The sequence below is a fragment of the Sarcophilus harrisii genome, chromosome 3 (genome assembly GCF_902635505.1).
Source record: "Sarcophilus harrisii chromosome 3, mSarHar1.11, whole genome shotgun sequence".
Lineage (NCBI taxonomy): Eukaryota > Metazoa > Chordata > Mammalia > Dasyuromorphia > Dasyuridae > Sarcophilus > Sarcophilus harrisii.
The window spans coordinates 246,066,674-246,210,852 of record NC_045428.1 but is presented as its reverse complement, the minus strand read 5'-3'; the positions used below and the strand labels follow the sequence as shown (position 1 = coordinate 246,210,852).

The following is a 144,179-nucleotide window of genomic DNA, read 5'->3' as shown; positions in this document are numbered from 1 at the left end:
TTGAGGTACTTATTGGTTAGCCAATTAATGCTTATGTGTACCAAACAACATTTTGGTGGCTTCTTTGAGTTCCTTCAGATTCCAGAGCTGCCTAACTTGCAATAAAAGAATAGCTCAGCCCAGAGACAATTGAATTCATCGATTCATGGAATTTCCTCCTGAGTTGCATGATTATGAATCAGGGCCTGCTTAGCACATGGTATGCAATAATCATTATTCATATTAGGACACCAAACACGAGGGAAATAATGATCAACTCGGAAGCTATAAACATGATTACAATTTACTGTGCCATCATAAAGTCATAATGATATGTAATAACACCTCGTATTTATATGACTCCTTTCTCCCAAAGAACACACAGTGCTTTATGGATATATTAACATGCTCAGTTCTACCCCTCCTTCCCACCAACCTCTCATTCCAGTGTGTAATTGAGCTTTCTTATTTTTGAGGATTTAAAAACTATAGGAAACTCCAACCTCTCCTTTTCTCTGCTTTTCCCATATAGCTGCAAGACCTAAAGAAGTCCTTCTTTTCCTCTTTCTCCTTCCTCTTTTCTTCTTCCTTCTTTTTCTCTTCTTCCTCTTCCTTCTTTTCCTGCTACTTCTCCCACTACTACTGCTACTACTATTCATCATCCTCATCCTTTTGTGTGATATTGGAAGCTGTCCCAAAGATGTTTTTAATGAGCCTGTAGATTATTACTTTATATTCCAATATTTTTATTCAGTTATAAAAAGCATCTATTTTATCTACCAGATTAATAGCCTGCAAAGCATGAAACTTTAAATGATAATCCCAATTATTTCTATCTGATCTCCCTTAAATAGGGTGATAAAAATGAAATAATAATAGCAACAATTTATATTTATATAACTCTTTTTAGATTTGCAAAATACTATGTTCACATACGATCTAATCTGGTATTCACAGCATTTATGTGAGGTAGACACTTGTTAAAATGGTCTTTTACTCATATCTTTTGTTTTTCACTTACTTTTCCTCCTATATCATTCTCATCCAGCAGAGAGAGCCATCTTTTATAATAAAGAATTTGTTTCAAAAGGAAAGATTTTTTAAAAGCTCCATTAAACTGACCAACATCTCCAAAAAGGCTAATGTTATAAGCAGTATTCCATATGAATGGCTGCTCACGTCTAAGAATAAAAGTAGAGAGAAGTCTTCTCATTTGTCTTCTTTGAGTTATTATAATTTTGTAATATCAAGTTTTGACAATTTGCTATTGTTATTTTTATTTACATTACTGTATTATGTTTTCCCAAGTTCTTTTTACTTCACTTTGCTTTCAGATATATTTCCTGAAATGTTTCCTTGTTTCCATCCTGTGTATCATTTCATATATCACATTAATATTCCAGTATACCATGTCCCACAATGTCTTTCGCTATTACCCAGTCCTTTCTTGATCCCTTTCTTGTTTCCAGTTCTTTGACATCATACCAAAAAAATTGCTGTTATAAATATTTCAGCATATGTAGGACTTTTCTTTTTGTCAGTGATGGCCTTGGAATATATACACTGAAACTCTGGGTCAAATAGTATTAAGATTTTAATGACTTTATTCACCTAATTCCAAAGTAATTTCCATAATGATTTACCAATTCATAGTTCCACCAATAATATATTAGTGTGCTCATCTTTCCACAATCTCTCAACTTTAACTATTATGATATTTTGTCATCTTTGACAATTTGCTAGGTATAAAGATTTCTCTTATTCATGATTTGGAGTTTTTATTCATATAGCTGTTAGTAGCTTAAAATTGTTCTTTTGAAAATTGTTTATTCATATCCTTTGATCACTTATCTATCTAAAGATTTGAGGACTTATGCATTTCTATTAATTGTTTACATATTTTGGATATCAAACCCTTATAAAAGATATTTGATATGAAGATTTTTCTCCCTAGTCTATTGCTTCTCCTGTTATCCCAGCAGATTTAATTTTGTTTTTGCAAATATTTTAATTTTGTGCTATCAAAATAACCTATTATCTTTTATAATCACTTCCCTTTTTAGTTAATAATTAATACTCCTTCATCTGTGTCTTTGAAAAAGTATAAGATCTGCTTCTCTTCCATTTTTAAAATTGTATAATCTTTAATATTTTGGTCATTTATTTGGAGTTTATTGTAGATTAAGGACATTTGTTTAAAGCTAATTTCTGTCAGACTATTTTTCAGTTTCCTCAGAAATTCGTATCAAATAGGGAATTATTTTCTTGATAATTATTAGGAGTTTATTAAACAGGGGGTTATTGAGTTCAGTTATTTCTGATTCTTTCTTAATTAGCCTGTTCCATCAATGACAAGTACTATCATTACCCTCATTTTATAAAGGAGACAATTCAGCCTTGGAGAAGTTAACTGATTTGCTCAGGGTCTCACAGTTAGAATAAAGTATCATGAAATGTTTTACAGAGCAGGAAGGAAGCCTAGAGATTTCTAGTTCAAGTTCCTTATTTTGCAGAAAAAGAAATGGTTCCAGTGATTGACCAGGTTAATTAGTTCGAGGCCCCACTGTCCTATATTTTTCAATCATTTGTCCTTTTGTTATAACATCTCATGCCTTTCCAAACTTCAGACCTGAATTATTCATTTTCACTCCTTACCTCCTCCTCTCCTAAATTCATCACTAGTAAGTCATCATTAAAAAAAGATTCTTCTGGGATTTGCCAGAATTTAAATTCTTTGTAACAGAAGTCCCCATTTGAGGCCATATAGTTCAATGAAAGGGCCTCAGTCCTTAAACTCTACATTATTCTTTATACACAGTACATTTCCCTTTGTTTGAATTCATGAAGACTTTCCAGGTTTTTCTGAGAGTATCTTCTTCATCATTTCCCATAAAACAGTTCATATTCCATCCTAATCACATACCACAATTTATTATAAATTTTCTTTTGTAAAATATAATAAATGGATTAAATAAAACTGGGGTGCAATCTACTACTGCCTAACTGTGAAGGGAACACAGACCAATTGAGGCTGGAGATAATGGTGGTAAAGACCACCCCAACTACCCAGGGTTCCACAAGAAAGGTCCAGAGAGTATTTACTACATATATAATGATCTCATCAGCCCCTCATTGACATGTGCCAATTATTTTGCTCTCCCTTAATCAGGTCTTGATCCCATTACCCTGAATGTCAGTTTCAACTCTTTTTTCTTCCTTAGGTAGTACAAGAAACCAGGAGTCATAAAGACCCAAGTTCAAATCCCCACCTCAGATATTTATTAGCTATGGATCCTGGACAAGTCATTTAGCTTTCTTTAACTGTAAAGTGAAGATAATAATAGCCCCTTCTGTGTCAAGGAAGTATTTTTTTTAAATCCTCTTCTAACAAGGAATACTTATAATACTTTTAGTCGAGGAAGTAAATAAATATTTATTAAGTGGCTGGCTATGTTCTAGGAACAATGCCAGATATCTTATAGATACTATCTCATTTGATTTTCATACCAACTCTGGGAGGTAGGGGCTATTTTAACCCCTATTTTACAGTTGAGGAAACTCAAACAGAGAGGTTAAGTGACTTGCCTTGGATCACATAAACATTACTAGAATGCTTGCATATTGAATTAGATTGAATTGAATTATCCAAAGTCACACAAGTATTAAATGATAAAATAGGATTCAAACCCAGATCTATCTGGCTCCAGACCTAGGGTTGTGTCCACTTAGCCAAACTGCACCAATTTTTTTTTTTTTTTTTTTTTTTTTGCTAATTCAGGAAAAGTAAAAGGAAAAATATTTTTGATGAAATTCGATAATTACAACTAATATTTATTAAGTGCCTACTGTATACAAAGAACAGTTCTAGATGCCAAAGAAGAGATGACTGCAACAAAGCCCCTGCCCTCAGAACTTATTGTAATTTATTTCAAGTTTAAAAAAAAGCATTTGATAAAATGGTTTGGGATGTTTGAAAACAGATAACAATCTTTCCTCAGGTAATCTGACATCCAGATGGGAGAAGTAGGGGGTGGAAAGGTATTTTAATTGGTAAATTCTGATTTGAATATGTCTATCATCTTGCCACATATGTCCTTTTAAGTCCTGTACCACAGAGAAAAGTCAGAGTAGATTAGTTGTGATAACATTTGTAAAAATCAAGAGGAAAACACATTTTATTGGATAACTCAATGAAAAACAACTGAGGTCAAAGGCAAACTTGATTTACTTGTTCCAATTAACCTTTTTGACAGGTCAGCAGAGAAAGGAAAATAAGTTTTCTTCCAATGTATTCCAACTTACACTTGGTTCAGCTCAAAAGTTGGCACACTACTTTTTTATTGGGGAGCAAAGGGGACATAGACCTATCATTTAATATGTGTAAGGGTGTTCTGGTGAGGAAATTCGCTCTATCAGTGAGTATCTAAAATTGTTTTGTAAATTATAGCTGTAAATTATAACTTATCTAGGAACACGGGGGACATAGCAGAGCCAGAATTTGTATGTTTTTTAAAAGTCAAAAATATTGCTTTTTCCTTTTATGTTTAGAAGGAAGAAAGAAATATACAACCATCTTTAGCTTTATACATTGATGAATAGTGACCTCAGACCCTCCCCAGTGTGACCTGACTAACATTGTCAGTGACAGCTTCATTATAAATATCCAAGAATCATGAAGCTGTTACTTTCCCACTGTCACAGGTAATTAAATTCCAGAAACAAACTATGGGAACTCATTTACTCCAACAACTCAGACTGGTGCTGAATTTGTTTTGGTGAGTGCCTGCACCTCTTTAATTCTCTGGGGGAAAAAAAAAAAACACTTTTTCCTTAGTAATCCCCATTCAGATGTACAAGATTGCACATATGCAACATATCTTTTTTAAACCTTGCACAACCAGAGTGCATTCAGTACACCATCCTGATCTTTCACAAGGATTTAGATCAACTTGAGATCTCTAAAACTTAGGTTTGCCATTTGAATCATAGCATCTATTCAGAAGCTGGTGGGGACAATAAAAACAATCTGGTTCACCCTTTATTATTACAAATGGAGAAACTGAGGCCCAGAGAAATTGTGACTTCTCCATGTCCAAATAGGTAACAAATTAATAATTTCTCATTTTTTTTCCAGAAACCATTCTTTTTTTACCTCTCTCCTGCATTTGATACAGTTAAATATGTGCTATTCCCAGGTAGTTGGAAGTTTTTAGATGCAATTTTCTGCTTATTCTCCTCCCTCCTATATAACTAATTACTCCTTTTAACTTTTCTTTGCTGATTTATCATTGAGACCACACTCCCTAATTGTGAGTATTCCCCCAAATCTCTGACAGATAAATAAAAGATAGATAGACAAAGAGACAGACAGACAGATAAATAGATAGATAATACTATGTATTATCTGTAGTATATCATACTATATATTGTGTTTTGTGTATATATAAATATACATATATGTATATGTATTTCTATATATATATATGTCTATATATAGTACCTATCTACCACAGATCTGCATATCTAACCCCAAGCTCTCTCCTGAGCTTCAGTCCTTAATTACAAATTACCTTTTAGATGCTTCAAACTAAAAATTTTGGAAACATCTCAATATGTTCAAAATGGAACTCAATGGATGCCCATGAATTTGGGAATGACTGAATAAGTTATGACATATGAATGTAGGATATTATTGTTTTATAAGAAATAATGAGCAAGCTAATTCTAGAAAAACCTGGAAAAACTTATATGAACTGATGCTGAATGAAGTAAGCAGAACCAGGAGAACATTGTGTAGGGTAACATCAAGTTTGTGCCATGATCAACTATGACAGACTTAGCTCTTCTCAGCAATATAGTGATCCAATGTAATTCCAATAGATATGGAATGAAAAATGCTATCGGCACCCAGAGGGAGAACTATGGAAGTTGAATGCAGATTGAAGGATACTATTTTCACCTTTTTTTTTTTTTTTTTGCTTTTTCTTTCTTGTGTTTTTTCCCCTTTTGTTCTGATTTTTCTTTCACAACGTGACAAATATGGAAATATGTTTAAAATGATTATATATGTAAAACTTAGATCAGATTGCTTGCTGTCTTGGGGAGGGAGAGGAAAGGGAGTGAAGGAAACAAATTTACAACTCAAAATCTTACAAACATGAATGTTGAAAACTATTCTTTATATGTAATTAGAAAAATAAAATACTATTGAGGGGAAAAAAATGAGGCTAATCAGTTTTCCCTCAAAAAAAACATTAGCTTTTTCTTTCTGTTTTCCAAACTTCCCTATTTCTTTAGAAGGAACCATCATTCTTCCAGTCTTCTCATTTTTAACTTGGGTTGCCCATAACTATTCCTCACCATATCTATTTAAATGATTTTTAAATCTTGTCATTTCTGCCTCTATAATATATCTTGAAGTTAAGTCCATCTCCTAATTGATTTCTTTGACTCAAATTTCACCCCTCTCCAATCCATCCTCCACACGGCTGCCAAAGTGATTTTCTTCAGACATAAATCAAACCTGCCATTCCCTTCATCAATGAACTCTCATGACTCTAGAATCAGATATAAACTCCTGTAGTTTTTGAAAACACAACTTTGAACCAACTTATCAACTTATGGGCCTTATTTACCCTACTTCCTAAATCCTACCTCCAACATTTTGTGATCTATATCAGTGGTTATCAAAGTGTGTCCTGTGAATCCTGAGAAGTCTCTGAGATTTTTTCAGGGGGTCTATAAGACCAAAACTATTTTTTACAATAATGATAAGATTTTTTTTATTTCTAATACACTAAATATCAGTTCAAATGACCCACATAATCAGAAGCTTTAAATTTTTTTAGAATATAAGAGGTCCTCAGACAAAAGTTTGAGAATCATTGCTCTAGATAAACTGTTCTCTCTGTTCTTCACACACCACATTCCATTTGTTATCTCCATCCTTTGGTTTTTCTCCCCACCTGAAATGCATTCTCTCATCACTTCTATTTTATAGATTCCCTCTCTTTTTTCAAGAGGCAACACCTTCTAAGCCTCTCTTGATTTCCTTAACTGATAATGTTCCCTCTCTCTCAAGCTACCTTGATTTGAACTATCTTATAATTGTTTGCCTTTACATTCTTTATATTTAGTCTATGTGTGGAACAATGTTGATCACAAAAACATCAGAGATTCTCCGAGTAAGAAAAAGTAAAAATGCAGTTATTACCATCTCAAGAGAAAGGGCATCTCTCATCTGAGAAGATGTTTGTCAGTGAAGGAGAGCAAAGTTAAAATTGCACAATAAAAGATTAAATAGCCTGAATACAGAAGTCCCCTTCTTCTAGCCTGGCCTTTTCTCCTATTGTTTGGCCCTACTTAATTTCTAATCTCAAAATCTATCCCAGAAATAAAAGTTTAAATTGCCTTTAAAAGAGGTATTTAAATGTTAATTAAGAGGTGGTGGGACAGCTCTGCTTGTTATAACATATCAAATCACATTTAAGGTATACTTTAAGGCTATATTTCCATGAGAATGTGGAATAAATCTCATATTATAAACTCAGTTTATCCCTTCCATTCCTTTTTCTATTACTTATTATTTTTTGAAGACTGCTTCTTGTACATTTCCTCAACAATCTTGATCTCAGTCTCCAATCCCTCTGGATCTACCTTGTCCTTTTTCTCTACTGGGGTCCATTCTTGTCCCTCTCTAGGTTCTTCAGTCTTTATTCTATGGAAATCCCAGTCATGTCCCTGAGGTTAAATTTTCCCTATAAAACCTGCTTATGGGCCATCACATGGCTGCCACTCTCCTCTCTTCGAATCAGCCCATCACAGCATCCTGGCTTGCGATATCTTTTCCTTTCTTCCATACCACATGGTATCTCTCCTGACTACACTCTGTTTTCCAATCCCACTTCTCCTCCTTACAGTTAACTAACTCTACCAGGTTTATAAGTTCTACCAGGGAACTAAGAAAAGACTTTTTCTTGCTAACTATATGCTCTCTCAATTCTATCAGAAATCCAATGCCTTTGTCATCTGATTAGTAATTATTTCGACCATGGCCTGGAGTCTAATAAGTCAGCATACAGATTGGGTTGTGTACCCCCAACTCCCATCTAGGGCATGCCAGAGAAACTGAGGCAAGATAGAGTTTAGAGAGTTATTAATATTTTATTTAAAAGGGAGAGATTTACTGGGACCAAATGGATCCATGGTTTGGTTCCAGGGCTGAATGAGACTACCGTCTCCAAGAATCCAGCAATAAATGTCAGATCCAAAGATCCTTTTATAGGATAACAAGAATGATGACATAATGGGGGAAGTACCTGGATGGGGATGACATAATGGGGAGAGATACCAGAGATGAGGAGAGCTCCTGATATTCTAAAGATGTCTAAGATATAAGACCTTTATCCTATCAAACATTTTAATGACTAAGAGGGAAGGATATAGCCTGAGGCAGAGTAACTGAGGTAGGACAATTAGGGAAACTGGATCAGGACATTAAAAGGGAATGGTGGCCTAACACTATCACCCCAATCATTTGTGTCCCCAGTAATTAGAGTAGGTAAACCTTTCACAAATAAAAATGTCTATCAACAACAACAAAATACTGAAAGAAACAGACAAGATATATGCATCTAGCAACAGACAGATGACTAGGCTAAATACTCACTTACTTAATGACCATATATATTCTGATAGGAAACTGCAAGCTCTTACATCTACTGAACACTTGTCCTGATTATAGAAATCTCTGTAAGAGGAGAAAGCTTGGACATGATTATAATAAAAAACTGGTCCTTTAGGTCTCAGCCTGAAAGCATATACAAGCATCCTTAGTTCACTTTAACCATTCCACCTTATAGCCAGACTCAGGAATAATCAAGAGGGTTCTTATACCACTGGGAAACTGAGTCAGAAGGATCCCACTTTAATTGGAAGCCAAGGTTGTCCTCCCAACTCTTGTCCAGATACTAACTTCCATTTGTAGCAATTTAGGATCACAGTCCTTTGAATAACTTGTGGCATATTCCTTTCAGATGATAATTTACTGACTTGATGATCCATTAGACAATTCATATCAGATTTCAAAACTTTAAATTATATCAGCTACAGTGCCAAGAGATTTTTATCTCAAATGGCAAGTCTCATTAATCAAAGCTTCAGGTGAATTTAGCTCCAAAGGATCACATATCCTAAATAAATATTGACTATACTTACATTGATAATAGTAAGTGATTCATCCTAGAAAGTTCACAGTTTATCTTTAAATCTAAGAAGATGGGTTTTTAATTCAACATTACACAAATCATTTTACTTTGATATGTTCAATAACCAATTTATATCAAAACATGCTATTAACCATCTTCAAAGGAACAAAGACATAGACCACTGTTTTTAGAGTCTCCCTAAATAATGGAAACAGTTTTTAAATGACCCAATACAACCAATTAAAAGTCACATAAAATATGGAATATAAACTGTCCTAATTTCTCATTAAAGAACCCTCTCAGGATTAACAATAATTTCTTCATCCTAAAAAATGTTAATTCAACTTCCTCCAATCAAGGAGTCCCTATAAAATATAAATAACAAATAGAGCATCAATATTATTAAAATTCCTCTAAGCCCAAACATTCCCACCTCCCACCAAAACATTCCTAATTGCAAAATCAATTTTAGAGGTTATAAATAGTCTTTAACAGTCCATTCTTGAAGTTCCTCCAACCTCTAGACTTCAGTCTCATTCATCTGCCAAGCCTGGTAATATACTTTCCACTCTGCTTCTTCCAGTACTACTGGAACTGCAAACTCCAAAGATGTTGTCTGGGTCAATAATCCTTGCTTCCTAGGGACTAAAAAGGGATGAGGTACAATTTGTTCCAATGTTATTCCACTAACCTCTCTAAAAGCAGCAAAGCCCAGAGGAAAGCTTTCACCCATCCCTTATATCTCAATTTTCACACTGGTATCATTTCATTAAAACCTAACCTAAATATTTTGGAGCCAGGCTCCCTCCCTCCAGAGGGATACCTCTTCAATATCTTATTTATCTTTAGATATATTATATACCTTTCAAATACAATTTGTTCTGTAATTACACATACCCCATATGTCAAATTTTCTCACTTTTACTTTCTTGTTAAAGGGAGAAAACAAGACAAACCTTTAAGATTAATATTCTAAATAACTGGACTAAATTTCACAAAATTTATACCACATATCCAACTAGACTGACAAAATGTTAAAGCACAGTTCATACAATTTTTACAAATTACCCAATATACAATTTAGCAAGTAACACAGTGTATTCCATCTAATTAAATATATTCCATCTAATTGGGAGATACAGATATGTGATCTCTTTAGATTAGTTATCAGAGAACCAAAAATTCTAACAAAATCAAATCAAATACAGATTTAAGTTTCTAGTAGCAATATTTCAATATCAATGCACACATATTTCTAAAATCTTATACCAGAATAAACAAGTTCACAATTTTAGCATGTACTAGTTAATATAATTATCTCATACCATTTCAGAATCGGAATTCCAATTTAAACACAAATAGCTCCAAAATTTAAGGTGGTAGAAAACTGCCCTTTTAAGCCTATTCACAGAGCTTTGAGAAATTGTTAGACTTTAGGACCCTGGAAAAAGAGGGTTTGAGAAATTTGAACCCAGGTGTCTGACTACAAGTCTGTGGCCCAGTTTCTAGCCCATCCTCCATGTCAGAAATGTTTATAGGAAGGTAGGGGAAGAGGGTACATGTCAAAGATGTTGGGGCATCAGCACAAACTCCAGAAAAATTCAGGCCAGTCATATGATATGATATCATACCTAAGCATAATATATTTCACAAATCTGAGAAACTTGGAAAATCCCAGAGAAGAAGGATTTTGTTTTGTTTTGTTTTGTTTTTCCTTCTGCAGTTTATTTTTGTAAGCCTCAAGATCTAGCCCTCAGAAGACTTCTAATCATGTAAATTAAGCCTCCTTAAAATACAATACATCAACTCAACTTAGCTGATAGACAGTGCCAAATAACTTAAAACTTAGTCTTAAAAACCTCAGAATCTGTTAAAATGTTTTAACAGTTTTGTAAATTTAACTATTTCTGCAGACACAAATTGGCCAGCTCTAGGTCCACAGAAATGTCAGTTAAAAACTTTCCCTATTTCAGAACTTGCATAAGTCCAGTTCTATACAAAACAAGCATTTTTTAAATTCCAAATAGCCAGATCTTCCCAAAGAGGTATCTTCCCAGGACACCAGATAGGTTTAAAGCCAGCAACTTTCTTTCCTAAGGTTCACAGTATCTTATCCTCTTTGAATGAACAATTTGCCTGATCTTAATAAAGAAAAACAGGAAAATCTTTAGAGACTTGAACTGTCTAGGATTTTCCCAATATCAAGGGAAATTGGAGCCTTTTATAGACTCTAACTGCCTAAATTCTCCCAGTCCCAATCTCAGCTCACCAGTTGATTGGCAGAGCAAAGTCCTCTTATGGATATTCTCTCACCCCTTCATCAATTCTTGCTCTTCTGGGCTGTGCTGCACAACTTACCTGACTGATTTCAAACTTTTCTCAGCTGGGTTATCTCCTGGGCCATATTAATACTCTTATTTTTGACAGCCTACTTGAATTTTTGTTTTTTCCAAGTGTGTCTCTCTTCGAGAATTTACCTGATTGGAGCAGGAGTACTGAGCCAAGTTCAAGGACCACCAGAGAACTCTCTGAAGGGTTCCTGCCCAAGGATTTGGTATAGGAAAATATCCTCATGAACAGAAAATATCCCAGAACAAGCCCCAAACTGTGTAGTAAAGTATCAATGACAAAAACAATCAGAGATTCTTAGAGTAAGAAAGCAAAAAGGAATTTATTATGATCTTTAGAGTATCTCCCATCTGATAAGGTGTTTGTCAGTAAAGGGGTGCAAAATAAAAGCTGCACAACACAAGATTAAATAGGCTGAATGCAGAAGCCCTCTCCCCTCCCCCCCAACCAGGCCTTTTCTCCCATTGTTTGGGGTGAGTCTGGTTTACCTTCTAATCTCAGAAATCTATTCCAGAAATAAAAGAATAAATTGCCTTTAAAAGAGGTACATTTAAGAGATGGTGGGAAACAGGAAGGGATGAAAACCTGCAACTTTTTTACCTATAGCACTACTTGTTATTATAAAGTTTCAAATAACAATTAAGGTATAGTTTAAGGCTATATTCCCATGAGAGTATCTTCCCACAGTTTATCCCATACAGTCTATATCTGTTGTATATATGTTTTTGTTGTTGCCTCCATTTAAAATGTAAGCTTCCTGAGAGGAGGGTTTGTTTCATTCATTGAATTTGCATTCCTGGTACCTGGCATAACAGTGTTTAATAATTGTCTGTCGATAAAACGATTGATCTCATCAATACAAATATTGTCTCCAGTAACTGCATATCATTCATATCCACTCATTCTCAAAAGTCTCTTGTCCACATCTTTATACAAGTTCAACAAAAAGCAACTGCTTTCTTTATTTTCTCTTGTTATCCAAAGAGCACCAGTGGAACAATCAACCAGTGGATGCAATCAATCCATCTTGTTTTATAATCATACAAATCTTTGGTGATATTTTTTACTCTGATCCTTCTTTATTATTCCTCGAACCCTTCTCACAAACGACACCATTCCTTTCCCTTGCCCTCTTGACAATATGTATTTTTAATTCCTTTCCATGGTGTTGATAGTTGTATACACTACCACATCAGCAATATATCGGTATTTAAAATGTGGGACTTTGTGTTGGGGAGAAATTTGTAGTCATCAAAGAATTTGCAATTTCCTGAAAGCAACCCCAACTTCTCTCCCACTCCTTCTCCTCCTAATAATTAGTTCTTGTTTCTATTTATTGTCTAATTGCTATTACAATTTGAGATTTCCAATTAATGGCCCTAATATATGTTTTAGGCTTCCCTGGGAGAAAAGGAGTCAAAACTCACCAAGCAAATACTCCTATGAGTTATGCAGACTATGAATTGAAGTGGAGGAAGGAGAAGGAATGGCAATAATGACATGATAGAAGTATTTATAAGTAGATTATGAGGATACCTGAATCAAGAACTTTCAATAAGAGTTAAATCATTTTGCTGTTGGAGTATTCTTGGGGGAGGGAGAGCTTGTCAGTCTTTGAAGAAAATGACTCCTCAAATGCCAAATATCTACCACATCTCTCAATTTTAGAAAAGATACTTTTTGTCAAAGACCCTTTCTTTTCTTTTCTTATCTTTTTTGCTGAGGCAATTGGCATTAAGTGACTTGGCCAGGGTCACACAGTCAGGAAATGTTAAGTGCCTGAGATTAGATTTGAACTCAGGTCCTCCTGACTTCAGGGCTGACTTCAGGGCTATCCACTACACCCAACTAGCTGCCCCTTCAAAGGCCCTTTCTAAGAGTTCTTACAATTGTCCAAAACAAATAAGAAAGAAAAAGCAAAAAAGGAAAAGATGAAAATGTTATGTTTTGATCTGCATTCAGTTTTCATAATTCTTCTGAATGTAATTGACATTTTCCATCCCACATTTTTTTTTGGAATTGCCTTGTCTAAGGATTAAAAAAAAACAGGAAATACAGGTCATTTCCTTTAAAATGCATTTCTGCTAAGCCTTCCCTACTTCATCTTCCCAAGAAAATCCAATTGGAGATCCTTACATTAAACCAAACCATGACTGCTGCTACCACTGTATTATCTCTGAAGACTTGATTCCAGTAGTAGATTTCCAAGGTACTTTAATTCACTTGTTACTCTAAATAACACATTTACTGGTTAGTTGACCCCCATCTGTTTCTGTGAGGTTTTGTTTTGTTTTTAATGTCCAGCCCAACATCCAAAGGGTATTTAGCAAATGTGACCAAACAATGAATATGATAACTCCATTCCTTAGCTGAATGGAGTGAGGAGCAGAACAGAGCTATGTCACAGATGGATCAAACCTAATCTGGTGAGAAGACACTTCACATATTGCTACCAATTAAAGGAGGATGTTCTGGAAAGAAAGTCACGAATGCCAACTCCCTTCACTCTAAATAAAAGTCTCATTGCCTGAAGACATCTATAGCAACCATCTGTCACTGAAGAGACCTGTTCAATAGAGAAACCTTGAAATTCTCCATATTATTCAGAAGTAGATATCAAACAAAGCAAATTCTTACCCCAGTGATTTTGTCATAAATAATGATTTCTTGGCAACTGACAGCTAGAATGTCAGGGTGAAATGATTAAAAACAATATGGAAGCATGGTTTGGGTAAAGAGATGGCAATGGTAGAAAGGTAGAGAGTGGGAAAAGAGCATAGAAATCATATCCAAAAAAAGTGTTACCTATACCGAAATGATTTCATCTATGAAATCTTAAAAAAAAAAAACTTAAAAAAAAAACACCCAACAACTTAATAATAGCTAGACACAGAATAAATAGTTTGGAATTAGAAACCAATCTATTTTCTACCATATCATAAGTTCCAGGAAATGTCAAATATTTCAATTATAATTGTTCATATACCTGCAGCACGAACATAGCCCTCGACATATTACAGAAAACACAGATGAATGGAACTAGCACTAGATGATGTGTCAGGAGAAAGGATTTGACTTTCAGTTTGGGGCAATTCACTCAAGCTCTTAGTATTTTCATTCTTCAAGGTAGTGAAGAGAACATTGGTTTTGGCCTCAGGAGACCTGACTGCCACTGATTTAGTTCCATGACTTTAGTCAAATTGCTTCACCTCTCTAAGTTCTAGAGTCTCCATCTGCAAAATAATAATATTATTTTGTACTACTTATTTCAATCATCTGGTGTGAAAATCAAATGAGAAAAAGTATGTAAAGACCTTTGTAAATCATGAAGCATCATATAAATGTCATCCATAATAATAATAAATTACAATCATAACTATCTTTCATATAGCATTTTATGGTTACCAATTACTTTACAAATATTATCTCTTATTATCTTGACAACAACTCTGGGAGTAGATGTTATGATTTTATAGCTGAGGAAAATGAAGCCAAAAGCAGTTAAGTGATTTGCTCTTCTTCATACCATTATTGTCTGAGAAGGTATTGAGACTCAGTTCTTCCCTTTTCCAACTCCAACACTGTCCACTCCACCCATCATTACTTTCTCTAAATACTTTAAGGATCAGTGATTTCATCAGTGTGGGACATCTCTTCACAATGTAGATTGCCATCCTTCTCTGCCTTCATGAATCATTTCTATGGTTTTCTGTGCTTAGAAAAACCTGATCACTTTGTGATGAGCCTCTAAGCACTTATCTAGTTTTATCCTAGTTTTTGGATGACATGGACAGCTGGGGGCGTAGTGTACAGAGTACCTGGTCTATAATGATGATGACTCATTTTCCTGAGTTCGAATCTGACCTTAGACACTAACTGTGCAATCCTGGGCAAGTCACTTAACCCTGCTTGCCTCAGTTTCCTCATGTGTAAAATGAACTGGAGAAGGAAATGACAAACCACTTTGGTATCTTAATCAAATATTCACCAAATGCGGTCACAAAGAGTCAGACATGGTAGAAATGACTCAACAACATTTAATAAAATATTTTGTACTTTACAGAGCCCACAGTTAAAGCTTTTGCAGGATCTTGTTACTTAACCATCTCATGGAGTCTCATTTCCCTTGTCTAAAATGAGGAAGAAGCAATATAATGCAGTGAAAAAAAGGGTTAAATCATGGTTCTATCACTCATTGTCTGTGTCCCCTTGGGGCTGGTTATTTGGATTCTTTGAATCTCTTTTAAAAAGTTTCCTTCTCTTTAAAAGTAAGGGTTTGGGCTCCAAAAATTCTTCCCACTCTAAATATATGATTTGGGGACCAGATAATCTCAAAAGATCCTTCTGTTTTCAAATGCTATGAAAATTTGGGGGAAAAAAACAACTGCTTGAGCCTGTGTTCTACTGTCATAGTCTGAGAATTCAGGGTCACTTCTAAGTACCAATGAGTAAGACTTTAGTGTATAATTATTACCATTATCTGTAAAAACAAATTAACAAAAAATAAGGAAAGAGAAATAGACATAAACATAGATGTAGATAGAAATATAAATAGATAAAAGATAGATGGATAGATCCATGGATGGATGGATGGATGGATGGATAGATATAAAAATATACAGGTACATAGATAGATCGATCGATCAGTCTATAGATAGATATGAAGCTAGGGACATAATGGCAACTGCCTGCAGTTCTTGTGCCACATTTTTCCCCCAGAGTCTTTTCCTTCAGCAACCCAAAGTGGGGTTGGCATCTTCCATTTCTTAAAGCCAGAAGCCAGAAGAATCTGAACAGACTCAACACACACAGACTCAACAGAAGAAAACTGAAGAGCTCTCCTCTCTCCCACTCTTTCCCTCACATTGATCTTTATTAATGAAGAAAAGTCCCATATCAAGAGGCTTTGGGACTCAAGCTACATAGGAAATAGTATTATTTTGTTCTGCTTTCTCCCAGAGAGAACTCTTATATTTTAAAGAAGAAAAACATCAACAATGGCACAATATCTTTATGATTAAATTAGTACAAATATTACAAGTGGTAGATGATGAAACATAATTTATCTTCTCAATATAAAAGCAGGAGTGAACAGACACCAATAAGTACATACATTGACACAGTGGTTCATCAGTTGATTTCAATTTGCTTTGTTTGTTTTTGGGGTATAGTTCTACCTGAATACAATGAGGCTTTAACTATAGGATTTTGTGGGAGGTATAACATGGTGCTTTGGGGAATCGATTCATTCAGCATTTGAAAGAAAATGGTTCAGATCTGGTATTTACTTAATTTTAATTGTGTGACCTTGGGCAATAAAACACCATGTATTTATTAAGCACCTATATACAATAGGTAGGAATATAAATATTAAAAGCAGGTCTGTATTTTCAAGGCAATTAGTATATCTTTCTATGAGGCAAATTGCTTAATTTCTTTGGACCTTAATTTCTTCATCTATAAAATGAGAATATTGGATTAAGAGAGTATTGGATTAATTGGAATTGTCATGTAGAACTTTCCCCTGCTTCTGAACCAGGGACTACACAGAGCCTCACAAGATCTTTAGCTGGTAACATCCATTCTGAGATTGCTGTTCTATTATCCACTCAGGGGAAACCTTAGAGAAACCTCAGAAAAGACATCCCAAAAATAGATTCAGGCTTATCTTTTCAAGACACGAGCTCATGTCTGAAAGGAAGCCATGTGAAGAAATAAGGGTGGCTGCTTTTTTCCCATAGTTTTTGGGAGATAGCTCAAAGAATCCCTCCAATCTTCAAAGCCAAAAAGAAAGAATGAAAAATGGAGGGATGAGTTGTTTCTTTTGCATATTCATCAGTATAGCAGCCAATGAGGAAATTCTTTGCCTCTCAAATCCCAATACAACCTCTGCCATATCTTGTAAGGAAGTAAGCTCACCACAGACATATGTAGCAACCAGGAATGATGACTGAGCAGATTCCAGGAGGGAACAGATACCTCCTAAACTAGGTACGCACTTCTATGTGCATATCACATATTTTTATGGGTTTTTCATATGCTTTGGTCTTCACTTCCTCCTGTACCAATTAGATTTTATTCCTTAAAGATAGGATCATTTTTTCTCCTTTGTATCTCCCTGCTATGGTTACTACAATGCTCTTTCAGTGATGACTATTCCTCATGGGAGAAACCAAGAGATTGGGCATGAAATAAAAAAGAGAACACTGGTGTCTTCAGAACCAGAGATTTGGCCTTACTGACTCCTTAAAATAAATGTAAGGGTCAGGAAGGGTAACCCTAAATTAAGATAAACATCTCAGGCCCCTTTCCTGCCAATCTATCACTGCCTTTTCTTGATAATATTGTAGCTCTTTTACAGTACTTAACCAGTTCTACATCTCTAGTCTATGTTTATATTTAGTATTCTCCTTCCTTTAAATATCAAGCTTCCTGTGATATATCACTGACTTTGCTATATACAAGATCATGAAAAAAATTAAAAAGCTTTCACAGATTCTCAGGAAAGATCAAAGATAAAGGGCTAGACTCTAAACAGCCCAATCTCCCAAAGCAATCACTGAAACCAAGTTCAGAAATATACATTAAGCAGAGGCTACAAATGGTAGCTCTCTAAAAACAAAGGATTTGTTTAAAATAGACAAAAATATAAGATTTCTCTTCTCTCAGGAAAAAAAAAATGAAGCCATGTTTAAACATATGATAATAGGTAACTATCTTATAACTCATTATCATTCCCAACTTGTCACAGATTGAAGGCTATCCTTAGGTAAGGGGAGGTATAATATACTAAGAAAGAACCAATTTGCCTTCAATGAGTTGAGTATCTAGTCCTAGAAGAACCAGATCCTAGGATACTGGAAGAATTGAAGGATATCATTTCTGTGGTTTTGTCAATGATTTTTTTGAAAGACTGTGGAGAAGCAAAGAGATTTCAGAGGACTGCAGAAAGGCAGATGTCCTGATTTTTGAGAAAGAAAGCAAGACAAAGAGACAGAGACAGAAATATACAGAGGCAAACTGAGAGGTGCAAAGTGAGAGACACAGAGAGAGAGATGAGAGAGAGATACAGACAGACAGACACAGAGAAACAGAGAGAAAGGCAAACAGAGATAGAGACAGAGAGACAGAGAGAGACAGAGAGAAAGAGAGAGAGAGAGAGAGAGAGAGAGAGAGAGAGAGAGAGAGAGAATGAGAGAGAGAGAGAGAGAGAGAGAGACAGAGAAAGAGAGACAGAGAGAAAGGAAGAAAGAGGGAGGGAGAAAGGGAGAGAGAGAGGGAGAGAGAGAGGGAGAGAGAGAAAGTAAGAGAGAGAGGGAAGGAGAAAGAGAGAGAGAAATAGTAGAGAGAGAGTAACATAGATCATTGAGCTTGACTTCAATTTCCAGCAAACTTTAAAATATATTTTCAAATAATTTTAAAAGATGGTCAGCTGTGCATGGTGGTGCATACCTATATTCCCAGCTACTAGGTAGGGAGACTTAGCTGGAGGATTTTTTGAGCTTGGGAGTTCTGAGATTCAGTCAAATGAAGTCAGACTTCAATCAGGTGCCTGCCCCAAATTGATGCTGACAAGAAAAGTTGCTGAAAAGGAGAAGGGCATAAGGTTGTCTAACCTGACCTGTCTAAGGAAGGCCCAAGTCAGAAACAGAGCAGATCAAAGATCAACCAATCGGCAATGAGTCTTCTCATGACTAACTAATTTCCAGTCTTGGTGAGAAAAGGAGACTTGGTCTTTAAAACAAAGATGATTACAGAAAGGGAGAAGTGAGCACAGTGAGATCAGGGCTTTGCTGAAAACAGGTTTTATTACTTGTACAGACCTTTTAAAAAAAAAAAAACAAAATTACTTAGTAGTTAGATCAAGAGATTTTTAAAAAAGTTTTATTGAAAATTTTGGGTTTTTATACCATAGTCATTTCCCACTCAAGAACCCACTCCTCATAGTGCCCTCCCTTGGAAAGAATATTCCCCTGCACAATCCATTCAGATATGATCTGTAGTGGCCTGGCTGATAGTGTCAGAGGTCATTCCTGCACTTCAGAATCTGACACTGCCACCTCTATCAGAGCCCCAGAGCAATCTCCAGATTTCAGAACACAGCCTTTAGAGTACATAAGCCATAGCCATCCCAAAGCAGCTCAGCACTGTTCTGTCTGACATAGGGCTTCTTGATTTTCGTCTTCAATTGAATCAATTAAAATGAGTCCCTCCCTTTAAAAATTCACTATTTTTCCCAGTTTGAAGACATAAATCATTGGGGAAAAGGGGAGGGAGGGAAGAAAGAAGGAAGGAAGGAAGGAAAGAAGGAAGGAAGGAAGGAAGGAAGGAAAGAAGGAAGGAAGGAAGGAAGGAAGGAAGGAAGGAAGGAAGGAAGGAAGGAAGGAAGGAAGGAAGGGAAGGAGGAAGGAAGGAAGGAAGGAGGAAGGAAAGAAGGGAGGGAGGGAGAAGGAAGGGAAGGAAGGAAGGAAGGAAGGAAGGAAGGAAGGAAGGAAGGAAGAAAGGGAGGAGGGAAGGAGGAAGGAAGGAAGGAAGGAAGGAAGGAAGGAAGGAAGGAAGGAAGGAGGAAGGAAGAAGGAGGAAGGAAAGAAGGGAGGGAAGGAAGGAGGGAAGGAAGGAAGGAGGGAAGGAAGGAAGGAGGGAAGGAAGGAGGGAAGGAAGGAAGGAAGGAAGGAAGGGAAGGAGGAAGGAAGGAAGGAAGGAGGAAGGAAAGAAGGAGGAGGGAGAAAGAAGGAAGGAAGGAAGGAAGGAAGGAAGCAAGGAAGGAAGCAAGGAAGGAAGGAAGGAAGGAAGGAAGAAAGGAGAGGAGGAAGGAGGAAGGAAGGAAGGAAGGAAGGAAGGAAGGAAGGAAGGAAGGAAGGAAGGAAGGAAGGAAGGAGGAAAGGAAGGAGGAAGGAAAGAAGGAGGGGAAGGAAGGAGGGAAGGAAGGAAGGAGGGAAGGAAGGAGGAGGAAGGAAGGAAGGAAGGAAGGAAGGAAGGAAGGAAGGAAGGAAGGAAGCATTCTACAACTTGTACTAATCATAAAGTTGCTTAGAGACAATCTTCATTCTCTTTGAGTTCTCTGTAGACTTTGACACTAGTAATCTGTCTCTCCTCTTTAATATTCTTTTCTCTGGGTTTTCAGGATATCAGTTTCTCCTACCTATCTAACAATTACTTCTCTATCTCCTTTGTTGGATTCTGTTCTAGGTAAGGGTTCAAACTTTTCCCACTTCTTTTCACCCAAGAAATTTTTACATGATTCCAAGCATATAGGTATACAAATCAAACATTTGCTAATAATAAATCATAATTTCATAATCTTCACATTTCATTACAATGGAATGATGCCATATGGAATTGTGACCCACAGTTTAAGAAACTGGGTTAATATGCACATTTTAAAAAATAATAATAATAATAGCTTTTTATTGTTCAAAATACGTGCAAAAATAGCTTTCAATATTCACCTTTGCAAAACCTTGTTTTCCAAATTTTTCTCCCTCTCTCTTCTCTCCCCTCTCCTAGATATCAAGGAATCCAATATACATTAAACATGTGCAATTCTTCTAAACATATTTCCACATTTATCATTCTATTCAAGAAAAATCAGAAGAGAGGAAAGAGAAAGAAAAAACAAGCAAACAACATTTTTTTAAAAGGTGAAAATACAATGCTATGATCCACATTCAGTCTCCATAGTACTCTCTTTAGATACAGATGACTCCAAATTGTCTTGAATCACTTCATTGTTGAAAAGTCAAGTCAATCATAGCTGATCATCACATAATCTTGTTATTGCTGTGTATGATGTCCTCTTGATTCTATTCACTTCATTTAGCATCACTTCATGTCTTTCCAAACTTCTTTGAAATCATCCCGCTCATCATTTCTTATAAAACAATAATATTGCATTACATTCATATACCATAACTTAATTCAAACATTTCTCAACTGATGGGCATCCACTCAGTTTCCAGTTCCTTGCCACTACAAAAAGGGCAGCTGCAAACTTTTTTGTATATGTGGATCCTTTACCTTTTTTATGATCTCTTTGGGATACAGGCCTCATAGAAACACTGCTATATCAAAAGGTATATACTACTGCTTCACTTGGTCACTTCATCATCTCCCATGGATTAAATTAGCATTTTCATGCTGAGGATTCCTAAATCTACTTATACTTCCCCAACCTATCTGCTAACTTCAGTCTTGCATCTCCAACTTCCTTTTAGACATCTGGATGTCCAGTAGACACTTTAAACTCAATATGTCCAAAAACAGAACTCATTCTCTTTCCCCCTAAACTCTGCACCCATCCTTCCCTATTATTGGAGAGGGCAACACCATCCCCCTAATTCCTCTGGCTCACTACCTAAGAGCCATCTTGTATTCCTCACTCTTCCTCATTCTCTATGTCCAAGTTGTTGCCAAGACTTGTTGATTTCACTTTTGCAACATCTTCCTCTGTCATTATTATTGTAATAGCCAACTGGTGCTACCTGCCTCAAATCTCTTCCCTACTTCAATTCACCTTCTATTCAGTCACTGAAATAATTTTCAAGTCTTATGACATCACCCCTCTAACTCAATAAAGTCCAGTGGCTTCCTGTTGTGCTTAAAAACAAATATAAAACGCTTTATTTGGCATTCAAAGCCCTTCATAACCTATCCTCCTTCTACTTTCCAGTTTTATTCCCCTACATGTACTCTTTGATCCAGTGACATTGGCTTTCAGACTGTTTTACAAGATGCTCTACCTCTTTTGGCTTCCAGAATTCTCTCTGGCTGTAGCCCATTTTTGAAATGTTCTTCTGCTGTAACAACTGACCCTCTGGCTTCCTTTTAAGTCCACATTAAAATATTACCTTGTATAAGAGATCTACCTCAATTCCTCTTAATTCCAATATTTTTTCTCTATTAATCATCTTCTACCTATCTTGCATTTAGTTTGCTTTGCAAATATTTATTTGTTGTCTCTTCCACTAAATTGTAAGCTCTTCCAGGATAATCCTTCTTCTTCTTCTTCTTCTTTTTCTTTTTCTTCTTCTTCTTCTTCTTTTTCTTCTTCTTCTTCTTCTTCTTCTTCTTCTTCTTCTTCTTCTTCTTCTTCTTCTTCTTCTTCTTCTTCTTCTTCTTCTTCTTCTTCTTCTTTTCCTCCTCCTAGTACTACTACTTCTTTTTTCCTCTTACCTTTTTTTACTTCTTTATTTTTATTTAGAGTTTTATTTCCCCCCAGTTATATCTAAAAATAATTTTAACATTCATTCTTGAAGTTTTTAGTTCCAAGTTCCCCCTTCCCAATTCCCCTCATTGAGAATGCAAACAATCCAATGTGTTATACATGTGTAATCATGCAAAATTTGCAAAACATATTCATGTTGTCAAAGAAAACATAAACAAAAAAAAGCCCTCAAGAAAAATAGACTTTTAAAAAGTATGTTTCAATCTGCATTCAGACACCATGTTCTTTCTCTGAATATGGATAGCATTTTTTATCCTAAGTCCCTCAGTATTCTCTTGGATCACTATATTGCTGAGAATAGCTAAGTCATTCATAGTTGATCATCTTTACAGTATTGCTATTACTTTATACAAAGTACATTTCACTTTGCATTAGACCACACAAGATTTTGCAGATTTTTCTGAGAGCATCCTGCTCATCATTTCTTAAAACATAATAGTTTCTAATTATAATCATATATTATAACTTGTTCAGCCCTTCCCCAGTTAATAGGAATACCCTGAATTCCCAGTGCTTTGCCCCTGGTAAAGAGCTGTTATAAATATCTTTGTACTTGTAGGTCCTTTTCTGGTAGGGCCTCTTTTTGTGTTTCCAGCATTTTTGATTGATTGGGAACATGAAGAGGTTAAATGACTTCCCCATGATGATACACTTATATTATGCATTACAGGTAGAGCCTTGAATCTTATTTGTGCTAATTCTAAGATTATTCCCCTACTCACTGTATCATGCTTCCCTTCAATACTATAATGTTTTGGTGTCTTTATTGTTATTTTTCAGTCATTTAGTCATGTCCAATTCTTTGTGACTCTATAGATTATAACACATTGATTCTATCAATGGATTTTTCTTGGCAAAGATTTTGGAGTAGTTTACTATTTCCTTTTACAGTGGATTAAGGCAAATAGATATTAAGTAACTTGCCCAGAATTATAAAGCTAATGTCTAAGGCCAGATTTGAAATCAGGTATTGCTGACTCCAGAGCAGTGTTTGATTTATTGAGCCACCTAGTTCCTCCTAGTTTTGTTGCTTATGAATATTTATTCTTGTCATTGACTTCCTTGTATAGTGATCCAATAAGAGTATCAATAGATCAACAGATATGAACAATATAGTAACATTGCTCACATAATTCCAAATTATTTTCCAGAAGACTAGATCAGTTCCCATCTTCACCAAAAGTAGATTAGTATGTATGTTGTTTTTTGGTTTTTTTGACTTTTCATGTTCTTTTGAGAGGCCTATAATCTTTAAGTTCATTATCTAGTCTTTGAGAGTATGTTTTTGAGAGAAATGTGTTTTACATACATAGAGGTTATGTATTCTTTTAACATTCTTGCCTTTTGCTTATCTTCTTCCAGATTGCTCTTTATTTCTGTATATTTGTATTCCCAATCATTCATTCTTTCTTTAATCCTATGGAAAAATGTAATGTTCTTGTTGGTTTTCTGGAGGTCTTGGAGCAGCCTTTGTTTCAGTTGAGGAATCACCACAAGAGTAGTCAGTTGTTAAAGTCCAAATCCTTTATTATCTACTTCACAATCTTGTCTCCTTTCCTAGGGCCCAGGCTAGCTTTCTTAGAGGCCTTCTGGAGTCTTGGTTTCAGTGGAGAAGCTAAGGAGCAGAGCCCTGCCACCAAGGTGGTGTGAGATTGGATGAATGAATCTGCTTCTGGGTCTCTTCCGAGTCTGTGTCTGGCCCTTCTGAGTCTGTCTCTGGCTCTGAATCTCAGCTTATATACTCTACACTGAGTGTAAACCAATAATTATATCATTAGGAAACCATTATTTATTGTTATTATTATGTTATTATTTTATTATTTTTATTATTATATATATAATATACATTATTGTTATATTATTATTATATTATGTTATTATTTGTTGTTATATTGTTGTAAGATTAAATCAATCATACTGAACTTTATTAATCACCATGCTAAACTAGATAATCATTGTATCATCAATACCACTGAGTTAGCCTTATAAGAATCTTTGTTTCAAATTCAGAGTTCTGGCCCATAATAGAGACTCATTACCAATGAGCTCAAGTTGGGTTTTTTTCTCAATACTACCAATTATTTTTGCTGTGTAAGCCATATATTATTATTTCAAGATTCCAATTTCTTTCTTAAATACTTTTGGAACATCCTACAATGACTTCTTGACTTTGCCTCATCACATGTTGATTTATTTTCTTTTGTTTTATAATATTTATTCGAAGACATTTGGAGAGACAGAGCCCAGATGGCAAAAGAAAGTCAGGAACTTGCCCAACCTCTCCCCTAAACCACTCCAAATTTAAATAATGACTCTAAACAAATTTTAGAGCATCAGAACACCACAAAAGACAGAGTAGAACATTTTCTAGCCAAAAGCAACTTAGAAGGTCAGCAGAAAAGCTCTGTGACACTAGGGTAGGAGTGCAGCTTGCAGTTTTGGTGCAGCCCTGTAATTTGTTATTTGTCACCAAAATTGTTAAATTTAAACACTATATGTCTTGGTGTTCATAGTATAGGATTTTCCCTTTTTTGCAGGATATCTGCAAAAATCTGTTCTTTTGATTGATTTGTTTTCTGTGTTTATAAGCTCTAGACAGTTTTCCTGTATTGATTCTTACATTATAACATTCAAGTTTTCTGACTTGTCATGTTCTTTTTGCAGGTCTGTGCTACTTAAGCTGTCTCCTTACATTTGAACTTCAACATAATTATGTTTTGTTTGAATCATGTCAAAGATGTCCTGGTAAATGTTTAACAAATGGCTTTCTTGGAAAAATGTATATGCAACACATTTTTATGTTTAATCTGCATGGCTAACATTTTTTCCATAACCTTTTTAACAATACAATTTTTTAAATAAAATAATATATCAAGTCCTGATAGTTTTTGCTGATTTCTGAGGTATAAATGTTCACAATGAAAGTTTAATAAGTTTTCTCAATCAGTACAAGCTTTAGCTTTAGCACACTTCTGGATCATGAGATCTTTTAACTTTTGCTTTTTCCTTCTCTTTTGGATAATCCTTCATTTCACTATGCTTTTATTCCCAATCAGTTTTTTTTTTCTCTTTTGTTTCTCTGTTGAGACTTTTCATTTTGTATTCTAATATTTTCCTGTTCTTCCCATTATTTTGATTGTGTGGGACATAATTAATACTTTCACAACTATTCTAACATCTTGTTATCCAACATCTACTGTTGTTCCCTGCTCTATTGGGAATCCATAGGGTTTGCTGTCTTATCTGGTCTTGATTATATTTACTCACAGATTCAGGTCTCTTTTAACTGATCCCTTCTGTTTATCTGTTTGTTCTCAAGGTCTTTATTTGAAACTTCTTCCTCTCATTTCAGTCTTTTTTTCCTTATGTTTCTCCTTTGCTCATTTTCTGTCTCCTTTTTAATGGCTGTTTCTTAGGGATTTAGCCTCAAAGATATCTCAACTTTTGGGGAATCCAGATATTATGTTTCATCAAATGTTAATACAATTTTCTTATTTTAAAAGTATTCATCAGGAGACATTTTAAGTCATTTAAGATTCTTGGGAGCCATCTTCCTTTCTGTTTTAACATTTTCCCTATTGATTTATCTGTTTGTGCTCAGGGTTTTTGACTGAATTTTCTTCGTCCTGAGATATTTGGTGAATTTTAGTTTTTCCTTCTGTTGCTCTAAATCTTTGATGAAATTGCCTAAAAATGGACCTAATAAATTGTTCTGTGAAAATGCTCTCCCATGTTGAGGAATTCACTTTTCACTGGCCTCAGCCTCACCTCCAAATGACTTCTAAAGAGAAAGAATTGGCCCCCAGATAGATGCCAGTCCCCTTTGTTTCAGACCTGGTAGAGTTCCATATATAGCTGGTACAATGATTCAATTTCTTCTGTTCTTTAATTCTTTAGCTGAGTGCTTCCACAATAGATAGAACACATTCTGCCTTCCTATTTCCATCTTCTCTGAAAGAGGGTAGGCAGAATTAAGGTTTACAGTGGATATTCTGACAGGGATATAACTGCAGCAAGAAAAATTGCTGAAATCTTAGAACATAAGCCTTGGATAATGTGCCCTTTCATAGTGTGGTATATAATGTAGGGGGGTGAGGGTAGAGAAGATGCTGAGGCACTGCATTAGGGATTAGCTACTCATTAATATTACTTTATAAACTGTTACTTTGTTAAGCTTCTTGGTCTATAAAAACAGTTGTAATTCTTTTACCTAGCATCTACACATAGGGTTGTTGTGAAGATCAAATGATACAATATTTATACAAAAGCACTTAAGTATCTGGAGCATATATTAGATACTCTATAAATGCTTACTTCCATTTTATCTGTGATGCATGATTCCTTCTCCATACAAAACAACTAAAGTTCCTTCATTTTATCCTCATGTGATAAGACCTATGGGCTCTTCACTATCCTATTGGCTAATTAGCCATTTTATATTTCATCTTAGTTTAGCATCATTCCATTCATTCTATTGGTAAAAAGGGCAAGACAATCTCTGTGTCTTTATCTCTGTCAGTCTATCTCTGTCTCTTTCTCTCAATCTCCCTGTCTGAATCTCTGTCTCTCTGTCTCTCTCTCTCTCTCTCTCTCTCTCTCTCTCTCTCTCTCTCTCTCTTTCTCCCCTCCCACTGCCCTCCAGTATCCCAGTTGCTCTATTCTGAATATCCTTGAACAGGGAGAATTAATTGTCCAACTATCAAACATTTTCTGGAGGGCCTTAATACAGGTCTTCTTTACTTCTATATACACTGTCTCTAACACAACATTGTTCATGAAAATTAAACGATGCTTCTCATGTAAAGCTTGTTGTCATCTATAAAATGCCATATAAATGTGAGCTAGTATTACTTTACTTGAAGGTCCAGCAGAATACTTTTCCTCTTAGAGCCCAGATTCAGTGCCTAATGAAACTTAAAAAACTGCAAAGATGCTAGACACTAGGGACAAGGTGAAAATGAAAGAGAAGAGCTAATTAGAAAGTTGTATTTTATCTTGAGTCTTTGTGTCTTCTGTGCTTCTTTCTGACTGCTAAATAGATTAAGTTTCCTGAGTATACCTTTTTATGCCTTCCTATCTTCCTCACACACAGACACACATACACCATATACAATGGGGATAATAACTAATGGTGGGGAAATAATTGTATCTGGAGATTGGTGGCAAGAAGGAAAATATATATCTAATAAAATAATGGGACTTTCTTCTGGTGAATTGACCTCTATTTAATTTTGTTTGAGTCAAAATGTAGCAGGAATATGTTAATCAACAAAGGCAATGGATCATATTATATCTTTCTATCACAAAAAGTATGATTGCCCGCTTAAAATAAATCAAATCTTGCTGAAAAGGTCCCAGAGACAATAAGCAGACATAGAAAATAGGTAATTTGTTCAAAGAGTTAATATAAGGGTTAGGAAAAAGAGCCACCAGAAAGAAGACAAAGAACTATGGATCTTTTTTGAATCACATCCCTATCTCCCGTCACCTTCATTTCTGATATCATCTGCTATCTAGGAAAATATATATAGCAGACAGATTGAGACAGAAAGAGAAAGAGAAAGACAGAGATACAGAGACAGACAGACACAGACAGAGACACAGACAGAGAAAGAGAGACTAAGAGAAGCTAAGAGACAGAGACAGAGACACAGATACAGAGAGAGACAAGAAAGAGAGAAATGGGAAGAAGAAAATGTCTAATGTATTGGCCATTCAGAAGGAAGCAGAGAGAAAAAAAAAAAAAAAAGATGCAACTGCTTGATAGGCTCAATCAAAGGACAAAGTCATTTACAGCAAGTACACTGACCTGATTTCTAAGGAAATGTAAATGCAAATGATCTAGACCTTCAAAGATCTGAGGAAGAAGCAATTAAAGCGATTACTTAAAAGACACAAATGAAGGTTGCTGCAGTTATGCCAGTTTGAGCTGTAAATGAACTAGCTTTAGCTCAGCATTTCTGCCCCACACTATCTCAGTAAGAAACACCTTTCAATTCCGGAGCTAAGCAGAGAGTTATTCAGATGTGGAAATGCAAAAAGATCCAATGGAGCCTCCAAGATTCAAAATCAAGAATTAATAAGATATATCTCTATCTATCTATCTATCTATCTATCTACATAGTTGGGGGTATGTGGTTTCTTCCATGAGAATGTGAACTCTTGGAAGACCAAACTATTTTTGTCTATTTTTGTATTCCCAGAGCTTAGCAGAATGTCTGCATGTGCTCTGAGTTGGGGAGAAAGGTTTCCCACAACACATCATTATTCATTTCCAAAAGTAAGTTCCCAGCCACTTACACACAGGCTGGCATCAGGAAGAACACAATACATGTTTGGAGGATTGGGCTCCATTGGTCAAAACTATGTTTTCCTTAGAATTAGGAGGATTCGTAGCATACTTTATTGATCTTCTGGACAACTTCAATTCTTATTAATATGGCTATAATTGAAAAGGGGGGGGGGGAAGAGAGTTTATGCCTTATAAAGAACTTACAGTTTAAATCAATGAATGAGTAAATTAAAATCCTGAGATGTAAAAGATCTTGGAAACTTGTCATTTCTTAAGTTGGGCAAATATAAATAGGATTTTGGTTTTGAACTGAGAAAAAAATCATTGTGGCTTTAAGGATTATAAAAAGTGGTAGCTTCTTAATACTATGTGAGTTCTCTTTGCAAGAATTGAGACATTGAAATAGATTCAAATTAAAAAAAAAAACTGGTTTTATTATCCAGTGTTAGATGTGGGTGTATATGTGTATGCTCTTGTGTATGTCTCTGCTTCAGAGAGTGAAAATCTTACATAAGGGCTATCCATAATTTGAATTAAATATTCATTAGTCCTCTAAAGTTGACAACTAAGAAGTCCAGTTTTAAATTATAGGGTTTTAGATTACAGATTCTAGTACCTGATCAGAACAAGATTATACATTTCAATTCTTAAGTTAATTACAGTGGAAGTTCTATATAATTTTTATAAATAAATATAGCAAGATATCAGTTTATCTCTATAAATCATTTCTCTTTACACAAAAAACCAAAGGATATTTCAATGTTATTTTTTAATGAGAGAAAATATTATCATGCCATTTTTATTTTATTAAATGGAATTCATTTAAGGCAATTTTATGCCATATAAGAGTTCATATGATTCAATGTGGATTTATTTCATTATCAGATATTAAATTGTGTATTGATTTCCAATACCATGCTATATTTCTTAGAGAAAGGAGTACTATTTATTTATTTTTTATTTAATAGCCTTTTATTTACAGGATATATGCATGGGTAACTTAACAGCATTAACAATTGCCAAACCTCTTGTTCCAATTTTTCACCTCTTACCCCCCCCCCCTCCCTAGATGGCAGGATGACCAGTAGATGTCAAATATATTAAAATATAAATTAGATACACAATAAGTATACATGACCAAAACGTTATTTTGCTGTAGAAAAAGAATCAGACTCTGAAATATTGTACAATTAGCTTGTGAAGGAAATCAAAAATGCAGGTGTGCATAAATATAGGGATTGGGAATTCAATGTAATGGTTTTTAGTCATCTCCCAGAGTTCTTTTCTGGGCATAGCTGGTTCAGTTCATTACTGCTCCATTGGAAATGATTTGGTTGATCTCGTTGCTGAGGATGGCCTGGTCCATCAGAACTGGTCATCATATAGTATTGTTGTTGAAGTATATAATGATCTCCTGGTCCTGCTCATTTCACTCAGCATCAGTTCTGTAAGTCTCTCCAGGCCTTTCTGAAATTATCCTGTTGGTCATTTCTTACAGAACAGTAATATTCCATAATATTCATATACCACAATTTATTCAGCCATTCTCCAACTGATGGACATCCATTCAGTTTCCAGTTTTAGCCACTACAAAAGGGCTGCCACAAACATTCGTGCACATACAGGTCCCTTTCCTCTTCTTAGTATCTCTTTGGGATATAATCCCAGTAGTAACACTGCTGGATGAAAGGGTATGCACAGTTTGATAACTTTTGAGCATAGTTCCAAACTACTCTCCAAAATTGTTGGATTCGTTCACAACTCCACCAACAATGCATCAATGTCCCAGTTTTCCCAGCATCCCTCCAACAATCATCATTATTTTTTCCTGTCATCTTAGCCAATCTGACAGGTGTGTAGTGGTATCTTAGAGTTGTCTTAATTTGCATTTCTCTGATTAATAATGACTTGGAGCATCTTTTCATATGACTAGAAATAGTTTCAATTTCTTCATCTGAGAATTGTCTGTTCATATCCTTTGACCATTTTTCAATTGGAGAATGGCTTGATTTTTATAAATTAGAGTTAATTCTCTATATATTTTGGAAATGAGGCCTTTATCAGAACCTTTGACTGTAAAAATATTTTCCCAGTTTATTGCTTCCCTTCTAATCTTGTCTGCATTAGTTTTGTTTGTACAAAAACTTTTCAGTTTGGTATAATCGAAATTTTCTATTTTGTGATCAGTAATGATCTCTAGTTCTGCTTTGGTCATAAAGACCTTCCCTTCCCCAGGTCTGAGAGGTAAACTATCCTGTGTTCCTCTAATTTATTAATAATTTCATTCTTTATGCCTAGGTCATGAACCCATTTTGACCTTATCTTGGTGTACGGCATTAAGTATGGATCAATGCCTAGTTTCTGCCATATTAGTTTCCAATTTTCCCAGCAATTTTTATCAAACAGTAAGTTCTTATCCCAAAAGCTGGGATCTTTGGGTTTGTCAAAGACTAGGTTGCTATATTTGTTGACTGTTTTATCCCTTGAACCTAATCTATTCCACTGATCAACTAATCTATTCCTTAGCCAATACCAAATAGTTTTGGTAACTGCTGCTCTATAATATAATTTTAGATCTGGTACAGCTAAGCCACCTTCATTTGATTTTTTTTCATTAATTCCTTGAAATTCTTGACCTTTTGTTTTTCCATATGAACTTTGTTGTTATTTTTTCTAGGTCATTAAAATAGTTTTTTGGGACTCTGATTGATATAGCGCTAAATAAATAGATTAGTTTAGGTAATATTGTCATCTTTATTATATTTTCTCGCCCTATCCAAGAGCATTTAATATTTTTCCAATTGGTTAGATCAGACTTAATTTGTGTGAAAAGTGGTCTGTAATTTTGCTCATAAAGTTTCTGATTTTCCCTTGGCAGATAGATTCCTAAATATTTTATATTATCAGTAGTTACTTTAAATGGAATTTCTCTTTGTAACTCTGACTGTTGGATTTTGTTAGTGATATATAAGAATGCTGATGACTTATGTGGGTTTGTTTTATAACCAGCAACTTTGCTAAAGTTGTGGATTGTTTCTAATAAATTTTCAGCAGAATCTCCGGGGTTCTCTAAGTATACCATCATGTCATCGGCAAAGAGTGATAATTTGGTTTCCTCATTGCCTATTCTTATTCCTTTAATCTCTTTCTCAGCTCTTATTGCTAAAGCTAGCGTTTCTAATACAATATTAAATAGTAACGGTGATAGTGGGCAACCTTGTTTCACTCCAGATCTTACTGGGAATGGTTGCAGTTTGTCTCCATTACATATGATGCTTACTGATGGTTTTAAATAGATGCTGCTGATTATTTTAAGGAAAAGTCCATTTATTCCTATACTCTCAAGTGTTTTTAATAGGAATGGATGTTGGATTTTATCAAATGCTTTTCTGCATCTATTGAGACGATCATATGGTTTTTGTTAATTTGGTTATTAACATGGCCAATTATATTGATAGAGTAAAGGTAAAAGGCTGGAGCAAAATCTATTATGCTTCAGGTGAAGTCAAAAAAGCAGGGGTAGCCATCCTTATCTCAGATCAAGCAAAAGTAAAAATTGATCTAATTAAAAGAGATAAGGAAGGAAACTACATCCTGCTAAAGGGTAGCATAAACAACGAAGCAATATCAATATTAAACATATATGCACCAAGTGGTATGGCACTCAACTTCCTAAAGGAGAAGTTAAGAGAGTTGCAAGAAGAAATAGACAACAAAACTGTAATAGTAGGAGATCTCAACCTTGCACTCTCAGAATTAGACAAATCAAACCACAAAACAAATAAGAAAGAAATTAAAGAAGTAAATAGAATATTAGAAAAATTAGGTATGTTGGATCTTTGGAGAAAATTGAATGGAGATAGAAGGGAATATACTTTCTTCTCAGCAGTTCATGGAACCTATTCAAAAATTGACCATATATTAGGACATAAAGACCTCAAAATTAAATGCAAGAAAGCAGAAATAGTAAATGCTTTCTTTTCAGATCATGATGCAATAAAAACTACATTCAACAAAAAGTTAGGGGGAAATAGACCAAAAAGTAATTGGAAACTAAACAATCTCATCTTAAAGAATGATTGGGTGAAGCAGCAAATTATAGATACAATTAATAATTTCACTCAAGATAATGACAATGATGAGACATCATACCAAAATTTGTGGGATGCAGCCAAAGCGGTAATAAGAGGGAATTTTATATCCTTAGAGGCTTACTTGAATAAAACAGAGAAAGAAAAGATTAATGAATTGGGCTTGCAACTAAAAAAACTAAAAAAAGACCAAATTAAAAACCCCCAATCAAATACTAAATTGGAAATTCTAAAATTAAAAGGAGAAATTAAAAATATTGAAAGTAAAAAAACTATTGAACTAATTAATAAAACTAAGAGATGGTTCTATGAAAAAGCCAATAAAATAGATAAGCCTTTGGTAAATCTGATTAGAAAAAGGAGGGAGGAAAATGAAATTAGTAGTCTTAAAAATGAAAAGGGAGAACTTTCCACCAATGAAGAGGAAATTAGAGAAATAATAAGGAGTTATTTTGCTCAACTTTATGCCAATAAATTTGATAACCTAAGTGAAATGGATGACTACCTCCAAAAATATAGACTTCCCAGACTAACAGAGGAGGAAGTAAATTGCTTGAATAGTCCCATTTCAGAAAAAGAAATAGAACAGGCAATTAAACAACTCCCTAAGAAAAAATCCCCAGGACCAGATGGATTTACATGTGAATTTTACCAAACATTTAAAGAACAATTGGCCCCAATGCTATATAAATTATTTGATAAAATAGGGAATGAAGGAGTCCTACCAAATTCCTTCTATGACACAGACATGGTACTGATACCTAAACCAGGTAGGCTGAAAACAGAGAAAGAAAATTATAGACCAATCTCCCTAATGAATATTGATGCTAAAATCTTAAATAAGATATTAGCAAAAAGACTACAGAAAATCATCTCCAAGATAATACACTATGATCAAGTAGGATTTATACCAGGAATGCAGGAGTACTATTTATACAGAAGTGACATATATTGAATTTTTGCATTACTTTTTTTTTTTAATTAAAGCTTTTTATTTTTAAAATATATACATGGATAATTTTTGACATTCATCCCTACAAAACCCTAATGTTTTCCCTCCCTTCCCCCTACCCCCTACCCCAATCAGCAAAGTGATCCAATGTATGTTAAGCATATGCAATTCCTTTATACCTATTTCCACAAATATCATGCTGCACAAGAAAAATTAGATCAAAAAGGAAAAAAAAAAACAAAATGCAAAAAAAACAACAAAAAAGAGTGAAAATACTATGTTATGGTCCACATTCAGTTCCCAGGGTCCTCTCTTTGGGTGCAAATGGCTTTCTTCGTCACAAGACCATTGGAACTGATCTGAATTACCTCATTATTGACGAGTCATGTCCATCAGAATTGATCATTGTATAATCTTGCTGTTGCCGTGTATAATGATCTCCTGGTTCTGTTCATTTCACTTTTCATCAGTTCATATAAGTCTCTCCAAGCCTCTCTGAAATCATCCTGCTGATCATTTCTTATAGAACAATAATATTCATATACCATAGCTTGTTCAGCCATTCTTCAACTGATGGGCATCCACTCAGTTTCCAGTTTGTTTTTTTTTACTATAAAAGGGGCTGCCACAAACATTTTTTTAACACATATGGATCCTTTTCCCTCCTTTATGATCTCTTTAGGATACAAGCCCAATAAAAACACTGCTGAATCAAAGGGTATACACAGTTTGATACCCCTTTGGCATAGTTCCAAATTGCTCCAGAAAGGTTGAATCAGTTCACAACTCCAACAGTGTATTAGTGTCCCAGTTTTCCCACATCTCCTCCAACATTCATCATTATCTTTTCTGTTATTTTAGCTAATCTGAGAGGAATGTAGTGGTATCTCAGAGTTGTCTTAATTTGCATTTCTCTGATTAATAATGATTTAGATTACCTTTTTATGTGACTAGAAATAGTTTTAATTTCTTCATCTGAAATTGCCTGTTCATATCCTTTGACCATTTGTCAATTGGAGAATGACTTGTATTTTTATAAATTTGAGTCAATTCTCTATTTAGAAATGAGGCCTTTTTCAGAATCCTTGAATGTAAAATTTTTTTCCCAGTTTATTGCTTCCCTTTTAATTTTGTCTGCATTGGTTTTGTTTTTAATAAAACTTTTTAACTTAATATAATCAAAATTATCCACTCTGTATTCAAAAGTATACTCAAGTTCTTCTTTGGCTACAAATTCCTTCCTTCTCCACAGATCTGAGAGATAAACTATCCTTTGTTCTTCTAATTTGCTTATATCACTCTTTATATCTAAATCATGAACCATGTCAATCTTATGTTGGTATAGGATGTTAGATGTGGGTCAATGCCTAGTTTCTGCCATACTAATTTCCAATATTCCCAGCAGTTTTTATCAGATAGTGAGTTCTTATCCCAAAATCTGGGGTCTTTGGGTTTTGTCAAACACTAGATTACTACTTTTACAATTACAATTTAGTAATTGACTTTTTTGTTCTGTGAACATAACCTATTCCACTGATCAACTACTCTATTTCTCAGTTTGTCCCAAATGGTTTTGATGACTGCTGCTTTATAATATAGTTTTAGGTCAGGTACAACTAGACCACCTTCATTTGCATTTTGTTTCATTAATTCCCTTGAAATTCTTGACCTTTTGTTCTTCCAGATGTATTTTGTTATTATTTTTTCTAGCTCTATGAGGTAATTTCCTGGGAGTTTAATTGGTATGACACTGAATAAGTGGATTTAATTTAGGTAGTATTGTCATTTGTATTAAATTAGCTCAGCCTAACCATGAGCACTTTATATTTTTCCAAGAAATTAGATCTGACTTCATTTGTATGGAAAGTGTTTTATAATTGTGTTCATATAGTTCTTGATTTTGTCTTGGCAGGTAAACTCCCAAATATTTTGTATTATCTACAGTTATTTTAAATGGAATTTCTCTTTGTATCTCTTGCTGCTGGACTTTGTTGATAATATATAAAAACACTGATGATTTATGTGGAATTATTTTGTATCCTGCAACTCTGCTAAAATTGTGAATTGTTTCTAGTAGTTTCTAGTAGTTGATTCTCTAGGATTTTCTAAGTATACCATCATATCATCTGCAAAGAGTGATAATTTGGTTTCTTCCTTACCTATTCTAATTCCTTTAATCTCTTTTTCTTCTCTTATTGCCAAAGCTAACTTTTATAAAACAATATGGAATAGTAATGGCAATAGTGGGCAACCTTGTTTCCCCCCTGAGCTTAGTAGAATGAAACTAGAGTGGAAGTTATAGTAATAGATGGAGATTCTTTCCAAAGCCAATTTCCTAGATATAAGAGAATCAGCTTAGGCTGCTAATGGATTAAAAGCTACCTAAGGGTAAATAGGAAGCACTAGAGATGTTCTGCCCAACCCAAAGATGTAATATCAATATGTGATAAGGATTGATGGTACTGATCCATTAGAGTGAATATCTGGGACTGAAATATACTGATGATAATTCTCCTCAATTAAACAAGGAAAAGATGAAAACAAACAAACAAAAAAAAAATTCCCTGTTTCTGAGGGATAAAAGGAACTTGGAATCCAGAGAGAAAGAAAAAAGGATAACAGTTAATAAAATTTTACAAAATTACTTTTAGAAAGACTAGATTATTTTTATGGAGAATAAGATCTTCAATGTAGAGTATTGCAATCAAAAGCAACAGATAAGCAGTATTCTCTTATTGCTGCTCATTTACCAAGAAGCTAAACCTTTTGTTACTATCTTTTGATTTTTAGGAAAGATATTTCTTAATATATTCCATTTTCCTACCCTCCCCCCCCCAAAAAAATGACAAAGCAAAAAGAAGTTAAATGTAAAACTGATCAATATATTTTCTAGATATTTTGGGGAGTGGATTGATATATTTCTAGCCTGATGCCCTCTCTCTCTCTCCAAAGAGAAAATAGTGGCTTCATGCTGGATAGAATGAAAGTGTCTAGTCTAGGATAGACTTCCTAGATAGAATGAAAGTCTAGGAGAAGAAAGGAAAGAAAAGAAGTCAGAGATATCTATTTTGTCTCCTTCTGAGGTCAACACAGTTAATCCTCACTGCATATGTGGGACCCACTCCCTTCCTTACATAAGGATGAAGCATAGAGAAAAATTTAGGAATATTATGGAGCAGAGATGAGATTTTATCTCAGCTGCACTGGATTCCAAACGTTGCTCCTCATTCACAGGATTTTGATGCTAGGTTAGCTGTAAAGCCTAAGATGGATTCAGTTTCCAAATACTTAGATTCCTAGTTTACTCTTCTGAGTTTTCAAAATTCAAAAGGTAGGGCCTCTAATTCCTTCACCTAAAGAGAAAGAGCAAATATTAAAACAACGAAATAACTGAGATCTATATTCACAAGGTTATATATCAACCCTACAGAAAGAGAGCATCTAAGATCTCTTCCCTTTAAGCATTATTTCTTCTCTCATCATAAAACCAAATATAGGAATAAGCCAGCCAAAGAGAATGGCCAAATCTAGGCCTTTGTGAATGTCCCACATTCTTGTTCCACTATTGCAATCAATCCAAAGAGCCACTTTTCATTGATGGTTAACAAACCAGAAGTGGTTGTTGCATATTTACATCAGTCCAAAGTCTCTTCAAGCCCTCCATGGAAAATTAAATGATGCAAGCAATACAGGTTTCCTGGAACCCTTGATATCATAACTATTCAAAACTCCAGCTCTGAATGAGCCAATTATTTTGCAGGTGAAGAAGGAACTATCCAGTGTCTTGAAGAGTATTTTCCTCAGACAAGGGTTAGATAGGATTATGCTGATCCATGGAAAACTTTTGAAAAATTTAAGAGAAAGATGAAAAAAATGAACACATTGGAGATGCAGTATGGCAATACTGTGATGACTGACTCTGTGGACTGAACATAGGGCCTGGATTCAGCAGCTCATTCTCTATAGAAAAAGAACCTAGACTGCTTTTTTCTGGAAGTTGATCAAAATTCTTTTTAAGAAATGAAAGGAAGTTCTGAAAACCCCTCTTCAGTTTATTTGTTTCCAAGTGTGCATTTATGATTTGTCTTCCCATATTTTCCTAAATTATGATTTTATCCACTTGATTTCTCTTCAAAAAATATCTAGGGCTAAGCACTAAATTTGTGTAATATAAAAAGTTTGTTTATTAATTGAATACAATGGAATTAAAGGGAAACACCAGGATCTAGTGAAATGTAAGCAGGAAAAAAATAGGTCAGTAAATTCAATACTCTAGAAATAATCATATTGCAGTTCCAGTCTGGAGGTATGACAATATTTTAAGTTAATAATTCTGTAACATCATTAATGGACAGAATTTAAATTGGATTTGAAGATTTTCTTTATCCTCTGGTTAACAAGCCTACTGAATCTATTATGATAACAAGTTGTGACTGAAAGAGTTGGATGAGGAAAGGGTAGGAATCCTCTACCAAGATCTCCTTCCATCAAGAGGAGACAAGAAAGAGACAAAGAGAGAAAATCATAATCAAAAGGAAAACAAAATCAAACTCTATAAGTAAAGATAGGAGTGGTCTGTCATGATTTAGATCTACCCTTTTCCAGAAGGGAAGAAGTTCTAAGAAGAAAGCAGCAGCTGGACAGTTTTTCCCTCTACAATGACACATGTGAATTACATACAAAAGAGAAGGTAATGTGTAAACTTGATAAGGGGCAGAGAAATGTATGGGGATTATCTACATGTATTTATAGGACAGTGGTAACCACAAAATTTAATTGGGTGTGCAGTATTAGCCAACCCTACCCCTTCCTTCAGCAGGTCAAGCACTGAGGATTGAATTACCAAATGCAGTTGTGACATGTCTCAACACTCAAGAGTCTGGGCTTATGGGAGAGATCTTGGGATCCCTAAGACCCTTGCCTCATTTTTCCTACAAAAAGAGTTGCTTCTCATAAATCTCAGAATAAAGTACAAATGTAACCCATGTCTATATCATGTCCTGTTCCTTTATGGGCACTTAAAGTATTAATGTATATTTGGTTAAAGAATAGTTTGTTTTTTTTTAACCCCACAGATCTAAAGTAATAGATACAATTTTCTTCTTTCTCTGATAAGTTCTACCTTTTCCCAGATCTGTATATAGTCATCAAGACTTAAACTATGATCCTGTAATTTAGATTCCTCTCAAAAGAGAAAATACCAGAATATTCCAGTGATCCCTATGTTCACTTTAGGGTTATTTACAAGCTCTCAGTCTTATGAAACTACTCTCAGGATTTAGGTTAAAGAAAAAATAGCTTATATCACAAGAGGCAACCCTTTCATTGTGAAAGTTTTTGCTCCTTCATGACAACACCATTGAAACTCCTCCAACTGTGAGGTCACATGAATGATTCTATTCTCATCAAGAAGTTAGCAATGCACAGGAAATTTTACTTCTGCTACTTTAAGATTGAATTCTAGAATTGTCTCTACTCCAGGAAGAAGCTACTATTCAGGAAGTCCCCATCTTCTTCCTATAATATTGAATTTTGGACCTGGAAGTCCAGAAATTGCTCTGTGAGACATCATAGATTAACATTTATGCAACTCCTTTGATAGGGTGGCTGGCTGTGTGCATTGACAGACTTTCCCCACTCTAGGCCCAGCTTAATACTTAGCGCTGCTATTCTCTGGTCTATCATCCAAAAGAGGAAAAAGCAAAAAATGTCCATTTCCACAGCTGACCCACTTTATAAGCCCACCCCAAAGAAAAGATTCTAATTCATAAAAGTCTGAGCTAGTCAACTTATCTAATAATCTATAAGATGCAGTACAAGTCCCAAACAAAACATTACCACACTGTGAATTTATCAACTTTTAGTTTTTATCAGGAATTTATCAAGGAAGCTCCCTGATCAACCCTACAACATGTGGATCATAAATAACTCCCTGTCCCCTGATATCACAACAACAAATGGGAAAAGAGAAGTGTCAGAGAACTAACAACACACAAAGAATCATATACTTAGAGATGGAATAGATATTGGAGTCAATCTAGTCCACCCCTCACACATTTTGCAGATGAAGAAACTGAAGTCCACATAGAGTAAATGTTTTTCCCCAAGGCCACAAAATGACACTCAAGTTCTCTAATTCCAAAGTCATTGTTCTACTATTGTATTATGCTGTCATTCCCTTCTTTCTCTACCTCCCAACCCCCGCCCCAGCATTCAAGATATCAATAATGATATGGTATGTCCATTTTAAAGTAAAGCAGAATTAAGGCCCTTCATGACATCCTGTTATGAAAAAAAATGTTTTCCAAGTCTAATTTGCCAAGATGACTGACTTAAATCTAATTAAACTCAGCCTAATAATACTCCATTCAACATACTTTATACCCATCTGTTCCTGAAAGTTTTTTTCTTCATTCAGGACCACTCTTTTAAACAAGAATATGAGGTCCATCCCTGGTGTCTGCCCTAAAATCTTCATCACAGATTACATATTTTTTTCCTAATGTTACCATTTGCAAAAACAAACAGATTGTTTTATTTACTGTACATTGATTAAGCTTGACGTTCCCTCTTAATTAAGCAACCTTAGTATACTAGTGGCTACAAAGATCACATGTAATAACACTATTCACCATCTGCATTCTTACCCTCTAGGAATTTATTTCCTAACAAAAGGAACTCTCAATAATAATTGCTTTAACTCAACTGCCTTCAATTTTTCTACTCTCGACTTTTGTGCAATTACTAGAAAATATTTTCCAGAAAGAAATTGCCAGGCTCTTTCTCCCTTTCATCATATTCTTGAATGTGGAAGTGTTCTTGCTGCTATCAAAGTATCTGGCTCTCTAGTTGTGCCTATAATTTATAAGTTTTGGCTTGGGAATACTGATATTATGAAATAATACTCTGAAGGATTGGGGGTGGGAATTGTAATCTTTCAGTGCTCTATGCTGTTGAGTGAGTGGAATAAACCAATGGAAGAAAATGTCAAAATTTTAATGGACACAACCTGCCATTTCTAAGATTTGAACAAATGCAAAGTTAAAATGCAACACATAACCTATCATAAATGTAATTACCCAGGAAACTATAGGATAGTTTATATAATGATAGTTTATCAAATAACCATTATACTAACTTATCACACCCATCCATATGCCTGAGTACCAAAGTGTTTTTATATTATACTCTTTGGAATCCAGCCAGGCAATTTCACCTGGAACTTTATAAGGTCTACAATTAAAATGGAGAGCTTTTGTACAATTATTCTGAGCTTTTCTAAATAAGTGTTAACTTTGGCGGGTTTCCATGACAAACTTTGGCAGGTTTTATGATGATTCACACATGAATCATGAACTCCCCCTCTTATCCTATTCCTTCCACCTCCACTCCTGCTTCATCATTTACACAAGTAGAAGTCCCCTTTTTAAAATGCATTTTCCAAATACAAATACATTCAGTCATGCTCAAATTTTGCTTGAACCCAATAAGTGTCTTGTTCATTTGGTTTTTTTTTTTTGTTCAATCTTACTGACAACTTTTGTTTGCATATCACTTTTATTTCTAAATCTATGCTTCTTTTACCATGCAGAGAATTACCCCTTATACTAGAACATAAAAAGAAATAAAATGAATTTAGCAAAACTAACCAGCACATCAATTAAACCTGACAGTATAGGCAATATTCCTTTTCTATACTCCTCTGTATGAACAAGGGAGAAATACATATAGCATATGTCATTGCTGTGTAATATAAAGATAGATCTGTTCAAGTGCATCATGATTACATATCTTCCGAACTAGATCCTGTTCTACTCCATTTGCAAGGGCAGACTGTGATTTCTGCCTTTATAGGGATTAGGAGGACCTCATAGTTGAATGTTTGCTCTTTTCCTTGCCTTTCTCAAAGAGGGAGCATTAGGCCATACATCTCTTTACCACATCTCAAATATTATTAGTAGAGATATATGATACTTGAGGACTCAGGGAGATTATTCTTTTTTTTCTTTTCTTTTTTATTTATTTAATATTTTCCCCAATTTCATTTACAACTTTTTTTTTTCATTTGTTTTTAAAATTTTTGAGTTCTAAGTTCTCTCCATCATCTCCACCCACAATTATGCAAATTGTTATGGAGTTATGCAAAATATTTCCATAAAAGTCATGTTGTGAAAGAAAACATAGATCACTCACCCTAATAAAAATTAAAATCCAGTTTTCCCATATGTGTGTGATCCTAAGAAAAACTCCAATCTTCTTGATTTTCTGCCTCACTCAAAGTTCTCAAACCTACAAAGAAATCCCTTCTCCCTTCAGCAAAGATTGAGTTTCATGGCCCAAAACCATTCAGCAGTCTCTCTCTTTATATGTAGTATATAGTTCACACTAACTCCCTCTGGGAGCCCAGGTTTGGGTGGAAGAGGGTTATAAATGTATTTCCTCCTCTTCTCTTTCGTGATAAAATTGATCATTATGATTCTTTGAATTATAAATTCTGCATGATGCAGAATCTAGTATTTCTCAGAAATAAAGATTCAGTTGTTATTTTCAGTTATACTGTTGTGATCATTCAGTACTGATTTCCTAGTTATTTCATTTTGTATCACTTTATAACATTTTCTTTATTTCTTCATTTTCTTCCATTTTTTATACTTTGTCTTCTTTCTTCTAAGTTTTTCCCTTTACTTCCCTGTTTGTCCTGAGAAACCCACAAGGATATATTTCCCTTACTTAAAAATATCTTTATGTTGAAGATCTTTGCTAAATCCTTTTCAGGATTAAGCCCATTATGAAGCTACTCTTTCTCCCCCTCATAGTGTCTTCCCTCGAATAGTATCTTTCTCCTCACTCTTGCTAATTCTGTTTACTCTGCTAAACTCCTCTTTGTATCTAAACTGCCAATCAATAGCATATTTCTTTAATGGATTCTTCCAAATTCTTTTCCTTTGTAATCCTACTGCTCTCCCAATTCCTATTCCATACTTACCACTTCTGGTCCCTCTTTTTACCTCTTCATTTTATCTGCAATCTCCTCTCTAAATAAATTTGCTTTTTGCCAAAGATAATGGTCATTGTGGATTTGTCACAGGTTTCTTTTGAACTAGGTATCTTTACCTTGACCTCATTAAGAATACAAGTCATTGCCCAACTGATAAATGGTTAAAGGATGTGAAAAGACAATATTCAGGTGAAGAAATTAAAGACATCTATAGCTATATGAAAATGTCATGAATCAAACTGATTAAAGAAATGCAAATTAAAACAACTTTGAGGTACCACCTCATACCTCTCAGAGTGGCTAAGATGACAGGGAAAGATAATGATAAATATTGGAGGGGATATGGGAAAACTGTGACACTAATGCATTGTTGGTGGAGTTATGAACTGATCTAATCATTCTGGAGAGCCATTTAGAACTATGCCCAAAGGGTAATAAAACTGCACATACTCTTTGATCCAGCAGTTACTGGGTTATTTGATCCATACAGTTATTGGGTCTGTATCGCTAAAAGATCATTAAAGAGGGGAAAAAGCCCACATGTGCAAAATGTTTGTAGCAGCTCTTTTTTGTGATGTCAAAGAATTGGAAAATGAGTAATGAGTAGATACCCATGGATTGGGAAATGACTAAGTTGTGGTATATGAAAGCAACGGAATATTATTGTTCAATGAAAATGATTTTAGAAAAATCTGGAAAATTTACACGCGTGAAGCAAGCAGAACCAGAAAAATATTGTACATAAAAACAACAGCATTGTGTGATGATCAAAATTACCAGTTCAAGAGACTATATATAATAGTAGAAAATATATTATTAGTGTCCATTTTTTCTTTACTTCCTTGTAAATTATTCTTTTGTTCTCTGCTGTGTTTTACTTTATTCTTTTTTGTCCCTTTCATCTCCCACACCCCCAAGCAAGCTATAGTTAAGAAAAGATATTTATGTATACATATGTAGATAGATAGATAGATAGATACACACATACTATCTTCCTTATCCCTGCTCTTTGCTTTAGTTTTGCTCCTTAACTCGCTTTGCTATTACTAATCTCCCTCCCTTGTCTTCCTTCATCCTTTGCTTCCCCATCTATCCATCCCTCTTCCCTTATTTCTTTATAAATTTTCAGGGTGCTATTTCCTTCATGATATATATGTAGTGTTGCCTATTTAACCCATTCCCATTGTAAGCAGGTTTTCAAAACTATAAGCCCTCCTTCCCCTTATAATGCCTCTGTATCTATTCTTCCTCTGTTCTTCATTTGTATAATATAATCATTATTTTAACCTTAACTCTGCCCTAATCTTTCTTTTGAACTACCTTATTGTTGATGTCAATCCTAAATATATGGTATACATTTCTCATGTTAAAAAAAAAAAGCAATTTGTCCATGTTGAGTTCCTTGAAATTGACCATTGATATTGGCTCTTATATGTCCAATTTTCTATTAAATTTAGGTTTGTTGATAGAAAGTCCTGAAAATCTTTACGTTCATTGAATGTAAAATTTTTGTCATTCAGTATTATAGATAATTTTACTAGATGTGATATTTTTGGTTGCAAGTCTAATTCTTTTGTAGGTAGATATGATTCCAGGATCTGAGGTCTTTTATCGTAGCTGTTGCTAAGTCCTATACATTCTAATTATATCTCCACTGTATTCAAATTGTTTTTTTTTTTGTTTCTTATAAAATTTTCTCTTTGACCTGGGGGTTTTGAAATTTGGCAATAATATTCCCATGTGTTTTCCACAAATGATCTCATTGAAGTGGTGATTGGTGGATTTTTTTTTTCCTATTTTTACTTTCCCCTCCTGTTCTATCACTCATGTTCTATTATAGTTTTCTTGGATTATTTCTTGCATCATTGTGTCAAGGTTCTTTTTGGGGTCACAACTTTCAGGCCGTTCAATTATTCTTATTTTTTCTCTTCTTGATCTGTTTCCCAGATCTGTCATTTTTCTTATAAGATGTTTCACATTCTATTTTTTTATTTTTTATAATCTGTTTTGTTATTTCTTGGTCTCTCATAGATTCTCTGGTTTCCCCTTGCCCAATTCTAATTTTCAAAAAATTATTTTCATCTTTGAGATTCTGTATTTTCTTTTCTAGTTGGCTAACTTTTTTTCATTATCCTCTTGTTTTCTTGTATTTTTTTTAGTCTTTCCTCAATGTCTTTCATTTGATTTTTAAATTCTGTTTTGAGTTCTTCTATAAATTCTCTCTAGAAGAGAGCCATTTCACATAGTTTTGGGGGTAGCTCCTTTTACTTCAGTATCCTCCTCTGGAAATGAACCCCATCTTCCCTGTTCCCATAGTAAATTTCTATGCTTGGGTTCCTTCTTCTTTGCCAGTTCATTTATTTTAAATAAGAGGTATTGATATAAGCACTTCTAATCCTGAAATGGAGGGTTGGTACCTCTAGCTTCACTTCAGCTCTCCCCTCTGACCAGGAATCCCAAACCAAGTACTCCATCTTCCAGCAAATATCCACAGCCAGCAGTGTCCCTACCTCCACTGCCTTTGCACTCATTAAGTGCTGGTTTATTCTCATCCAGAGCCATGTCTCTAGCATAACTTGACCTGGTTCACTCAGTCTTCCCAGACTCAAACCCCCAACTCCTCAAGCTCTCTGGGAGGTTAAAATTTCTGTAGTTCCAGAACATTAGGTGTTTGCACTTCACAATGGTTAATCGCCAGATTGGGAACATCCTTCAGATCTTCTTGGGTTATACCAGGAGGACCCTTGTTCTGGCCCAAGTTTTCTTGATTTTTCACCAGTCTATGTTTGTCTGGGGAACAAATTTGTCCTATTTGTGGGGGAAATCGGGAGAGCTTGAATTTTATCAACCTACTTCACCATCTTCTTCCCTCATAGAAGCTCTTTTCTCCTTATGAATATGTTTGCAAAACAGGGTATAGTGACCTACATGGTCTTCAGGTATCCACCAAAGCTCTAATTCCATACAAATAAAACAATTTGTGCCTTTGAGTAACCAGGAAGCTCTCTCAAGGGAAGTAGGGACCAACCAGATCCCAGGAACAGTTTTGTCACCTTTTAGGAACACCATTTAGTGAAATATAATCCCTGTTGTATCTTCCTATTACACAAGGAGTGGACAGTGCTGAAAGATACTGGTCCTATCATATACTACACCCATGGCAAGGTCCTATGGATTTCCTAGAAGATCTTTTACCGCTTAAATGTACTAGCAATACTGTACTGGACAATCTTCCTGGCATAAACTGTACTAAATTGGGGGCAATCTATGAGGCAGGGATTTTAAAATTAAGGAAGACTGATAGAGGTTTCTTGCAGGAGGTAGTATTTTAGCTGAGATTTGAAGGTATCCAGAAAAATCAAGAAAGCTATGAGATAGAGACTATTCCAGGCATGGGGAATCACCAGTGAAAGCACTCAGATGGAGTGTCATGTTTGAGGAATATCAAGCAAGTCAATATTACTAGATCACAGAATACGTTAAAGGGAATAAGGTGTAAGAAGATTGGAAAGGTAGGAGGAAGATAGGTTATGAAAGGATTTGCATGTCAAACAGAAAAAGGATTTTATATTTGATCTGGAGGGTATAAGAAGCCACTAAAGTTTAATAAATAAAGGGATTATAGGAGAGATGTTATAAAAGTGAAAATTACAGGATTCAATTACTGATTGAATGGGAGAAGATTGAGAGAGTAAAGAACTGAAGATGACACTTTGGTTGAGTCTGGTTGACTGAGAGGATGACGATAACTTCAACAATAATGGAGAAGTTAGAAAGAAGAAATGATTGAGAATATTAATTTTGATTTTAGATATGTTGATTTTTAAGATGTCTTTGAGACATGCAGTTCAAGATAGCTAAAAGGAAATTTTAGACTGAGAGACTGTAGGTCAGAAAACAGGTATAGGGTTGGACAAACTGATCTGAAAATCATCTGCATGGAGATGATTGAAACCATGGGAATTGATGAGATCACCATGAAAACAGTATAGAGAGAAAAGATAAAAGGGCATAGGGCAGAAGTTATTAGTAAGTGTGATGTGATCCAGTGAAAAACAGAGGAGTAATCAAGTAAGTAGAAAAATTAGAAGAGAACAAAAATCCTAGAGAAAAGTAAGTATCAAGGGGAGAAAAGGATGATTGAAAGTGACAAAAGTCAAGAATGAGAACTGAGAAAATGTCTTTTTTGGAAATTAAGATCTTTAATAACTTTGGAGAGAGCAGTTTCAGTTAAATGATGCGTTCAGGAGTCAGACTTGAAGAGATAAGAGAGTGATAGGAAAGAAAATGAAAGTACCTACTATTAATGACCTCAAGAAATTTGATCACAAAAGAGAGGAGAGATGTAGGACTACCTAAAGAGGATGGATGAATCAAAGGATCCCCTTCCTCTTTTCTGACATTGCCATCATCCTGATCCAGGGATTCATTACTTCATAACTGAATTATATCCTACTGATTGATCTTCCTCTTTCAGATGTCTCCCTACTCTAGCCCATCCTCTATTCAAACATCAAATTGATCTTTGGTAAATTCACATCCTACCATGTCATCCCCCTATTTAATAAATATCAGTGAGAGTAGCTCCTGTGGCTCCAAGAAGCTGTAACATGCACTATACAATACCCAAGTAAAACTGTCTCAGCAGAAAGATAGGTTAAACTAAGTTGAGCATAACCAACAGATTTTAAACCCCTTAGTGAGTTAGGGAAGTGTCTACACCAAGCACTTCAAACAAAGACTTCTCCCGGCAGAATGGGCAGATGAGAACAATTTGTTTCAATGGACACGAAGGCAGCTGAAGCAGGTACTGTAAAAAATCTTAGATCTTAGGTCAGATATCAAAGATACTGAGGTCATCCACTATATCCTGGGCCATCTTCTGTTTTCTTTACTTTTATCTTGCCATGGACTTCAAGGATTCTGGAAGAGAGAGTGAGTTTTAAACAACTTTGCCTCATTTTAAATCTAATTCATTCATAAGACAAGATGTGCCTAAACCATAGAGGGACAGAGGGACTCTATGAGATGGAGCAAAACCCATTTATCTGGTCTCCCAGAGATGTTGATGCTATGGGAAATGCCACCTCACCTCCATGATTCCTATAATAGAAGGTGGCCTCATTAAAAAGTGATAAATGGAATATCCTTTCTCTGTCTGAGCTGCAGGTTTATCCCTAGGCTTAAATTTAATCTGTTCTCCATGCAAATCCCTGAACTATATACAGTTTATCAATCCCCAATAGTGTCACAAAAAATTTTCCAAAATAAACTTCTCTGTTCTGGTTTTCCCTCTAAACTCATTTCTCCCTAATTTCATATTCTTCCCTTCTTTCAAATTCTTAAACTTTACAATTCCTTTGCCAGTATCACCAACTGTCCTTGATGGCACAGATCTTCTAGGCAAACAAAAGCAAGTTTTTCATTTGATCCAAACATCCTGACCTGATATTATTTTTTTCTTTGCAATATTTACATCCCCCAAATTCTATATTTATATTGTAGTTATCACAGGATACTCTTGTTATCATAGTTATCACAGATACTCTTGTAATCTCCAACAAATAATCCACAGAAATTTTGGAAATACAATTTTCCCTACATTTTGCCATGTTTATTTGTATTTTAACAGTGGACTCAGTGTTTTACCTGATTGAATATGTATAACCTGTATCAGATCACAGGAGGGGATAGAAGAGAGAGGGAAAATTTGAAATTTAGGATTCAGAAGTTTAAAAATAAGTGTTTAAATTGTTTTAATGTGTAATTGAGGAAATATAAAATATTATGTACTAAAATAAAAAATAAAACAGTAGACTCTTGGTAGGTGATTTAATATGTTAGCCTAATATAAAGAAATTCTAACTGTGGAAGCTCAAGTACTGTAGTTGTCTGACTTTACAAGGCTACTTCAACTATTTGTAAAGATAAACTTTCCTTCCATCCAACAAATGGTAAGGCAGCAAAGGAGAAGTATTATTAATTCACAATTAATTTTGTGAACTTTGTTAAAAAAGGTGTTAACCTCAATTTTCTCTTCTTTGGCTTTTTCCATTTAATGCTAAAAACTGAAGAGACGCAAATGACATACACCACCTAACAAAACTCTTACATACTAGAAAACAAATACATTTCCCCCAGCTTCAAAACAACATTTTGGAAAACAATTCTTATTTCTAAGACCTTGAAAATAATGTTGCCATATAAACTTCAATCTGCCCTTTCTTCATGAATTCCACTTTAAATGCAAGGTTATTGTTCCATTTAGTTCTCTGAAAAGAAAAGAGGAAAACAAAAAGGAATAAAATGAAAAGAGAAATGTGAAGAGAAAGTGAACAGCTCCACCTAAGGGACTATGAAAAAATCTTGCTCATCATCTCCCAACATGTTCTAAATCAGTGATTCTGAACTTGGGGTTCATGACCTTCAAGGCACCCCCAATAGATTGCAGGGAATACATGAACTAGAGGGAGGAGAATTACATCTTTCTTTTCACTAACTCCTGAAATTTAGCACTTCTTTTTATTGTGAATGTAGTCAATAAACATTATCCTGAGAATGGGTTTAGACTGGCTTCACCAGCCTGGGGAAAGGGATTCATGACATACAAATGCTCTAAGTGATGGGTAGCAAGAAAGGAAGTGGAGAAGAGAGATGAAAAGTTCAAATTGGAAGATGATATCAAAATAAAAATTATATTTAGCCTTGAAATACATTTTGTACTAATATTTAAATATGGGAGTGTCTGATATTATGGAAATGTATGTTAAATTATGAAGAGCAATATGGAACTATACCAAAAGGGCCATCAAACAGTTGTCTTTAATATCCTTTGATCCAGCAATACCACTAGTAGGTTTATATCACAAAGAAATAATAAAAATGGGAAAAGATTTACACGTACAAAAATATGTATAGCATCTCTCTTTGTGGTAGCAAAGAATTAGAAATTGTGGGGATGTCAACCAATTGGGTAATGGCTTCATAAGGTGTAGTATATTGATACAATGGAATACTTGTGTTCTATAAGAAATGATGAGCAGGAGGATTATCAGAAAAACTTGGAAATATTTATACGAACTGACGCTGAATGAAGTGAGCAGAACCAGGAGAATATTGTACATAGAGAAAGAACTATGGAATCTGAATGCAGATCAAAGTACACTATTTTCACTTTTATTGGGAGTTTTTTGGTGGCTTTTCCTTTTTCTGTTTCTTCTTTCACAACATGATTAATATAGAAATATGTTTATATACATAACCTATATCAGATTGCTTGCTGTCTTGGGGAGTGGGATAAGAGGGAGGGGGTGGAATTTGAAACTCATTTTATTAAAAAAAATGAATGTTGAAAACTATCTTTACATGTAATTGGAAAAGATAAAACACTACTTACCCTCTCCCCCCACCAAAAAAAGAGCTTATATTTCTTTCTGTTTCATTGTTTCTCTTTTTCTGTATCTATCTAGACCACCTATGGTCTCTTAGCTATTTTGGGGCAAAGTACACAAGTCAATCAACAGTGAAACAATAGTTAACTAAATAAATTGTCTTGAAGCAAGAAAGAGAAAGTAACTTTGCTATCTCATTCATGCCTGATTATTAAAAAAGCAAGAAAAACACTTTTACATAAAGTTTCCATATGTTCCAGGTAAGAAATACATCAAAGGCCCTTCATATGTCATGAGAACACCTGACATTAGGATTACTCCTGGGCATTTAATTAGAGTAAGCTAATGCATTGACTTTCTATGTACATTTGTAATTCCCTCTTTTTCTAGAGGGAACTTAGGAATTGGTTATGAAATCTAATTTGAAATCAGAATTCCTTTTAAAAATTGCTATCTTTCCTAAAGGAGAAAGGGCAAACCATGGGGAAATGTAGCCAAGATGATTTTAGTGTGAGATTTTTCTTCAATTTAGAAGCTAATGTCACTGGAAACATGGACTAAGGCCATAAGATATCTGGAAAGAAAGTATTTGAGCCCCAATAAGAGTATGCCATATAAATTTAGCAAGAAGGATGAGTAAAATAAGGATCCTTTCATTCAGTGTTCTCTTGCTGAGATTTCAGAAAATTCAGAAACTTGTCAATTCCCAGAAAATGGCATTATTTGTCCTTTATGTCAGAAAAAAAGCTCTCTTAGGAACCTGTCTTGTATTCCTCTTGAAGGGCAAGCTTTTGAATAATTAAAAATAACTATCATGTCTTCCTAAATCTTTTCTTCTTTTCTCCTGAGCCTGAGTCATTCCTTGATTAGAACTTGATTAGAACTATTAGAACAAATAGTATTGAGAATCTTCTATAAAAAAAAAAAAGAGAGAGAGAGAAAATGGAAGTTAGGGGATAAGGCTTCTATATTTACCCTATTTAAATCAAGCCTATGTGGTTTAACTAGAGACACCAAAAAGAACATGAGGTGTGGAAGAGTACAAAAAAGGAAGGGTTCTAGAGGCAGCTCCATTCTTCCCTCAAAAAAGAAACCTGCCTCCCCCGCAAAAAAAATCTTGGTAGTAACTGATATTTTCTTTTTTTTTTAATTTTTCTTTTTTTTTAATTTAATAGCCTTTTATTTACAGGTTATATGCATAGGTAACTTTACAGTATTAGCAATTGCCAAACCTCTTGTTCCAATTTTTCACCTCTTCCCCCCCCCCAGATGGCAGGATGACCAGCAGATGTTAAATATATTAAAATATAAATTAGATACACAATAAGTATACATGACCAAAACGTTATTTTGCTGTACAAAAAGAATCAGACTCTGAAATATTGTACAATTAGCTTGTGAAGGAAATCAAAACTGCAGGTGGGCATAAATATAGGGATTGGGAATTCAATGGTTTTTAGTCATCACCCAGAGTTCTTTCTCTGGGCGTAGCTGGTTCAGTTCATTACTGCTCCATTGGAAATGATTTGGCTGATCTCATTGCTAAGGATGGCCAGGTCCATCAGAACTGGTCATCATATAGTATTGTTGTTGAAGTATATAATGATCTCCTGGTCCTGCTCATTTCACTCAGCATCAGTTCGTGTAAGTCTCTCCAGGCCTTTCTGAAATCATCCTGTTGGTCATTTCTTACAGAACAATAATATTCCATAATATTCATATACCACAATTTATTCAGCCATTCTCCAACTGATGGGCATCCATTCAATTTCCAGTTTCTAGCCACTACAAAAAGGGCTGCCACAAACATTCGTGCACATATAGGTCCCTTTCCCTTCTTTATAATCTCTTTGGGATATAAGCCCAGTAGTAACACTGCTGGATCAAAGGGTATGCACAGTTTGATAACTTTTTGAGCATAGTTCCAAACTACTCTCCAGAATGGTTGGATTAGTAACTGATATTTTCAAAAGTAGGATAATTTAATAATTTCCCTTCCCACCCCCAAGCTAGGACCAGGATAGACAATTCTAGAACTGGATGGGGAAAGTCAGAAAAGGGAAATATCTAGCTATGATATGAAGAAGACTTGGGCATTATTGCCATCAAGCCGTGGAAGAAGTCTTGTAATGGGCATTCCCAGGACATCATTAAACCAGCTCTTGCCAGGACTCTCTGATATATCTCTATTTTCTGAAACTCTAGGTATTTTATAGGAAGGGATGGGATTCTATGTGTAACCAAAGGCTCTTATCATTTTCTCACCTCTGAAGTCTCAAGCAAGGGACTTCTGGTGTTGAGGAATTCTCTTGACCAAAAGGAATGGGACCTCTTGAGAGAGCATATTCAATGACTTTGGATAAAATATAGGAGACCAAATTGAAAGCAAAGAAATGTGTTAACATGCTAAGAAATTGCTAGTAGCAATTTCAGTTTTTAGGGTACATACTTCTGTAATTTTTTAGTCCAGTTTATAATACATAACTAATTAGCAGTATTCTGCAGCAACCTAGCATAGATAAGTAGTTTCTTTCATAGGAAAGTTAAGAATAGAGACAAGTGTAATCAACCAAAGGATGAATATTTGTCATGCAGCTAACAGAAAATTGTTATCAGAATAAGGCATTCTCTGTTCACAAGCATGATACAAGGGAAAGTGACCAAATACTTTTACAATTGTGAAAAAGCCCTTTTAGAGAAAACTTTAATGTTTCATATCCAAGGAGAAATTATGGGTATGGTTGGGATTGTCATGGTTTGTTGGTTTTATTTTTCCTTACTTTCCATATATTGTATCACCAGTTCTTTGGAAATATTTCTGCACTATTAGTCTATTAAAATGTTATGAAATGGGGGTAGCTAGGTGGCACAGTGGATAGAGCACCAGCCTTGAAATCTGGAGGACCTGAATTCAAATCTAGTCTCAGACACTTACCACTTCCTAGCTATGTGACCCTGGGCAAGTCACTCAACCCCAATTGCCTCAGGGGAAAAAAGATGTTATGAAATAATTCAGGTTACTATTACTTTTCAGAAATCATTTAGCAAGGAAACTGGACATTTCTAGCCTGGAAGATTTCAGATATGGAATATTCTAGATAAGGATAGAGGTGCGGTAAGAAAAAGGACATAACTAGGGTATATAGACCTTTCATGGATATAGAAAACATTTTTGAGTTTATAATTTTCCACCGTTCCCCTGCAGAATAGATGAGATTGAGGGAGAGAGGGAGAGAAAGTAGGGGGTGGGAGGGAGAAAGGGAGAGGAAAGAAGGAGGGAGAGGGAAAGAAAAAAGGAGAGGGAGGGAGGCAGGAAGTGGGAGGGAAGTAGGAAGGGGTAGGGGAGAGGAGGGGGAGAGAGAGAAAGAGAGAGGGGGGGAAGAAATAAAAGAAAAGGGAGAGATGGTGTGTGAGAATGAAGTAGAGAGAAATAAAGAGGTGGGAGAAAAGGGAAGGGAGAGAAAAGAATGGGGTGGAGGTGGAAATGAGAGAAAGAAAATAACTCAACCAAGTCTGCTCCTGTTTCCATCCTATTCTCTCCCCCAATACCCGCTAAAATCATTGCATAAACTAATAAAAGTAAGCCTCGAGCTATAAACTGAGTTTCTGTTCCTAACAAACCGGCAAAACTCCTCTCAGCAGCTGCCCACACCCCTTTCTACATAGGTCCGGCACTTGAAAAAAAAAAAACAAACAACTCCTTTCACCACCATTAAACCCCTCTCATCACTCTCCACAGTTCTTTTACTTCTCAGTTATAAAGGGGATATCCATTTCCCTTACTAATATTTCAGAGTTGTAGAATTGAAAGAAGCATTTTAAAAGCATGGCCCACTCTCTCCTAGAAGTTCTAAGTGATGTGCTCCTAAAAGAGTCAGATATGGGGGAGCATTGGGAAGAGGAAGGGCAAGATCATCCCAATGAAATAGGTAAGAAAATTGAAGGAGGGGGAGGGAGGTGTCTCTTGTTTCTGCAGCCTTCCTGTCGGAATTACAACGGAAACTTGGCTGATTCCTATTAAGATAATGGCAGGGCATGTTAGAGAAGGGACAAGGCAGAAGAGTTTCATAGAATACTAATTACTATTCGTGGCAATATTTACATATTCCTTTAAGTTTTACTAAACACTTTCTTCGTGATGATCGATGATCGTAAAGAGGAAGATGAGACTCAAAGAATTTAGAGGACTTGTCTAAATATTATGAAATGCTCTGAATCGTCCACCTTAGTTACAGGAAGGGTGTGCGAATTCTTGTTTCTGGCATTATGGAAAGACAAGGGGAGAAAGTGTGACAAAATATGGCCATCACATTTCCTACAGTATTGACTACACTAAACTGTTTTCGCCCTTGCCAAAGAGTTCAAATTGCTTTCAAATTCAGTCTCATTTTCCTTTCACCATCCATCCTTGTGATGGAAAAGGAGCAGGTAGAGCACCATAGCCCTAATGGAGAAATGAGATTAACAGAAGAGGCTACATCATTTTTCCAATTCAAAAGCAGTGGAAAGAAAACCAAAACCCACAGCTTTGACTCACTAGATTTAGGAAAAAAAACCAAAATTTGTAGGAAAAAAAGACATTACCAAATATTTGATTCTTATTGTGAATTTTTATTTTCTGGATTCATTTTCATTTCTTCTCACAGTTGTGGTACTTGATGAAGAAAGAAGCACTGATGTGATATCTCTAGATTCTAGTGAACAGTCGCTTTGCTCATCACCAAGGCCCAGCAAAGGTTTGATTTTGAAACATTTCTTATAAAGAAATTCTTCTAGCTGTGTGACCCTGAGCAAGTCACTTAACCCCAATTGCCTCAGGAAAAAAAATTCTTTGAAGATCATTAGTCCCAGAGACTGGGTTATGTGAACATCACCAGGCATTTAAAATCATTGTACAAATACATAAAAAGTAAGAGTAGAATGTACAAATGCTTAATGTGTGTCAGATTTCAGTATTTATATATAATTCAATTATATATATATACATATATATATATATATATATATATATATTTCATCCTCAAAGGTATAAGCAACTTTTAATGTAGATTTCTTTGTAGACCTCAAAGAAACTTAAGATTAGGAGAAACAGAATTCCATCATCTATCTTTTCTTCCAGATCTTATTGCATATGAAGTCATGGTTAACCAGAGAAATATAGAAGGTAAGTTTTCCCGAATCTTCACGACAATAGAAAGAATATCCTAAGCCTCAACTATGACAACTCACATTCTGTGTAACATGGCAGAAATATAGCAGCCCAATGCAAAGAGAGCTGTATGAATAATAAAAAGACCTGGGTTCAGCTCCTGTGTAAAATAAGGGAGTTCGAGTATATGAGAGTTTAAGTTACCTTCCAACTCTATGATTTTATGTTGCCATATTAGAGACTATGAACTTAAGCAAATATATATAATAGAATATATGGTTTTGTATATATGTGTGTAGATAGATGGATGGATAGATAGATGAATAGATGGATACAGCTATATCTCTATTCTTAGATATATCTACAGATAGGAGCAGCTAGATAATGCAGTGAATAGAACTCCTAGAGTCAGGAAGACTCCTCTTCCTGACTTCAAATCCAGTTTCATTAATTTACTAACTATGAGACGTTGTAAAGTCACTTAACCCTATTTACCTCAATTCCTCATCTATAAAATTAGCTGAATAAAGAAATAACAAACCATTTCAGTATCTTTGCCAAGAAAACCCCAAATGGGGTCACAAAAAGTTGGACATAGTAGAAATGACTGATCAACAACAACAAATGTTATATATTTTATTTAATTTTAGTTTCTGTTATCTCTCTCCTTCAAACCCTGCACAACCATTGAGAAGACAAAAATTTCAATATCCATTATGCATATGAAACCATGTAAAATATATTTCTTCATTAGTCATTTTTTTGAGCAAGGAAAAAAAAAGAAAGTTTTTAAAATTGTTTCAGTTTGCACTCTGAGACCATCACTTCTCTATTGAAAAGCAGATAGTATTTTAAAACATCATGATTCCTTTGGAATCATAGTGGCTCAATGTATTGATCAGATAAGTCTTTAAAAATTGCTTAACTTTACAATCTTGCTCTTATAGTGTAGATTGTTTTGGTGCTGCTCATTTAACTTTGAATCAGTTCACACAGAACTTCTCAGGATTTTCAAGCATGTGTAGTTTAACATTATATTTTGATTATCTGAGGGAAAGTAATATTTTTAATGAAACAATAACAAAGAGGAAAAGAACGATTTGCTGTAGCACTTAGCAAAAAGTAGATGTTCTACATAAGATAAAAACAGAGAGTCATAAATCTTTAGAACACAAAGGAAATTCAGAGTTCAATTCCCTCATTTTATAGAGAAGGAAACTGAGGAAAAGAGAAAAAGAAACAGGAGTCTAACACTGCTCTCAATGGCAGAGGAAGGACTAGTACCTATGTTTCTAGATCTCTAATCAAGTATTCTTTCACTATATTACACCATTATTCTTTGGATTTCAAGATCAATTGAGTAAGTAATTAAAATAAGTGGTTACTAAATAAGGCTATGTACTGAACATTCAAATATAAAAATCATTGTGGAACAATGTTTCCAAGTTTTTAACTTCTAAAAAGTGTATGGTGCAGTGGTGCAATGGATAGAGCACCAGCCCCGAGGTTAGGAGGATCTGAGTTGAATCCAACCTCAGAAACTTGACACTTAGTTATGTAACCCTGAGCAAGTTACTTAACTCAGATTATTTAGCAAATAAATAAATATATACTTTAATAATACAGAAATGAACACTATATTCAATAAGGATAGTAGAATATTGTCATGATATGTAAACACTGTTTTTAAACACATGAAATGTCTATTTTAGATGTTTGCATATGCTGTGGCGATCTCCAGATTCACACACAACATCCCTTATTTTATGGAGGGATGTGTATTCCATGTAAGGTAAGCAGACATAGCTCTTACAAGGGAAAGTACAATTTTAGTAGAGTTTGCATGGATTACATTTTCAAGAAGCAAACATTTTCATAACTGATCTGAGTTACTGTTTCCCAAGGACAACTTCTTGGAGTCATTCTTCTTATATGAAGAAGATGGGTATCAGTCTTTTTGTACAATCTGCTGCTCAGGAAAGACACTACTTACATGTGAAAACTCCAATTGTAACAGGTAAGAAAGTGCAAATACCATGGAAACAATCTTTAAAAACATGACCCAACTTTATTCTTATAAAACTTGAAATGGACCTGGACTAAGAAGTACCTGTTGGTATGAGGAAATTGCCCATTTTGCCTAGAAGCTCAGACTGAATAGAATTATTTCTTCTCTCCTTGCTCCTTTCCTTAGAAACTCACAATTATAATCTCAAGCATTATAAATTTTCCATATAAATATGTGTATATTCTTATATTTTGACTTTTAAAAATCTATACTATGGCTGCCTTGTTTAGTGAAAAGAGTATTGAATATGGAGTCAAATGCTCTGTTTGAATCTCAGCTTTTCTACTTTGTGAACTTGGACAAATCATATAATCTGTTTCTTCGTGTGAAATAAGGGTGAATTCAGTGACAATTATTGTTCTTAGATGACCTCTATGATCCCTTCCATATCTAAATGTTTGATCCTAAGAGTGATGAAGAAAAGCAAAAGAATTATTCTAGCCAACTTATGAGCTTCAAGGCAATTTACAAAATATATAAGTGGCACAACTGAAAGTCTCCCCACCTCCATTTCTTCCCTTACTTATCTCATGTATCATTAGCAGATTAATCTTCCTGAAATCATGTCATGTCCCTGCTCAAAAGTTCTCAAAGGCTTCCTATTCCCTGCAGAATAAAACTCAGTCTTCTTAACCTAGCAATCAGTATTCTCCACAATCTAACCCCTATCTACTTTTCAAGACATTTCCCATTACCCCTATATCACCCAGATTTTTCTCTACATTATCCTGTACTTAGTTTTATTCTGTTCTAGCAAAATTAATTCACTTATCGTGTCTAGAATTTACCTTATGCTTGACAATATCCACATTTTTTTTCTTTAGACTGCAGATTCTACTCCCACCAGAAAACACATAGGATGTCCCAAAAGTCTTAGTGCAATTTTCTATTATCAGAAGCTTAAAATTGCACTGATTTGGAGGAAGGAGAGGGAAGATGACTTCCAATATTTTTCCAAAGCCAACAGCTGCTTCAAATCTCTCAGCTTCTTACCTTTTAAAGTCTTCCTTGATTACTCTAGGCAGAAGCATTCTCTTTCTTCTCTTAACTCTCAGTGCTTAGCATGCCATGACCAAACTGCTCCTTTTTAAAGTCTCTTAACTCTCATAACAAGAGTCAGTACATTTTATGTGGCTGCTAATTACATTGGCTCATGATGAGTATTCCACTGTGACCTTGAAGTATTATTTACAAATGTTATTTAACTGTTCTAGGATTTAGTTTCTTATTTCCCCAGATAGTTTATAATAGGTGCAAAAATGGAATATTATCCGCTGTAACTCTCCCTGAAAATAGCACTTAGTTCACTGCTGAATAAATAGTAATCACTCAATAAATATTATTGGTTTTATTTGAAATATAAGATATAATCTTTCATCCCATTCTTTGGCCTCAATGTTAAAAGTAACAAATATAAAAATCTAGGAAAAAAACTCATCTATATCTTCTGTATCTTTAAGATCCATGTTGAATATTAACTGTGATGTTTTTATACACTTTTAAAGTCTTAACAATATCATTGTTTGACCAGTATTATTTGTTGCCTTTTAGTTCTATGTATTTTTCACTGGGTTCTTTGAATTTTTTCTAAATTTTTGATCCTGTATGATGCTGAGTATTGTAATCTTTTTGTCAACATGTTAATACCCTGTAAATATTCTCTGACATTCCTTTTAACATCGCCTTTTCTTTTGTCTATGGAACTTACAGGCCACTGAATTTAGATTTAGTTCCCTTATTAAGAAAGAAAAATGGTTTCAGATGTTTGATTCTTTTGTCCACTTTTAGGACCTAGCATTGCAGAGCCAAGGAGGTGGGGCCTCAAAAATTGCATTATGTTAAAAAGAGCAAAATGTGTGTGTGGAAGGGAAACTAATGAAAAAATTATGTTCTTTGAATATTTGTTGTGAAAAAAAATAAATTATACTATTACTGGACAAAAAAAAGAATTATCAGTTGGAGCTGCCCAATTAAAAAATTCAGACTGGGCACAATTCCTTATTACGATTATAGAAATCTCTCGTTACAACTTTACAGATGATTCTATGCTAAGAAGCCCTTCCAAAAAAAAAAAGAATTGGAACTCAAAATTTTTAAAAATGAATGTTAAAACTGATTTTACATCGGAGGGGGGAACTAAATGTTAAATTAAAGTTTTTAAAAAATTAATTTTTAATTAGAGGAACCTCTCTTTCCCATTCCCCATATAAGAAGAGATTTCATGTACTTGAATTGCTGACAAGATTGGTGATGGAAAAAAAGAAACTTTTCTCCCCTTTATCATTCCCTACATCACACCAGCCTGTCATAGTTTTTGTTATTGTTGTTGTTTTAATGGAGACTCAAATTTTCATCAATGTAGACAGGTCTCAGTGTGAAAATGCCTTCTATTGATATAGATCACTAACATATCTCACATACAGAATTACTCTGGTCCCTAAGAGCTTGTGGCATGCCTAGGATCAGTCAGTATGTGTCAGAGCTCAAACTTGATGTTAAGACCAGGCCTCTGTCTACTTATACCATGTTGCCTTTCCTGTGTACTAAATAAAACAGAGACTTTAAAAAGGAGCAGTTTGGTCATGGCATGCTAAGCACTGAGAATCTAAGTTTATTCTCTGGATTCACCTTTCATATCCTTAGGGACCATTCTTATTTGAGAGGTTCCCTGATCTATTCTTTTTTCTTATTGTGCATATTTTCTCCTTTGAATTTTACCTTTTAGTTAAAAATTCTCTGCTCAGACTCTAAATTCTTTGACAGACAGGTGATTGAAAAGTCTAATTAAAAAATTACATGTGTAGCTTCTAGCAAAACAGTTCCCTTTAGTTCTACACACTGACATTACCAACAAATTATTTAGGTTTCCTTTCTTTACTTTCCATAGCTTCACATTTCCTTCTAATGCTCCCAAATTCAGACATTAGTTAAGAAACAAGAAGTTCAAAATTTATTTTTAATGAGCCCTTCATGTGACTTTTATCATGCAGAGAAAAGCAATTCAATTAAACAGGGAGACATTTGTGAGTCATCAATGGAAGAACTCTAATAAATATGTTTTGTTGTGGTGATAGTGGTTTTGTTGTTTGCAGATGCTACTGTTTTGAATGTGTTGATGCCCTTGTAAATCCTGGAAGTTCAGCAAAATTTCAAGCAATGAGCAACTGGATATGCTTCTTGTGTCTACCCTTGACATCCGAAAATGGATTACTGAGGAAGAGGAGGAAATGGCGGGAGAATCTAAAGGATTTCTATAATCAAGAATCTGTAAGGAACATTACAACTTTAAAAGTTAATAAATGACTAGAAGAGATTTTGTTAAGATTAATAGACCTGAAGTGTGACTTACTTCTTCCAGTTATTTATATGTACTATGGCCATTCGTTTAGTAAATATTATATTTTTTAGTCTTTTAAACACATTTTCCATTTCTTTTCCCTTCCCACCTTTCTACTCCTTATTAGTGAAGTTCAGTTTTATGGCAGAATATTTTAAAAATATGTAAAAAGAAATTCTAATAGTAACATTTCTAATTTTTTTTTTTTTAACAATCTTGAAGAGTAATCACTTCCTATAAGTGAGAAAAGGTACTTGAAATGGCAGAAATTTATCTCCAGTTATTCTTAAATTCCAGCAGGTGGAAGCAAAGACTAGTTCACTGGGCTTCTAAAGGACATGATTGTCATTGTGACTTACCTCATTTGTAAATCAAAATCCAAGCATGTTCTCAGAAAGCAGACTTTTCCAAGAACTAAGATGAAAGCCCTTAATATGTCTTTAAATTTAGTCTTACACTGATTCATAGAAAGAATAGAAATACCTGACAAATAGGAGAAAGTTAAATTTTTTGTGGGTGATTAACAGATAAAAAATTTTTAAAGAAATTTTGTCTGATCCTAATTTATTACATTGTTTCCATTCAATAAGACTTTTAATTAAATACAATATCATGCAGAATAGCTGCTTCAAATTCTTTAAGTTAACACTTTAAAGGAAATTTCAGGTTTTGTTTAGTTACGTTTAGTTTCATATTCTATGACTGAAAATTAGCTTCATAAGAAGAATGAATGAGAAGCATGTATATAGACAGTATTTCCTCTGAAAATATCTAGGGGTTTCAGCAGAGAACATAATCAATATGAATCAAGAGTATTATTTTATCTTCTTTCATTTATTTGTTTACTTATCTATGCCCAGAACTATGAATTGGTTGAGGTAGGGAACTTTAGGGATGGAGAGCTTGGTGATGCAGTGAATGGAGGGAGCACCAAGCCTGGAGTCAGGGGGACCTGAGTTCAAATACAGCCTCATATCTTTACTAGCTGTGTGACCATTGGAAAGTTACTTAACTCCATTTGCCTCTGTTTCCTCATCTGTAAAATGGACTGAAGAAGAAAATGGAAAACCACTCTAATATCTTTGCCAAGAAAACCCTAAAGGGAATCAAAAAGAATTGAACGCTGCTAAACAATAACAACAACTTCGGGGAATAACCATTCTTTATCAGTGAAGATCAGCACCTTGTAATGTTTCAAAGCTACATGGAGCCTAGGCTTTCAGAATTCCAAGGTCAGCCCTCTTTCCCTTACATTATGCTGCTCCTCAATAATGAGATGCAGCAGACAAAAAAAAAGTTAATATACATAGGCTACTTTAAGAGCTCAGTACCCAGGACTGGAGAGGTTATAATACTTATGTGCTTTGGTCAGATCTGACCACATTGGTTTATTTTATTAAATTCCAGGTGCTTCATTGTCAAAAAGACACCAATAAACTGGGGAACATCTAGGGAATGAAACCCAGGATGATGAAGAGTCTTAAGATAATGCTCTGTGAAGACTGGTTAAAGGAACTAGACAAAAATGTTTACAAAAATTGGGAAAAGAGACCAGCTACATGGTGCAGTGGATAGAGCCCTGGCCCTGGAATCAGGAGGACCTCAATTCAAATGCAGCCTCAGACACTTAACACTTACTAACTGTGTGAACCTAAGCAAGTCACGTAACCCCAATCGCCTCACCGAAAAAAAAAGAAAGAAAGAAAGAGAAGAAGGAAAAGGAAAAATAAAATATGGAAAAGAGATGACTTGAAAGGAATAGGATTGCTAGGTAGAAAAGAGAGGACAAATGCATTTATTATCTATTTTGTGCCAGGTGCCATGCTAAGTGCTTTATAAATATTATCTTATTTGATCCTCAAATTAGATGCAATTGTTATTCTCATTTTATAGTAAACTGAGAAAGACTTGACTGGAGTCACACAGCTCATAAGTGACTGAAGCTAAATTTAAACTCAGGTCTTCCAAGCTTCAAGTACAGTCATATTACCCAGTTGCTTCAATTCTATTCTATTTTGCTTAGAGATGAAAATTAAGAGCAATATAAGGAAGCTTTCCCCTGCCTCAAACTTAAATCTAACACTTTGAAACTTCCGAACAATTAGAGATGTGCAAAAGTAAAATAAGTTACCTCTACCCTTTATAGTGGATCAAGGAAAATGTTATTAAAATTTTTATTTGTAAGGGATGTATTGGGTTAAATGTAGAGGTAGAATAGTAGGAGCCAATCAAACTAAGAAGAGGTAAGGCAAAGGATTAATTCTGGAATTTCAGTGATATAGGTAACTCTCTGGAAAGGATACTGCCTTTGGCAAAACAGGTCAGCACAACTTATAATTTTGAAGACTAGTCCAGAAAATTAAGAAGTTGAGTGATTTGCCCGTGGTGATACAGTCAGTATTCATGAGAGCCAAAATTTGAACCACAATTTTCTTAGCTTCAAGACCAGCTCTCTTGTTCTTTATAAACTTCCAGGATAGCTACTGATTACAAGAGTCCTCAGCTCTCAAGAATTCTTCAGCTGTGACCAAGTGATTGGTGTTCCTCTCTTTTTCAAGATCAGCACTCCCTCTTAGCTGAGAGAGCATATAGGCAATTCTCTGCCAAGCTGGCACTTTTTAACTGGCAGCCTTGGGCCATTGACTTCTAACTTGTTTAATACCATCAGTGGTCTTTCCTCATGCTCTTCCAAGTATTTTCCAAATAATATTAGATGGTCAGATCCATCAATCTTTCCAAGGACTTCATTTCAACAAACCTCATTTAAAAGGGCAGTTAGAAAATTATAACTTCTCTTAAGATATTAAAAATGGCAGAAATCCCATAGGTTCTTTGGAGCATATACTAGCCTTGGTGAAATTCCACTAGAAAGATGAAAGTATCTTTTTCTTAACTTCTTCTCCCATGGGGAATCTAATAGTATCCACTGTACAAGTCAACACTGAAAATTACTTGGCTTTCCAACAAGCAATCCAACACACTTTTACTCTTGGCATGGCGTACTGATCCACCTTACTTCTTTTATTCAAAATCCAATAGTTCACACCTACCCAGATCTTCCTTCTCTTCTTCTAAGTCTCCAATCTGAGCAAGGTACCCAGACTACAAGACTCTGTGATGATTCCTTCATGGGGTGCCTGAGTTTTCCCATCTCTGAGAGAGCAGTTTTCTGAGATTATCCTGAAAAGAGGCAAAAATGAAAAAAATGAAGCAAGGTGTATATGTTTTTCTTTGAATATATCCTACTTATGGAGTGAAGTTAAGCTGTTCATGTGTTGATTCTCTTCTTCAGATAGTCCTTCTGCTCCTCAGTCATAATTCTCCAAAACTAAATTTCTCACAATTTACCCTTCTATCCAAAATGTCTAATGTTGCTTTAGTGCCAAAACAGTATTGTCCTTAATCTTTGTGAGCTTCACCAAAAGAAGCAGGGGTTGTCGGGCTGCCTGCTGTTAAAAACACTTCCAGTTGGTTCCACTCATGACTGAAATTCCAGAAATATTTTCTGAGACTAGACTTATCTAGGCCAGTTTCCTCTTCTTACACCCACCCACACCTTCCCTAAAGAAGGATACTCACTATAACAAAATGAATAGTTTCTTTCTCACCTGATACACAGAGGCTTACCTCTAGCATTTATTACAGTTGTATATGTTGCACGTGCCCTTCATAAAATGATTGGAATATAATTATCCCACAGGATCCAAAGTCTGATATAGCAATATACCTTACATCTTCAGTTTTTATTATTAATGCTCCACAAAATCCTATGGTCCAATGAAAAGAACCCCTGAAAGTTTGATAGGTCAATGATTTCAGTGCTTTGAAGTTTGATGTAACTCTTATTCTGAACCCCATTTCCTCTTCTGGATATCAGTGTAATGTCTTTCAATATCTGCCAGCTCAGGGCTGAATTTGCCTCTTATGTGTTCCCAGCATTCATGCTCCTGTCATGTACACAACTATAGTCCTACAAAGCTCAGCTTCTCAGAGTACTTACTATTGGTTCTCTCCATAAAGCAGCTGGCTTCCAGTTCCCATTCCAAAATTCGTTTTGCTTTCCCAAGAATGTCTCTGAGTATTCAATGGACTTGATCTGACATTTGGTGAGATCTGGATGATTTGAGAAGTCTATTTTGGTTTCCATGATCCATATCTGAGAAAAGCTAAAGAAAATGCTTAATAATCCCTGCCTACAAAGAATCTCCACACTTTCTCTCTGTCCTTTATTGTCTATTTTCTTTACCAACAATATCAACTCTAAGTGAATGATAAACTGTCTTTGGTGTGCCCATCTATGATTTTCCTTCCTTGTATCAGTCTAGTACAGTCCATGCTCCCCAATGATTTCTGTTTTTTTGATTACCACTCTATGGAAAAAATTCTTTACCATTGTGCAGTGAGACACCTCTCTCCTTCTTGTTGAAGATTATCAAGAGATTTCATATCATTGTCATGTTTACTCTCAGAGCCACACAACTTGCTGTCCAGAATCTGCAAACATTTGTGACTATACATGTTGCATCTTTTTTTGGGGGGGGTCAATTGGGGTTAAATAACTTGCTTGGGGTCATATAGCTAATAAGTGTCTGAGGTTATATTTGAACTCAGGTCCTCCTGACTCCAGGGCCATTGTTCTATCCACTATGCCATCTAGCCACCCCTGCATCTTCAAATAAGAAATTAAGCCTCAATTCTCTGCAGCTTTCCTCTTCTTCCTCCTTCTTCTCTTCCTCTTGTTGTTATTGTTCCTCCTCCTCCTCCTCCTCTTCCTTCTTCTTCTTCTTTTTCTTTTTCTTCATTTCTTTATGTCATTCCTATATCATCTCCAAGGTATACCCTAGCCAAAACTACAGAGCTTCTTTTTTGATGATCAGGAAAAATACCCTGGCTCTTCTATTGAGTTCATTGTAAATCTGGGATTGGCTAACAGCCAGCCCCCGAGACTAGACCCTGTCATTGTTAATACTTGTCCATTGACTTCTAAATGGAGATGCCCTTCCCTTGAATAGGTTTCTTATTGTCCATTCTGCTTTCTCAAGAAAGATGTTAATCTTATTTACCAGCTTCTTTTCAGTAATGAAGGAAAGCAAGATGATAGTGGAAATAAGGGATAGAAAATAATTTTACCTGATTTTTTAAAGGGAAGAGAATAGTATCTACTAACTAAAGGCCAGTTGGCTTGATTTAGATCCTTGGGAGAAATTCTAGAATAGATCATTAATGAAATAGCCAATTTTTTAAAAAAGGGAAATGGTGATTACAAAGATCCAACTCATTTTCACCAAGAACATATCATGCTTAACTAACTTCATTTCCCCTTTTCACAGGATTACTAAGCTAGTAGAGTAGAAGAAAGTTGTGGATATTGTTTGCCTAGATTTTTTTTAGATGGTGATAAATTATCTCATACAGCTGTTGTGGAAAAGTTAGAGAGAACAGGTTGGATTTAGATTTAGATCTGGTTGGATAGCAAGACTCAGGGTATTCCAATGTCAGTGTGGTAAAGTGTTTTCTAGTAAAATGCTTCAGGGATATGTGATTGGCCCCTTGATGTTTAACATTTTTTGTCAACAACTGGGATAAAGGCAGAGATGGCATTCTCTGTTGCAGGCATAAGTGTTCCAGGACTGGGAAGGATAACTGATCACACAGATGAGCGACTCAGGATCCAAAAGGATATTGACAAGTATTGGGTTGAATTTAATATCATGAATTTCAATAGAGATAAATATATAGTCTTATGCTTGGGTACAAAAAATAAACTTAAGCATATATGTACAATTATTATTATTATGTTAAGGAGGTGGGTAGATAGCAGTTGTTCTAAAAATTTTCTGGGAATTTTAGTATACCACAAGCTCAATATGAGTCAGCATACTGATGTGACTAGCAAATACACAATCTTAGGCTGCATAGAGAGGGGCATATTTTACAAGATTCCAGAGGAGGTAGTCAGACTCTAATCTGCTCCTTTCAGGTCTCATTTGAGGTATTATGTTCAGTTCTGGACATCACAGCTTCAGAATGACCTTGAGGGCAGTTAAGTGACCCAGTTATAGAGCACTAGATCTGGAGTCAGGGGAACTGGAGTTCAAGTCTGGCCTCAGACAACTTACCAGCTTTGTGACCTTGGGAAAGTAACAACCCCAATTGCTGCAAAACAACAACAAAAAGATATTGATAAGGCAACCAGAGTAAGGCAACCAGAAAGATATAATAATAACAACAGTAATGATTGGCATTTATATAAGTGTTTTATAAATATCATACCATTTTATTTTCATAATAATCTTAAAGATAGGTGCTATTATTATTATTCCATTTTTGCAGAGGAGTTAACTGGGGCAAATGAGATAAGTGATTCGTATGGGTTTACATAGCTTGTAAGTATCTCATTTGGGGTCTGAACTAAAATTTCCCTGACTCCTGATTTAGCATCCTAGCTACTGCACCCATCTAGCTACCTCTGCAGGAAGATTTAATGCTAAGATAGGGATAAGGAAGTACAAAATGTGAGGTGTAGAAGTAAATTAATAAATGACTTTGCTGTTAAAACAAATATCATTAATACATTTTTTTAAAAAACCCTCTGATAGCACAAAATATAGGTTTAAAGAATACCCTTCTATAAAATTTCTCTATATGTTGAGAACACACAAAATTCATTGAGAACCACAACAGAAAAGATAACACAGCCAAAGAGGAAAAATAGTATGTTAGACTTGTAGTTAGTAAAACTTGAGTTCAAATCCAGCCTCAACTAATTACTAGCTATGTGACCTCAAGCAGGGCACTTAAGCTTTAAAATGAGAGATTTAATCTTGATGACTTATAAGATTCCTTCCAACTTTAAATCTATATGCCTATGAAATTTGTTCAATGATACAATGATTGTTAATATCAATAGTACTGGACAGCATTGAGCCCAAATGGAAGAATTCCCTATAGACCATGAATTTCTCTAGGTGTTCCTCTTTACAGATTGGTTTGACTCTGTCTATCCATGGAATGAGACAGAACTGCCCAAATGAGATCCATTAGTCATTCAAAAGAGTTTGGTCTAACAATGGTCTAACAATTCACACAGGAAGTATCAATCAATGTGGTTTCACCTCACTCCTTGCAAGTTGACAGATGATCAAAAACATGAAACAGTCATTAGTGAGGGGGTGTGGGAAGACAGACTCACTGATGTTCTACTGGTGAAGCTGCAATATAACCAACAATTCTAAATTTCACGTGAAAGAATTATGCAATAAAAACATGACTAAACTGCCTATACTTTTTGACCTAGCGATTTTATTATTGGGTATATAACCCAATGAAGTAAAGGTCTAGCATGTACTCCAATATTCATAGCCACATGCTTTGTTGTAGCAAAGAACTAAAATCAAATTGGTTGCCTATTGACTAGGGAATGACTTTTTCTTAAAATGGCATATGAACATAATAAAACAAACATATAAATATAATAAAATATTATTTTGCAGTAAGAAATGACAAATTATAGAAATTCAAAGAAAAATGAGAGTTATATGAACAAAGATGAGCAAAATATACAGAACCAAGAAAACAACATATATAATGACTGCAGCAAAGTAATTTTTAAAAAATCATTACATTCTGAGTAATGGTAAAACTAATGAAGATCCTAAAAAGAAAATAATCTTCTCTCATGGTAGAACTATCAGAAAAAAATATTGGCATGTATTATGAGGAAAGATTTCTGTGTCAAATGTTTTTGCTTAATTGTATTTCTTTTTCACAAAAGAAGGTTAAATATGGTGATGACTGAGAAATTACTTTGATATAAAGACAAAAAGCATGAAGAAAATATTCTTCAATAAGAAATCAACTGATAAGGAACTTTTATAGTTCAGACTATTCTGTTAGATGCACCGATCTATCAGAACATATTTGTGGGACAAGTTAGATGTAAAATGAACTGGCCCAAAATTGAATAGGAATAGATTGATATGTCTTACATCTGGGAAACTGTATATGGCACTTTCAGTGTGCTATTCCCCCCACCCACTCAAGATTTTCACTAAAATAAATTCCTAAACACCAATATTCTTCTGCTGATACTCTGTAGCTAAGAATCATGGAATACATAATCTCTGAAAACATCTAAAATACAATTTATCTGAAGAATAGTAGGAAGATATGTAAATATGCTATAACCCATTTACTCATGATGAATTCTGCATGTGACACTAAAAAGCGTTATATAAGTAGGTGATTAGGAGATTGTTCTAGTCAGTTGTGTGGTGACAGGGAAGGATAATAGAAGAATAGTTCATATTTTGTACTAGTATTCATATCATGTTAAGAGATTTAGAGGAAAATTTTATTCATATTTGAGGGAGGATGTGGATACATTGCTGCACAGGATAAGAAGACTTGGAGGAGTTATGATCTAAAAAACTGGGAGTTGACAATTCCCATTGTAAATAAGGAAACTGAGGAAGATAGAGGCTTTTTTTTATTTTCCAGGATTTGTAAAGTTAGGAAGTCTGTGGGTTTTAACCTTTAAATTTGAACTCAGGGCTTTCTGACTCTATCCACTATGTCATTTAGCTGTCTGTCAGGTCTACAGTGAAATTGTTGCAATCAATATCATCCTACTTCCCACATTCAACTATTATATGTATTATCAGTCAGAGCTAAACCAGAACTTAATATAATGCATTTACAAATTGCCAAAGGAACTCACTGACTACACATCTGTCACATCTGGTTTCAATTACCATAGGAATGTACAAACAACTGTGACAAGGAATTATGTGAACTGCTTTTTAGATCCTCCCTTAGTTGTCTCTGAAAGTTGTGGAACTTGCTTGCATGTCTCAGAGTAGAGTCTGAACTCTACACACATACTGAAAGTAGAACAGCTGGTATCTGGACTGTGTATTGTGTTACTAGATCCCAAAATTCCATGTTTCATATTTCTTAAAGTTGTTGGATTTCTTAGTATAAATAATACCTATCTCACAAATAGTAGGTAGGTGGCACAGTGGATAGAACTCCTGACCTGGAGTCAGGAAAATCTGAGTTTAAATCTAGCCCTAGAGAATTAATAGCCGTGTGACTCTGAGCAACTCACTTAATATTGTTTGCTTCAGTTTCCTTGTCTATAAAGTGACTTAGAGGAGGAAATGGCAAAGCATTCCAGTATCAATGCCAAGAAAACTCCAAATGGGGTCATGAAGAATTAGACAAGACTGAACGACATAAGAATTTGGAAATTACAATCTGGAGTTTCCTTCTGGAGACATTGCTATTCTTTTTTCTTTCAGTCATTAAAGCTGCCACTCTGCCATTCAACTATTATTTTTTGAAACAGTAATCATAGCTTTTCCTGTGTTAAAGAGAAAGCAAGGTAGTAGAGTGGATAAAGTGATAGCCTAGGAGTCATGAAGATTTGAATTCAAATTCAAGTGTCTGAATTCAAGCACTTATTTGCTGTGTGACCCACGGCAAGTCACTTTTCTCTTCTTTCTCTGCTTTAGTTTTCTTAGCTGTAAAATGGGGATAACGATATTTCCCAGGGTTGTCGTAGGCAACAAGTGAGATCATATTTGTAAAATGCTTATCATATAGTAGGCACTTCATAAATCCTTGTTTCTCCTCCTTCCTCTACTCTTCACCCCTTCCTTACCCCTGACTATTGTTCGAAATAGTTGTAGCATATCCAATCCTGTCATTTTCTAGAAAAAGGAACTGAAGTCCAGTGAGGTAATCATCACAGAGATAGTAAGAGCTTTGGGGGTATGATTTAAATGGGTTCTAGGCACTCTAGTTCTTTGCTCAACATTCTTTCTAATATTGCTCTGGGAGAAAGTTAAAAAACCAAGGAGCACTCATTAAGTACATATTTACTAAGTATCAGGTCTGGGGATAAGCTCTGGGGAATCAAAGACTATGGTAAAACAGTCCCCCCTCTCAAGGAGCTTATATTAAATCAAGGGAGACCACAAAGCATATAGGTGTTTGCAAAATATATGCAAAATAAATATAAGCCAGTTTGTTTTTTTGTTTTTTTAAAGGGCATCAGCAGCTAGGAACCAGCCAGAAACAGAAAAAGTGTTACCAGTCAACTGACTATGAATTCATTGCACTTTCTATTACCCCATGAAATGTTTTCCTCATAAATGTGTAAGGGAGACAATGATGTATATTTATCATTGTTTTACAGTTGAGGAAATTGAAGCTTAGGTAAGTTAAACGACACAAAACTAGTACATTTTGGAGTCAGTATTCAAATTCTGGGTCCTCTGATTCCAAGTTCAGTAATCTTTCCATTATACTTCAATATGCCAAATATGTCCTCACATTCTTCAGAAAACAGCCAAATTGTGTTATTTTTGATTCTATGTAAAACTATAGGTGAAAATTATTCAAGACCTCATTTGAGGTTTTCTTGGCAAAAAATACTAAATTGTTTTTACCATTCCCTTCTCCAGTTCATGTTACAAATGAGGAAACTGAGGCAAACCAGGTTAAATGACTTGAGCAGTTAAGTCTCTGAGACTGGATTTGAACTCAAGAAAATGAGTCTTTCTCACTCTATAATTGACTCTCCATTAACTGCATTCCCTAGCTACCCCAATTGCATGGAAGGAATTGCATGTGATCAAATAAAATGTAAACTTTTCTAAAATGTTTTCTCTACTTATTTGTTTATGTTTTTGTTGTTGTTCATTCTTCATTTTCAAAGAGGACAAATGACAAGTGTTTGTTTCTATATTAATACAGCAGAGACCTCTGGAAATGTATGAAACTGTGCCTGCATGGAAACGCAAACCAATCCAAGTTCTGTCTCTTTTTGGTGATATTGAAGAAGGTAAATGTATTTTCAGTTCAAAGTTCAGTCAGCTGGATTAGGATTCAGTCCAAAATTGTTATCTGTTTTAAAATTAAAATAAATTTCATGTTCATTCAATAAACATATCATAGTTTATATAAACATATCATGAGTGCCTATCTCAAAGGAACCATAAGGGATACCAATAAAAGAAAAATTTGTGTCTGTCTAATAGACCCTTAACAATGTGCTAGTCATAAAAGTAACAGAAGATGTAATTTTTTTTCTTAAGGCACTTACATTCCATAAGAAGAGAAAAGAGAAGGTATATATCGTTTCAAGTTATAAATGTTCCTGTCCTAAATTACATAATTAAAAGCATACTATAGTTGTTAATAGTATTGTAGGAATAATAATAACTTTTTCCATAGCATTTACAAGGCCTATTCTCCACAATAAGCTTGAATAGTAGCAAAATATTAATATTTTCATTTTACATATGAGGAAACTGAGCTTTCAGAAAGGGATCACTAGATTTTGAGCTAAAAAGGGTGTTGGAGACTATCTAATTTTACAATTCTGAAAATGTGAGCTCTATTGGAGATGAAAGTTGTGAGCTCAAAGAAGAGCTAGTAGATACAGAGACAGTAATTAGGAACCTGTTATGATAATCCAGACCAAGGAGTGATAAGAGTCTGGACTAGGGTAGGCTCAGTGTGAGTAAACAGAAGTTATGTGGAGATGTTGAGAAGATGGAATCAGTAAAATCAACTGGTTGGATCTAAGACATAAAGAACTATTCCTGGATTGTGAACTTTGGTTGTGCTCTTAATAGGAAAAAAAACAAAGGAAGTTCAGAGGAGAAATGAGTTTAGGAGGAAAATAATGAAGTCTGTTCTGGCCATTTTGATTTTCAGATGCTTTAGGTTAATCCAGATCACTAAAGGGAATATCCATAGATTTCTGGCAGGCAATTAGAGGTGTAGAACTAGATATCAGATGGCTAAATTTGACTTCGTAGGGTATATGTACAGATTAAAATTGTTGGGTCAAGATTATGAATAATTTGACCAATTTTCTTCCAGAATTTCAAATAACTATCCAGAAGGATTGAACCATTTTACAACTCCACCAAGAGCATAGTCATGTCTTTATCTTCCCACAGCCCTCCAACATAACTCATTCCTATTTTTGCAGGGTACGAGCTGAAACCTCAGAATTATTTTAATTGATATTTCTCTTATTTTCAGTTATTTGGAATATGTTTTTAAATGACCATACTTTTAAATTATTTTTAAAATGTAAACTTAATACATTAAAAAAGTTAAGTATATCTTAGGCTTGTATATTTGTCAAGACTCTGTCTGGGTACAACAAATCATTAAAACTATCAACTAGAGAAAGGAGAGATTATAATTTAGATTGATCAAGAGAACACTAACCACAACAAAATCGAACATCCTTAATGGACTGAAGTATGTCTGTTACTAGAAATAAGTCATTAACTTTCTCTTTTATTGCCTTATAGAATCAAAAGGTATATTAATACATAATACGTTCCTTCTTTCCTCCATATAGAACTTGTCAAGTGTGGATTTTTGGGAAACATTCCTGGTAATGGAAGACTGAAACATCTGAATGATGTCTCAAATGTAGTCAGGAAAGATGTAAGTAAAATAAAGTGGCATATGTTTCACTCATTTTAGTTATTTGATAGCCCTAAAATCTAATTTCTACTAAAAGCGGAAATTACATACTTAGATGAGATGTTGCATAATATGTTCTGCCAACATAATGCTTTGTCTGAAGTACATGGATACCAATTGCTTCATCACTTCCTCTGAAAGCTGAAATTAAATGATGAAATTTTAACATCTCATGGTTTTAGGTCATCAGTTATCATGTGAACATTAAAATGAAATTCAAGCTATTTTTAAAAAATATCTCCAGTCACTGCTTCCCTAAACTTCCAAGTATTAGAATTCTGTAGAATGGTACAAAATAGTCATTCATGGAAGCATAAAATTTAACAATGAAAGATTCTTCAGATTATCTAAGCCCTTCCATTTATAGAAGAGGCCCAGAGAGATTTACCCAAATTTATAGAGAGCTACTAAACAACTGAGTTTATGTGTTTGTTGTCTTTTGTATTTGCCTGTAAACTTCTTAGGAGTAAGGAAATAAGCATTTATTAAGCTCTTACTGTGTGCCAGCTATTGGTGGCACAGTAAAAGAGAGCTACCCTGGAGTCAAATCTGGATCTGAGTTCAAATGTGACCTCAGAAATTTACTAGTTATGTGACCCTAGCTAAATCATTTGTCCCTGTTTACCTCAGTTTCTTTATCTATAAAATGACCTGGAGATGGAAATGGCAAATCATTTTAGTATCTTTGCCAAGAAAATTCCAAATGGGATCACAAAGAAATCAAATACAACTGGACTAATAACAACAAAAAAATATGCAAGGCATAAATCCCGATTTCTTGATTTGTAAAATGGGGACAAAATTCTTATGTCTATCTCAAATGGTTCTTGTGATAAAGTCACTTTGCAAAAAGTTAAAGCACTATAAAAACACAAGCCATTATTATCATTTGTCTTATGATACATACTTTATAATTATGGTACAGTTAAACCATAGGGTTATTCAGATTTGAGGAACAGTGAATCTTTTATTGGCATTTCTCCATAAAAGACATACAGATATAAGTTGTAGGGTTAGAAGAATGGAAAATTTTACAGAAAGTGGTAGAAGCTGAGTCTAATTAACTGAAAAAAATTTTTAATTATCCTATTTTATCCCCATAACAATCCTGGGAAATAGGTACTGCTATCATACCCACTTTAGAGTTGAGGAAAACCAGACAAAGGTTAAGTGGCTAGCCCAGGATGACACTGCTAGGAAGTAGCTGAGGCTGGATTTAACTCAAGGTTTTCTAACTCCAATTGCCTTGAGAACAAGTATCCTCCAGTCTCTGCTATATATTCCTTTAGTCTATACCTAGTAAATAGCAGATTTGCATATTGAGGTATATTACTTTATACCAGAATCAGTTTCAAAATTAGCAAACTAAACTGCTATTAGTCATAGCCATGTATCTATGGAATATTAAAATGAGCCTCAGACAATGTGGTTTAAATTATGGCTCTGTCCCTTAGCCTTGGGAAAAATCACTTTTACTTTACTGATATTTAGTTTCTTCATCTATAAAAATAAAAATAAAAATGCTACCCTCACAGGGATATTGAAGAAAGTACTAAGTGGCACAGTGGGTGGAGAGCTGGGCCAACTTAGAAAGAGTTCAAATCCATCTTTAGACATTTACTAATTCTATGATTCTTTCGGGACAATTCAATTAAACCTCTACTTTCCTCAGTTTTTTCACCTGGAAAATGGAGATAATAATAGCACTTGCAAGGCTGTTGTGAGGATCAGATGAAGCAATTGAAAAGTACTTAGCATAGTACCTAGCATGTAATAAGTACTATATAAGGGCTTATTCCCTTAACTTACTTTGCATACCATAAAGGATATTAGAAATGTTTCCTATTTTTAATACTCATAATGGGTTATTAACAGTAACTGTTGTGCTTTCTTCATAATGGCCTTGTCCTGTAGTTAATACAAATATTGGCATTTATATTTTGGGGAATGCTAGCCTATAGTCTTACAGGTAGGACCTATTAGAGGCAGAATTTAATTCACATTCTCCAATTTTTTTTCTAGCAATCTTTGTGCTACTAAGACTGATTAATATTGCCATCAGGATTGCTATTTTAGAAATAGTCAAATTGTTTTGGCATATAGTTTTTACACTGGCATTGCAAGTCATTGATTCATTGATTCATGCAACAAACATTTATTAAGCACTTTAGAGTGGAACACTCTCTTAAGGACTGAAAACAAGGAAAAATTGACAAGAATCTCTGCCTTAAAGGAACTTGTACTTTTTTTTTTTAATCTTTCATTTTTTTTTCATTCAATCAGGCTCAGCTGGCAAATATTCCACCAATTTCTGTAACAATTTTTCATTCTTCAACCTTACATACTTATGTGTCTTTTATGGAGAAACACTGAGAAACGGATCACTGTTCCTCAAATCTGAATAACCCTAGGGTCTAATTGTACCATGATTATAAAATATGTATCATAAGGCGAATGATAATAATAGCTAGTATTTATATAACACTTTGACTTTTTGCAAAATGATTTTATCACAAGAATCTTTTGAATTAGGTATTATACAAGAATTATATCCCTATTTTACAAATTAAGAAATTGGAATTTAAACAAAGGAAATGACCTGCTAAAGGAGTTGCAACTAGCAAGTGTCCAAGATAGAATTCAAACTCAGGCCTTTCTGGTCTATGCATAGACTCCCTGGATCTTGTTGAGCATAAAAGGGAGGAGGAACAGAGTAATCAAGGGAGGATACCCTTGATCCCAGCCCCAATGTCATGGAAACTGCCATTTACTGAAGAGATCTGTTGGAGAGGAAGCCAGTCTTCAGAGATCCTCACCTCAGCTCTGGAAGTCTTTTTCCATTATTACCATCTTAGTAAGATGGTGAGTTTGGAACATCCTCAATCTAGAAAATCAGGGTCCCCTTCTTTTTATTTATTTATTCTTTTTTATTTCATGGGAATATTTACTAAACTGTACTTAACTAGTCACCAAATTAACATGTATAATAAATCCAGTCATTAGAAAATGCTGCATGAATTTTCCATTTCAAATTCTTCTCCCCTTTCCAGGAAGAGTGAGGGAGTGGAAGTTAACTTCCACATTCCAAAAATAGGAAGCACTTAGACCTAAAGGAAAAGAAAAGTGGAAGTTGAAGAGGGAGCAGGAAATCATAAACAAAATCACAATCCAGGCAGTTGAACAAAAAGCTAGGCTGAGGCATGTAGCTTTGGGGCAGCCAGCCAGCCCTGCTTAGTAAGAACAATAAATGTTTGCTGACTTGAATCAAATTACCAACACCTAAGGGCTCCCTAGGTATGCATTGTCAGTTGAACTGCTATTTATACATGATTTGGGGATTTTTACAAGTAAACTCAGGCAGGTTCCAACTCCTTTGGGTAGACATGTATATTGGGAACAGTGAGGAATATATGAGGTAATGAGGAGGATCAAGATAGAATTAAATAGCTTTGGAAATAGCAGAATAGTCCAACCCAAAAAAGCTGATTCCTTGTCATCCTGGAATATAGTCTCCATAAGAGTTCCCTAGGGATCTGTGCTTGGTTCCTTCCTATTTAATATTTTGATAGTTTACCTGGATAAAAGCTCAGATAGAATGCTTATCAAGTTACACATGTCACAAACCTAGGAGATATAATTAGCAGTGGATTTTAGAGTGAATATCTAGAAAGATCTCAAGCTAGCAAGTTGGACTGAATTTAGGAAGATGAAATGTAATGAAATTAAAAGGGATGAATTAAAATATTAAACTTGATGGAGAAAGTGTAGCTAGGTAAGTCTCTTTCAGAAGTTCCTGGGGTGGTGGGGATGAGGGGTGGGGAGAGAGGATGTAGCTAGATAGTCCAGTGGATAGAACACCAGTCCTGGACTCAGGAGGCCCTGAGTTCAAATCCAGCCTCAGAAAACTGATACTTATTAGCTATGTAATCCTGGGCAAGTCACTTAATCCTTCAGAAAGAGAGAAACAGGCATTTGGGGAGAAAATACAGAGGAACAGAAAAATAAGTGATATGTTTATGAAGAAGAATAAATGATATGAAAGCTCTAATGACAAGAGCTTTCTTTTCAAAGTCTTCAATAGATCTGTCTATACTTAGAGTTGCCAGACTTCCTCTCCATCAGTTATTTCTGAGGCTCTCAGAGTAAGGTAGAGCCCCACAAAGTACTCATCCTCCTTGTCTCTTCTAGACTTATCAAAGTCCAGTGGCAAGACATAAATCAAGATCATTGGTGATGGCTGGGAAGGCTAGCTAATAGTGAAGCTAGGACAAGTGCCAAAAAGGCACCTCTATATTCTCTCCCTATCATTTTCTTGTGTCTCCTTCCAACCATCCCCTAGTTGGTTATTTCCAAATTATCCTGGACATAGCTTGTTTATTATGTTTGTTGGCTTGTTATCTCCTCAACAGAAAAAGAAAAACCCGAAAGTCTAGGATCCTACTGTAAATGTGAATAACGATGGGAAAGTAAATACCTTACAATGATCTCTTCCTACCTCAGATATAGAATAAATAGCCCTTGTCTTGCTTTGTTTTCCTTCTCTCTACTGAGGTCAACTATATAGAAAAGTAAAGCAGATATATATTGTGAGGGATAGTGGCCCAGACTGCCAAGCATGGCCCTAACCCTGATTACACTAACATCTGTTATTGAATGTGTTTTTTAATTACTAATTAATTTTATATGATTATTCATGACAGTTCAGATAGATCAAGGTGGAACCCTGCTTGTTGCTTGAGTACATTAAATGCATCTTCTACCTTTAAAGTCCATTGGAAAGGGCCAGCTAAGGTGACACAGTGGGTAGAGCACCAGCCCTGAAGTCAGGAGGACCTGAGTTCAAATGTGATTTCAGACACTTAACACTTCCTAGCTGTGTGACCCTGGGCAAGTCACTTAACCCCAACTGCCTCAGGGGGAAAAAAACAAGTTCATTGGAAAATTTTTGCAAGTCTGAGAGAGGTACTGTCATGTTTGGAAACCTAGAAATTAAAAGATGGTAGTGTCTACTGAGAAAATAGTTTTAGGGACAAGAGGACCCAAATCAAATCCCAGCTCTGGTGCTTTCTACTTGTGTGTCTTTAAGCATATCACTGCACTTCACTCTTCCTCAATTTGCTCATCTGTAAAATGAAGGGATTAAACTAAAGAAACTCTGAAGTCCTTTGCAGCTCTAAACCTAAATTCTTCAGATATTGCAAAATGGTAGGACTGGATTGGAGTATTTTCTTGTGGCATGGGTTTCATGGAATATTGATACTACTCCTCAGCCTACTGTGTGCTATTACTCTGCCTCCTAATCTTAACAAATAAATGGTATTATCATGGATGCTGAAGAAGACTCCATAGTACTGGTGAGTTCTCAGGCTAGAGGAAAAAATTTACCAGACCTTTGATTTCATTGATATATTTTACTCTTGATTAGAAAATTATGTCTACCAATGTTGATCAGGACCATACCTGTAATATATGTCTCAGACTGTTTCCTGGATCACTGAGTGGTTAAATGACTTATTCAATGTCTCACAGCTAATTTGCATTAGAAGGAAGATTGAAGCCAAGGTCATCCCATCTCCAAGGTCAGTTTTCTATACACAACTTCACCAATCCTAACCTTAATATTAGACTTACACATGATACTTTTCCACAATGAGGATTGTATCAAGATGAGCCAATATTCATTGGGATGTTTAAAATGGTTTGAGAGTAATGATTTCTAGATAATTTAATCATTTTATTAATAATGACAGCATTTTAGTAAAAGGATTGTCATTTGGCTGTCTATTAGAACAAAGATTAGGCATTCCTCAGAGTGGCAATCAACTCTGATTGCTTAACTCATTCTCTCATTAGATAATGAGAGGATGAATATGACAAAAAGCAACTGAACCTGAACTTCAATTATGTCTTTTACTTCTAAGTTGTCCCCAGCCTTCAAGATCTGCAAAGAATTTATCCCCGGCCAAATCAAAGTAGAATATAATGACTGGGGTCTGGACAAAGGAAAAGGACAATTTTTTGAGACTGGGGTCTTAAAAAGAGGATTTTTTTAAAAGGAAAAAATATGAATCTCCCCAAATCCATTAATAATAATCACTTCTTTCACATGGATCATGAGGATTTTTTAAAATCACATTAATGAACACCCCTGAAATTGATGCAATAGGAGAAATTGCACAAGATAAATGACATTACCATCATCAGATTTTAACATTGCTAAGGAAGTCTTTTTTGCATTCATCATCTTTTCAGATCTGGGCTCCATTCAGTTCATTTCAACAAACATGCATTAAGCACCTATTATGCCAAGGCATCATGTTTGGTTCTGAGGCTACATTGATAAAAACAAAAGTTTTGTTCTCAAAAAGCTTACATTCAACTTGAAGGAAACAACTTACATACAGATAAGTAAATATTGAAATATATATAAATTTTCCACTAGTTTGTGTAATACAGAGTGCCTGGTCTCGTCAGAAAGACCTGAGGTTAGATTTGAGCTCAGACATTTACCATTTGTGGTGCCTTGGGCAAGTCACTTCACCATGTTTACCTCAGTTTCTTCATCTGCAAAATGAGTTGGAGATGGAAATAACAAACCACTCCAGCATCTTTACCAAGAAAATCCTAAAAGGATTCATAGAGAGTGACAAGACTAGAAAAAGAAAACAAATAATAACACAAAATACTGGTAGCTCTCGTTTAAAGAATACTTTGAGAACTTTGCAAATATTAACTCATTTTATCCTCATAACCTGAGAAATAGATATCATTCCTAGAGATGGAGAAAGTAGAGCAAAAAGAGATCATATGATTTGGCTCTACACAGGATTACACAGCTGCTAAGTCTCAGAACTGGATTTGACCTCAGGTCTTCCTGAGTACATGGTCGGCACTCTTTGCACTTTGCCACATAGCTACTTCTTAAATATAGAATATATTGGAAAACAAACAAAGAAATATAGAGTAATTGAACAAGAACTAAAAAATGGAGGCTCAGAAAGAACTTCTTGTAGGACGTAGCATTTGGTCTGAGTCTTGAAGTGAGCACTGGGATCAAGAATGGAGAGAGAAACCACTCTAGAGACTCTAAGGACAGCCTATACAAAGGTACAAAGATGGGAGATGACCATCATTGCTCAGTTGTTTTTCAGTCCTGTCTGACTCTTTGTGACCCATTTGGAGTTTTCTTGGCAAAGATACTGGAGTGGTTTGCTATTTCCTTCCCTAGCTCGTTTTACAGATTAGGAAAGTGAGTAAGTGACTTGTCCAGTGTCACCCAACTAATAAGTGCCTGAGAACTAGAATTGAACTCAGAAAGATGAGTCTTCCTGATTCTAGGTCTAGTACTCTATCTACTGTGCCATTTAGCTGCCCCTATTTGATAAACAGTAAATTAGACCAGATTCTATTCCACTTTACTCTTTGATCTGGGTGGTAAGTAAATCTAGTTCATTGCTATTGTTAACGTGAAGCTTTTCAACATGAGGTTACTAGAAACAAGTTATGTAAGGCTAACCTCATTTATCAAATAATATAACACATGTAAAGCATTTTGCTAACCTTAAAGCATTTTATAAATGCTAGCTATTACTATATAGTGATATTGTATTATGATCATTATGATTACAATTTTTAATGAGGTTACTGAATGAGAATATTACACTGTAGACAAACATTTCTGTGATAAGCATTATTATAAGTACTTTTACAAATATTATCTCACTTGATCCTCATAACATCCTCTTTTTGAGAAGTAGAAAATGGGAATTGAAGAAACTGTGGTAGAAAGAGATTAATAATAATAGCAACAATATCTAGCATTTTAATAGAGCTTATTATGTCCTAGGTACTATACTAAATACTTTATAATTATTATCTCATTTGATCTTCATAATAACCCTGGAAGGTAAGTGTTTTTATTATACCCACTTTAGGGATGAAGGATTATTTACTTGCATTCTGGAAGGTATCAATATCCCACATCACTGATGATGTTTGGAAAGTGTAAATTGAATCCTTAGTATAGGTTGACATTCATGATGATGTTCTCATAGTTTCCACCATATTGGGAGGAGTGCTAACTCTTCCCCTGAAGAATCTGGACCATGTTTCCAAAGTATGGCTTCTGACACAATTATACTAACTCAAAAAGATTAGTGGACAAGTTACATGATGGAGCAAGTAAACCTTAGTTGGAAGATTAAAATAACAGCATTACTCTGGGGATATGGTGAGATAAGAGATAGAGGGTGACCAAAAGAGAAAAAATAAGTACTACAGAATAAAGCTCCATTTACCCTGCCTTACTTATGGTCCTTCACATATACTTTAGGAAGTTTATGTTGAAAGTTTCTTAACTAGAAGATGTGAGTGACCTTCCATCTGAAAAACAACTAAGGTGCTTTATTTGACCTCAAGTTCATTATGAGTCAAATGTGATGAAGTTATTATCCAGAAAATAGTCAAGGATCTACAATTTTAGTGGTATGAGTATTGTCTCCTGGGACACAACCACAACTCTTCTCTGACTTAGTAACTTGCCCTTGAAAGCAGTGGGTGCTAAAAAAATTTTTTTTAATCCAGCAGCAGCCAAATTTGTGGTAAACCCCGTCCCACTTATCAGGTTGTTTCTGGGACAAGAGACATAAAGCCCATCTCTGGTCTCCAACTTAAAATCTTTCCAGCTTAATAGAGCCTGTCAGAGTTTGAGTAACTGGCACAAGCAAGGATTACTTGCATGCTACAACGAAGATTAAAAAAAGGGGAATTTCAATAGAGAAGTATATTTTTAGAATATATTAACCAAAGCAGAGTTCATGGTCAGGTATATAGAAGTGCTGCCATAATGAGACTCAACCTAAACTACCATGTTCAAATTTAGGTGCCTCATTTTAAGAGAAAAAAGACTATGATGGGAAAGAGAAAGAATCTAGAAAGCTTTCCCTAAGAAGCTGGAGGAATTAGACATATTTAGACTGAAGAAGGGAAGGCTAAGGGAATAAATGATAGTTGGGTTTTTTTTATATTTTTGAAGGATCCTTGTAGGGAAATGGGACTAGACATGATCTGTGTAGTTGCAGAAAACAGAACTAGCAGTAGTCTGTGGTGTTGCAAAGAAGTAGAGTTCATCTCAATATAGTAAATGACTTCTTAAAAATTAAAAATGCTCCACCATAGAAAGGAAAGGCTTTTGCATGAGATATCCAATGGATTCATCACTAAAGCTATGCAAACAAAGACTGGAAACCACTGGAAGGGGATGGTGGGGGGAGGACCTATGTAGAAGTTGGACTTAGATGATCTCTAAATTCTAATAGTCCTACCTCGAGAATTCTATAATACAATAATCTATGTTATGTTTGTTGTGACTAACGTGATGTTATAAAAGAGAGAAAGAGAGATCTCAAATATATTAGAGATTGATATATGCTATTTTAGAAGTTTTGAATCGCATGTTAAAATAAAAAATTATAACAAAGGTTCTGCAATATTTTGTACAATTAGGTAGAAGAATGGGGACCATTTGACTTAATATATGGTTCCACTCCTCCAATTGGACAAATCTCTGAACATCCACCTGGTAAGAGAATCTTTGACACATTAAATGACTATCTCCTGAAATTCTCTTTTTTCCCTCTTTTATATTTTATTTTTCTCCAATTATATATCAATACAATTTTTGCAATTCATTTTTGCAAGAGTTTTTGAGTTCAAAATTTTTCACCTTTCCATGCTTCCCTTTCCTCTGTTCCTAAAACATTAAACAATTTGATAAAGGTTATGTATGTGCTATCATGTAAAACATATTTCATTTTAGTCATAGTTGTAAAAGAAGAAACAGATGGGTTGGGGTGGAAGAACCATGAAAAAGAATAAATTAAGTGTAAAAAGTATGCTTCAATCTACATTCAGAGTCCTTTATCTGGTTCTTTATCTGGTTGTGGATAACATTTTCTTTCATAAATCCTTTGTACTTTTCTTGGATCTTTGTATTGCTGAGAAGAGCTGAGTCATTTATAGTTGATCATCCCACAATGTTGCTGTTACTGTGTACAATGTTTTCCTACTTCTGTTCATTTCACTTTGCATTAGTTTATATAAGTGCAATTCATCATTTCTTATTGCACAATAATATATTCCATTAAATTTAGATACCAGAGCTTATTCAATCATTCCCCAATTGATGGGCATCCCTTCAATTTCCAATATTTTGCCACCATAAAAAGGGCTGCTGTTAATATTTTTATGGTGAGGCAATTGGGATTAAGTGTCTTGCCAAGGGTCACACAACTAGGAAGTGTTAAACATATGAGATCACATTTGAACTCAGGTCCTCCTGACTTCAGGGCTGATGCTCTATCAACTGGGCCACCTAGTTGCCCCTTGCTATTAATATTTTTGCACATATAGATCCATTTCCTTTTTTATTATCTCATTGGGTATATAGTAGTAGTATTACTGGATCGACAATTTGGTTGTCCTTTGGACATAGTTCCAAATTGCTCCCCAGAATGGTCAAATCAGTTTACAACTCCACCAACAATGTGTGTCCTAATTTTCTCACATGTTCTCCAATATTTATCATTCTCTTTTTTTGTCATATTAACTAAGCTGATAAGTGTGAAGTGATACCTCAGAATTGTTTTTATTTGCATGTTTCTAATCAAAAGTGATTTTTGAGTACTTAAGATACCTATTCTTTGCATTTAAAATATTATTCTGAGAAAAGGTCCATAATCTTTACCAGATTGCCAAAGGAATCCACAACATAAAAAAAAATCTCTGATGTAGTAAAGACTGTTTACCTTGAAGGCAACATATTTATGTTCCTTATTCTGTTCTTTAAGTGGTATAGGGAACTTTCAGATGGGGAGGGAAAAGAAGATACCATGGTGGCAGGCAGCAAACTCTGATGAACAATCCCATTCAAATAGCAACTTCCTCTCAGCCTCTCTCCTCACCAATTGAAAGTATCTTCTTCATCAATTTTCTCACAGCACTTTCTCTGGATCTCTCTTCTTTACTGTATGCCATCTTATACCAAATTGATTGTGTGTTACTGCGTTAATGAAATAGCACCTCAGTACACTCCATAGAGGTGGAGACACTGATGTTTTTCATCTTTGTATGTCCAGAAATGTAATATATTGTCTTGCAATGGTGAACATTTCATAAAAGTTTATAAAATTGAATTGAATTTTCTTTTTTTACACATCAAGGTTAATCTTCAGAGGTGTGGCAGCAACAATGCAACCAAGCAGTTAGGACTGGACACACTCCTCACTTTCTAGAAATCCTCAGAGAGCATCCTTAGAAGTGTCTATTTTCTTCCTTATAAATCAAAGAATCAAGCATGTTATAGTAGGGGGAAAGCTGAAATGCTATCTTTTTCTTCCTCTCACTCATTTCATTCTACAAAGAGAGTACTTCCACTATAATAAAATAATCCCCAAACCACAAAACAATCCTGTCAGAGAAGACCCACAAAGTAAATGTCTTCTGTTTCAAGAACATTTGTTTCCTGCAGAAAGACAATAGTTATGCATTACCAAAACTAAATCATGCCCTTAGTGTTTCAGTTTTACAAACCCATGAGAAAAATAACTCATATCACTTCCTTCCCTTGGTAGAGACAGAGATGATAAACTATGGATGCAGAATTTTGCACACTGTCAAAAATGGTTGATTTGTTTTGATTATCTGATGTTTTACATTTACAAAGGACAGTTGTATGCAAGATATGGTAGGAAACTAAAATGATATAAAATCATGAAGCATCAATAAAATGTTTTAAAAATACTTCACAATAGACATAAAATCAACAACAAAAAGCACAAGTGGGGTTCATTTTCTCTAATGTTTCCCTTGAACAGATTTTACTTGTTCCTTTTATTATGGAAAGACTATATGTTAAGAAAGAAATACAACAAGAAATTAAAATAAGATCATAGATTTATATACAATATCAAATAATTCTCTTTTCTATTTTTCTCTGACATAGCCACCCATATTTTTAATTCATCATTTATTTTGAGGGCCAATGTTGCCACTTCCTAATGAAAGACATTCTAGGATTATACCATTTTATTTCTTTTCTGAATAATAATTCTCTTTCCTTATTTTTTCTACTTCTAGTATGGTACTTTCTCCAGTATTACCGAGTTTTACAGTATGGGAAGCCCAAGATGAACAGTGAACAGCCATTTTTCTGGATGTTTGTGGACAATTTAGTCCTGACCAAAGATGATAGAGAAATTGCTTCTCGATTCTTTGAGGTATAAAGCTGTTTGTGTCTCATCAACACACTACAACAAACGGCATCCTATTTTCAAAGTCCCCCCCAATCTTTTCTTCATTTAATAAAACAAAATTTGGTTGTGTTTTAGAAAGCATGTTCTTTTAAGTATAGACATTTACCGGTCAGCCCTAATAGTTTTCATTAGATGCCACAAGATAAAAGCTAAAGGCTACAAAGATTCATTTCTTTGACCTGAAAATGCTGCAAAAATATAATCTCTGTAGCAGTGGTGTGTATTGCCTGAGATGACCATCAACTTAGTTTCTTAATTTTTAAGCCTTTTTGCAATCATAAGTATTGACCTACAAGAAAAAGGTGGGAATTATTACCATATATGAATGTGGAATATCCTTCAAAATTACTTTTGTAAAAATAATGCTTTTTTAGCTTTTGAAGAGACAATATCATTTGTTTCTCCTCTTCCTCCTTCCTTTTGTCCTTGTTTCTCTTACTTTTTTCTTCTTCTTTATTATTTTACTGTTCTTCCATCTCTTTTTCTTTCCCTTTCTTTTTCTCATCTTCCTTTGTCAGCACACTTTTCCTCACTAACTACCTAACAATCAATGATTATGGCAATTTTTGTTTTACTTTGATTCATACTAAAATACAGATGAGTCTTCTCCACTGGCCCATTATTTCAGTCTCTTTCAATCTTATCTTTCCTTGACATTAATTCAAACTATAATGATGATTCCTTCAGTCTCTGTGATTTTTCAGTTCAGGTTATATGACATAATCATTTATGAATCTTTTTATTCATTCCTTTTTAGACCTCTTCTACTCTCAAAAGTTTTCCTCTATTAAGGTTTAATTTCTCCTTAAACTGTTTCTCTTTCTGACTATAATTTTGCTTTCAAGAGATTAAAAAGCCAAGTACAACAAGAGCAATATATATTATTCGTAACTACAAATACCTACAGAAAAAAAAAAGAATTTTTGCCCTAATTTATATTCTAACAAAAGGAAAACTTTAAATTTCAATTCTTTTTATTATTATAAAAATATATATAATAACTTTAGATACTGAGATGCAAAACAAAGTTTATAGCACAATGGGAAGATTTTATGTAAAGAAATGGAAGGAAATGGGCAAGAATGGCACAGAATGATTAGGTACAAAGTGGGTACAATCTGCACTAGTGAAGGTAATGTCCACATAGAGAAGGTCATGATGCCTTATTATTTCTAAATCATGCTTAAGTATTTATTGTGTTTTTAAAAATTATACAAATACCTTTAAGATTTATGATAATTGTGGTCTTATATTTTATAAAACTCATTTAAAGTTATAAGAAACTGAAATGTTTCCATCATTAAAACTAGAATAAGATTTTCATGTGACATTACTCTTGTAGTTCTTGTAAGGGAGTACACTTTTCCAGTACTGAAGATATAAGGATTGGTAGTTCACCAAGCTGCCTGCACAAAGAATTGCATCTACATAAGGATAATTTCAAATGAAACCCAAAGGAAATAACTTTCAAATGTTATACTTCTTCTCAAGGAGTTAAATGCATAAGAAAAGTTTCACATGTAAATAAGTATTTTTCATTAATCTATCAGTCCTATTCAGTTTAGACCACTTGGTAAACATATTTTTGAATATGAGAAATTATTCTGCTGGTAACTGTTATCATTTTAATATGGGGTGGAGGGAATTGAGGAGAAGTTGTTACTCAGTATCATACATAAGTGATATTTTCCATTTATTAAGACTGATCCAGCGACCATATATGAGGTGTGTGATGAGATGGTCAAGAATGCAGTCCTTATATGGAGCAACATACCATGCATTCAAAGGTGATGTAAAATATGTATTTTTATTTATTTTCAAAGTTTATTTTGAGAAATGGACAATGAAATCACATTTAATGTTCAGTCAAATAATTGAAAATTTGCTTAATCAGGGAAAGTTTTGAACAAATGGGACACAATGACAATGTAGAACCAGGAAAGAGTGCAAAGGTAATTAGGAGATCCTTTCTGATAACTAACACTATAGATTACAGGACCATTGACCTAGCTTATATCCACTCCTTTTGAAGTCCCTCTTCTCGTTGTTATCCTGATATGACCACTATTCTAACCTTAAAATGCAGTATCAGTAGACTGTAGCCTATGTAATTTGAGTGAGCAGATCCTTGACACCCTAAAACCAAAGAACCTTTCTTTAGTCAGAACTCTTGTTTAGAAAACTTTTGGGCAATCATTAGTCATACAGGCATCACAAATAGCATTTGAAGTGGTGTGGAGCAAAATAGAACACTGTTTTCTTTTTTGAGGTCATTAAATTCATTCTATTTCTTCTGGAGCCTCCATTACATGCAGTATGTTATAGGGAGTACAATGATGGATTTGGAGTTAAGAGATACATGGCTTTAAACTCTGCCCTCAAATTTATTAGCTGTGTCCTTAACCTCACTAAGCCTCAATTTCCTCATTTGAAAAATAGAGATAATAGTAGTACCTACTTCAGAGAGTCAAAGGAAAAAAAATTATGTATTGAGCACTTTGCTAATCTTAAAGTACAATATAAAATGGTAAGTTTGATGATGATGATGATGATGATGATGATGATGATGATGGGGGTGGTAGGGATGGTGTTGATTATGATAATGATGATCACCATCATGGTGATGATGATAATGATAATCGTATCCTAATGCCTTATCATGATATGATAGCAACACTAACTTCTTCCAGATTTGTGTGAGCTAGAAAAGTTTCAAAAACTATATCTTGGAGGTGATATAACACAGAAACTCTCTGTCTGTCCCTTAAGTGAGAGAGGTGTTATCTTACACTTTTATTTTGGAGCTAAATAGCCCAATGTCCTTTAAGATTACTGTATTTGTAATTGGGTAGTGGGGGAAGGAAAGACTAATTATAAGCAAAATATTTTAATTGGGTTTATAATCAGGAATACTAGCTCAGGTCATGGAAAGTTATTATTTCCCAGAAGAAGAAAAAAAGGTGGATAGAAAGTTCTCCTCTTCTCAAAGATTTTTTTCCTTTGATGCTCAGAAATTTTTAAAATACTTGTTAAAGATAAAACAAACCAGAAAACCATTTCTATTTCTGATAGCAGTCATAGCAAGTGAAATCTTAATAAAATCTAAAATCAGCAAAAGATCTCAAAGGATGTTCACACTGGCAGTCAGTTCTAAATTGAAGATGGCAAAGTTGTTATTAGTATGTTTAAGGATATTATCCCCACAGTTGGACTTTCCACCAAATCTAAATAGAAAAAATATAGGTAAAGAAGGATGGAAAGTATAAAAAAATGAAAATAAAGTTGAAAGCTCCAATATAGTATTCAAGTCTTTGGCTACACATTGCCAAGTACAGAAGTTGCTCATTTATATAAAATAATCTGAAGTAAAAATCAGAAGAATACACTAAAAGAAAGCACCAGGAAGATTATACCCAAGTCTTTAAAGTCACTCACTTTAAAGATTGACTCCTCAAACACTCAAATAGCCTGATTAAGGTAGATATTCAATTTTCATGTATTCTATCAATTACTATTAACTTTATACACTGTCCTAATGCAAAGCATCTCAAAGGTTGGAATTATTTTTTAATTGATGAGTATATAGAAGAAAAGTTCTGAACCAGTAATTGTATTGTTATTCTAAAAAAAAATAACTCCTAGTAAGGAAATCTCCTCTTCCATTGTACTCTACAATTTAGAGTGCAAAGAGAGTTGTCAAGGCTTCTGAGAGGTTAAAGGTCTTTTGCAAGGTCACATGGCAAGTGTTTGCCAGTAAAGGCAAAGTCTTGTTCCCACATCTTCCTGATTGGGAAGCCAATTCTCTGTTACTCATGTTTAGTTTTATAGATCCCAAACCAGAAATAAAATGTAGATGATTATTTTGGTGAAAGGGTAGGATAGTATGAAACATACACTAACATTAAATTCTGGAGGTTATAGTTACATAGGTACGAAATTATATACCAAGAGATGTCAAAGGACCGCTGAAATTTCATTTTATCTGTTGTTTTCCCAATAAATGAATGTTCAATTATAGTCTAGAAATCTTTTTACTACACAAAAAATTTAGATTCTGTGTGATACATGGAATTCCACCAAATGTTGGATCCATTTAATAGAGGAGGAACTGAGGCTGAGTGATATGAAATAACACTTTGAAGTCTGTAAAAACAGTTAAATGTCACTAAAACTCTAGACTTCTGACTATAGTTTCAGTACTCTATTATACCAATTTCATATCACCCATGATATTTCACTTGCTCTAGTCTTTTTTTCTTCTTTTCTGTTTTTGATTTTGTTTTCTAATTGAGTAGGAGAGTATTCCATGACTAATTTAACAAATTTTCTTATGAAATTGAGGATAATAAAGCTGCTTGCAAGGCCTGAAGGCCTGATTGAATTAGTAAATTAACATACATTAAATGTTTACTGGGTACCAAGCAGTGTGCTAAGTGCTATAGATGCAAAAACCCAGTCTCTGTTCTAAAGGAGACCATATTCTAATGTGGGAGAGAACATTCCAACAATGATATTAGTTAATTGGTTTTTGAAGAAGACTAAAATGACATCACTATGTTGGAGTTAAGGTACAGTATATTGAATTGTGATTGATCAGACCAATTCAAACTCAGAAGACCATACCACAGATTGGCACAAATAGTCCATATGAACATTTGGAGTGGAGATGTGTCTAAATATATGGGGAGGATAGGAGTGGTGTTTGTTTTCAAACTATAATAATGTTTCCATGTTGTTTTTTGTTTTGTAGCAATAATTCAACTTTGGCTTCAGATTGGGATTTGTCTCTACTAGCACAGAACATTAAAAGATTGAATGTTTTTTCTCTGAGACCAGCTAGGCTTGTGAATAAATGTTTTATTTCTCTGAGGGAATATTTTAAATGTTTTTCTAAAGATCACATTTTTTAATTTCAAATGAGTCATTTACCATGATGAAAAAGATTATTCCTTAAAACATGTTTTCTAATATTATATTCTTTTGTATATATTTTACCCTTGTTTTCTCATGTAATTTTTATTTTTTGTTTAGAAGTTATTTTATTTTGTCATATTTATATTTGCTGCTTTGTTTTACTTATGGAAAAGCTACCCTAAGCCCCAAGTTGCTTGTCCACACTACTTAATGTTAAAAAGCTTAAAAAATATGACTTTTCTGTTCTTTTTAAAATTTTTCTTATATGGGGTATATATTGGAAAGTAACTGAAACCATTTTGCATGCCATAAGTTAAACATATTAACAGGTTTATTAAAAAAACATTTATTTCACCAATTTTCAGGCTCCTTATTTATAACTGCAATACAGTTAATATCATTATAAAAAGCACACCATTCACACTGGTAAAAATCAGGAAAAGGAATGGTGTAGTACCATAGAAACAATATTGGATCTAAATTTAATGGACCTTGATCCAAATTCTGTGCCTGTGACCTATCACCAATTTGATACTGAGCAAATAATCAATCACTTCCTTTCTGGGCATCCATTTCTTCATTCATAAAATGAAAAGATTAGACTAGATCACCTCTAAGGTTACTTTTGTAATATGAAAAAGAACATTTCAAAGCTCTCTAACTATGATCATAAATTGTGATATTACATAGAACTGTGGTATGGCACTGGAGGTCAGTGTCTAGTGGGGAATAGAAAGTTCCCAACACTTACCTACATATACCCCTAGAAGCCCCAGAGCAGTGATTATATCATGAATATAGAGAGACAGAAAGACAGACAGTGAGAGGGGGAGGAGAGGGAGAGATAGGCGAGATACAAAGAGCTATAAATATATAGATATGATATAGATGTAGATATAAATAGATGACTATACCATTATATTATGACTATGGGGATGGGGCAAGAGAAGATGCAGGAGGAGAGGAGGTACTGAAATCTCACTAGAGGGAAAAAGTGAGGCATTCAAGAGCCAAAAAGTACAAGTGTAGACCTCGCTGGATCCACTGCAGAAGAATTTGTGGCTGTCTACATTTGCTAGGAAGTAGCAAGTGGAGCGAATGGGTAGCTCAGGAGAGAGAACATCATGCTGGAGTCAAGAGGATCTAAGTTCAAATTCAGTGTTAGATACTTACTAGCTATGCGACCCTGGACAAATCATTTAACCCTGTTTGACTCAGTTTCCTCATCTGTAAATGAGCTGGAGAAGTAAATGACAAACTTCTTTAGGACCTTTGCCAAGAAAACCTTAAATGGGGTCATAAAGAGTTAGATACGACTGAAAAACTACTGACCAATAAGTGGTGAAGTTTCCCTCTTTCTTGTTCCCTCATGCTATTTAAAGAGGGGAATGAGCATCTATTCCAAAGCTTACAGCTGTTTTCATTTTTCAGACTAAATCTCTGTATCTCATCCAGGTTACAAGCACAGTGGCCATTTTGGGGTAAATGCCATTGCTCATTGGCTTGGGAGCTTTGATCAGTTCTTTGGTCCTTTGTTCTCAAAGATTCATCATGTTTATGCCAGATTTAGCAGAATCACCTTATTAGCTTAGTATATTCCAGTTCAGACTCTAAAGTTCAAATTCTCTATTTCTTTACATTTTCTCCCCCTTTAGATTATGAGCTCCTTGAGGTCAGGAGCTGGGTTTTTTTTTTGTTTGTTTGTTTGTTTGTTTGACTAGGTTTTTTTTTTGTTTTGTTTTGTTTTTTTTGGGTTTTTTTGCTTCTTTTTGTATTTCCAGCTCTTAGCACAGTGTCCAGAATATGGTAGGCACTTAATAAATTTTACTGATTGATTGAATCTACTAGTCTCAACTTTCCTAAGAGGAGGGATTTTTCACATATGTTCAACTTCAGCTGGCTATGGCTTTCTTTACATTGTTCTGCACAAAAGCTAGTTTTGAGATAAAACTATCATTAACCTGATTCATTATTGATTACAGATAGATAGCTAGATAGATATACTCAGAGGCACTTAAGAAGATTATACTTAAAAACACAGAAAAAAGAAAATTTTTGTTGTGAAATACTTACATTTCTCCAGATGAAGGCTCAAAAATGAATCATAAGATTTTTTTCAATAAATTCCATTATAATTCAGCCAAAGTAGAGGAAAGATTAAGTCCCATGAATCCTGGCCTTCTTGAGTTCCACTGAGTACAAATGAGTTAGCAATGTTAGACAGAAAGAGGCTTGATAAAGAGAAGCTTTCTCCCAAAACTCCTCTGAAACAAGGACCTACAGGAACTTTCCTTCCTCCTACAGGGCAAAGACAAGCATGTGATTAAGCAGAGTCATGCCTGAGGGAAAAAGTTGGGAAAGAGCAACTCTACCCACATGAAGTTTGGGTGCCAGATAGAGGGAGCAGCTATTTTCCCTCATCAGCCAAATACTTCTAACCACCAACCACTCTTTACAAAAGCATGTGATCTCATCAACCTTTACAGCCTTACTTTCATTTGCTTTCTGTTAAAAATCACTTATATTAGGCAAACCAGAAAAAGCAATTCCGATATAAATTATGTCCAAATTGAAAAAAAATCAAAATTAGAAAGATATATATAAATATATAATATAAAAATAAATATAGTACCATCAACGCCCAGCAACAGGGCCATTTGTTCATCAGACAGTTTTTTTATTTCTCTCAGTTCATTTAAGAGAAGTCTTGAGGAGAAAGTCAACAGAAATTAAAAAGAATGCACATCACACCATTTGTAAATGTACAAAAGTTTATCAAAAGATTTTTTAAAAAGAAGCTATTAAGTAAAATTAGTATTAAATCAAAATCTTTTTAAAGCCATTTTTAGTACCAGGTATGAATGTTGCCAACTTTCTCTCCCAATGGCAAACTCTTTCATTTAAAGTCTTTTCCAACCTGTGCCCAACCTATTTTCCCAGACTTATTATGTGTTATTCTCCTTCACATGTTCCACCACATAGCCATACTGTTTTCATGACTTTTCTCTAACTGTCCTCCTTACCTTAAATGTACTCATTCTTCACCTCTACCTCTTAGCACTCCTTGTTCCAGCTTAAAGACTTCTAGTGCTTGGAATTGAGGACCCATTTTCACAAAGAATAAAGGAAGAACACTATAATAATATAAGCATTCCAGTTTGTCTGTATGATGGGTAAAATGGGGTTTGTAGATTAGCCAGAAAACTGGAGATTGTGAAGAACTGTGATTTCCATTTAGGAAGGAAGGAAATAAGCATTTATTAAATACTGAATGGATGCCTTGCCCTCTGCTAAGTGTTTTATGAACATTATCTTATTTGATCTTCATAAAATCACTCAAAAATAAATGCTATTATTATCTCCATTTTACAGTTGAGGAAACAGACAGAGATTAAATGACTTGCCCAGCCTCACACTTCAAGCAAGTGACCAAGGCTGGATTTGAAGTAAGATCATCCTGATTCCAAGCTTAATGCTCGATGCATATCATGACTATTTGAATTTCTCCCTGGAGATATAGGAAAGGAGAGTTGGTGCCCTTCCCTTATCCCGGATGCATGATACACATAGAAACTAAAGCATATTCCCTGACTGGGTGAGCCTGAGATTGTATTTCAGGTCTTAGCTGTAGGAGTGTGCTGGTAAATGTTTAACAATTTCCTCTCCAAACAATGCAGAACAAACTTGTAAATTTAATCTTTATCATTAATACTTTCTCCATCACTTTTTTAAGAATAGAAAGACAACCACATGATAAATCAAATCCCAATTTTCAGCAGTTTTCTATTTTCAAGATGTAAATTCTTATTTACAGAAAAAGTTCTGCAAACTGGTCTAAGCTGCCCCTAGCACACCCTGTTCTAGCTTTCTCTTTTGCTCTCTTATTCCTTACCTGATCATAGGTAACTGGGAGGGATGTGGTACAGCTTTAATGGCAGTTTTATGATCTTGAGAGATTAGGAAATACAGCATATTCAATTTGTAAGAGCTGCATTACAGAAAGTAATTTCTACATATTCTTCAGAAGTCCAACAAATGACAATTAATGAGTCTGGCTTCTCAGAAGAAATAGAATTGTTTGGACAATGCAGAGTCTAAGTGAAATGTAAAATGTATAATTTTAAAGTTCTGCAAAATGTCTTCTATTTTGATGATTTTAAGTCTTAACCTCCCGGAAATAAAGTTATGACTGCTGGTGATTGCTAATGATACATGAATAACACATGATCAGCCAAAGTATCTCATTTGGTAGGTTTGCTTTCTATGTGGAGAAAGTGAGGAAGACTTCAAGAGTGTTGGGTAAACCCCTTGTGGTTAACTCTTGGGAGAATATATTTAAGAATCTATGGATGGGTAACTATGGGAAGCATCACTGGAGATAACTCTTGAATTGATGAGATCACAGATCCATTTGAGCATTTTCTTTTTTTTTTTTATTATGAACTTAATACACAACAACAAAGTACATACAAGTGAATAAGCAGGATTGAAAAGGACTCAGCAAAATCTCACAACAGAGGCCTTAGTCCTTTTTAAAAACTCCATGCTTACCTGTGACTCCAAGAAGCTGTAGAATAACACAGCAGCCACACCCAGATAAGCCTTCTCAACATACTGGCTAAACCAGGTGGAGCATAACTGACAGATTTTAAACCCCTCAATGAATTAAGCTTGAGAAGGCTTTCCCCCAGTAGAATTAAAAGATGAAAACAATTTATTCCAATGACTGAAAGCACCTAAAGCAGGCACTGTGGAGCATTTAGAACTTTGTCAGACATCAAAGACACTGAGGTCATCCATTGCATCCATGGCCATCCCTGATCATCTTGATTTTTGTCTTGCCATTGGACTGTGATGACTCTAGAAGAGAGTAAGGCTGATAACATTTTGTAACTCTGCTTCACTTAAATCCAATTTATGTGAAAGTCAAAACATCACCCTACGATGTCATTCATTTCAAAAATTTTAAGAACAAGCAACATTTTGACATACAAAGGAAGAAGAAAAAGGAAAAAGAGGAGGAAGAGGAAGAGGAGAGGAGTAAGAAAAGAACAAGAAGCACAAGAACAGATTAAAGCTCTTACAAGTAGGAATTGTTTTACTCTTTGTACCCATATCCCTAGCAACTAGCAAGTAGCAGGTGCTTAAGAAATGCTTGTTTATTGATTGAAACTGTGAAGTGTTGTGCTTATCTCAAGATCCAAGAGTATAATTCCAACACTACCCAGTTTATCTGAGTTTCCATCTAAACATCCCTTTGCATATGTTTAATGGTTCATTAATACTCTCTTCTTTTTCTGTAATATTACTCACATCCCTCCCCACATCACTTCCCAACTTCTCCCAAAAAGAAAAATCAAATCCTTCCCTTGAAATAAATATTGTAATCATTCAAAACAAATTTACACACTGATATCTTTTTTTGAAAAAAGTCCCATTCTGCATTTTTAGTCCTCACCTTTCAGATAAGGGGTGAAAAATGGATTTATTAAACAGTCTTCTGCCACTAAAATTTGTCTTGAGTTTCTTTTCATCCTTCTAAGACTACAAATTGAAGATGAATTTCAGATCTGCAACTATAAAAGGAATTCCCTCACCCAGAATTCCCTCCACAGAAAAAATCATAGATCTGGTCAAAACCAAATTTAGTTGATGGAATTGGGCTGGGAAAGTGATTTTTGTCTTTTCCCATAAATAGTTGGGTTTTTTTTTTGTTTGTTTGTTTTTCAAGATAAACGAACAAATTGGATTTTATAATAATATCCACTTATTCTTTGCATAAGAATTCTTTTGCCCTTGCTTCACATCTATTGCTACAATATTGAATTACTGGATTTCAATATGAGAATTAAGAAGGCTCACTGTGGATAAGTACCTTTTATTTTCTTTTAAATTAGATACATAATTTCATTGGATAGAAAACTTGTGAAGAAATAATTTTTATTAAAACATTTCTGCTGCTATCCTGCAGACTAGAGAATTTTACCTCAGGGCAATGAGAATTGTATAACTAGCTAAGGATCCTATAACCAATATGGGTTTGAAGAGGACTTGAATTTCAGCTTTCCAGCCTGAGGTTGGCTGAATTTTTGACACTTGACCTCTTTGACATTTGACACCTACCTCTGTTTTTACTACCAAGATTTTGTTCAGAGGTTGTATGATAAAATCAGTAAAGCTTTAGCACAGGATAAAGACTTGTGATTACAACAATTACAACAAAGGAGACAGGGCTATGGAGAGTGGCGTAATCGTCAGAAATACGGAAACAGCTACAACTGTAACAGAGGGAAACCACCAGGCTCCCTGGGGTTTTGTTCTTTGTATCCATTATAGACAGATGACTTGAACTGCTATTTCAACTCCTCTCCTTCTGTTCATCCCCCACATATTCACAAATATACCAAAAGTTATTGAGTAGGACCACATTCAGCCAAGTAATCTCGACAGCTGTAAACATTTGCTATAAACTCCAGATTTGAATTGAATAGGATAGAAATTACTTGGGGGATCTGTTATCTCAACCCTCCAAACTCTTTATTCACATTCTTTATCACCATAGCCACACACAAACACTGGAACACACATTCACACACACACACACACAAACACACACACACACACACACACACAGTCAAGTTTCCAACAAGAGAATCATAATGTGCACAGGCTTAGCATTTCCTTGGTTTTTCCTAGGAATAAAAGCTGTTAAAAATCCTCAAGTTCTTCTACATCAACCTCTTTATTTTACATGTAATAGACCCTCTGGACACTCCTAATTTTCATTTGCACTTTTGGATTAATTTCCTAAAGGGTGACCCCTACTCCAAGTTCCAAGGAAGAGAGAAACCTGATGTTATTTACTTCTACTGTTACACCTAATGAGCCCTGGTGTGCTTTCTATTAACAGTCAGTAGATTTAATTGTTGTTGCTTAGTCGCTTAGTAGTGCCTGATTCTTCATGAACCCATTTAGGGTTTTCTTGGCAAAGATATAGAGTGGCTTGTCATTTTCTTCTCCAGTTCATTTCACAGATAAGGAAAATGAGGCAAAAAAGTTAAGTGACAGGGCAGTGGATAGAGCACCAGCCCTGAAGTCAAGAGGACCTGAATTCAAATCTGACCTCAGACACTTAACACTTCCTGGCTGTGTTACCCTGAGCAAGTCACATGGCCCCAGTTGCCTCTGCAAAAAATAAAGTTAAGTGACTTATTCAGAGTCACACAACTAGTAAGTGTCTAAGGCTGGATTTGAACTCAAGTTTTCCTGATTCTAGGGTCTGTCCTCTGTATACAAATGCAATTAGTTCCCAGCATAAGCACTTATTGAGATGTCTAGTGCTTTTTTAAAAAGTATCTTAAATGTCCCTTCTAATATGGAACACATTCTCTGCAAATATACACGCCATTTATATAAAGAGGAAGTACAAATTTAGGGTACAGTGGCAGTGAGGCATACATGTAGGAAACATATGTGGTCAAGGATATTCACTATTATCATATTAAAGGACCTAAAAGTCTTTTCAATGAAAGTTCTCACAAATCCTTCCCTGTGTGCTGGGGTGAGTTCTTTAGTTGGGCTTCTTGGGGTGTGCACCTTGACTTTTGATACTCTATAGTTGGCTCTCTTCCCTATATATAGAAGCATCACTCCTATTCCTGAAAGCAACTCCTTTCCTCAGAGTGACTATCTCTGTATTTATATCAATTATGTCATGATATTAGGAGACAGTCTGTTTTTCAGAGCTAAAACCCAGAACAGGCTGTGTGTCCTGAGTTTGGCTTAACAACAATCCTTTGAACTCCCTCACTGGATAATCTTAGCCATAGGAAAATCCCAGAATTGTTTTACACCAACATCCAGTAGTCTCTGAACTTGGACAAGCACGTATCGTACCCATGTTCCAGTCATGAAACCCTGCTATCAATCAAACTTGTCTCATTGTTCGTGTTACAGCTCACAGTATAGCCCTAGGTGTAAGTATTGAGATCTCCCCACACTGCCCCCCATTAGAACATATATCCTTGTTTACAAGCCCTTTTCCTCACTTTGAAATTAAACTTCTGTTTTTGTCCTGACACTCCTCTCCCTATCCTTCTTTGTTCAGCAACAGCCACCCACAGGTTAAAACCAATTCTAGTCTGTTTGATAATCAAATGTGTTTTTCTTTGGGTGCTACTTGATACGGAGTAGGTCTACTTCAAAGCAACACAGCTTAAGGAGGGAGAGAGTGAAAAATCCTCTCCTCTCCTCCCCTCCTATCCCCAAAAGAAAGCCTCTCTCTAAGCTAGGTTCTTTTACTTCTGACTTTTTGAGCTAGCAGCAAGACTGATTTTCCACTGCCCAATTGAAGATTTCTTTCAAATTCTGTCAGATAATTTTCATGTTTCATAAAATATTTTATTAATAGTACTTCATTCCCTCTATTATGAACACTTTGCTTTCTGTTATTGACACAACTATGGTGAAAAAGGAAAAAGATGATGAAATCCTCTTTATAATTCTTTCCACTTAAATACTTGCTCTTCTGAGCAAATCATTTGGATGTGCTTTTTTTTTTCTCCTAATTTCAGAAAAAAATCTATGTGGCACAATTCCTAATCCAAAAATTAACATTCTTCCATAAGTTTATAGGTCTATTATAATTAGTGCATATGGAACTTAGACTCATCTCAAAATACATGGATGTACATTTTAAAATTGGTGCTTGCAATCTTCTCCAAACCAAAGATCCAAAGAAATAAAAGTGAAAATCCAGCTTCCCTCCTCAAAGTGAAAGTCTGGTCCCTGCCGTTTCTAATTGAGAAATCATTGTTCTGCATGGAAAATTCCTCTGAGTCCCAGCAAAACGAAGCTGGAGGTTCCAAATCACTCTCTCTCAGAAAGTCAAGTAAGGCTACCTTAAAAAGGAGTAAATTTTGAAAGGTTCCAAAGAAACATGGGGCTCCCCAAGAGAAATTAATTATATCCTTCTCCATTCACAGATGAAATTAAAGCCTAGAGGTTAAGGTACTTGTTTAGCACCACATAGGTTATATGGGAGAGACAGGATTTGAACCTTGCTTTATTCATCTGTTCACCTGGTCTCATCAGACTGCAGACCTGCCTGCAAGAGAATGAAGCGGATTCAAATGCTGGAGAAGCTCGGGACCATTTCACTGGGTTAAGATGATGAAGACTGCTCCAAGACATTGAATCTCTTGCATGGGGCCCAACAGCCACTCTGACGAAAGGATGTTCAACTTGGGAAGACGCATCACTCTCTAGTTCATTTCGCCGTTTTCCATCTTGCCTTTGGAAAGCATTGTCTCTAAACAGATCTAGTTGTCTTGCCTTGGGGGAAGTTAAAACATTACATATTACTTGGCGTTGGTCCGTAGGCTAACCCGGGGTTGGCCAGGGAGCTGACGAATGAGAAAGTTGACCTGGCAGCTGACGAAAGAGAGTGAGACAGGGCACCTGCGGGTAGGGAACGAGTAGGAACGGGTAAAAGCGGGGGCGGGGTGTGGGCAGGGCTAGGCTGTGGGAGGAGGAAACTTCGTGGGAGGACTGTCACTATTCCTCAGACCAAGTAAAAGACTGTGCTGTTGGGGGCAGGACTGACAATTGGGTGGTTGCATCCTCAGGAGTAGGACTTCTGGCCCACGCTGCGAAAGATCTCAGAGTTCTGATTGTTCTGCTCTCTAAACAACCCTGCGAGGTGACCGTAATATCTTTTCTGCACTCACACCATGACCCTGAAAAGGTGAGTGAGGAGGGAGAGACAACAAGGGAGGGAAGGAAAAGTGCCGACAGGGAAAGAGAAGATTCTCTGGCACCCCTTACTAAATCAGGAGTCTCAGTGCCTGCTAATTCTCTATAACCAGTCCATTCCCCATCTATATTGCCCTACTCGAGCTCTCTCTGGAAGTTGGTAGCCTCCGGATGCTTTGAAAGGGAAAAGGGCGAAGAAAGTGGCGGCTAGCGATTGTGAATGCCCAGCTCCCCACCCCCATCCCGAAGGACCCCAAATGGGAAATGGTTGGAAATGATTGGATCATTAGCTAGCCCTAAATAGAAGAAGATGGGGAGAGAAAAGAGTAACCCGCGGCTTGCCGGTTCTATGCCTTATTGGAACGCAAGCTGTCTTCCGAGAATGGATGCAGCTGATAGGGCAAGAGGCGGGAGAGAAAATCAGCTCTTAGAGACATATAAGGGGCACCCTTGAGCTTAAAACTAATTATTGTAAAAAGGTTCTAACCTAAGGAAGGAGATTAGTAATAAGGGAAGACTTTCTTCAGGAACGCTTCTTCGCAGAAATTTTAATATCTGAGTCTCGGTACAAAGAAAACTTATTTGAGTGAGTATTGGAGAAGAGGAGGGGGGTAGTCAGGGGAAGAGTAGCAAAATTACACTCGAGTCACAAATGGATATTTCACAAGGAATCCCTAGATAAAGTTGACTAGACATTCTCCAAATAAGTGGTAGAAAATCATTACGCTTAACCTGCCTGTGGGGGCATAAAAAGACATTAAATGTAGCGTGCGAAATAGTCCCAAAGATTTCCGTTCAATAAACTGCCGATCGCCCACACTTTACCGCGGTATACGATATGTGGCACGGGGGTAGGGGTGGGAGAATAAAAAGATTAATAAATTGCTGCCCTTACTTTCAAAGAGGAGAGTTAAGACAAGGCAGAATATAATGCAAGGCAGAAAGAAATAGCAAAAGGGGGGAGTTAGAAAAAGTGAGCGATGAGAGTGTGAGGAAGAGATCTCCTTTGACTGGAGGGACCAGGAAAGGTTTCATGGAGGAGACAGCATTTGAACAGGACTTGGAATGGTGGGGTAGTTTTTGGGGGGTTTTTTGTTTTTTGTTTTTAACAGATGAATGGAGCTGGCAGGGAGAGGGGGAGATAGAGAGAACTATAAACAAATACAACGAAGCAGGGAAGCTAGGCACAAGTTTCAAAACGGAAAGATCAATTTAGCAGGGAGTAACGATGACTTGAAAGGTATGTAAGATCATATGTAGAAAGTGTTAACTACCATGCTAAGAAAAAGTGGAGAACCAAGGAAGATTTTTGAACAGGGGAGTGATTTAATCAAAGGTGTGCTTTAGGAAGTTTAATAAGTCAGTCCTATTTAGGAAAAACTGAAGAGGAAAAAAACTGGAAACAGAATTCTTATCGAGATTGTTAATTAAAAAAAAACCAATGTTAAAATTTGTTTTTACATGTAATTGAGTAAAGTTTTGTTTTTGTTTTTTTGTTTTGTTTTGTTTTGTTTTTTTTAAGGAGACTATTGAATAGAGCACCAGCCCTGAAATCGGGAGGATCTGAGTTCAAATTTGACTTCAGACACTTAACACTTTCTAGCTGTGTGACACTTAACTCCAATTCCCAGGCAGAGAGAAAGAGAGAGAGAGAGACAGACAGACAGACAGACAGACAGACAGACAGACAGACTAAGACTAAAACTATTGAAGAAGACCCAGAGGCAAATAAGAGCCTGTACTAGCTTAATAGTAATGGGGCCAGAAAGGAAGGGAAGGCTAAGAGAAACATTTTAAAGGGATAGATTCTGCAAGTCTAGGTGAATTATAGAAAGGGATGGAAGGGGAAAAATTGTAATTAAACTAGGAAAAAAAGTTTGTGGGGGTGTTTGTTTTACAAAATCATTACAAAATCAAAAGCCTTGATGACTGAGAATATGGTGCTGTCCTTCCCTTCCCACCAAAAAATAAGGCAAAAGGAGGAATAAGTTGAGGGAAGAAAAGGAGTTCAGGGTGGGACATTGAAGTTGAGATGTAGGCAAAAATCCACATGGAGCTGGGTAGTGCCAGATAACTTTAAGTATTTTAACAACTAGCATATCTCTTTATAATACATGTAAAAACATGCATATTGTCATGTACAGGGCTAGTCTTATATACAAAATGTCTTCCTGTGAATAGTATGTTATGGATTTTGTAAGATTTTCCAAATCACCAAATGCCATTCCCACACAGCTTAACTTTTGTAAACTTTCTACTACTTGAAATACTACACTTCCTAGATTAAAACTATATCAGGGGTCCTCAAACTTTTTAAATAGGGGGCCAGTTCACTGTCCCTCAGACTGTCGGAGGGCCGGACAGGGCTATAATAAAAACAAAAACTTTGTTTTGTGGGCCTTTAAATAAAGAAACTTCCTAGTCCTGGGTGAGGGGATAATCATCCTCAGCTGCCGGATCTGGCCCTCGGGCTGTAGTTTGAGGACCCCTGCATGGGAATCTTAGAGATCCTTGAGCCTACCCCCATTTTATTGAAGGACAATTTGCCTAAAGTCATCTTTTTCCTCTGCTCTGTAAAAACCTTTTTATATCATGTGACTCCTTCAAATATACATACCTGTTTGTTTTTCATATTTAAATGTTTAAATGTTGTAGGATTAGAACCAAAATCTTCTAACTTCAAATCTAGAATTCTTTCCACTGTTCCTTCTTTAAATGTTCACTGCTTCTTCTTTTCATGTAAAGGAGCCCTTAACTCACACTTTAGTGTGAATTATAATCCAACTGTTTTTCTCCTAATATCATATGAAAGAGTGGGAGTTTTGATAGGGGAAGTGAAAAAATGTCATTTTGAATTCAAGTATGAGGAACTGGAGATGGAGAGTAGAGGAAGAAGAAAGGGGGAGGGAAGTTTTGGAGATGCCAGAGGGTGAATAGTAACTGGTACAGTAAGGAAGGAGAGGAAGAGGGGAGGTCTGAAAGAGACACTAAATCGAGGGAAAACACAAAAGATAAATGTCATTTGTTTTACAATATTTCTTAAGAACCATGTAAGGTAATAATATTGCAGTTCTGCATTCTATACATGTGATAACCCAAGACCACGTCTTGATTCTATGCTATATACAAATGATGGATTGCCACAATCACACATCAAAATTACACAAAAGGAGGTATAATCAGAGAAGGAAATGAGTGAGTCACATATTGAGAGTTGATGGATAGTTCATGGATAGCATGCATCTCTACTGGTACTCAAGCTCCCCTAACTTTGGATATATCCATTGTGGAGTAGGCCATAGGAGAAGATAGATAAGAATTACGCAAATAGGAATGGGCTAGAATCTATAGATGGCTTCAGATGAGTTAAAAATCTATACATGTGTTGCAATTTGCTACAACAAAGGGAATACTCATGTTAATTTGATTAAAATTCCATTGAAGTATTCATTTGGTGAATGTATTTTCTGAACAATAACAACAAAAGACAAATTCTTTAATGACTTTCACAAAATTTCATGAACAGGTCTCTCTTTTTTCTTAAATTAATAAATGTCCTGGTAATCTTATAAGTATAGCATCTAGCAAGTGCTATCATACTAATATTAAATCTACTAGTTATAGACTTGTAAGGGAACATGATTTACCTAAGATCATTCAAGTAAGTAGTTGTGTAGGCCAGGGCTTCTAAAAGTTTTCCCTGGTGATCTCTTTTGCTGGAGAAATTTTTCCATGACCTGGGCATACAAGTATATAAAGTAGATATGCAAATCTACTTTTACTGATAATAAATCATAATTTTGAAAACTCCCAATTCAGTTATAAGACCCCATATGGGCTTTTGAACCACCATTTAAGAAGCTGAAGTAATTAGCAAACCAAGGAAAAATCACAATTCAAGTTTCGGATCCTTTACACTGCACAACATTGCATCTTCTCATTGAAAAGATTTTAACTTCCATTTTAAAAGTCTGTTCAAATTAGGTTTTTCCTTTTTTTTCTTTCTTTTTTCTTCAATACTGTTGTTGAGGCAATTGGGATTAAGTAGCTTGCCGGGAAACAAATAGCTGTTAAGTATCTGAAGCTGCATTTGAATTTAGGTCCTCCTGACTCCAGGACTTGTGTTCTATCTAGCTGCCCCCAAAATATTTTAAATAGGAGATCTGTGTCCAGAAAAGCCCCAATACTTTCTCAAAGAGTTTTCTCTGATACATGACAATTGACTGAGAATATTATATTAGTAATCCCTAGCTTTTTTTTTTAATGTCACTTAAAAATTCTGAAGTATATGATGAAACAAACAAAAAATGCAGCAAATTGTGTTTTACACCAGTTCAAAGTGCAGAGGAACTCTGACAAGAGCTATGACAATCTGACTTAGATTAGTAAACAAATCAGAAGGCAAAAATTTAGTTGAGCTCCAGCAGATACTGCCAAGTATCTTGCCAGTTAAGTTTTATTTTCAACATTTAGTTCAATAAGCCTCCATCACACAGACTGTGGATACTGAGATGGATATAGAGAGGGAACAGATTATTGGAGAACTAATAGCAAACTGTGAAGGTAGAAGAAGTAAGGCACTATGAGGAAACTAAATTTAAATTCTTGAAGGGACAAAAACAATATCAACTGTCATTTGTGAAGAGTCCAAGCTTTTATTTCTCTAAGAAAGATTGGGACTGAAGGAATTAACTGTCATCTGTGACAAGGTTATGAAAGTGTTTTCTTAGGAGAGAATCTTAAGATACATTGTGAAAAAACTGTGTTTAACTCATTTTGTGAAGAGATATTTGTGAAGAGAATTTCTGCAACATCGGAGTTACCATTCTAAAAGAAACTGTGGTATCCAGAGTTGAGGAGTACTGACTCCTCAGTGACTGAGGACTGACAGTACTCAGTGACAAAGGCTGAATATTCTATTTCATATCTTTCCCCCCCTAGTTTTTGAAAAATAAAAGAGTGACTCCATGAACTTTATTCACAGAAATATATTGTTAATATTAATTCGTGATTGCATTTTTATTTGCTACTACAATAAATTGTATGAGTATATTTTTACTTTAAAGTTATAAGATCAGGAGTATAAGATGACCTGGGAAGGTGAGGATGGGGAGGGACCAGGAGGGAGAGAGAAAGAGAGATATGAAATTGAGCTAAAGAGTTATATCTGTTCTATTTATATACTAGAGTGGAGGGAAGCCCAGAGCTCATAGATAAACTAATGAGAAATTGTGTATATCTATTAATTTATTAGGTGATATAAGACTTGGGAACCCCGGGGTAATAAATAATACATTATAAACATGAGTTAAAATGTGTTAAAATTTTAATTTAGTCAACTGGGCTCTCACTGGAGCAAGACAGATCCTTTTACACTTCTTTGCTTGATTCTTTATCCCACTCACCACAACAGCTTTTGCATTCAACTGTCCTCTTTCTTTCTCCTCTCTCAGCTGATGTGCACATCTCTCTCTCTCTGTGCCTCTGCCTGTTTTCTTTGTCTCTCTGTCTGTTTCTCTTTCTCTCTTTCTCACTTTCTCTCTCTCTCCCTCCCTCTCTCTCTCACTCTTTTTTTCTCTCTGCCTTTGTGTGTCTTTCTTTGTCTCTCTGTGTGTCTGTCAATGTCTGCCAGTCTGTGTGTTTCTATTTCTGTTGTGTGTCTCTGTCTCTCTGTCTTTCACTCTGTCTATGTGTGGGTCTCTGTCTCTGTATGTTTCTCCATCTCTGTCTCTATCTCTCTCTGTGTATCTCTGAAATTCTGTGTGTCACTTTGGCTCTGTCTCTCTCTGTCTCCGTCTCTCTCTGTCTCTCTCTCTCTCTCTTCTCTCTCCCTCCCTCCCTCCATCTCTCTCTCTCCCTTTCTCTCTCTCTCCCTTTCTCTCCCTCCCTTCCTCTCTCTCTCCCTCTCTCTCTTTCTCTCTCTCTTTCATACACACACACACTCACACAATTAATGCCACTTGATGAAACTTCCCTCTTCTCATCTTATATCCCACTAACAAAATTCTCCACTATCTTCTTCACTCACATGACCCTACTATTTATCAAGACCCTTTCATGCATCCTTGAGCCATTCGCCTCCCAGTTTCTACAGTAAATTGTCCCTGTTGTCATACTCCTACTGTCTCTAATCTTCAGTCTCTTTTTATCTACTCTCTTCTTCCCTGCTGCCTATAAGCATAGGTACATAACACTCATCCTCAAAAACCTTTCATTTGATTCCACTTTCTCCTCTGGTTATTATCCTATATTTCTTTCCCTTATCAGCTAAACACTTTGTAAAAAAGCTGTCTACAAATGATTACCTCCACTTCCTATCCTTTTATTCTCTTTTAAATCCTTCATAATTTATCTTCTGACTTCATAATTCAATTGAAACCATATGCTACAAATGATCTCTTAATTGCCAGGTTTAATAGCCTATTCTCAGCTCTCATGCTTTCTGACCTTTTTTGCAATGTTTGATATTGTTGAACAACTATCTCTTCTTTCTAGGTTTTCCTGATATGGCTGTCTCTTTGTCTTCCTCCTATCTAACTGTTCCTTCAGTCTCTTTCACCCAAGTCATGCTCACCAACTGTAATTACACTCTCTAAACTCTGCTTTGGGCCCTCTTTTCTCTATATACTATCTCTCTTGGTGAATTCATTAGTGCTCAGGGGTATATCTATGATTGCCATATACATGCTTCCCTGAACTATATCCAATTTTAAATCTCCTGAGCTTTAATGCTTCATCACTGCCTATTGGACACATAGCCAAAACTGAACTATTTTAATTTTTGTTTAATTTTCTTCTAAAACATTTCCCTCTTTGAAACTTTCTATTATTTTTTCAAGGTACTACCACTCTCCTATTACCTAAGTTCATAACCTTAGGTCATTTTCATCTCCCCTCTCTCAACATTCACCTATCAAACTAGTTCACATCTTATCATTTCTCCCTTTTTACATCTTCTGTACATCCCATTCTCTTCATTCACACAGTCACTACCTTACTTCAAGCTTTCATTATTTCTCTCCTAGACCATTATAGTAACCTACTAACTGATATCCCTGTCTCATACCTCTCTTGACTTGAAACCACCATTCACACAACTATCAAAGTGATTTTCCTAAAATGTAGGTCTAAACATCACTCCTGGTACTCAGTAAACTACAGGGGCTTTCTATAATCTCTAGGATCAAATATGCCGCCCTTTGTTGTATATTTAAAACTATATAATCTGATCCTTTTCTATATTTCCAGTCTTTTTATACTATCCTCCCTTCTACCTACACCAAATTCTTTTTTAAAATTTATTTTATATTTAATTTACAGAATAAAACAAGTATTTCCATAAGACAGTACAATAAAAAGATCATTACACATGAAATTGCAAATAAGCTTTGTACAATATACAAGTTATTATGCAAATTTCTTTTTTCTTTTTTTTCTTCCCTCCTCCTTTCTTCCTAGATATAGCCATCATTAGACAGAAATAGGCACATATATCTAAAATCATTCTATACAATTCTATTTATCACTTCTTTCGCTGCATATAGATCATGTCTTCTTTTATATGTCCTTTATAGTTAATTGGGTATTTATAAAAGTTTAAATGATTTTCATTCAAAGTTGTTCTTAAACAATATTGTTGTTACCTAACACCATATTTTCTTGGATCTGCTAGTTTTGTTCTTTATTGCATGCAAGTCTTTCCATGTTTTCATGTTCCAACCTCCAATCCTATGACCCAACCATACTAACCTACTTCCTGTTCTTGAAGATAAGACTTTATTTGCTGTCTTTTGCTTTGTTTCTCATGTCTGCAATGCTCTCTTTACTCAAAATTCTTGGCTTCTTTCAGCAACCAGCTCAGATGTCAGCTTCTTTAGGATATTTTAAGCAATCCCTCCAGATACTAGAGCTTTTCCATTTAATATTACCTTCCATTTACCCATATGTATCTTGTATATATGTTATTTTTTACATGTTTTCTTCTCCATTTGTATGTAAACTCCTTAAAGATAGGAACTGTTTTAGTCTTTATTTATAACACTAGTGCTTAGCATTGTGCCTAGCACAGATTACACACTTCATAAAAGCTTGTGGATTTGGTCAAACATCATTCATGACTTCACTTTAACTTCAGTTTTTTTTTTTCATCTGTAGAATAAGAGAATTGTGCTAGATTATATCAAAAGAACTGAGTATATCTGAGATCTATAATTTAAATAAAGCTGAGATATAATGTTAGAATTCTTCCTGTCCTGTTTGAGTGACAAAAATGAAAATAATTTTCCAGAGTATGGTATTTAGCCAGAGATCTCCCTAATCTGTAGCAATTATATTCATAGGCTTAATTTTTAATATGCAGCCTTTTAATTTAATTTTAAAAGGTGAGAACATGGAAGAGCCTTATTCTAATAACTTCCAGAAGGTCAGTCTAATATATATATATATATATATATATATATATATATATATATGCATTATTTCAGTATTCTTTCATTCATTCTCAAATTACAGCATATGTAATTATTTGTTTATGAGTTGTATCCCCAGGTCAAATATAAACTTCCTAAGGGCAAGTACTATTAGAGATTTAATCATTGAGCATCCAACAAATATCTAATACAGTGCCTATGCAGAGTAGACACTTAGAGACTATTCATTTGGCTTGGATTTATTAATACAATATTTTAATAATGTGTTTGGTTGCCAGGATTATATTTAGAATGAGTTGATAGGCAGCCACTTCATATTTGATTTTTAAAATTCCAGTTGCCTTATTACCAGCTGCCTCAAAGTTTTGCATTATTGGCTGTTCTAAAACAGTAGAAAATACTACTTTCTGTTCTACAGTGTTCCCTCTCCATTTCTCCTGAATAACACATTTAGTTATTATCTTCACTGAGAAATAATCTGGAAATATGTGTTTATTGACTGTCAGAAAATGAAATCTCCTATTTGTATTTTTATATAATATAAATATGCATACTCATAATGTCAGCATCTCTGGTTCTTGGTTTCCTTCTAATATGATATAGCTATTGATAATAATAATAACATTTAGGTATGCTTTAGGTACTTTAAGGTTTGCAAAGTGCTTTACAAATGTTATCTTATTTGACCCTCATACCAATTTTGGGAGGTAGTTGCCATTATTATCCTCATTTTATAGATAAGGAAATTAAGGCAGACAACTCAGGGTCATAGAACTAATCAGTATTTGAGGCTGAATTTGAAGTCAAGCTTCCATGATTCTAAATCCAGAACTCCATCTACCATATCACTAATGTTTCTCCTATTTGTTCTTTATTTTATTATAGTATTGGATTCTTCTTATTCCTTCTTGGTTGTCTGAGAGCTGGTAAGTCCAGAATATTTCCATTGGGATCTATAGACACATGGTGGCAAAAAGAAAAGAAAAGAAGGGGAAAAGAAAGAAAAAAAGAAGAGAGAGAGAGAAGGAAAGAGAGAGAGAGAAAGGAAAAGAGAGAGAAAGAAGGAAAGAGAGAGAAAGAAAGGAGAGAGAGAGAAGAAAAGAGAGAGAAAGAAGAAAAGAGAGAGAAAGAAAAGAGAGAGAGAGAAAGAAAGAGAGAGGAGGAAAGAGAAAGAAAGAAAGAGAGAGAGAAAGAAGGAAAGGGAGAAAGAAAGAAAGAGAGAGAGAAGGAAAGAGAGAGAAAGGAAGGAAGAGAAGGGAAGGAAGGAAAAGAAAGAGAGAGAGAGAGAGAGAGAGAGAGAGAGAGAGAGAGAGAAGGAGAGGGGGGAGAGAGAGAAAGAAAGAGGGAGAGAAAAAAGAAATGCCTTCCTAGATTTTGCAATTTACTTGCATGTCATAATATTACCTCCCCAATGTCATGATCATCTTCCAGAAGGAAGGACAAGCAACAACACTTCTTACAGAGGGAAAAATTCATTTCTGCCTCTGGGGAAAATGTAGCACAGCATGTTTCTTTGTGGTTCAGTTCAGTTAATCTACAATTGTTACAGTTACTTCTTTTTAAACTGCTGTGCCAAGCAAGAAAGGGGGGAAATACCCATAACCTGTACTAATACTACTACATATTTCATGATTTATCATCAAATTATTATGTCTCTAGGAAATACTTGCTTTTTTAAATGTGTGGTCTTAGAAGTTTTATTTCAAGCTTGTATGATTTTATTCTGTTTTGGGACCAAAATATTTTTCCAAAATATCTCCAGTTTTATAATAATTAATGTAACTGATTTTGTAATTAACAATAAAGTAAATTTCTACATAGAAAAATGTAAGTTTCAGAGAAATTTTTCAGAACATGCCAATTCCATAAATTGAGTCAAACTCTTCTGTTATTATGGATCTTTGTTTAGGGAGTGATTAAATGAATATGGGTAGGATCACATTATTGAGTTAATAGCTTCTTTTGGTATATCCTAATCATTTTTTTTTGTCAGACTAAATAGAATCATTTAAATCATATTCAGTATATGAGAATGGGCAATTGACCACAAAGAAAGGGAAACTTCTAAAACTGAGATTTTGAAATATTTTTCCATTTTCTTTTGTAGCTGAAGTAACAATTGACCCACTGTTCTTGGACACAGAGTCAAGTAATTTTGCTAAGTAATATTTAAAAGATGTGTTACAAATATATGCAGTGAAAAACTTTATTGTAATGTACACGTAAGATCCTGTTAATTTGTTTCCCTATAAAATGATGCACTGAACTTCATAGAGGTCTAACCCAAGGGCCAAGATAGAGTCATCCTCTGCAAATTTTAAGATAGTTAGTAGCAGTTTTAACTGCCCTCTTCTGTGCCTCCTTCCCAATTCAGTGGTGCTCCATTTACATTACCCTCTAATACTCAGTATTTTCCAAATCTACCCCATAAAAACTGGCTCATGTACCTTTCTTTTACTTTAAAGTATAAATTATTGAGAACCATTTGAAATAACAGCCCTCATAGTAAAATCTTGGGCTAAAAGAATGAAACTCAGATAGTAGCTAAAAGAGGATAGGATTAATTAAGGTACTTTCCCAGGATCCCTGGCATCATAACAAGTGAGCATATCCCCTCCTCAGCCTGCACAGAGATAAAAATGCGGGTGGTCTAGCTTTACCAAAGACTATAAGGATTTCCATGTAGAATTTTTCTGCATTTCACTTTATCGATAAAATAATATGTGCCTTCTCCTCCTCGTGGTGTCACTGTGATGAGCTGTCAAGCATAGAGTAGAAAAAGATGCAATGTCACTGGTATCTTCTTAAGAGTCACATAAATAAAGCATGTAGATCTGGATGGAATTTCCCATTTTATTCTTGCTCCATAATTTGTAGACTTATGAAATATAAAAAGAGTCACTCTTATAATGATGGAATATTGAAAAGTATAATTTTTATATCTTTTTAAAAAACACTTCTAACTATATGTCCTAATTAGCTCCTTATGTGAAGAACCAAGAAAATGTACTATAGATTCTAAGATGAGTTTAGAAATGAGAAAAAAAAACTCAGGAGACAGTGAAGGAAGCTGAAAATTATATAGAAATGGACTCTTCACCAGACCATATTAATTTATTTTAATTTGAATATTATTCTATTCTAATTCATCCATGAATTGTTTCAAAAGCCAAAAAATATTGCATTTTTTGATCTATATAAAAATGTACATTAGAAAGCTATTAGGTCAAATGATAATATCTATAAAACTGTTAGCCCAGTGCCTGGCACATAGTAAGTGCTTAAGAAATGCTTATTCTCCCCCTTTATCTCCAGTGCAGTTTTAAATGTTATTTACGTAGTCTTTTTTAGCACCACAGAAATTGTTAATATAGTGATTTCTAACTTTGGTCTGGTTTATGAGGTATTTCTAGTTTTCTCAAAACGTCACAAAATTTTCAAGAGAAATTTTACTAACAAAATTAAATTTAAGGTACACACACATAGGAGTGGAGATAATATTTTTTACCACAGTAATGCTATCTAATAATTAAGTTCCTCATTAAGAGGAAGTTGAGAATCTTTCTAATTCTTAAAGTTTTATAAAACTATGTTTACCATATTTTGCCTCTAAAGAGACCCTTTTGAGGCTTACTTTTACCCATGTTAAGAAAGTTGACTAGTGGGAAATACTACAATACTACAGAAGTAAGAAATACCACAAAATATTACAGTGACAGTAAGTCAGCCCAGAATGGTTAGAATTCATTAGGGTGTTAATGTAGTGGACTAAACATACCTTTGCAGTGACAGAAATTGCAGATGGCCCTATGTATTTCAACAATATTTTGCTGTTGTTTAGTCTTAGTCTTTTTTCACTCTTGATCAACTCATTGTGATCCCCATTTGGGTTTTTTTTTGGCAAAGATACTGGAGGGGTTTACCATTTCTTTTTCCACTTTTCTCCACAAATGAGAAAAATGAGGCAAACGGGGTTAAGAGATTTGACTAAGGTCACACAGCTAGAAAGTATCTGAGGCTATATTTTAGCTCATAAAGATGAGTCTTCCTGATTCCAAGCTCAGTGCTGTATCTACTATGTCAACTAGCTACCCCAATAATCTTTTTCCTGTCTTCAAACTTGTTAGTTCTTGAAATTTCCAATTTATATCCCTCTCTTGGCTAGTGGAAATAATGTTGGACTAGAAATCAGGTCTCCCCTTCTGCCCCCAGTTAGCTTTATGTTCTTGGACAAAGGACTCCAACTCACTGGAGTTCTTCAAAATTGGGAGGGGGAGAGACAAGACCAGATTTATCTCTAAAGCCCCTTTTAGATCCAACTTTATGTTGTATCATTTTATTCCCTTTCTCATTCCCACAACATTCTCCTTGGTGCTAATGTTAATTTTGAAAATCTTTTTCTGAGATTATTAAATTATTTGTTGCTTCTAGGTAATAGATTGATAACCTCTAATTTCTAAAGTGATTGTTACTTGGGAAACAGAAATTATAAGTATCCTCTATTGTGGTAACAGATATTATTTGTAAAATCATATCTGTGAATACATTTACAAAAGAGATAAACAACTCAAAGGATTAAGAGAAAAATTTCCAAATTAATCTCATACTCTTTTTTGGTTTTGCAGCTGTAATGGAAGAAATATATGGTATGGTTGGAGGCGATGTTGATCTAAGTTGCATCAGTCCTGGAAAAAAACATTTTGATTTAAATAAAATAAGTGTTTATTGGCAAACGAAAAATGAACCACTCAAAACTATTAATGCCTATATTCCTGGAGATGATACCTCTCAATATATTGATTCTAAGTATCAGAACAGAACATCATTGAAACTTGAAAAAATGGAAAGAGGCGATTTTTCTCTACATTTGTCTAACATCACCATAAAAGATGAACTGGAATTGGAATGCATTGTTGTAAACAAATCTAGTACTGACCCTCTTTTCAGATCTACAGTTAATCTTCATGTGGCAGGTAAAAATGCTAGAAATAGAGAAATTTTATTCTCTTAACTATTGTAATGCCTTGGGAAATTATTTGAATTCTATAAAGTCATGGTTTGATTGAAAAACTGGGAAATCAGTGGAGCCCAATTGATAGCATGTTAACCTTGTCAGAAAGATCTGAGTTCCCATTCCACTTTTTGTATTTATTAGTTGTATAAATGTAGACAAGTCAATTAATTCAAATTTATAGTTAAGGTCTGTTTTGATGGACTGAGTCCCCACTCCCATGAAATCAAAGCTCCTTTCCTTTATTATGTAATATATCATTAACATATTCAAACTCTTAATAGATAATAGATTTTGTAAGTGATTATGCCATTCCTTGCCCCAAAAGTCATCAACTAGTAGTCAACCTTCTAGGAATGAACCTTTAACTTGGCTATTCTTGGAGTTTTTACCAGGACTAAATTTAAAGAATTACATAAGGCCATCAATATTTCACAATAAGATATCAAAGTAAGAGTTTAGTGAAACTCATAGGAAAGTATGCCAAGCATAGTCTCCTATCTACTGCTTTACTAGTCTCCTATCCAAAGGAAAAACTTAATTTCTACAAATAGCTAGAATTCCATTTAACTTGGCAGAAAAGTGATTGGTTAAGAAATATAATGGAAATTATATGAAGAAATTGGTTAAGAAAATAATGGAAATAGACCCAATTATATCATTTCTTCCAACTTTTCCCTTGACTATTTCTAATAGACAAATCATTGCAGGAGAAATCATAATCTTGCTATTCTTGTCCATCCAGTCAATTGGCATTCATAGAAGCATAGATTTTGTGGTAGAAATGACAATAGAAGTCATCTTATTTAGCCCCCTCTTCTGATAAAGGAGGAAAACAAAATCAGAAAGATTATAGCTTTCCCATGATAAAGTCAAGTCACACATCAAACATTTATTAAGTACATACCACATGCCAGGCACTGTGCTGAGTACTGAAAATACTAAAAGAGGTAAAAGACAATCTTTATTCTCATAAAATTCACAATTTAATGGAAGAAATAACAAACTAAACACATAGGTAAAAAAAAATAAGCTATATATAGGATAAATAGAAAATAATTAAGAAAGGAAAAGCACTAGAATTAAGAGAAGTTGGGAAAGTATTCCTATAGAAGATGGGATTATTGCTGGGACTTAATGGAAGCCAATGTGTGAAGATGAGGAGAGAAAGCATTTCAGACCATGATACAATAAAAAGCTGGGAGGCTATCCACAAGACAATACTTAGCATACACAAAAATAAACTCTCTGCATTTTCCACTTAGTATTTATTAATACTATTTAGAAACAAAGATCATTTGTGTCACCTTACTTTGCTTCTTGTTCTTTTTCTGATGTTATTAAAAATCTGTTTCTTTGCTGATTCTCTGGCATTTTCTAAGAAGAACATTATAATATTCATAAATGGAGATGATCTTGTCTCTCCTTTACCATTTTCATTCAATTACCAGAGAGGTCATTGAAAAAATACCCTCATTAAAGTAACAGTTCTGTCTTATTTATTATCTGGGAAAAGCACAAGATTCTGGAGGAAGGAGGAGTCTCCTGTTGCCAAGCACTTCAGAATTTTCTTCCAGACTTACCAGTACTCTAAATGAAGATTACTATGCTTGTTGTTCAATTGTTTCAGTGGCATCCAATTCTCCAAGATTCCATTTGTGGGACTGGTTTTTTTTTTTTTTTTGGGGGGGGGGTTGGGGGAGTGGAAGGAGGAGAGGCTTTGGCAAAGATAATGAAGTGATTCACCATTTCTTTCTCCAGCTCATTTTACTAAGCAAAATAGGGTTAAATGACTTGCCCAGGGTCATACAGTTAGTAAGTGTCTGAGTCCAAATTTTAATTCAGAAAGGTGAATCTTCCTGACTTGCCCTTTTGTGCCAATATCTTGTTCCCCCATTATACTTATTTAATGTTACTTATAGCCCAATACCTAGGGAAGCTTCCTCTCCTTGCAGCAACTCCCTAGTAATTTTCAGAACCTTACCCATATCCCTAATGTGATTTTTTCCCTTCCTTAGCAAACTATAGCATTCCAGTAGTAGAAGCTCCAAAGAAGACCAATGATACAGAAGTTACTTTTACCTGCACTTCCCACAATGGTTTTCCAAAGCCAAAGATTTACTGGGTAAACAAAACAGATAATAGTTTGCTTAATCAAAGCCTACAAAATGATACCTTCACCATCAATGAGAAAGGCTTGTACAGTGTCTCCAGTGTGCTGAAGATTGCTTGGACTCCTAACATCAGAGTTGAATGCTGTATAGAAAATGTGAACCTACAGCAAAACCTAACAGTTCAGTCAAGTAAGTTGTCCATTGTTCAAATGGGAAAGGTGTAAATTTATTTTTCGCAAATGACACTCCAAAAATGATAAAGGAAGAGTATTTGAGTGTAAGCAGAGAGAACTCTTAGAATAAGGAAAAGTGATTTGAAGCAAAAAAAAAAAAAACCTTGGCATTCATAGGTAGTGGTTTCCCTCACTGGCAATCTTTTAGTGAGAGATGGGAGGTAGATGAAAAATAATTATCTATTAAGTGTCTGCTATGTGCTTGGCACTGTGATAAATCAGATAATATTTGTTAAAGTGCTTGATTCTCACTACAATTTTATGAAGTAAGCACTGTTGTGATCCTCATTTACATTTGAGGATACTGAGGCAGACAGAGGTTATGTGACTTTTCCACACTTTAATCTTTCTGATTCTAGGCCCAGCATTCTATTCACTGAGATACTTAGCTGCCTCTAAATAGAAGCATGTTATTTAGAGGGAATTCTTGTTCAATTCCGGATTGGATTTCATGACTCCTAAGGTTCCTTCAAACTGTAAGCATATGAATCTATGATTTCCAAAAAGAAATCCTACATCCATTTAGTCTGTAATTCCAGAATTATCATATCACAATATAATAGATTTAAAGTTTAAAAGTTACAGGCTCCAGAGGATTTAGTTCACTTTAATTATTTCAGTATTAAGTGCCTTTTATGAGCAAAGTCCTAAATTAGGTTTGGAGGTCTGCAAACAAATCCTTGACCTTACATTAAAAAAAAAAACCTCATATTTATTGATGGGTCAAAGCTATATTTATGAAAATGCTAAAGGATTAGATTAATGATTCATAAAGTGTTTCCATCTATTTGATAGAAATTGTTCATTGAGTATCATTTGAAAACAAAAAACATTCCCTTGATGTTAAGCCACTCAGATGTGAATCTTCAGTAAATCTTTGTCCTAAAACAACACTCCTTATTGTTTCTTGGGGTTTTTGTGGCAAAGATAATGGAGTGGTTTGTCATTTCCTTTTCCAACTGCAGATGAGGAAACTGAGGCAAAGAGAGTACAATGACTTGTTCAGTTTCATACAGCTAGCAAGTGTCTGAGACTCAGATTTGGACTCAGGTCTCTCAGACTCTAAGCTGGCACTCTATCAACTATACCACCTAACTTCTCTGCAAAGCAACAGTATGATCTGTACAAAGAACATCTTATCCTTAGATCTAGAAGAAAGATCCAGTCCAAACACCTCATTTTATAGAGGAAGAAATAGATACATAGAGGTTAAAATACAAGATCACAAAAGAAGTAACTGACAAAAGCAGAATTTGAACCTACCTCTCCTAGCTCAAAATCTGGCACTTTTTCAAGTATACCATATAGGAATATGTTTGCATGAATAATCATCAGGAATGTTATATAGAAGGTTTTTGCTTAGATTGAATTTGAAGTGGATGATTCTGGGGTCCTACCTAAAGCTAAGCTTCTATGTCTATACGTTCAGTACCAATATTGAAGTGTAATTTACCAAAACACTCTGTCAAATTACATTTGACCTACTTAAGGAAGAAATGTCCATTTCTATTGTTTCTAGCACTTAAAACTTCAGATTTCTCAAAGCAATCTAACAGGTATTTCAGGATATATGGTTTATTTACAAACTGGCTTTGGAAGCTCCATTAGGAGTGGAGAGAATTTTCTTTTATAAAGCAAAGTAAATCTTAAATAACAGGTAGAAATTATACAAATTAAACAAAGCATCATCAACCTTCTCTGTCCTTACATGCTATAGAATGTTTCTGGAAGAAATCACATGACTGTTCTGACTAGATCTAGCACAAATTTATTACCTAATCTTACCTGGATCCCGACCAGAGCAAAATTTTTTTGTTTTTCCACAATTAACTCCACTTCAATGGGGGGGAAGGGGAAATTGTACTACTCCCCAAAATTACTGTTCCAAAATTTTTATCTCTTCAAGCCTACATGTTACCTCCCTCTTAATAGAAATCCTTACCTTTTATTTAACTAAGAAAGTAAAGTAAATTTACTATGAGTTCACTCTTCTCCCTACCTTTCTACATCCCTTTACATGTCAAAATCCTCTGATATCATCCCTTATGCTCCTTTGTTCCATCTCTAGTGAAGCAGTAACCGTTTCACTAATACTAACTCTTACTTAAGTCAGTTCATTACCTGAATTAAGTAGTCTTAGCATTTATCTCCCTTTACTTTATAATTTTTAATCCAATCTTATCTTTTGGTTCCTCTCCTATCTACAAACATCCCTGAGTCTTAAAAGAAAACCAAAAACTTTCACTTGATCTTATCAGTCCCTCACTTTTTCATTCTTTATCTCTCTTTCCTTTCATAAAGACTCCTAAAAAAGTTTCCTCTATTCATTGCTTCTATATCATCTCTCACTTCTTAGTCTCTTAGAGTTTTGCTTCTGATCTCATCACACAACTAAAACTACTATTCTTAAAGTTATCAGTTACCTAGCTGACAAATCCAAAGGTTTTTTCTCAGTTTTCATCCTTCTTGATCTCTCTGCATCATTTAATAATATCAATCACCTTCTCCTACTGGATATCATATTCTCTCCATTCTTCTAGTTGTCTGGTTTGTCCTCAGTATCCTTTGCTTCAGCCTTTCTCATGTCCTATCTTCTAACTGCAAGCCCTATTCTTTGCACAATCTTTCAATGATCTCATCACTTCATGTAGATTCAACACTTTCTTAAACTACTTCAAAACCTAAAAATTGGTATCTGTGCCTTTATTGTTTCATATGTATTTTTATTTAATTAGCCATGTTAATTTCATTTCCCCACAAACTGAATATAAGTTTCTTGAGGCTAAAGATTTGGGGATCCAATCTAAATTATGGCAGTTCAAGATAATGTTCCATTTATAACTTTATTACTATGAAATCAGCTGTGCCATACAACATTGTTTTACCTACAGCTGTATTTTCAAGGCATTAGCTAGTGCGTTAAGTGAAGGATTCATATATATATATATATATGGATAGATATATGGATAGATATATATATAATGGATATATATATATATAAATGGATATCAACCTTGTTTTCAGTGTTCCTCTTTTTTATGGTAGGTACCTTAAAAAAAAAAAAAAAAAAAAGAACGTACATGTTTTGTGCCCTCTAGGCTAAAATATATCCTCTCAAATTGTAAGCAATGATAGAAAAACTTTTCAACAGTGAAATTCTGAAAGTTAGGTTATTTACTATAAAACAAGCTTTCAAAAGCTTATAATTTTCAAAAGTAAAGATTAATGATGGTAATGAAATACTTTTAATATTACTGTCTCATATTTCCATCTTAAAGATGACTAATAAACACTTCTCTCTTCACTTTTAAATCTCAGGCTTTCTCCTTTCTCCAGACGGAAGCACAGATCATCGTATAATCACCACTACCCCAAATCAGTCTATACCATCTGGGAAAACATCAATTATTACCTTTTTTATTATATTTGGAATTGTACTTGTGATTCTTCTGATGGCTGTGATTTCATTTAGAAAGCTACGTAAGAACAAACATCATTATGGAGATTACAGAGGTGATGTTTTTTAAACTATTCTTTCAAAAGCTTTAAGTTTATTTCACAAGCGTTATGTGGACTATAATATATTCACTCATTCCTTTTTTGTTTCTTTTAAAATAAAACTAAATTTCATATTCATGAAAATCAGTAGTTTGTTAGCACAGATATTATATGTGTATTTTTTTAAAAAGAAAGTTGAGGGGTTGTTTGCAATATAAACGTCTTTCTTTATTTCAACAAGGCATCCCAATCAAAATCAAGTACCATAGCTTAGTACTATAGTCATGGACATCTAGAATTATAACTTTTAAAGGGAGTTGAGAAATAATATGTATTTTGAAAACAGAACAGAATGGAATCTGCTTCAAAATAACTAAGTAGATCCTTCACTAATCACATATCTAAAAATCTAACCCTCCTCACCCCACTATCTTTTCAGCCCTCTGCCCCAACCCCTCAAAAGCAGATTAATAACAATAGGAGTATAATGTAAAAAAATGGGAATGTTTATTTGTAACAAGAAAGAATATGTATTTCCACATAGTTTTGTCTTGATTAAACAAGTCTGCCTTTTGTTAGCATTTAATGCTAGAAGAAGTCAGATATATAACTTAAGTTATGATGGTCAGTAGTATTCATCACCTACTCAGGTAAAAAGAGATCCCAAGAAACTTCTAAGAAAATGGAATCTCTATTTGACCTCTAGGGAAAGATATATTTATTCTTTCTTCCCTAATGGCAAGAAAAGGGATTATCTATTGTGAATAGGACTAACTATTCTGGTTTTTAAGGTGATTTTAATAATCATGAATATTATTTGTATTTCATTATTTGTTCTGTGGGGAAAAGGAGAAGATATTAAAAGACACATGATTACATCTTAAGACAGATAGAACAAACAAAAGTATAACATGTCTCTTAGGGTCTTTTTAATAGTGAATGTAAACCCAGAATTGTGGAGAGTCAAGTACGAAAATTCCAAATGGCATGGGGAATATTCTGGAGCAATCAGTCAACCAGCATTTATTAAGCACCTACTATGTGCCAGGCATTATGATAAACACTGTGAATACAAAGAAAAGCACAAGAAAGTGCCTGTTCTCAAGGAGTCCAGAATCTAATGGAGGAGAGGAGTAGAAGATGCCATTCTCATCTGAGGCTACAAAGGAGCAAGGCACATCTGGCAAGAATCAGGATGCCACAGACTGGGTGTTTGTGGAATTTTAGTTAAAGTTTAAGTTGAAAAAATGTATACTATTCAATCTAGAACTAAAGTTATTTCTTTTGCATGAACTTCCAAATATCTTACCCTCATATTATTTTTAAATTTGTATATTTTACTTTCCCTTGCAATAGTTTTGATTCATTGCAAATAACCCCTAGGAATTTTTTTTTCCTGTGGCCTACTATATGTGGAGACAATGGTAAAAAGGAAAGATGAAAGGAACTTGGATCAACCACCAAAGTATAGTGGTAACAACTGAATAAGGAAGACAGATAACAAGGAATTTAGGATGGCAAATCTCTGAACCCAAGTGAGAATATTAACTGAAAGCCAAAAAAGGTCCAGAACTCATTTGCATTAGACTTCAGTAGTCAGGGAGCTCTAGAAAGATATCAAACCTAAAAGCCATGGGGATCAAGGTAAGATCCCTAGAACTGGCTTCAAGTGGAAGATGGTTATCATTATCAATTCAGCTAAGCCTAAGACCCATGGCTGTTCTTTTTAAAGGCTTCAGAGACCCTACAGAAAATGAAAGCCAATACTGAAATGTATTCTTGTGACTTTGGGATAAAAGCACATGTTGTTTTCCCAAAACTAAAAGTTTATTTCTATCTTTAGTTCATGTCAACCACCCAATAGCTTCCTTTTTCTGTTATGAATTCTAAGCATTCCAACAATTAGTTTGAAATATTATAGTCTTTGTCATAATAGTGTTTGATTATAATTAACAGTATGTCATATATTCATTCCATTTATATATAGAATTAGTAATAATTAAAATCTTAATTTTTCAAAAATATTTATTCCCTTAAAATTAGTGATTTATTGTTCACATGAAGAATGAACTAGCAAATCCATCTCAAGAGGAGGAACTAATGGAATCGGAATGAAGATTGAGGCTTACTTTTTTTAAAAAAAAAAGTCATTTCTTGAGGGATCTTGGAGGGTCTGTTTTCTTTTGAAACATAACTAATATGGAAATATGTTTTTCATGACTGCACATGTCTATATCAAAGTACTTGCCTTCTCAAGGGTGATGGTAGACAGGGGAAAGAATTTGGAGCTCAACATTTTTTAAGTGAAAATTTAAAATTGGCTTTTTGTGTAATTGGAAAAATATGAAAACATTTTTAAAAGAATGAAGTGGCAATCATTGTTGGCAAAATAATTTATTTGAATTTTTAAATCATTTAGCCAGTTGTCCTCCCATTCTTGGCAATGGTTGAAGAGAAATGGCAAAAAGGGGTAGAGTTTTCCCAAATCCTCAATATAACATTGATGTATTAAAAGAATATAAGCTGTAACAGAAGAAGGAAGTTTTCTATATGTCTTTAGTCTGTCTCTATTCTTGTGATATTTCTAAATAAAATTTCTATTTCAACAGGTCCCCAGGGAAATAGACAGATGGCAGAAACCACCGGTAAGGAAAAAAGAAACTAAATAGTCATTTAGAAAAGTTATTTGTATATTAATGTTAAATCTTTACAACAGGCTCTTTTCAATTTTAAAAATGATTATGTTTATTGGCTTATCTATAATCCAGAGTCAGAAAAATCATTCTTTTAGTGTTTTTAGCAGTTATTTAAAAGAACATGGGCACCTTTAAGTTTTGAGCTTTAAGACAAAGAAATAAATTATTGAACTTAAAAAGACAAAGAAATCGAACATTATGCACTAGCCAATCAGTACATGACTAACGTAGAGGTACCCCTTCCAAAGGATAAATTCCTTTTCAGAAATCTGAAAACCTTAAGTTAAAAATTAGCTTAATTTACAAGTAAATGCAGTCTAATTATCAATAAAGACATGAAGAGAAACTATTTTAAGCACAATGGACTTGATTTGAATTTTTTTTCCCAAAAGGAATCCTGTTTTGGTGCTATCTTTCTTTATATATCACAAGTGGGACCAATATAGGCATCTTTTGGGTGTTTCCACCAAAGATCTTCCTTCCTAAAAAAAAAAAAAAAAAAAGATTATTTAAATTATGTAAAGTAGGAATGCCTAATTTAAAAATAATTTAGAACAAAAAATTAGGCTTGGGGGAAGGAGGACTCTAAATTCAGAACACCACAACCAATGAGGGGGACAATTGTCCTTTCATTCTCCAAAATACTGGAGAAATGATTGCATTGAAGATTATGTGCTTTACAGAATGGTTGTAAAGAAAGTGCTTTGTAAACTTTTAAACACCATGTAAATATATAGTTGTAGAATGGTGCTTTCTCCTTACTACAAAGAAGAGAATAAGCAAGTTACTAATACCAGGCAATGTTCTAAAACTACATCCTTTATCAATACAATTATCAGAACCCTATATCTTTCCTCACCTTACAACTACAAGAATCAGGGGAGTCAATCTCAGGCAAAGAGAGTCACTTCATAGATTGTGATCCAGAATTCACTTTCCTATAAATTCAGTGTGAAAAAATAGTGATTTGATGTAGTTGAAATAATACTGATTACAATATTTAACATATGTTGTAGATTGCATAAGTTTTTAAAGTGACCTGGCCTAGACCCTGCTTATTTTAACTTCAATGTTTTAGTGAGAAAATCCATTTCTTATTTTTAAAAATATCCACAAAGTAATGTGTACAAGTTGGAGATGCAAAATAAATATAAAATCCCAAAGAGCAAATGACTCTACACAGATTATTTTAAGGACCAAATGTTTGATGGCCTTTGCTATATATGCTTTGTTTTGAAAATTTTTCTTTGAAGTTTGCATGTGAGTGGACAGAGGGCTTTCACATGCAATGCAATGGCATAATCCATAATGATCAGTTCCTTTTCCTTCTAAATGCAAATACAAAAGCCCTGAATGGCATAGTGCTAGGCTTATGGAGGAAGATGTTTCTGAATTTTGCCTCAAATAGTTAACTATTTGTATATAACTGGGGCAATTCATTTCCCCAAATATAAAATGGAGTTAATAATAGCCCCAATTTCTATGATTATTGTAAGACTCAAATGAAATAACATGGGTAAAATGCTACATAAATACTCTTGCATATAAATACATGTTCTACATGTATAAATATATTTATAGATAACATCATTATTACAATAATACTATATGTATTTCATCTTTTTTCCTTTCCTTGTCTTTTCTGATCAAGACTACATTTGAAGGAGACCAATGCAAAACTAGATACCTGACTATAAACTACCACATGACAAAGGCAATTTTGATTAGACACTGCATGACCAAACAGTCTTCTGCTACAGAGAAGAAATGACGTACTCTCAAACAAAAAGAAAAGGAATTGATTACCTTCTACTTTTCTACTCATCTTCCAAAGAAGATTAAAAATAGCCATCTGGAACTCAAAACATTGGGACTGTTTCTTTGAGAAACTGGAGTACTGTTGTATTATGGAAATGTCATGGTTGCAACTCTTGAAAAGTGCTGACTGCATGGAAGCTAAATGGTGAAGTGAATAATGCACTGGCCCTGAAGTCAGAAGGACCTGAGTTCAAATCCATTCTTAGACACTTAATTCTTACTGACTGTGTAAACCTGGGCAACTCACTTAATACCAATTGTCTTGAAAAAAGAAAGAAAGAAAGAGAATTACTGATTGCACTGATCCCGGCTAGATGAAGAATGAATTCAGGAATTTTTTTGAAGGGTCAACAACATTCAATAGTAGAAGAACCAAAGAAAACACTTTTCCTGAATAATTGTTAACTATTGACCTTGGTAGAAAAGAGGGATCTGTGCTGAAGAGCAAAAGCTAGTCTTTGTTTTGTTTTGTTTTTTTAATTTTTTTCTTTTATCTCTCCATTCTATAAGTGCCCATCTTCCCAACTTCAACTCCAAAAATAATCAAAATATGCAAAACTTGGAATTAAGGCATTTTGGTATGGAGTTTCTGAAATGGGAAAAACTGACATAAGTAGCAAGAATGTAGTTAAAAGAATATGATTGCACTGTACACTTTCGACTATGTGTGGCCTTGGGAGGTAGCTACCCTACTCTGGAAGTGATTCTTTATCTTCCACTCCCTTAGCAATACCCATTCTCTATGCCACGCTCTTTGAAGACGCAATAGTGTATAAAAATACGGTGAATGCTTTTAATTCCTGTGGATGAGAGAGGCCAAGAATGGTAGATTGATCACCTGAACTGGGAAGTTCTAACCTGTAGTAGACTAAATCAATTAGGGTCTATATTGAGTCCAACAACGATATGATGAGCCCTCAAAAGCAAGGGGCCACCAGGCTGCCTAACAATGGGCAAAGAGGCACAGGATGGAAATGGAATAGATCTAAGTTCATCAGCAGGGTTGAGCAATAGTGGAATTGAGTCTGTCAATAGCCCCTGTGTTTTCAATATTCTTCCCTTCCAACAAATGAGAAGAAAAGGCAGTGCTTAGGTATAGCAAGGTTTTTTGTTTTGTTTTCATTCCCTAATAACTAAATTCAATAAAATCATTTGGCACCATAATCCTAAAAGACTCATACTGCTAAGGAAAAGAGAAAATATGGACAAACAAGACAAAAAATAGAATCATTCATGGCAAGTTGGTTTTGTTGTATGATTAAAAAGTAAAATTTCATTTTGTTCCTTCTTTTAAGAGAGATTGGAAAACTCATCTTTTCCACAATCTTCTGTGAGTGCCTTTTTAAGAATACATCCAAAATTTTTAGTAAAATATGAATAACAATACTGGGACTTGAGAAGGAATTTCTTGGCTTTGAAAAATTGCAGAGGGAACCATGTTTCTTTCATAGTTACCTATGTCTCCCTGTCTGTCTCCTTCCTCCTATTTGCCCTATTCCTGATGTGACTTTAAGCAGAATGAAGTGACCCAGTGGGCATCCTACCCAGATCTACCTTTCAATGAAGTGAGACAATTCCAGAATTATCTGTTTTCTAATTCAAAATTTTCTTCCTTCAGTATCTACTAAATTCAGTAAAAGAAAGTAATTTTATTAAAGTAACTAAGATGGACATCTGAATAATTTCTATGCTTAACTCTTTAAGGGGATACTTATCACATTAAAAGATGTTTGTGGATTTAAATAAATCCATAATTAATTGGTAGACTATATTGAGGACAGGACAGGATATATATATATATATATATATATATATATATATATATATATATATATATATATAGATGTATATGAGGAAAGAGAGAGAAAGAGAAAGAGGTTTTGTCCTCCTGTGACCAGTTAGTTACAACACTAGTAGGACATATGTCAGCATCTTGCTGACTACTAAAGATTGCCAACACTGAAAAAAACAATTATCTAAAATTAGGATACTTTCTTTGAAGTTTGTTGTTGTTGTTGCACATTTCATTTCATTGTACATTTGAGGATTGATACAAGATACTATTCTGAGATCCACTATTGGGGGTGAAAAGGGAAATGTCAATAGTTAGAACCAAAATTTATTAGTCTAACACTCATGGTCAGAGGAATTTATTCTTCCAGTATTTTTCCATCTTTTAGTGGCCATGGTATCCACACCATTTTCAAGCAAATGATATTGGAAAAACACATAGAGTTTAAGTGTGGGAGGGTTTTTAAAAGTACATATTTTCTTTTAAGGGGAAAAAAACTCCTATTAATTCAATTCTTAAATGATGAGGTCTCATTTAGCACATTCAAAATTCTGGGTGTGACTCTCACTGAAAATCAAGATTTAAACTTCAAATTTAGGCATTATAGTAATATAGAAAGAATAAAAATCATGACTTGATTTCCAAACCTTTCTCTGTCATGGGATCTGGTCAGTTAGGTCCCCCTCTTTAACCTCAGTTGTCTTATCTGTAAAATAAGGCAATTGGATCAAGTCACTCCCAGTTCTAGGTCTTAGAATTTTCTGAAATTCTGTGCTTATTAAGAACAGGAGCTTAAGTTTCACTCCAACCAAGAGAATGGGTAAGATACCACAACATTATAGAATGTTAGAAACTTCGCATTCTAGGCTGGTTCTTGGAAAGAAGAGGCTTCTTGTTGCTTTAGGATACTGGCCCACTGTAACATGTAGGAGAAAATAGTTGATTGGTTGTCTTATGTAGACTGAGTAATCTGAAGTTTATTAACAAAAAAAAAAATTGCAAGCAAAATGAGAACAATTGAAGTTCACAAGTGACTACATAAGTTGCTTTTCTTTTTTCAGTGGCAAAGGTTTCCTTTGCTTTCTCACCTCAGAAGTAGAAAGTAAACAGTGTTTAACAATGGTAGTTTTCACTTTTACAACTCTGAATCAATCAGTAAGTTTCTGAGTCAAAGTTTTCCCAACATGCTATCAGCAAATTCGTTAAATTACTGTTTTATTTCTTACAGAATGCCACACCTCCTCTCAACCACCTCCTGTGCCCATTTACTGTCTTTGCATTGCATCCCTTGATATTTGCCCTTTTAGAATTTATAGCTCCAAGACTGAGTCAGTGGTCTTTCTGTATTGTGAAGTATCAGGTCTTGTGTAATTGTCAGCCCTATTGAAAAGCAGAGATCCATCAACCAGCTGTTCTCATATCAGTGTCTTCTACGGGCTCAAAAAAGTCATGCCCTTCATTGAGAGGTGTTGGAAAAGATGGCAACTGATTCCTTGAAATTCTCTTGGTCTGTGTCAGACTTGCATTCTGCCTTCTATAGAAGGTTATTAGAGTTTTCTGAAATTTATGAAGTTTTTATGTGTGATCCCTATTATTTTCTTGCCTGAAATATTTAGATGTTTTAAGTGTTTGTCTTTTACCATTGCCAGGTGGAGGAGGGAAGTTGGAAGGGGATCTTGTCCCATCTGTTTATATTTATCCCATTTGGGGAAAGTGTTTCAAAAATTAACAATGTAAACTGCTTCATCTTAGATAATGTGTCTAGGATTATAAATTTTTGAAATTTTATCTTCAAAATGTGTCTTTTCTTGGGGGGAGGTACATGTTTATTGTTTATGCCTACGTTGACTAAAAAAGAGAAGATGCTTACATTATATAGATATATATGGACGTATTTCCATTTCACATAACAAGTAACTTGGTCATTGTGCTAGTATCTTCCTATTTAAAGAGGAGGTCAAATACTAAAAACAAATAATTACTGATCTACTTCCCAAACTGAGGCTTCAAAAAAAAATGTAGCCAGTGCTAGGAATCTCCTACTTTCAAAGGAGTAGTGGGTGGTGTTCCATATACCAGGTTTCCTTGGTTAGTGAACCTTGGAAAGAGAATGCTGAAGGATAACTTAAAAGCATTCTTCAAATGTATGATAGCTTATAATATGGAAGATGGTGATTTCTTTTTTCTATATTGCCACCAGAGACAGCACCAGATGAAATAGGCCTGTATTATTCAGGATAATACTCATGAATATGATGAATTATTTATTAATAACAACAATCATTAAACATTTGCTTTGTGTCAGGTGCTGTACTAAATCCTCAGGATGTAGAAAGAAGAAAGATCATTCCCATTCTTCAAATGAAAAATTATAGCGTTAGCTAAAGAAGAAAGAGTGAAAAGGAAAGACAATCATAACCTTGGACAAATCATGTAACCTTCTATGTCCTCTATAAAATTAAGACCTTTTACCAAATGATTCCCCAGGTTCCTTCTAGCTCCACCCTATATCTATATGATTATGATCATTAATTTAATCTACATTACACTCACACTTTCCACTTGCAAGATTTAATACTATGTTGCCAGATACTCTATAGTTCAGCAAACTAACCTAACTGTTCCCAAGATTTCATTTCCTGCCTCCACACTTTTTCCAGACTGTTTCTCATATTTAAAATGCTCTTCTTTCTCATCTTTCTTATCTAGAATGCCTAATTTCTTTTAAGACTAAATTCAAGAATGTCCTTTCCCAATGGCAGCTCCCTACAGCCTGGTTTATTTGTATTTACTTTGCATGTAATTTGTATTTACTTATCTATTTATATGGTGTTCTCTTCTTGTAGGGCAGAAGCACACTGAAATAATAAGTATTGTCTCACCTAGTACAATGACTGACACGCAAATGCTTGTTGAATTGAAGTGAATTGACCTGTTTTTACAGGTGGCAAGCAAACTTCAAATTCTGGATGATTTTTTTTCAAACATTTTATAGAAGGGATTCTTCTATTTATATCCTCTAATATTCCTTCATATTGTGATATTATATGATTCTATAATTGTTGGTGTTCTTTTTCCAAAACGCAGCCAAAAGAGTTCAGATCTTTTATTATGTCCTTCAATATAGCCCTATCTCTCTGCTTGGTTCCAAGAGCTCCCTCCGAATATCTCCAAATCCAAAGGTTTGTCCTTCTGACTCCAGCCAGCACCAAGGTAGAAGGTAGAAGATACGATGAATCTCTCTTGCCTCAAAGATAGGGCTTGTAGGCTTTCTTCCAAAGTGCTCCTCTCCAACTCCTGGGAATGCTCCCAAGTAACTCTCTCAAGTGGCTTACTGGAGCTGTATTTATGCTACTTCTCCGAGAGTGGGATTGTGGGATATCTCCCAGCATGCTCTCTGTCCCTAAGGGAGGTGTGAATTCAGATATCTCTTTCTAAACCCTGAATTCTCCCAAACCTGTGAACTCCATTGAGTACTTAGATACTTATGAGCTCTCTAAAGGTGTGAACACAAGCATTGTTTCTATCAGTTGTGCTTAGTACCTTGTTTCAAGTTCTGGCCCAAAATATCTCTTTCTAAGATCAAATCAATCATATTAAACCATGCCAAATTAGATAATTATTGTCTCTATCAACTCTAATGGCTTAACAATTTGTAAAGATTCCAGCATATAATGGTCACTCTTGCAAGGAAAAATCCTACCTATGAAAAGCTATTTTACAATTGAAAATAACTATTACTTCATGGTGTCCTTCAAATTGCTTCATCCAGCGCGTGGTTAACTTGTAGACTAAAAGCAACAAGCTTTTGTTTAATTCACTTCTAAGTAACTCAAAGTAGATTCTCTAATCAGGTCTGCATTATTTAATTTTGTACAGCTTGGTCCCAATTACTTCAAATAAGGAATCCCCTGAAGAAGCTGTATATATTTAAATTTGCACTACTCAAAATCATCATTTTGTAAAATGTGACAATTAGCTCCAGTCCAATAGAAATGTACAAACCTGAATAATGTAACCACATTGCAGAGGATTCATTATTTGCTGTAAACAGCACTTTGTAATTTTTTTTTTTTTTGCTGGTACCTGATGATTAGAGAGAAATAAAAGATGATTATATTTAACCTTGACATAGTCTGAATCACTCTAGTTATGTGAAACTACCATGTAAAAAAACCATCAACAACATCATTGTTTTATCTTTTTTTATTTTTATATTTTAAACAGCTTATGGGTAACTTTTATAATCATTTTCAGTTATGCTTGACTGTGATGACCACACTAGCACCCAGGACACCTTAGAATCAGCTGGAGTCAGGATAAGCAAAAGTCCTTAGTCTTTATTCTTGGTCTTTGACACAGGATTGAACAGGATGGAAGCAGAATCTCTGCAACTGCCTTCTTCCTTATCTACCACAAAGAGTGACTCTGGCTAGTCTTACTCTATCCCCTAGTCCCTCCTACAATCCTTTGTATACATCAATCTTTGAGCCAGCACAGGATAGTGAGAAGGACCATTTTCCAAGCATATGCCCATAGAGTATTGTTGTCAAGTGCTGCATCCTCAAGTCATCCTCAAAAAGTAGTTATCCTCAAGTGCTTGGCAGTCTGACCTCAGTGCATTGACTCAATAGTTTCAGCCTTCTACACCTGACAGCACCTGAAACATTCTTCTCCTATAATCCTACCTCATCTCTCAACCAAGAAGAGGGAAGTATCTTGTTCCATTACCTGTTCTCCTGAACCAAGACTGGTTATTGTAATTTACATAATAATTATAATGTTCCCTTCAATATTATTCTCCTGATTCTGCTTATTTCACTCCACTTCAGCTAAAACAACTATTTCCAGATTTTTCTGAATTCTTTTTATGTTTTGTTTCTTATAACAGAACTTGAACACATCCACATGTTCAAACATTGTCCATCATTATTAGCCATTTTGCTCACTAACTTTTGCTCACCATTATTTTTAAAAATCCTGCTACTAATATTTTGGTATTTATGCAATTTTTCCTTTAAAATTTTTTTTAAATCTCTGATTTATTTGGCGGTAGTGAGATTGTGGGGCCAAAAAGCACATTTTTTTTCTTTTACATAAAGCAAAATTGTATTCTTGAATGAATTGGACCTGTTAATGAATAGGTCCATTAACAATGTATCCATATTGCCCATCAATTGGAGAATGATTGGGTAAATTGTGCTATATGAATGTGATGGAATATTATTGTTCTGTAAGAAATGACCAGCAGGATGAATACAGAGAGGTTTGGAGAAACTTATATGAACTGATGCTAAGTGAAATGAGCAGACCCAGGAGATCATTTTTTTTAATAGCCTTTTATTTACAGGATATATACATGGGTAACTTTACAGCATTATCAATTGCCAAACCTCTTGTTCCAATTTTTCACCTCTTACCCCCACCCCTCCCTAGATGGTAGGATGACCAGTAGATGTTAAATATATTAAAATATAAATTAGATCATAATAAGTATACATGACCAAAACGTTATTTTGCTGTACAAAAAGAATCAGACTCTGAAATATTGTAAAATTAGCTTGTGAAGGAAATCAAAATGCAGGTGTGCATAAATATAGGGATTGGGAGTTCAATGTAATGGTTTTTAGTCATCTCCCAGAGTTCTTTTTCTGGGCATAGCTAGTTCAGTTCATTACTGCTCCATTAGAAATGATTTGGTTGATCTCGTTGCTGAGGATAGCCTGGTCCATCAGAACTGGTCATCATATAGTATTGTTGTTGAAGTATATAATGATCTCCTGGTCCTGCTCATTTCACTCAGCATCAGTTCGTGTAAGTCTCTCCAGGCCTTTCTGAAATCGTCCTGTTGGTCATTTCTTACAGAACAGTAATATTCCATAATATTCATAAACCACAATTTATTCAGCCATTCTCCAACTGATGGACATCCATTCAGTTTCCAGTTTTTAGCCACTACAAAAGGGCTGCCACAAACATTCGTGACATACAGGTCCCTTTCCTTCTTTATAATCTCTTTGGGATATAATCCCAGTAGTAACACTGCTGGATCAAAGGGTATGCACAGTTTGATAACTTTTGAGCATAGTTCCAAACTACTCTCCAAAATGGTTGGATTCGTTCACAACTCCACCAACAATGCATCAATGTCCCAGTTTTCCTGCATCCCTCCAACAATCATCATTATTTTTCCTGTCATCTTAGCCAATCTGACAGGTGTGTAGTGGTATCTTAGAGTTGTCTTAATTTGCATTTCTCTGATTAATAATGACTTGGAGCATCTTTTCATATGACTAGAAATAGTTTCAATTTCTTCATCTGAGAATTGTCTGTTCATATCCTTTGACCATTTTTCAATTGGAGAATGGCTTGATTTTTTATAAATTAGAGTTAATTCTCTATATATTTTGGAAATGAGGCCTTTATCAGAACCTTTGACTGTAAAAATATTTTCCCAATTTATTGCTTCCTTCTAATCTTGTCTGCATTAGTTTTGTTTGTACAAAAACTTTTCAGTTTGGTATAATCGAAATTTTCTATTTTGTGATCAGTAATGATATCTAGTTCTGCTTTAGACCCAGGAGATCATTATATGCTTCAACAACAATAATATATGAAGATATATTCTGATGGAAGTGGATATCTTTGACAATGAGAAGATCCATTTCAGTTCCAAATGATCAATGATGAACAGATCCAGCTATACACAGAAAAAGAACACTGGGAAATGAATGTGGACTACTTGCATTTTTGTTTTTCTTCCCAGGTTATTTTTACCTTTCTGAATCTGATTTTTCTTGTACAACAAGAGAACTGTATGGATGTATACACATATATTGTATTTAAGATATACTTTAACATGTTTAACATGTATGAGACTGCCTGCTATCTAGGGGAGGGGGTGGAGGGAGGGAAGGGGAAAGTTGGAACAGAAGTCATTGCAAGGAACAATGTTGATTCATATGTTCTGTCAATAAAAAGCTATAATAAAAAAAATAACTTGTATCCATGTGCCTGTCTTGCCATAGCTCCTTCAATACAAATAGTTTCTGTCTTTTATCATCTTAACTAATTTGTTGTATGGGAAGTGAAACAAAAGAGTTGTTTCTATTTACAGTTCTTTCCTTATCATTTGGACTTTTTCCTATGGTTCCTGACAATTGGTGTGTCTTTCTATCCTTTGGCCAGGGAATATTAGTTCAAACATTTCTGTGGAATATCAAACTTTTCAGAAATATTTAATGCAAAAACTCAATATTTTTATATACTTTATGTCTCAAAATCCCTATTAATATGTTTTTCCTTTTTAATATTTCTAACATAAAATGCTTTCTCCTCAAAGATCTCCTTTCCTAATGTTCTTTCAAATTTTATTATACAAGACGTTCCAAAAGTCTTATAAGTTAATAGCTAAAATTTGCACTAAAAATCTTGGGATGCCTTGTATAGGATCATGGATTTAGAAATGGAAGCTTAGAAACTTGTTCACCACCCTCATTTTATAGATATGTTTCCTAAACACACTTTAAGGGGGAGAGATTCCCTGAGTTCAACAGTAGCATCCATAAAACAATAGATGGATGAGGAGGCAGATAGAAGTATTCCTTCCTTTTCAAAAAGGAGTTTTAAAAATATTAAACAGAGGATTTCAGAGTTCCTTAGCTATAAGAAACCTCAAAACTCACCTAGTCCACTTAGTTTATTATTATAAAAATTATAATGCTTAATTACCTCCCTGATCATCGAAAAACTGTGGTTGCTAGAAAATGATCTCTAAGGCCTTTTCTTGCTCTAAATCTGAACAACTAGATGACTCAATAGATAAAGTGTTAGGCCTGAAGTCAGCCAGTCTCATCTTTCTAAGTTCAAATTTATCTTCAGATACTTATTAGCTATATGACCCTGGGCAAGTCATTTAAGCCTATTTATCTCAGTTTCTTCATCTGTAAAATGAGCTGGAGGAGGAAATGGCAAGCCACTCCAATACCTTTGCCAAGAAAACCTCATATGGCATCATGGAGAGTTGGACACAATGGAAAAACGGATGAACAACAAAAAAATCTCTAAATCTATAATCCTATATTTATAAAAGAGTAACCATTGAATATTCATAACTATTAGTCTCAAAATAGAGAATTCAAAGAGTTTCTTGCACATTTTTGACTAGTTAGCTGGGTCTCAATAAAACTTACCTTTTTTCAGCTTACCTCACTAAACTGAGGTGCAATTGGCTCTATAATGAAGATTAAGAGAGCTTTCACTTCATGTTAATATGAATTTTGGTGGTAAAGAGTTTCAAAACAGAGGGATCTTCAATTCACCCTTGTCAGCTTCCCAGTGTTATTCATACTAATTACTTTTATAGCAAGCTTTTACTGACATTTTCTGCTTTTTACATCACCATAGTTGTCCCATTTTTCCCCCCTTTCCCCCTCTCAGAGAACTAGGCCATAGAATAAATAATAGTTTTTGAAGAAGGTAGGGAAGGAATATGCACAACCTGGTAGATATAAATATTGAAAGAAAAAAGGGATTTTATGTGAAACACATAGAGCATAATTTAATTCTTTGTAAGTGTATCTCCTAGGACTAACTATAGTGAATGGCACATAGTGAGCACTTAATAAATGCTTATTGTGTCTTTAGCGTCCATAAGAGGAAGTGTCATTTTCATAGCTATACCAGTTACAAAGCTGGAAAGGACCTTAAAATTAAGGATTTCCCAAGTAGTGTCAGAATACTTAGTCCCTAAACTTGAGAGAAGTATTTGACTCTCTCCTCAATTAAAACAAATTTGGAGAGACACTTATAATCTTTCTGGGCTTTATTAACTGATTATTATAAAGTGGATATAATAATATTTCCAATATTTACTTTATGGGATATTGTGAAGAAAATATTTTACAAACCTTAAGGTTTCAAATCAATGTGATAGGTGTCTGCTGTTATAAAGCGCTCTAAGCATAAGCAGTCCTAAGTTCTATTCCCAGTTCTGCTACTTTTAGGAATATAACCTTAATGCAAACTCTCAGATCTTCAATTTCCTCTTCCATAAAAAGGAAATAATAATGATGTTTCTCTGCATGCTCTTTGACTGGTTGTGAAGTTCATGTGAGATAATGTCTGAAAGTGCTTTGGAAACCAACAAATAAAGTCAGTTATGGTCATTTAAGTTTCAAGGGCTTTGACTGATAACAAATGACAAAAGATTTTATTGAAGTGGGAAGGACTCAAATTAGAGCTTAAATTTACAATTTGTAAGAAACGTGTTCATTTTTCACTCGAGGAAGAAATATTAGAAGATTGTTATAATGGAAACCCAATGAGAAAGAAAAGAATAGGGATTTTTCCCAAAAAGAAATCTATTTATTTCCATATCTATTTGGAGAGTCTCTATTTGGGTTGAGAATAATTTCTGTATATAAATGCTCATATTCATCATCAACATCTATAATTCTTTAGTCAGCCCAGGGCAACAGGCCTATTAAGACTCAAGCAATAATACTTTCAAGATGAAAGTATATTTGTAGTGTTCAGTTCAGCAAGTGTTTATTAGGCATTTGATATGTGCCAGATATTTTGACAGAAAGACAAAACAAAGCAATTCCTACCTTCAAATAGCTTACATACTATTGGGGTAATGAACACAAAATAACTTCAAAGTAATTTGAATGTTAGCAGAGAGGGTTAACAATGAGAGGAGAGGAATCAGAAAAGTTTTCTCATAAGAGCTAGCATTTTGAGCTAAGTTTTGAAGAACATTAAGGTTCCCAAAGCAGAGATAAAGAGGGAGAACATTCCACCCATGAGGGAACAAATCATGGTCAATTTAACAGGAACCTATCAATCCCAACTATTTTCTACCCAAGCAGCAAATAAGTTATTATTCATTATGAAAATTAAAAATAAAATATTGAGAAAATAGAAGTTAAAAAAGAGAAATATACAAAGAGTTTTTCTTGCCTCCTCTCTGTCCAGTCAACATTTCTATGAATACATTTCATTTTGGGGAGAACAAATAATCCTTCAGCATAGGTCCCTACCAAACCCAGAAACAAAAATCCTTAATATTCCCCTCAGAAGGTCCCTTAGAAGAGAACTATGGCTCCTTACATTTGACATTTAAATGAGTTGTAAATAGTATGACATTTCACAGAACTGGGCTCCTTATTATTCCCCTTGTTCTCCTTCCTCATTAGTATCCCTTCAGATGGGCTCCATGTAGCCCAGTATTTCCATATTCTTATGCAGAGATTTGTGCAGGAATTTATGATTTACATAAATATATAATACAAAACCTATTCCCTTATTCTTCTTCCATTTATGTCAATGTGTTTCACAATAAGCAGAAGAACAGAAAGTAGTGATTTCATTAATTATTATACCATCACTGCTTAATCTATTGTTGATTGGTAGTTGGTCTAGAAGAAGGAATTAAAAAGGATAAAAGGTACTAGAAACCTCTGCATATTTTCTCACTTCCATGCAATACTTCAAAAGTAAAGGAAAGTGTTGGGAGAGCAGTCTGAGAATGCAAAGTGTTTTCAATAACTGGGAAATATATGTACCACAGAAGACACTAATAAATATTTAGACTTCCTACTTAGCATCTGCTTCAGAATGGAAAGCTAGAGATTAAAACTATGGATAAGCCAGGTAACTTCACTGTCACTGTGGAAACAGATTGATAGTGATTAAAAAGTACCCTTTTGTAGTTCCTTTTTGACAGACCCATTCATAAAGGTATGGTGGTCACACCTAATCTACTCTCTCCCTTTAAAATAATTTTTTTTCTCCAGTTATATGTAGAAACAACATTTTTTATTATACATGTTTCTTTTTTAATGTATTTTCTTATGAATTGTGTTGGGAAGGAATAATCAGAACAAAAGGGAAAAACCACAAAAAGAAAAAAAAACAGAAGAAAAAAAAAGAACATAGTATACATTGATTTACCTTCAGCCTTCATGGTTCTCTATATTTGGATGGCTTTTTCCATCCAAAATTTATTAGGGCTGCCTTGGAGCACCGAATTGCTGAGAAGAAACAATCTTTGCTTATCTTGCTGTTGCTATGTACAGTATTTTCCTGGTTCTGCTTGTTTTGCTCAGCATTAGTTTGTGTAAATCTTTCTGCACCTTCCTAAAATCAGTAATTTAATCATTTTTTATACAATAATAATATTCTGTTACTTTTATATACCACAACTTATTCAGTCATTCCCCAATTGATGGGTATCTACTCATTTTTAAATTCTTTTCCACCACAAAAAAGCTACTACAAACATTTTTGAATATGTGGGTCCTTTTCCCTATTTTTTGATTTCTTTGGATTACAGACCCAGTAGTGACACTGCTGGATAAAAAGATATGCATAGTTTTAGAGCTCTTTAGAGTTCCAAATTGTTCTTCAGAATGATTTGATCATTTTACACCCCCACCAACAATGCATCAATGTCACAGTTTTTCCACATCCCTCCAACATTTATCATTATCTTTTCCTGTCATCTTAGCCAAGCTGAGAAGTGTGAGCTAGTACTTCAGAAGTGTTTTAATTTGCTTTTCTCTACTCAATGGTGATTTAGAGTATTTTTCCATATGACTATAGATGGTTTTAATTTCTTTATCTGAAAATTATCTGTTCACATAAATTTGACTCGGTTCTTGACTTATTTTTTAAATGAGACCTTTATCAGAAATTCTGATTGTAAAAAAAAAAATTTTCCCAGCATTCTACTTCTCTTCTAATCTTGGTTATGGTGGTTTTGCTTATGCAAAAACTTTTTAATTAAATGTAATCAAAGTAGTCAATTTTCCACTTTATAATGTTCTCTAGTTCTTTTCTGGCCATAATTTACTCCCTTATCCAAAGAGCTAATAGATAAATCATCCCTTGTTCTCCTAATTTGCTTATAGTATCACTCTTTAATAAATCATGTTCCTTATTTGGACCTTATTTTGGTATGGAATATAAAATGTAGGTCTATGCCAAGTTTCTGACATATTATTTTTTAGTTTTCCCAGCAATTTTTGTGAAATAGTGACTTCTTATCCTAGATGCTGGAGTTTGAAAGTTTATCAAACAATAGATTACTATAGTCATTGTGTCTTGTGTATCTAACCTATTCCATTGATCCACCACTCTATTTAATACCATATGCTTACCTATTCTCTTTAGGAAAAGAGTTGGATATGGTCCACTGTTAGTTTAGACCAATTATTAATATAAAATGAGAAATTCTTAGGTTATTAGACAACTAACAAAAGGTTTACCTACTCACATCATAAAAATAATTACTGCTTCACTCTGACTAAGTAGACTTTATCTACGTAATTCTATATTATTTGTTGAGTCATTTTTCAATTATGTCTGATTCTATGTAACCCCACTTGAGGTTTTCTTGGCAAAGATTCTGGAGTGATTTGCCATTTTCTTCTCCAGCTCATTTTTTATATGGGTAACTAAAGCAAACAGGATAAAGTGATTTGCCCAGGGTCACACAGCTAGAAAGTGTCTGATGCCAGATTTGAACTCAGGAAGAGGAATCTTCCTGTCCACCATACCACTGAGCTGTTCTTCCACCTCCATACTAAAAGGTTTCTTGTGTTTAACAGGTGATGACTCTCTGTGTCTCTGAATATCTGCTAAATTTGAAGGTACCCTACTCCACATAAGTGGCCTTTTTATGTTCTTAAGTCACTAAAAAGTTATTCAATAAAATTGTTCTGCTTAGGAAGAAGCTTCTTTAATGGAAAGATCTATCTTAACCTACATTGTTGGGTGAGGGGAAAACTGATAATGTGATAACATCACAGAAAGGTAAAAAGCCATGGAGTCCATGTTTCAGCAGCTATCTTCAAGCCCCCAAAGCACTAGCACAAAGAAAAAAGCTAAGTTGAGGGATTGATCTTAGCTCTTTCCCTCTTTTGTATGTACCTGTGTTATATAATTAAGTTGTTGCTTAGTAACATTGTCTATTACCTAAACTGTTTTAAGGAAAATGCCCTCTAAATACAGAAAAGATGGAAAATTTATTACCTTATTTTATTTATTAAGAGCTTTTAAAACTGTACATAAGAAAGTTCAAAATTTTATATTGCTTTTTATCTTATGCTCTTTGTATATTAAAATGTTCATCTTTGTTGACGCTTGTTAACTTCAAAATTTTAAAAATACAATTAAAAATAAAGAAATGTACTTCTATATACTTTTATCCCATGTAGAAGACCAACATGAAGATTAAAAAATTAATTATAAATAATTCAAGTTCATTTAACATAATAGAACCAAAAGCATGAACTATATATTTAAACTAACCAAGATCGCTAATAAAATCCAACAAGAGGAAAACAACCAGGATTAATCCCTCAATGTCCCTTTCTGATTGGTAAGCAAGGGCAGTTTAATTGCTTGTCCCACAAGTGTGGTACACAATACAGGTGACTACAATTTTTTCTTCATTTCAAAAGAACCAGACATTGTATCTATGGTATTTACTTCTTATTACTCTAATTATAGTGAGGGAATTTCCACCAGTCAGTTATCTTGTTCTTTTTTTATTACTGTTGTTAATAACAATAACAACCAGTTTTTTCCTGTTATTACTGAATAGTTGTTATTAGCAAATTGAGATCAAATTTCTGGCAAAAAGAATTATCTTCCATGGTGCTTGACCCCTTATAATTTTATAGATTGATCTCTAAAAAAGAATAATGAGAACCAGCTGTTGCCTGGGGAGAGGGTCCAGTGTTAGAAATAAGTGGACTTTTAAAACAACCTTGAGATATCATTTTATATCTACCAGATTGATTAAAATGTTGAAAAGTGACAAATGTTGGAGACAATGTGGAAAAAAATGGGACACTAATTAATTGTTGATAGAATTATCATTTTGGAGAACATCTGGAATTATTCCCAAAGAGTTATTGAACTGCCTTTGACTCAGTAATATCCTTACTTGATCTATTTCCTTTTTTTTTTTTTTTATTTAATAGCCTTTTATTTACAGGATATATACATGGGTAACTACAGCATTAACAATTGCCAAACCTCTTGTTCCAATTTTTCACCTCTTACCCCCCCCACCCCCTCCCCTAGATGACAGGATGACCAGTAGATGTTAAATATATTAAAATATAAATTAGATACACAATAAGTATACATGACCAAAACGTTATTTTGCTGTACAAAAAGAATCAGACTCTGAAATATTGTACAATTAGCTTGTGAAGGAAATCAAAAATGCAGGTGTGCATAAATATAGGGATTGGGAATTCAATGTAATGGTTTTTAGTCATCTCCCAGAGTTCTTTTTCTGGGCATAGCTAGTTCAGTTCATTACTGCTCCATTAGAAATGATTTGGTTGATCTCGTTGCTGAGGATGGCCTGATCCATCAGAACTGGTCATCATCTAGTATTGTTGTTGAAGTATATAATGATCTCCTGGTCCTGCTCATTTCACTCAGCATCAGTTCGTGTAAGTCTCTCCAGGCCTTTCTGAAATCATCCTGTTGGTCATTTCTTACAGAACAGTAATATTCCATAATTTTCATATACCACAATTTATTCAGCCATTCTCCAACTGATGGACATCCATTCAGTTTCCAGTTTCTAGCCACTACAAAAAGGGCTGCCACAAACATTCGTGCACATACAGGTCCCTTTCCCTTCTTTATAATCTCTTTGGGATATAATCCCAGTAGTAACACTGCTGGATCAAAGGGTATGCACAGTTTGATAACTTTTTGAGCATAGTTCCAAACTACTCTCCAAAATGGTTGGATTCGTTCACAACTCCACCAACAATGCATCAATGTCCCAGTTTTCCCGCATCCCCTCCAACAATCATCATTATTTTTTCCTGTCATCTTAGCCAATCTGACAGGTGTGTAGTGGTATCTTAGAGTTGTCTTAATTTGCATTTCTCTGATTAATAATGACTTGGAGCATCTTTTCATATGACTAGAAATAGTTTCAATTTCTTCATCTGAGAATTGTCTGTTCATATCCTTTGACCATTTTTCAATTGGAGAATGGCTTGATTTTTTTATAAATTAGAGTTAATTCTCTATATATTTTGGAAATAAGGCCTTTATCCCAGTTTCTTGCTTCTCTTCTAATCTTGTCTGTATTAGTTTTGTTTGTACAAAAACTTTTCAGTTTGGTATAATCGAAATTTTCTATTTTGTGATCAGTAATGATCTCTAGTTCTGCTTTGGTCATAAAGACCTTCCCCTTCCACAGGTCTGAGAGGTAAACTATCCTATGTTCCTCTAATTTATTAATAATTTCATTCTTTATGCCTAGGTCATGAACCCATTTTGACCTTATCTTGGTGTACGGCGTTAAGTATGGATCAATGCCTAGTTTCTGCCATATTAGTTTCCAATTTTCCCAGCAATTTTTATCAAACAGTAAGTTCTTATCCCAAAAGCTGGGATCTTTGGGTTTGTCAAAGACTAGGTTGCTATATTTGTTGACTGTTTTATCCCTTGAACCTAATCTATTCCACTGATCAACTAATCTATTCCTTAGCCAATACCAAATAGTTTTGGTAACTGCTGCTCTATAATATAATTTTAGATCTGGTACAGCTAAGCCACCTTCATTTGATTTTTTTTTCATTAATTCCCTTGAAATTCTTGACCTTTTGTTTTTCCATATGAACTTTGTTGTTATTTTTTCTAGGTCATTAAAATAGTTTTTTGGGAGTCTGATTGGTATAGCGCTAAATAAATAGATTAGTTTAGGTAATATTGTCATCTTTATTATATTTGCTCGCCCTATCCAAGAGCATTTAATATTTTTCCAATTGGTTAGATCAGACTTAATTTGTGTGAAAAGTGGTCTGTAATTTTGCTCATAAAGTTTCTGATTTTCCCTTGGCAGATAGATTCCTAAATATTTTATATTATCAGTAGTTACTTTAAATGGAATTTCTCTTTGTAACTCTGACTGTTGGATTTTGTTAGTGATATATAAGAATGCTGATGACTTATGTGGGTTTATTTTATAACCAGCAACTTTGCTAAAGTTGTGGATTATTTCTAATAATTTTTTAGCAGAATCTCTGGGGTTCTACTTGATCTATTTCCAAAGATGATTAGAGAAAAAGGAAAAGAATCTATGTGTTCTACAATGTTTACAACAGTTCTCTTTGTGATAACAAAGAAGTAGACATTGAAGAGCTGCCCATCAGTTGGAAAATGACTGAAGAAGTTGTGATATGTGATTGTGATGGAATACTATTGTGCTCAGAGAAATGATGAGCTCAGTGATTTTGATGCGGGAAAGATTCCAATCTTTGATTCCCAACCCCCCCTAGCTAATGTAAATTACCCTTTGACTCACAAATCCTGGTCCCTTTGAATTCCAATAGAAGATCCAGACCTGTCCCCGCCCCACTCGGATCTGAGCCAACTTTGGGGCTACACCCCAAAGCCCCTCGAGCTAAGTCTCCAACTTAAAAGGATCATACTGGGAACCCCTCTTTGCAGAGATTCCAAACATGGTCGCCATGTGAGGACCCTCTGTCCACTGGACCCTCTGTCCAGTGCCCTCCCTATCTCTACCTTCACCTATCTCCTACTTCTAGACTCAATAATAAACCTCTTTTATTAATCTAGCTCTCTGGGCCAATAAATGCTTTTATTGGGAATTCCGTGCCGCTACTAGACCTCAAATACCGCCGTATCCTTGCGCCGAATCCAAGGGAGTTGCAGGGGAACTCTGTTTGACTCCCTGTACCTCAAACCCGCCACTAGACCTTAACTAAACCCTAATTTCATTTAGGTACCCCAAATGTAGACCTCAACATGTGATCTACACCTCAACATTTGGTTCCAGACCTCAACAATTTTAGAAAAACATGGAAAGACTTACATGAAATAATGAAGGGCAAAATGAGCGGAACCAAGAGAATATTGTATAAGAGCAATATTGTTTTAAGAATGACTTTGAGCAAATAAGTTATTTTGATTGTTATAAATACTCTAATTATAAAGGATATATGAAGAAAAAAACTACCTGCTTTCTTCAGAGAAAGAACTGATAAGCAGATATATATATAAAACAATTTTATATTTATCTGTACCTATCTGTTTATATCAATATCTGTATAAATATGTATACCTATTTGTATCTAATAGTAGTCATCTCTAGGATGGGGATAGGCAAAGGGAAGAAAAAAAGGGGAAATTTATGCTAATTTTATTGTATATTTGAAAGAAATAGCAAGTTGTGTTTAGTGGATTTGCAGTTTTATGTATAATCATCTTTTATTGTACTATGTTGTGGAAATTCTTGTTTTAGTCCAAAAATTAACATTAATTTTTTTTTTAATTAGTGAACTTGAAATTCACTGGACACTATTTCCCATTATCTCAATACATTTTTCTTAAAGGTGATTGATGGAGGCTGCTAGATGGCATAGTGTATAGAGCACCCTTCTGATTTCAGGGAAACTTGAGTTCAAATCTGACCTCGGATACATACTAACTGTGTGACCCTGGGCAAGTCGCTTAATCTCAATTAACCCCCCCAAAAAAAGAAAAAAAGGTAATTAATGTTTTTACAAACCCATAAAATATTTTAACTAGCAAATATTACTCAAGTAAAATGAAACATTCTCTGCTAATATGTCATTAAATTGTCTTCTTGCCAGGACAGGAAGACTCCTCTTAGACCCAGGGTCTCTCTACCCACTGCTGAAAGAAAAATGCTAGAGACAGTGCCATGAATTGGAAAGAGCATTGTTCTAGAATCAGAAGACCCTAATTGGTGCCCTCTCCCATGTTTAATATGTGCATGACCTTAGTTAGGCAAGCTACTTAGTACTCTTGGGTCCCAGGTTCCTCATCTATAAAATGAAGCTTCTGAGGCTATTTCTACCTGTAACTTTACATTCCTTTAATAATCCTTTTCCATTTCCCGTATTTTCTATGTTCTAAATGAAAGAGCCTTACAAACCCTTTTCCTATAAGTAACAAAGACCTAACTGTCCTTAATGTCACCAAATTCCTTCTCTGATCTCTTGTCATTTCATGGAGGGAACCTTGA

The 144,179-nt window shown here is 34.7% G+C and overlaps 2 protein-coding genes across 4 annotated transcripts; both read left to right on the top strand.

The window, feature by feature from the left end:
* The first annotated feature begins 54,308 nt into the window (after nucleotides 1-54,308).
* On the top strand, nucleotides 54,309-90,871 carry DNMT3L (DNA methyltransferase 3 like). Its single transcript, XM_031961268.1, has 13 exons — nucleotides 54,309-54,411; nucleotides 55,117-55,218; nucleotides 55,602-55,646; nucleotides 57,344-57,423; nucleotides 57,536-57,648; nucleotides 60,792-60,966; nucleotides 71,798-71,885; nucleotides 73,425-73,513; nucleotides 83,057-83,132; nucleotides 85,132-85,233; nucleotides 85,688-85,827; nucleotides 87,565-87,650; nucleotides 90,614-90,871. Exons 1-13 carry the CDS (start codon nucleotides 54,309-54,311, stop codon nucleotides 90,771-90,773), a joined length of 1,359 nt encoding a protein of 452 aa, XP_031817128.1. The 3' UTR covers nucleotides 90,774-90,871.
* A 9,436-nt stretch (nucleotides 90,872-100,307) lies between these two features.
* LOC100929908 (ICOS ligand) lies at nucleotides 100,308-125,605 on the top strand. Of its 3 annotated transcripts, XM_012544413.3 has the most exons (8): nucleotides 100,317-100,522; nucleotides 109,845-109,885; nucleotides 111,067-111,108; nucleotides 113,585-113,932; nucleotides 115,989-116,273; nucleotides 119,636-119,830; nucleotides 122,425-122,460; nucleotides 124,163-125,605. In XM_012544413.3, exons 1-8 carry the CDS (start codon nucleotides 100,509-100,511, stop codon nucleotides 124,171-124,173), a joined length of 972 nt encoding a protein of 323 aa, XP_012399867.1. In that variant the 5' UTR covers nucleotides 100,317-100,508; the 3' UTR covers nucleotides 124,174-125,605. The 3 variants fall into 3 exon arrangements, with proteins under 3 accessions (XP_012399868.1, XP_012399867.1, XP_031815225.1); XM_012544414.2 differs by lacking the exon at nucleotides 111,067-111,108 and having other exon boundaries at nucleotides 100,308-100,522; XM_031959365.1 differs by lacking the exons at nucleotides 100,317-100,522; nucleotides 109,845-109,885 and having other exon boundaries at nucleotides 111,078-111,121.
* Nucleotides 125,606-144,179: the final 18,574 nt, after the last annotated feature.

Bases quoted from the DNA above. Each gene is read 5' to 3' on its own strand.
- DNMT3L (XM_031961268.1), top strand. From the start codon at position 54,309: ATGGCCCACTCTCTCCTAGAAGTTCTAAGTGATGTGCTCCTAAAAGAG. The intron at 83,133-85,131 runs GTAAGAGAATCT...TTAGTGTTTCAG, and splicing joins AATCTCTGAACATCCACCTG to TTTTACAAACCCATGAGAAA. The intron at 87,651-90,613 runs GTGATGTAAAAT...TTTGTTTTGTAG, and splicing joins AACATACCATGCATTCAAAG to CAATAATTCAACTTTGGCTT.
- LOC100929908 (XM_012544413.3), top strand. The intron at 111,109-113,584 runs GTAATTTTGCTA...TTGGTTTTGCAG, and splicing joins GTTCTTGGACACAGAGTCAA to CTGTAATGGAAGAAATATAT. The intron at 116,274-119,635 runs GTAAGTTGTCCA...TTTAAATCTCAG, and splicing joins AAACCTAACAGTTCAGTCAA to GCTTTCTCCTTTCTCCAGAC.